The sequence below is a fragment of the Chamaea fasciata genome, unplaced genomic scaffold (genome assembly GCF_029207755.1).
Source record: "Chamaea fasciata isolate MVZ Bird 193981 ecotype frontalis unplaced genomic scaffold, bChaFas1.0.hap1 SCAF_4, whole genome shotgun sequence".
Lineage (NCBI taxonomy): Eukaryota > Metazoa > Chordata > Aves > Passeriformes > Sylviidae > Chamaea > Chamaea fasciata.
In genome coordinates this window covers 40,815,169-40,959,347 of record NW_027094089.1, presented here as the reverse complement: position 1 = coordinate 40,959,347, position 144,179 = coordinate 40,815,169, and the positions used below count along the sequence as shown (strand labels likewise).

The window sequence follows — 144,179 nt, the reverse complement described above, 5'->3', positions numbered from 1 at the left end:
GTCTGTGCATCACATGATATATATACACTGCAGCTGATCTAGAAATTTTAAAAAGCCTCCTAAAAGCCATTTTCCCCAAAAACCTCTGCATGTATTTTAATAAAAGTGTAGCTTTAAATAGCAGAAAAAAGATCAGATTAACTTCTGAAGACTGCTCTCAGAATATTTCAGAATATGCTGGATATTAAACTGAGAAAATGACAGTCACACAGAGCAGTGTCATGAACTTAATTTGGTATTTCAGTCCTCTGCCACCATTTGTTATCCTTGTTGGAATGTAACAACTGGTGCAGTACTGTTAAATAAGCAGCCTGTGTTTTTCAGCTGTTGGCCTTTTCAGGGCTGTATCAGGTTCCTCTGTATCTACCAGGTGTCCATGCACAGTGAACAGTAATACTGACAAACCTTTCATAGGAAATAAAGTGTATCTTATGTCATTTCTTCAAGTGAATCAAATGCAATGCAGGTACTCTAAGATTTTGTTTCTAGCCTAAGAAACACCAAACTGCAGCAAGGCAACAGTGCCAAACTCCCTAAGCCAAGTGGCACCCCTAATTTGAAATTTAAAAAAGTCACACCTAATTGCTCTTACAACCATCCTGCCAGAAAGAATGTTTTCCCACAAAAAATAAGCCCCGAAACACTTAGCTGTAGGCACAGGAACTACACACATATAAAAAAAGATTTCCTGGCCTAAACGCAGAAGAAAAACTCAGAGGCCAGGAGCCCAGGAGAACCTGGAATCCATTGGAGAAAATTAAATTTGACATGAGGGCATGGGTAGAATTTAAGATTAAGATATAAGATGCAAAAATAGGATGAACTGGAAGGTCCAGACAAGATGCCAATCTGGCATGAGAGGGAAAGGGAACTCAATCACAAGGCAAATGTCTCAACCTGACCGTGAAAATGCAAAGGGCATGTACTTGAATCACATGTAAAGAACGTTGAAGCAGAGGCTTCAGACAGTTCAAACGACACAGAAGTTTGTGAGGGATCTTACAATGTCTTTGAAACTAGCTAATAATGTTTTTCCTGTATTTCTAGTCCTGGTTCTCTGTTCTTCTCCCTGTCAATATGTAGCTACAATGTCTGTTTCTTACAGGGAGGATGGGAGTCCCTTGGTATCTGTATTTCATTTTAATGTTTAAAGTAGGCTGGATTGCTACCATTCACTTATGTGTGTGTGTGTGTGTGTGTGTGTGTGTGTGTGTGTGTAAATACACAGATATATAAATATATATATATATGTGGATATATATATAAAATAACTTCCGAGGCACTGAAGACTGCCACAGCGACAGACCAGCTACATACAATCTAGTAGTGATTCACAGGGCTTTCAGTTCTCAGGTGTCTGGTTGGTATATTAATTTCCAATATCAACACTGAAATGTAGATATAAAACACAAGAAAATGTCCCATTTAAGAATTTTACTTATCAGATATTGGCTGTTCTTTAGGCCTAATACACTAATGGCATCCTTCATCTCTTTTTCAGTTTTTAATTATTTTAATTACCATTTTTCCCATTTTGTAGCACAAAGAATAAATTTTATGGCATTCAATGCATGGCTGTACAGAAAACATGTGCTTTGTCTATCTCCCATACCAGTCACCCATGGTAGCTTCCTTGGTTATGGAAGACTGCACTTGGTCTCTGAAATGGTCATTTTCCCTGCATACCTAACATGCTTACTTTCCTCTTCCACAAGGAGCAAAATAAACCAATCCGAGTTTTAAGTTCTCTTCCCATTATTTAGTAGCTACAGCTCTGTATTCATACTACAACTACCACAACCTTTATCCAAATATCCAGAATGAAGAGGTCGAGTCTTTTCTCTCTCGCTGTCAGAAGAGGCTCTTTAAGACTCAAGCACAAAGCTTATCTTTCATAGGCTTTGCTTTGACTCTTCTTTGTTTCCTCTAGTGCCACCCAAAACTACCTTTAAAATACTTGCCTTAACAACACCAAAACTCTCAAGCATAAATTAAGACTGTCAAAACACCAGTCCACCTCCCCATTTATCTTAAAAGTTTGGTTTTGCTTTCACTAATGTCATTAAGTACTAGTGGAATATAAAACATAAGAGAAAATTAGGTCTTCAATATTGTAAGCAACTTAATCTTCAGTAAAATAGAATCTTTGGTTAAACATTATGTCTGACACTGTCATTCTCTTTTACATCAGGAAGCAGTATGACTTGGATAAAGAACTTTGTTATCTAGCAGAGCAGTAGTAATTCTACTTATTTTTAAAGGTCGCAAGTATACTTACTGACTAAAATCTGGACAGTCTCCAGAGGTTCCTTTTTAGCCTCAACTCTTCTGTGATTTGTAAAACCTGCATCTATTTTGTAATAGATGCTCTTCTTGGGGCAAAGCATATGAGACTTGACTGCACTGTTTTTTATACCTGTTGACTGCTGCAGAACTTGACCATTTTGCTTCTTTACTTTACACTGGCATCAAATGACATTTTCAACTAAGCAACAGACAGCACTGATCAGCTATGAAAAGACACACAATAGCAAGAAAGCTTGTTGTAGCTTGAGATTTTCAAGATTATTACCCATAGTAAGAACGAGGGAATACAAATTTAAACGTGGAGAAGGAAAGCCCTCAAGTGGTGAATAGAAACACCATCAATCTAAATTTCAAGTATTTGCACAGAAATAAAAATATCAATACTTTCTCTTTTCCTCACCATACTGCTGTCCTCTCCTCCCCAGCTGCATGGCATCAGGTAGTAAGCTACAACAAAGGGATCAACATTTAACTGCAAGTCACTGATTTTGATACCAACTGCTTGTTGCAAAGAAAGGTGAGTTTAAACATACATCTAGGATGCAATGTCTTGCATCACAGAATTTAAATCTCTAATTTCCAGCATTGAGGACAAGGCTGTGAGCTTGATGAGGACTTCTCACCACAAGACACCAGAGTCAAACTTGATTGTTACCCACTCCTGAAGTATCCACCATTTGTGTTCACAGATGCTCAAATTTATGATTGATGGTTTAAAGTTCCTAAAGTCAAGTCTACATCATGATTTCTCAGGGAATGTTTGTAAATCGAATGTTTTTAGGTGTAGAGAAACATACATTCATTTTCTTATTTGCACGTAGTAAAAGCAGCCCTTGGAATGAGTAGCTGAAGTATTCATGGTGTCATCTGCCCACTTCTGTTAATACTAAACCAAAATTTTATTCTTTCTGGAAACAAAATTATCTTTGCAGAATAGCTTTGCAAAGTGGACATGGCAAAAGCAAAACCATTCCTCATGAAAGCCTCAGGTTTTAAAACAATGGAGTTTCTGCATTTTTCAAAGTCTTCTCCACACCTCTTTGAAGTTAATTAAGTGGATGCTTGTCTGTGCATGCACTAAGTCAGTTCTTTATTAATTCCTGTATGAATGTAAATATTTTGAGATAGATACTTGAGGGTATCACAGTCTTAGAGATTCAGTGAAAACACAGGGCAGCTAGCAATGCCTTAGGGAAACTTGCAATTACTAGCCTTTATAGATACATAAAATCATGTCAGAATACATTCCTGGAATTTCAGGTTTCAAACATTTCAAAGATAAATGCTTCAAATAAATGAGGTGCTTATTCCCACTTTACTCATATTTATTCTCACTACTGAAAACTGCCAGCAGGAACAGGACTGTCTGCAGACACTGACATTTGTATATTATCTGTTAAACTGAAATGTATGTTTTCGCTTTTCTGTGTAAGACAGACTATCTGATCTTTCACTACTAATCAGCATAGTTACAAACACTGATAACTAAATTCTGCAAAAGGTAGGGAAAATTAAATTAGTTTATACAGTGTGTATCCAATCCTCTATATTGCTTCTGCTGAAACAGTTCTGTGGGGAAGATTTTGAATCCCAAATTCCTCAGACTGAATTCTACAGCCACCCAGAGATTGAGCTCTCTACTTCTCACTGCCTGCCAGTCAAGCACTAGAAATGAACCACACACCAGAACTGGGACAAGGAATTAACTGATGAAATTGAGTCAAATCACAACCCACCCCTGGCAGTGAATCTTAGGGATATGAGCAAAATTTGTGAGAAAACATCCCCAAGTTATGAACATAGAATGAATATCTCAAAGAACACGTCACTCAGTTTCTCTCCTCCCTTAAAATAAGACTGTCTCTAAATGATAACACGTTTAAGGCTTCTGCTTTTTTTGACACAATGGTTAAAACACCCAAGTTTTGGCAGTTGCATTTTATTGTTAATCCCACTGTGTATCCCGTTCTGTAGTCATGACAGAGGTGCGTCCACAAAACAGGAAGTGTACACCTACCATTAAAAACCAAAAGCAACTCATCAAATACAATTATGCAAACCAAGAAAACATGAACATCTGTAACTTTCAGATTTCCCACCATAAAAAAACACCTTAGTGTCAATATGTATAAGGCTTTTGTTCAGATTAGTGCTACTCATTAGTTTAAGCACTCAAATTTCTTACAAACTCATAAACAGCAATTGCTACTAATAACAGTACTACTGCTGGATACTACTGCAACTATGAAGTATCTAACCAATAGGCAAACATGAAAAAAGAATGTTTAAATTTGAAAAAAAAATAGTAATTTTTGATTTAAAGCCATTATTAAATAGATTGAACTATTTTAGCCTACTTCTATTGAGTATGGAAAAAATGAAAACCAGAAATGGTTTTACGAAATAGCATAAGAATCTTTAGTACCTCTTTATGAAATGCTCGCCTCTTACTACATTTTGTAATCTAATTGTAGAAAGAATCATTCCAGAAGTCTGAAATAACACCTGCAATGCAGCTTTCATTTGTTTTATCTATTATTACAGGGACACTAAATGACTGAGTAGAGAGGGGATGTATTTCACTTCTCAAAAAGCAGCATTTAAGAACCCTTCTGCAGTTGTAATATTTAATGGAATGTTTTGACCAAATGATATATTGATACTGATAAAAGAAATTATCTGTCTTTTGGGATAAAAACTGCAAATTACAATTAGTGTTTCAGCATTACATTTTCCTTATCCTACTCCCGGCTAATGTATAACAAAACCCTCTATTCTTAGAAGCAACTCATTTAGCCTGTTACTACACTTGGAAGGAGTACTGGTAAAGAATACAGCTTTATTAAATATATGCGCAAGTCCTTCCCTCACCCAGATACTTCTTTTGATTCTGCACAGATTTGCTGACTTTTGCTCCTGATCTCTACACTCTGTCTCTTTTGTGGCAGTTCATTGTTTGCAAAGTCCCCGAGGAAAACAACCCAAAGGTGTAAGTACTATACTACAGCAAATGCCATCATCAACAGATAAATGAAAGGAAGACTGGAAAACTAAGTCTCCAGTACAGCAAACAATTTCAGAAGATGAAGAAGTACTCACAGAACTTGAACCAAAGTACTTTTTTCCCTTATGTGGAATACTGTGAACATTACTGGGTTCCCTAATATCTCCCCAACAAAGGAGATGACAAGGAGGAGCTGACCTGAAGCAGATCCTACAGGCTGACACCAGCATGGTTAGGAGCACCTGGTACCAAAGATGTGTTGAGAGTGTTAGGTTTGATGAAAATAACAGTGGTCCTTACCAACATGTGTAATTTGTTATTGAATAGTTACAGAGTAGACAGAGCCAGGCTGTTTTTGAGGATGCACAACAAAAGAGAAGAGGGCAAAAGACACAAGCAGCATCAAGGGGAAGTCTCACTTCCTGGCAAGTGTGGCCAAATACTGAAGTACTAGTGAAGTGGTTGCTAAAGAAGTAGTGGTACCACCACTCTCAAAGACACTATCAATGCAACCGGAAAAAGCCTGAGCAACCTCATTTAACTTTGAATTTGGATCTGACTTTAAAACTGGCTCTGCCTCCAGTGGAATGTTTTGCCCAGTGACCTCTAGAAACTCCCTAGAACCTCAGTTCTATGGTTCTATCAACCAGATAGCCCAAGGGACTGTATCTTATTTGAAACTAAGCATGTGAACCTTGCAATTCATTTTGGATTAACAGATTTGATTGCATAAGTATAATTATATTAATGGAATTTTCTCAAAGCAATCTAGCATTCAACCCTACAATCACAGCTAAATGATTAACCTGTTAAGTTTCAGTGATTCTCTGAAGTAATCTATCAGCCACAGCCCATGTTTATCCCATGGCCTGTGCTCAAATTACCACCTAGCTTCTTCATTTTATCCAGCTGCACAGATTAACAAATACATGAGGTACAAAATGTCCTGTAGAAAACAACTACTACATATGGACTCCCAAATGTGTTAGACAACAAAAAGTTGAGTTCAACTAATTAAATTCTGAGCCTGTAGGAAAAGCAATCAGAGTGGCCATCTGATCCACTCACAAACAGGTTATCTCAAAGATGACCCTATGTGGCCAGGAAAATAAAAAAACCCATTCTTTCAGTTTTGAAGGGGAAAAGTGCAGAGCTCCTTACAGATTCTTATGGCTTTACAGCCTGAAGTCAGCGCTCTTCATCTCAATGAAGCCACAGCAGCTGTGCTACAAACCATGGCAGCTTTTGTTCTCACAGCCCTTTATTTCCTGCATCATGCTTCATTAAAAGTACTATTGCCCAACCTACATTAAAAAAAAACCCAAAAACTTGCAGTTCCAACACACCTGTGTACTGTACTCTTACTCCCCCAAAATTTCCCATTGCTTCTTCTTCATTAAGGTTTTAGCTTCTTGGTTTTCCTTTTGCCCTGCTATTTGTACCTCTGGCAATGCTTTCTTCATGCATATGTGATATGGTTTTATTACACCTGGTTAGTAATAATTCTTCCTCAAACTCTCACAAGCTTATTTTATTTTTCTTTACTGTACTAGAGGGATACTTTCTTCCTATCACCCTGTCCTATTAACAATTCTAATTAACTATAAGAAGAGATTGCACAAAATGCCAAATTGTCAACCATTGCTATGATTTACAAAACTGTGTACATGATATAGCCAGCAATCTTTTCATTCTCTTCATCAGCAGTAAGAAAGTTAGCTGTGAGATAAAAAAAAAAGTTCTCAAATTGAGTAATCAAGCACTCTAACACACCCACTGGGGCCAGATGATTACTCCTGCTTCTGAACTGAACTGTCCAGACTCCGTACTGTACACCAAAAGGCCCCTGTTTCACTGATTTTATGAAGATTATTGTTTTGACAAGGGATAAGCAAAGAGCAAGTGAAACAAAGAAAGCCTACAATTTTTAGTCTTTGGGGTGAGAGCAGAAGGTGAGTCAAATCTGTGGGGTTAGGTACTAATTCTGTGCTCTACTTCTACAGTTTGGATTTCCCCATTTACTGTCATAAAATAAAAACTGTTGTAAGAAATGCTGGTTTTGGAGGTAGTGGGATGGAGAATGACACATTACACAGTCCTATAGGTGTTGTAGATTGAGTAAGTGGACTGTAGGAGCACAAGAGCAGTTGATGTGTTGTCTAACTGAACACAATTCTAGCTTCGAAAACACTCACATGTGACAGGTGACTGCAAAATGTCAAAGCAAATCCAGGACTACTTACAGGAGGGAGTACTAACTTCTTGAAACAGTGATTTTATAACCCCTGTGTTGTTCTGAGCTCTAAAAGGAACAAAACAGGTGACCTCATCCTTCAGTAATCTCATTTGGATTAAAAAAAAATGCTAATCATGTCTAAAAAGGTCTCCAAGCACTTGTAGGAATGCCGTGATCTCTCTCTCTCTTGAAATGTGGTATTCAAAACTAAGTATAAAAAAGGTGCAATGCAAGCTCTCACTTGTGTCCAAGCTTGTAACACAATATCCACTGTTTTACAGGCTATGTATTACATTCACTGTGACAGCTGTTATTATATTACTTTTCTTTTGAGATATTAGACTTCTCCCGTTATTTTTTAAATACACTGCATAAAACCTATAAAATTATGTTCTCCAGAGCTTTATATAAATTACTGCAAAAGAAATGCATTCACATCACAGTAATTCTGATTCGTATTGCCAGGTATTTTAAAAGGTACACTCATGATACACAGTTTTAACACAACAGCACTAATAACATTCCCTTCAGACCTCGAAAAGGAATTCAGTCAAATCAAAGCCTCAAATCATTTGGTACCTTCCATGGTGGTGACATGCCACCAACTCAACAACAGAATGAAATTATGCCATGCAGTTAAATGCTATAGTCTTCTTATGGACTTTAACACACAATTTGTTTTATCTGGGGCAAAAGCAATGAAAATAAGAAAACATGACCAGGTTATTTATATAATGACAGTTGCTGGAATCTGTAAATGCACTACAGATTGATGCCATACAGACATATGCACATATTTACCACAGCATTGTGGGATACAGATGAATACAAAGGTTATTCTGAAGTTACTGAGCAGCGTGGCAGGAGGAAAAAAACCCTGTTTCACATTAGCCTTCTAATATGGACCACGAAGACATCAAAGGCAGAAGCTGAAAACCCCATATTCACTGCTGTGTATCCTATATCCAGCAATTAGTATAATATATAGTGGGGTAATGCCTGTGTTCCCGCAATGTCTTTTTATTCTCTGTTCCTGCCAAAAAATTAAATTTTACTTGATGTCAAATGCTCTACCTTTATTTGATTAACTACAAAAAGAAAATCTTTAGGAGTTTGTCATTTAAAATTCACCGTGATTTTGGGTGTCATTGTAACAGTGGGTATAGTTCCTTTTTACAAGAGTAAAGCCTACAATCTTGTTATGTAGATTTTTTAAAATAATCCACAATAAATCTACTTTTTATAGACATCCCAATGGTCTCCAATTACTGCAACCCCTTTGTACAAAGTAGCTGAAAGTGAAGTATTGCTCACTTCAGCATCAGATCATTGGCAGAGCATACACAATGTTTAATGTTATTACTGTACCCTCAACTACCCTTCTCACTGAGGCTGATCTTCTCACGCATGGTCTGGGAGTCATGCCTGGAAGCTGCAACTGAACTTCAGAGCTCCTCACAGAACCCATTACTAGCTCCTGGCCATTTGAGCATCTCTGCATTAAGGAAAACAGAAAAATCTGCCTATGCTTACAAACATCATTAAACCAACATTTTTCATTTAGCCTTGTCCTCCTTTCACTTTTTAGCTTGTAGCAGATTAGCCACTATACCCTTCACCACTAGCTTTGGCCTTGAAATGTACAGAATCTGGTCAAATTCTATAACTATCCAAGCGTACCCTCTACACCTCCCACACTCAGTCATAGGCCTTTATCTCCTAATTCCCTGGGCAGACCATATAGTTTGTGGGTAAATCAGAATTTTGCTTTTAGAGTGACATTTAGCCTTGTACCTAAAGGAAAAATCAACAACTTCCCGTTTGGTAAGCCACTTTAAATATTATATATTCTCGGGGTAAAAAGACTGAGCCACACATTCAGCTTCAATTTGTGAAGCATCCATTTTCTTTGCAAAACAAAAATAGTTTCTTCATGAAACAGAAAGTTGAAATTTGTTAGTTAAAGTCTCTGACTATTTTATGCTATTTAGACTTGATCACTACAAATACAGGTATTTGACTGGATTTTTCAGTATTTTGTGCTTCCATAAATGTCCAGTCAGGCTAGGCAAAGTAGTGTGAAAGTTGCAATTCTACATTTTCACCTGTTAATCCCAGTTTTCACTCACACACACACTTTCCTCATGCATTTTCTATACTGTTCTTTTAAAGATGTGAATACATTACCAGGGATACCTTTACATACTGACTGAAAAACCTTCTCAGCAACATCTGTACCTCATCTTGCCAAAATGGTTACTGGTTCATTTTCCATTCCAACACATTAAGAACAAAGAACAGCAAAACCCAAATATTCCTCAAGTTAAAAATAACTAATCAAAAAGCTACCCTTTTGTCTCAGACACCTTCTTCAAATGCTTTTTTATTTTGGCATGAAAATCCTGGCACCTCAAATTGTTTATGAAGAAATGCACAGAAAGGCAAACCTATTTGATTTTAACAATCAGAGTCTTTTATGAAGGTAAGACATTTCTTCAAACAATAAAATCTACATTTCAAATATAGCTGGCTTAGTAAAATTGTCTGGAGCTTCCTGTATGAAACCTGAGGATCTTTCCTGCTATAGCATGCAAGCAAATGTCTCCTGTTGTAAAACTGAGGGAGAATATCCACATATTCTCTTTTCCAAACTTTCTATAGAGAAATTATTTTTACAGTTCTTCTTTTCAATAAATCTGTTCTACATAATCTTCGTGGGCAGAAGAAAAAAAAAAGGCAAGCTGCCTTTTGGTTTAGCTGTTCATTTGATAAGAAGAAAAATATAAGGATTATTCTTATCAAAACAGAAGCTATCAGGCTCCATTACTTACCAGGTTCTACCAGCATTATTAGCATTGATTTTGATCCAGTGCAAGCAGACTTTTTTGCAAATCAACAAAATCCTCTTTTAAGCAAGGAAACAGACAGATGGTCCCTTGTAATGTATATTCAAGTGAAGGAAGTTGTACAGACCGAGGGGAAAACCACCTGGAACATCCCAAAAATTTCTCATTTTCGCCAAAACGCTTAAGTCGCCTGACTGCTTGCTTTTCTGTTGGGGTTTTTTACGTTGTTTTTCTCAGCCATACTGGATTTCTGTATGCTTGAGTCTCCCTAAGGACTATGTGTAACCATGAAACATGAATTCTATTCTAAGAAATCCAGCATACAATCCCACTACTGCCCTGCTCCCTCATCTATATAAATGCTCTTTTGTATATAGGCACTTTCAGGAAATTGCCCTCCTCCTCCCCCGCTTGCTCCCCACTGTCCGAATCCCTCTCACAACCCCCTCCCGAACAACACTAGGGAATAACTGCATTTTTGTTGGAGCAGTTCCAGCCCCTCCACACATTCCACTCCAGAAGCACGCTGTAGCTTTGGCACACTCCTCTGTTTTAACACACACACGTGCACACGCACACATATGAACACTCATCTGCAGGGAAGTAAGTGGCATTAACCTTATTCCCAAAATAATGATCTTTCACTTCTTCCTCATGCAACTTCCTCTTCTGCTGAAAAATACAGTGCTTCCAAATGAAAGAAATCTTCCTCTTTCGACATTTGACTACCAGTGTTTTGAAACACCGTTTCTTCCACTTATCTGTACTCCACATATATTACACGTGAGTAAATTACCATCGCCAAGACAGACAGACAGATATCCCTGGGTGTCAACACTTCGGTCACTTTATATCCTACAAAATCGGCAGGATTTCCAACAGTTTCGCAAAGGCCTTTTCCCCTCCCCTTTGAATACCAGAAAGCCAAAGAGAGCTGAAACTCTCCTCCATGCTCAAGAGAAGCAGCGTGCTATTTCCTCTCCTGCGAAAATAAGTAGTTACAAACACCGTACCTTCCCTGGGCTCATCGGCTTCCAAGTTCATGGTGTCAGAAAAGGCTCTGGGGACCAGATTAACGCTGACGTGCGCGCTGAGATGCAACCGCAAGTCAACTTCCTTCCCTCTCCCTTCCTTCCTTCCTTGCTTGCTTGCTTGCTCGCTCGCGCTCTCTCTCTCTCAAAAAAAAAAAAAAAAAAAAAAAAAAAAAAAAAAAAAAAAAAAAAAGAGAGAGAGAGAGAGAGAGAAGGTTGGGGGTTTGAGGGGAAAAGTCTACGAATTCAGCAAATCACAACTAACCTACTTGAAAAGGATCCCGCCCCTTTCTCAGCCGCACACAGCGACTGTGAAAAAACCAGCACCTTCGGAGGAACTCAGATTTTACTCTCCAGCTGTTGCCGTTTATAAATCTTACTCTCCCCAATCTGTAGGAAGGGTGGAGTTTTCACTTGTTGCAGCTTGCCAACGTGGTATGAGAAAGCAAGCAGGAGAGGCCAAAAAAGCCCTGAGTGCAGAGCAGTCTGATTGCGGTGACCGTCAAACACACTGGGGCTCCCTTAACTTGCAGGAAAATCTATTTTAAATAGTTTTATTTTTACACCTAAATTGTACATTTCAATACTGTTTGCTATCTGGAATTACTTCGGTAGCCTCCGTAATTACACTAATACTGGATGACTTAATACGTGCTTAAAGATGACAAGTAGCAGCATTCTTTCAGGTAGTTTAAGCTAAATAATTTTCTTTCACTCAAGCTAAGTGCATGGTGCCATCTACCCCGAGACTAGCAATTCACCTCACATCCTAGGAAAAACTATCTGGTTTATTTGTGCCATAGTTGCCCCACACACATCCCACAAAAGACTGATATTTTTAACTACTGCACGATACAGTTTTACAGTAAGAGAACGGGGGTCTTTTGCAACCACCTCACAGTTTGCAGTGCGTCACACATGCCTACAGTGCAAAATCAGGGGGAATTACTTGGAAGCCTATTCTCAATTAGCACAGCCTCCAGCAAAAACATTGTCCTAGGGAACCATCTTCCCCTACTTACACATTTAATGGATTTTTAGCACAGTGAACAGGACAAAAACTCGCTGGAAACATGACTGCTCTGACAAAAGGAGAGGTGTGGTGTCTCAACCGAAGGCCTGATGGCACTGCCAGCTCCAACATGCCATCAAATTCCCACCTACCTCCCTGTCTCACAGGATTAAATGTGTGGACCTGAAGGGCTGTCAGGGTCTCCCGGAGGTGACATCATTAACACCTATTAACAGTTAGCAAACGTCTTACTGGAGTCAAGTAGAAGTAAGTGTATTTCATGGTGAAGTCAGAAAGAGCCAAAGCTGTCAGCTGCTCTGCTTTGGGGCACAGAGGAAAAAAAAATAAACTGTTCAGATTTTAACATTCCCTTGTACTTGTTAACGCTTAAACACTCACAAAGCTGGGAAGACCAGATGTAGGTAGGATGGTATTGTAAATAACACATACAGTATGAATTATTTACCTACAGCAAAGCTGCTCTGCAGACTGGGGTAAATAATACTTCAGAATGTACAAAACTACTTTTATCCTATTTGCCGTTATTTTATGATAAGGACTGTCCTTTGCCATGTACTCCTCCCACACCTAGGAAAGTCAGATTTCATTTTACTTAAAGGCTTTTGGTGACACTGCCAATTTCTTGTTCTGCAATACACATAATTCCATGCATTCCTTAAAGATATTCCTTAAGAAGCTAGCTGTCTTCTACAGGCCTTATCATCTCCTGTGGTGTACAGCCCTGCATGCTTGAAAGCACAGAGAATGAAAATTATTATTACCCTAATTACAACACTAGAGTAGCTAAAGAAGCCACATTTTCAAGGTTTTAAAAAAAAATAAAGTACTAGTTTAGGGTAATTATGAGATTAAAACCACTCAAAAAACCTTCACACAGAATAGACAAGGAACAGGAAGAAACAAGGTTAGTCCAGAAGAACTGCAATAGCCTCTGGGGTCCTTTAATCAAAGGAAGTGTTGTACAGAGAGAGGAACATAAGTGAGCATCAAGATCCCTGCATGATTAGATTTACATATTAGATGGATGCTTTTTGTTATTTTAGATGACAGACACAGAGAAATAATAAGACTTGTGATTAAATGTCAGCAAGTTCTGCAAATTAGGATTTCTCAAATCTCTCAGAAACTTTATACCTCACTGGACAGATAACGAAAACACAATGATTTTATTTTCTCTTCCCTACTGAATGAAAATCACATCTCCTCATGCAGTCCTGTTACTCCTGCATCCAGGGTCTCAATTCAGACTCGAGAAATTGTTTTTTCTTTTGTTTTGGTTGTTAGGCTTCTTAAAAATACATGCACCGGCTGAAAAGACCCCAGCCTGGCTAGACTGGTTAGGTATGTAATTTTCTGCCCTCAGGTTAAGCAGGGACTTGTACTGGCATTCAATAATGGGATATTATCACCTTTTTCAGAGTCTGCACCAAATCAATTTTAATTACTATACTTAGAAAGACAGCAAAAGTAATGGAATGAGGGAGGTTAAAATAAGGCAGAGTCTCTGAAAAACACTGGAGCCAAGGTAACAGGTAACACTACATCTACAGGGAAGTGACATTTATCAAAGCATACAGATGGATCTGGATCCCATGGTGAGTAAAAAACCTGGAACCCCCCAAAAAAACCCTCTTTAATTGGAAACTGTGCATGTGATTTGGAATAGGAAAGACCAAAAAAACAAAAAGACAAAACCACAAAAACAAACAAACAAACAAACAAAACTCAACAAATCCACCCAAAAAACATAATTAGTAGGTGCAGCTAAATTTCATGGGACAGATTCTCTTACAGAAAAGTACCTTCCTACAATGAACACCTAAAACTCATCACACATTTGGACAGACAGACACTGTTGTGGAGGCAAAGCCAGAATTACCAGAGGAGAATGAAATCGTCTGTGTGCAACACAAAATAAATAAATGGGCTGACATACTTCAGTGGCTAAAAGCCTAAAAGCTTCAAAGCTGGGTAAGACAAAGAGAGTATGGTGCTTTCCACCCTTCTCTACTGAAACAAACAAACAAACAAAAAAAACCTTCTGGTTTTACTTTGCAAAAAAATTTAGCTACTTTTGGTTTGGCTTGGCTTTTAACTCATCATCTGTAAATTGTCCTGACTTCTACTAAACCCTAAAGGAGGCAAGAGCAGACTAGAGCCAGGTCCTGGCTTACTACAGTGGTGCTTGAGGAGCTGTGAAGGGATGGGTCAGTACATCCCCTGTCCAGCTCAAAACCCTGGTTATGTTTTGTGTCACAATCCATGCTGAGACAGCTGTCTTTACACAAGGATTTGTTCATTAGATACAGAAGTTGCAAATCCTATTATGTATTTTGTAAGCATATAACAGAAATAATAAGCATCTTAGTAGCAAAAAAAAGGTGCTAAAATTGCTGCCAAGAAGACTCTGAAATATCAAAAAAGGCTATAATGTTTTGTTTCATAAAAAAAGAGGAAACAACACCACTGCCAGAAAAGTATCAGCAAGAAGCTTTCAAAAGGACTCAGCTGCTATGGAAGCAAGACTAAATCTTCTACTGCAAGAAAAGCCCTGTACAGCCCAAGAACAGTTCTAGAGAAGGACGTGGTGATGTCACACTTCAGACATTACACATTCATAGGATTTACAAAAAAACTGCCAAATTTCCCCATGTTTTGTTAACATAATTAAAAGTTGTCTGGTAAATGGCTTCTGCTCTTCCAGAATGTCACATTCAATGGATTGCAAACCTTTAAACAATTAAAAAACAAGATCTATGCCTAACTACAATTCCTTGACACAAATGATAGTCACTAGTTCTTTTCCCTCCGTCAGTTGTGTGTCTTTTGCTGACTGTAACTTATTGAATTATTTGAAGCCACATGACAGACCCCGATAGCAACTGAGGAGATGTGGATTTCCCACCACACTCCCAACTACATGGGACAGGAAAAGGTGTACATGTAGACTCTGCATGTGATGTGGAATAGGAAGGGCAAAACAAAGAATTACAAAAATCAGAATCAGTATACACAACAAAATTTTGTAAGGCAGATTCTCTTACCGAAAACAAAAGTAACTTCCTACAGTGACAGGCTTAAAACCCACCACACATTGGGACAGATAATGCCACAGAGAGCAGGCCAGAATTTCTAGAGGAAAAATACAAGGACACCTTTTGCCATTTCTCCTTTTAACTGCAATGAGCTGTTGTACATATTTCTGATACTAGATGTTTGGGTTAACAGATTTTCAGCTTCTGAGGCTCTTCAATGCATGTGGATTATAGATAACACGATGCAAGTGTTCACACAGAATACGGAGAACATCAGATACCATACTGAATTACTCACTTTTTTTTTTTTTGATGTATACAATTTTCAGAATGCACTGGGAAACTAAGTGCCACACTATAATGCATTTCACCAATTTTCAAGACTTTTGACTTTTTCTCAAACTAATGTTCTGAGAGGGAACAAGATGTAAGATTGTTATATTTAAGTCTAGGATCTTCCAAGCAGAAAAAAGGGTATCAGGTCTGGTTGGCATACATGTATGGAATCTCCAAGCATGCTGCCCTCTCATAAGGGCAACAAGACGCTTACACAGTATCTCAGGAAAAAAAAAACCATACGAAAAAAAAAAAGATTTTTTCCTCATAGAAGTAAGAGAAAAAACGTTAAATTCAAGTTTGGAAGGCACGCTGAAGTATCATTAGATAACTATAGATATTAGATAACTAGATAACTATTAGATAACTATAGCTACTGCTTCTGCAAGTCATGCTTTAATAGCTTGTAGATTTTACCTGAAAGACTGAAAGACCTTTCTGTAGAAGTTACTGATTAAGTAAGCAGGCAAAGACAACACTGAGGTGTGCCCCTGACTTGCTCCTTTGCTCCTTTCCTGCATTCCTTCCAGCATCACTGCAACCCTTCCCTCAGGCAGGCAGATCATATTGCACTGAGTTTCAAAGATGCACAGATCTGTAAATAGGAAATATTTTTGTTTTCTAGTGTGTCTCTGTTAGTTCAGACTGGTGAGCTCTCAGAGCACTGAGATCTTGCAGCACAAAAGCAGGATCTGCTGCCTCTTCCAGCACTGTCCATCTCCTGGGATGCACAAATCCACCTGCCACGCTCTCAGGTGCCCAGGGGTGCAGCTCTGACCTGCAGTGTGTGCCTTCTGCTGCCGCCCCACATGGGCACGAGGTTGCATGCAGGCATGGCGTGAGCAGGATGGGGCATGGGGAAAGCATGGAGAGAGTGGTACAGTCACAGAAAAAAAAAAAAAAAGTGAAGTTTCAGCTTTTTCGCTGAAACAAAGAATTGTATTATGCCCACTTTATCTAAGTTGTTCTGCTTTCAGTTATGCACTTAAAAATTGCAAGCAGACCAAGCAAACTGGGCAAACCAAGAAGCTATTTTAAAGTTATTTCCTAACACAGAGGTAAAGCAACACCATCTGTAGCTGTATTACTTCTACTATTGCAAAAGAAAGTGCAATATGCACTCTCTGTGAGGTGTGAGCACAACAAAACCAAATTTCAACTCTTACGCAATTCAATTATTTTGGAGTTGGGTTAAAAGAAAGATCTTGATTAGCTGTGTGATTTTAACAGCACTATTTATACAGTTCTCTTAGTAAGATATTAGGTACAATACCCTATCTGTTGCTGTAGCCAAACTTTACTACGGTTTTATCTTCTACCATAAACAAGACAAATATCAAGATAACACAAGACAGTGCTCAGTGATTTTGATCAATGTCAAAAATACTGTTTTCAGCAGTATTCAGTGTTTCCATGGAACAGCACAACTCTAATATCTCAGCTATATATGGCACAGAATTTTAAACTAAATTTTCTACATGCACATAAACTATCAGGTAGTTTTTTATCTTAGGAAAATTCAGCCCACAAAAGACAGATAAACAAAATAAATAAAAGATTAGCAGGTTGAGCTATAATCCAGATCTGAAAAATATGTGTACTCCTGGGTTTGGTCTTATCGTTGCTGCTTGTTATTTCTTAACTCCTTTATTTCTCCTTTGCCCAACAGACTTCAGGCCAATGCAGACGACTACACTACGGCACTTGCTGAAACACTCACAATACCCCCACCTGTTGGGCAAACCCATGAATGATACTCCAGCGTGTTTCTACCATGTGGTTACTAAATTATAGAAGTTAACAATTATAAGTTAACAAATTATAAAAACATGTCATTGTCACCTGATAATTTTACTAGAGGATCACTCAACAGCATTTGCATCATGCTTGGCATCCAGCACTTCATTCTTTTCTTCTCCCCTCCCCATGCTGCTCTCCTTTCCTTTTTCTAGACCTTCCTGTTAAAACATCTGTTCTCCACCTGCTACTGGTGTACTGAAGTCAGTCCATACTTTCATTTCCAAATAGTAAAAGCAAAATATGGCTAATCTAGTGCTGAATGAACCCACACTGCACTGCTGGTGTGGCCCTTCACAGTGAGCAAACTCTAGGGCTTCACCACAGAGTAAGCTGTACGAGAGTGTGTCTGAAGACCTCCTTTTGACAACTGGCCGAATAAGTAGCAGTATGGGATGGATGACAAAGGAATTCACATTAAGCCTACCAAGTGAGGGATAGGAAAAAGCAGCATGTGGGGGACTGATCCTGGATTCCATATGGATGCAGTTAAAACTTCCCTAAGAGACAGTCCTCGCCCCAGCTCTTCTCCCTGACAGAAAATGGATGGAGAGGGCAGAAAAATACATGCATAAAAGACTCCATAAAGCTGAACCTGCTTTATATTGAACATGACTTTGCTACAACATTTGAAAGTCCCATCTCTGCAATACCCATGACCACATTTATAAATTTTCAGAGCTGCCAGCATAAGAAGACAATGTGATAGCAACCAGCTTGCAAAATGTCAAGACAGCATGCAGCGTGCACCTTCCAAAGCGCTGTCCTTGTCACAAACACGTTGATATTTCAAGTTTCCAAATAGTGACAACTGTTGTTTTTAAGCTATTGTGGACTCTACTCAAAAGCTCCTGTGTTTAAGAGGTGAGGAAACTCCTTTACTTAGCCTCAAAATGAAGTTTTCTTCATAAATTTTAGCTGCATCTCCCATTAATTGTTGGATTATCAGTCACAGCACAGTCTCAGCACAGGCCTGGGATGGTGGCTCAGACTGATCCCCACCTTTTAGCCTCACAATGATCATTATTTGTTACAGCACATTGCCAGGGTACAAGACTGCTCTCAGCTCAGAAGGGGTTTCACTGGCATATCTTTTTTCTTTAAAAATCACTCTGAAAATTCATACACAAAGCAACACCGTGACTTCTGAGATGTGAACTCTGATGTAATTCTGATTTCTTGTCTGTACATATCATGTTGCCAAAACCCACTAATAAGAGGTCTTACTGTAGTCAGATACTGTGCACTGAGATTAGCTAACTTATCCAGAAGTTAGCAGTTACTGAAGACAAGTTTTCAGTGCATAAGCAAACATAAAACCATTTCTCAAGAGCAAACATACCAAATAATATTCAGTGGTTTGGCTGTTATCGTCATGGCTTAATCCCAACTGGCAACAGATCCCCAAGAGCTGCTTGCTCATTCCTACGCAGGGGCAGGGGAGAGGACTGATTGGAAGGCCAAAAGTGAGGAAAATTGTGGGTTGAGATACAGACAGTTTAGTAGGCAAAGCAGAAGCTGCACACACAAGCAAAGCAGAACAAGGGATTCATTCACTGCTTCCCCTGGGCAGGGAGGTGTTCAGCCATCTCCAAGACAACTGGGTTCCATGACAGGTAACAATGACTTGGGAAAACAGATGTTACTGCTCTGAATGTCCCTCTCTTCCTTCTTCTTCCCCCAGCTTTATATGCTGAGTATGACACCATATGGTCTGGCGTATCCCTGTGGTCAGTTTGGGTCAGTTGTCCTGGCTGTGTCCCCCTTTCAACTTCTTATGCTGCCCCAGACCACTTGCTGGTCGGGTGGGGTGAGGAGCTGAAAAGGCCTCGGCTCTGTGCAAGTAACAAGGAAAACACCGGTGTATTAACACTGGTTCCAGCAGAAATCCAAAACACTGCCCCCTGCTAGGTACCCTGAAGAAAATTAACTCCACCACAGCCAATATCAGCACAGCTACCCAGAAAGAGGAGGTAATCAGTGACAGTTGCTGATGGTTTGGGAATTCATGCAGGTTGTGGCCTAAGTTAAAGAGACAGTGTTTTTGAGAGCCTTGCACCTAGTCATGCAACATGTACTGACGCTGGCTTATAGCACTGTTTCTTCAAATAGAAAACATTTCACTCACTATTTTCACTTTTTTTCCTGTAACCATACACAAACCATACACAAATTGCTTCTGCCAACAGGGCTATGCCAAGCAAAGAGTAGCACTGGAGAGAATGAGACTGTGATCTGCATGTCCAGAGGTAGGGAACTGCAAATTCTCTGGTCTGGTGAAGGGTAGAGCAAATCAGAGCTAGTTTTATAGTTTGGTCACACAGGAGAGTAAGCTTCTCAGCAGTATTTTATGGTAAAATTCTGTGTTACTATGTTACTATGTTACTGTGTTACTATAAGTTGCAGCCTTTGCAAAAAATAAAAACAAGGCCTAAGAAATCTGGGAGAGCACCAAAAACATTAATTTGAAAAAAATTCCTGCACCGAAAACAGAAATCACACCATAATGTCACAGTTTCCCCAGGCAAGTAAAGGGAGTCAATGTGCTACACAGAAGCTGACAGCACCACCACAGGCTATGAGAAGAGATACTACACGAGATCTGCTCTCAGCAAGACATAAGAGGTATTGCTGGATGCTTGTGCATCAAAACAGAGTGCTAGAACAATTTTAATTGAAAAGGGATATTTTAATTAAAAACTGAAAATCTAGTATCAGATAGCCAAAACTCAAAAGGAGCTCAAAAACAAGGTGCCTGAACTAGTGTTAAATACTGTACATTTTAAACAGTGCTACCGGAGTGTATGGCAAATAATGGGGTTTTTTGTTTGTTTGTTCGTTTTTTAGGCACGCCAGTGATGCTGACAGAACAGAAAACTGAGTATTACCTTAAAAAAGCCGGAAGTTTTTGTTCATATAAAAGTCGTGGACATGTGGGAAAACATGTCTCAGTTTGTGAGGGCTGTGTTCTAGTCCCAAGCACACAGTCCAAGTGTTTCGCTAATGTGTAACAATCAGACTAAGCCCTTTTTCTCCAAGATGTCAGACATTAATCATGCAAACAGGCAAAAAATGCCTTGCATATCTTACCTAGATAAATTTCAAAAAAAAAAAACTAAAAAATACCTTTGTGAATAATCTCCTTTTAGTACAATTTTAATTAAGAGATTAAAAGAGAGATTGTCCTGGGTTGAAGTATATTCTATCACCATCTTCAAGAACTGTTGAAACCAGGTGAGGCAGTGCTCCCTGCCTCCTCCACTCTGGTTTATCTTCTGTTAATGGGCCCATCAGCACCTTTGCTACACAGCTCACAGATAACCCCCTCCTGGACTACCTCCTGTTAATGGGCCCATCAGGCCTTATCACATGACTCACCATTCCATTGTGAGATGTTCTGCCCAGAGGGAGGAACCAAGCATTCCAGCCTGGATATAAGCTGAGACTCTGAACACCAGAGGGGCGCTTACCCACTGGATTCCCAGAGGACCCGAGCTACCAGACCTTTCTACAGGATCACTGCTTCAGGAAGACCACCTCATCTGGACTGCTTCCATCACTACGCTCAGGTTGTATTCTGACTCTGTCAGTGGTCTTTTGTATTATTGCATCTATTTTATTTTACTTTCTTTCCTTTTTTCCTATTAAATTGTATCTCTGACTTGGAGCCTCTCATTTGTTTTGCCTTCAAACTACTACAGAGATGTAAATGAATATTAGACCAAAGCAGGGTTTGTTCCTTAAAATTGAGTTTAGCTATAATTGTGTTTACATTCACATGCTAGATGTATCTAATTATATAGTATTCCTTCAAATAACCATATTGATTTCTGCTTGCTCCAAATTGACTTTGAATCAGTTTATTATTTGTATAAAGCTTAGACTAAAGCCACAAAGAATCTGGAAGAACACTTGCCTGAGCTGGCTTATTTTCCCACCCACGCCCCCGTCCACCAAAAAAAAAACATTAGCTAAGACTATGTTGAACAAGTGCTGGAAATTCAATACCGAAAGAAACTCAGGAACTCACCATTTATGGAAGTCTTAGAGGGAAGATTTTCAGCACTTGCTTTATGGTAACATTTTCATAACTAAATCACACTTGACAAAAGAGCACTTCAGGCTGGTCCAAGTGAGAGTGTCTATCTACCAGCAGCACCATCTTTCTCTTTTTCCTCTCCATTTACCATGCCAGCATTGGCATGTGGTGTCAATTTACAGGATATATGTACCTAGCCTTTAATTTGTAGGGGTTTTTTTGTTTTGTTTTGTTTGGGTTTTTTTGGGTTTTTTTGTGTTTTTTTTTTTTGTTGTTGTTGGGTTTGTTGGGTTTTTTTTTGGCTGGGAGAATTTAAACAACAACTGGCTCCTTTTTTTTTCTTTTTCTTTTTTTTTAAAAATATATATTACATTAACTGCAGCTAAAAGTAAGTATCTGTCTCAAAAAGAAGGTCTTGGATGATTTCTAATCTAGTTATAACCACTTGTCTTCGTTTGGGAAGACAGGTATCTGCCAGGTAATAAAAAAAAAACAACTGCACTTTCCTTTGGAATGGAGAGTGTAAAACAACCCCCCCCCCCCTTTTCTTTTCTCTTTTTTCAATTATAAATTACAATCAGAGGCTCTTAGGCAAGATTTGGGAAATAGGAATAGCAGTTCTTTACTAGTATGTATTACAAAGCAAACAAACACACACACAAAAAAAAAAACCACACCAAACAACTACAGCTCTAATAACAAACGAAAACAGTACCAAGAACCCTGAGGGCTTTGTTTCACAAAACCCAGGGCAGTTTGGTTTCAGTGTCCCTGCAGGATCCTCAGAGCACCAAGCTGAAACAGTGGAAAAGTCCCGGGCTGGTAGCTGGGATGGCAGGGTGTCCCGGCAGGCAGGGGCAGGATGTCCCGGCAGCGCAGGGGGTGCAGGGTCACACTGTAGCAAGAGGAGCAGCGCTGAAGAAGCCGAAGGCGAGGCAGGGCCAGCCCAGCTCCCGCAGGTGGCAGAGAAAACTTAGGATTCAGGCCGAACCGGTGATAATAGATTTTCCAAGACTGGATCCCTTTGGCCACAGTGAAACTCTTCCAGCCAGCAACAGCCGTTCTCTCTCTTCCCAAACGCCGAAAAAAGAAGAGCCCGCCAGCAGCTGCCTCAAGCTCTTGTCTTTTACCTGCATTATCTCCCCCTTCCAACTTTGTCCACCTCTTTGTTTTGGTTAAGTACTCTCAAGTATCCAACACTTGGTCTCCTTGGTAACTTATGGGGAAAAAAATTCTTTAGAGAAAGAAGGAACAAACCTAACTCCCAAGACCACTGAAAATCCATACCATGCTCATTTTTCCCTCTATTAAGCAAGCTTACACTAGTGAAAAATGTTCACGCAAATTTCACATGTAAACTCTGGTTAGCAGTTCCACATTGCATTAAAAATTCAGTATTTGACTTCTGTTGATTACCCTCAGTTCCAATTAAAAAAAAACAAACAAAACATATCAGAATTTTTCTGGACTCTGAATGAGCTTATTTCATAGATGCATGTCTAACTTCTCAACGATTTTATCCACTTTACAGGAAACTCATACCTCAGCCCTTAGAATTCTTCAGCAACAATAGCAACACAATTTGCACTCTGGGCCTCAGCCAAACTGAATACCACTTCACAGGGTTATTGCAAGACTTTAAGAAACTATTTCAAGTATTCAGTTAAAAAAAAAAAAGAGGTGGATAACAAGATCTGAACAAAACTTCTTAGTCTTGTTGCTCAATATCTTGTTTAGAGAAAGTTGAATTATGGCACATAATTTACTTGTTCAGGCGGATGGTCTGTCAGGACTGTGCTTCTGTGATTTTTCCTAAAAGCTCAGGACTTAAAAGTGTGTTTCCAAAATCTGAGACTCAGTATGGACAATAGCTACTATCTTTGTCCACTAGAAAATAAATGGGACAAGACAAAGAATAAGGACTGCCACTGACTCTGCACACAAGGAATGCGGCACTTGGATCAGAAATCCCACATTATAAACTTCTGAGAGTTGCTCTGAGGTCAAGTCTCTCAGAAGAGATCCACCTGCTCCCCTCTGTGCATCCCACATCCAACTCACTCGACCATGTCGGAGACTGATACAGGTCATGGAGCATTGCTAGTGGTTTTGGCTAGTGCCACGAGATGGCAACAGCACCCTGATTAAAGAAGAGCAGGCCTTCTCGAATGAGGTTTGCCCATCTAGGGAACAGAGCAGGAAAGCACTGGTTAAAATGTCAAGCAAGAGGCTTCCCATACAGCCCTGCAATAGCATTTTATACCCAGAAAGGCTGCAATTGTGTTTCATACATGCTGGTATGGCAAATCTGGAGAACTAAATGCTTCCGAAGCAGTGGACATCACCTGAAATCAGTTGGCAAAACACCAGGTAGCAGTGCAAAATACCTATCATTTTTTCCTAGCCCAAATCCCAGATAGGGTGAAAAAAACTTAGGTACCTCCTGATGACAGCTACATTAGGATGGCAGTATAGCAGATGGTGTAGTGGTAACAGCTTGGTTCCATGAATTTGAAACCATACTGAAATTTCAAAGGATGGATACAATTGTGCTACTCAAGAAGCTCACCCACTGCTCCCAGCTTTTGCCTGCAATGACATAGTTCAGACCTGCTCTGCCCTCTGTTTTTCCCTTTCTGCCATTTTCTTTCCAGAAATGGAATAATGTAAGAATTTTTTTTTTCCCTTGGAGGGGATGTGTTGAGTTACCTGTAACTCAACTTCCCAGCTGCAAAGTCAGTGCCAGTATTTCCTCTTTTAGGACATGCAGGATTGTTTTGCATGCAGAGGTGGTGGATTATTGAGGGGGACAGTGTTGAATTAAAATGCCCATTATAATCCAGCAATGCCATGTATAAAGATTGCACATGCAATCTCAGCTAGGTCTGAAAAACATCCCCAAGTATTAAGCTTTTCTTCATGTTACCTCCACAAAAAGACAGTGTCTCATTAATTTCATGAGAATTCAAATATTCAAAACATGTTTTTCTTTTAAAAATGAAGAGCAACTGAAATGGTGGCAAAAGGATGATATACCTAAAATTAGGTAATAGTTAATTACTAGTGCCTACCATGCTTTTAGATGTATTTGAAACTAAAAATTACAAAATCTATGTTTTCTACTTCCTGGCTGGCTTGGAGCATTTAATCCTAAATGTATGACAAATGCATTTACATTCCCTATGGAAAAAGATGAAGCAGGAACTGCCACCACTTAAAACATCCCCTTTACTCAAAACAATGCTATCTTAAGCAAGTAAATTTTTCCCCAAAATCTTGATCTGTATTTTAAGCCAATGTAGAGTTATCAAGTTCTTCATCTCTGTAAGTGAAACTGAAAAAGCAAATCTCCATTAACAAATCTCCATTACCAAATACCAGACATGATACGCTTGTCTTAACTGAAACTAAGAGAACAGCACTAAGGAACACATTAACTGAAAGCACTAAAATAGCATCTATTTAGCACCAAGCTCATATGTTCACTTGGCTACACAGCTGTTTCATTCAAACTGGATTTTTATAACCACTCTTACCTGATCTCAATGCAGTTGGCTCTGTGTAGAAAACAGTAGGAAGTCCAGTTGATGAATTGAAAAGCAGAGCTGAAATGTGGCATTATGAGGCCAGGCTACAAACATATTTGACTTAAAGCTAATGCCTTCCCAAAACAGATAATTTCAATATGTACATAACATAGTTTATTTTTAACATCAGGAAAAAGCCAGCAGGAGCTTACCTGATAGTAAACAGTGAGCATGTTTGGGCAACATAATACTAAGGCCATCATGTTTCCCCATTTCCTAAGAGTTTGCTTTCATAATCCTCTGTGGTTTTTACTCCAGAGTTTATACTGTAAATGCAGACTGACCTTCAAGCTTGTGACCAATTCTTGACAGCTCTTCAATAATCGCTGCACAAATAATCTAATTTCTTGTCAAAATTTCTATGGAACTTAAACACAGCAGACTCCATATGTAGATACTGGAAATCTAGAAGTAAGTACATCAGTCTATCAAACAACATGGATGAGGGGTTAAGAAGTGAAAACTTCTCTGCAAAAATCACAGGTGTGACAAAAACAAGAGCAGTTTTGATCCTAATGACTGCAAGGAAGAAACAAAAATTCCAATTTGTCCTAGTGGGGTTTTGATCTTTATTCCAATATTTATCAGAAATAGGTGAAATACAAACATTTAATAGTGAATGAATGGGCAAATACTGGAAAAAATTAACTACTACACAAAAATATGCAAGTACTTAAGACAAATAAAGAAAACTGTCTAAATATAAAAAGTCAAGAGAAAAAATGTGATTTTTTAAAAAAATTACCTCTCAAAACTGGTATTTTGTGATGACTGATGACAAACACCATTGCTTTGTCTTAGATTTGTGAACTTAATAATTTTTTTTATTTCTCTGGTTTTTAAGAAGCATGCAAGCACACTCATCATGAAATGCTGCATTTTAAAGTCATAAGGTGTAACAAATGTCAGCGTCCCCTGCATGATCTGGGCAACACATATTTTGCAGAGCCTTCAATGACCATGCACATATGGAGCACCTTGGGGTATCTACTGCCTATGTATTTCTTCCAGATCTTTTGAAATGTGGCATCTATGAACATTTATCCTTTGAAGAGTGTTGCATATGAATGCCAACTCTTTCTCTTAAATACAGCCGTAAAGTTCTTTGCAGAACTAGATGTACACAGGGCCAACGTGCACAACAACAACCAGAAATCACTCAGTTAATCATGTTCGTGCAACAAAGATCTGAAAGAAAGTAATGTATTTGATGACCACAGAGATTTATGGTCATCTGATCTCCAACTCAAATCTACTTATGTCTTCTTACCAATTGGTTTGTAAATTAAATCAAAACTGAACAAGATTAGAAATGCTTGACGCTGGCTGAGACTTGAAATACGAAATTTCTTTATCACCTTGAACTATTTCTAACGTCATTATATAAAGAAATAAACAAATCTCACAGATTATATTTACTCCAAATTCATGTATTAACAATCTCCATTCACAGAAAGGTCTTGTTATAGGGGTCCAGGATACGAATTTTCTGGGGGACACAAGTACTACCTCTCCATGTGAAGGACATTCCTCTTCACACAGGAACTAAGACTTCATGCATGTCAACTTCTACTGATGACCACGAAGTCCTTACCCAGCCTATTGGTGGTTGTGAATCCCATGTAAACTGGTCAGCTCTTTTTGAGGCTGCTGACATCTGATCCAGGGCTGCATCCTGAAATCCCCTGGTGAATAAGACAGCAAAACTTGTCTCCCCAAATTTTTTATGGCAAAACCCTCAAGTATAAAGCTACAGATTTTTCATTTGACCTACTACTGATTTCATAGAGTAAAAACACTGCAACTACAAATACCTGCTCTAAAATTGGCTGCATAGGTAAGTTAATTATTCACAGGTGGTTTATACTAAAACTCAAATTAGAGTTTTATTTGACTTATTTTGACTAAAAAAGACAAATGAAACTGTCTCTTCTGCAACTCAGCAGAGCTACCAACCCCAACAAATAAATAGTATCTGTTTCTGCACTGAATGGGAGAGAAGCTGTTGATCAAAGTGTCCGATAGACCTCCAGGAAAGGAAGAAGGGTTAGCAACACAATGAAAGAAAAAGTCCAGGTAGTGACAAAAAACATCAACAGTTAATATCTACAAAGGTACCCATAAGACTCTTGTTTACCTGTGATACCTGATGCTCTCTTAAAATGAACTATGTATTTCTATTTTTATTTACATTTTAGTGATTACAGAGTTTTCGGGGACCAGTTTCACAACCAAAATTAGGTAATTTGGTTTTAGCCCAAAAGCTTGAATATATTCGGCACCCCATCACAAGCCTGTGCTACCATTCTGGTCTGCATAAACCTTAATTTACTATAAAATAAGACAGCAGTATTAAACAACTGCCTACCTGGTTGGCTGTTCAGAAATAGTCCTAAGGCATGCACACTTAATCCACAAAACCAAGTGCTTTCAAATGCCACTCTGCTGTATTCCTAAATGTTTATGTTTTCAATAACTAGTATCTTTAAGAGATACTGTCTACTCATATTATGACTAAGCATGACTGGAGCTGCTGGGGCAGACGTGCTCACATCTCCCTCTAGGCAGACACAAGTAGCTGGATCAAGCTGCTGTACTCTTGGTTTCTTTACAATCTTTAAATATCAAAATCAGTTGACAGCACTTGAGGCAGAAAGACAGAGGACAGTGAATACAGAAATGGAGTGCATCTGGAATTATCTGTAGTTATCAATAAAGAGCCCTCACATCTCCTTCAGGCGGGTACTCATTCATGCTCACACCAATCTTCTGCTCCAGAGGGCTGCAGCCTTGAAAGACTCCTCTCCCAAAGACATCAAAGCCTATCTAAGATGCCCCATGAAACACTATCCCTGAACACAGGAAAACATTAAGGAACTCAGCTGAGGCCTGACAGGAAGACGTCTGGTGGGCATGCATTGGCTACCCATGTTTAAAAGTGACAAGCACATCTCATGGGGCTGAGAAACTTCCACGTAAATGGAGTTGAAACCATCTAATTGACATGGGGAAGCACTGGGGAAGGGAAGCTGTCCCAGCATTCCCAGGACTTCTGAGTATTTTGAAGATGAGGAAGAAATGCTCAGCAGGAACTCGTACCTCTGACTTGAGAAGGGGGGAAGGCACCCAGCTGTGGTACTAGGAATCGATATGCTCAGAAACTGAAAAGCCATTACTTTTTATAGCCGAAAAGAAAGGTAAGGCTTAGGAATACTTATTTGAAGTTCTGTTTTTTCAACTTTTGTGCTGGGTGTCTCAGTAGCAGCCCAGGTGTTTAACCAAACTGAGTTATTTTGTGAGACAACCTCCCAAAAGTCATTGACTCCTATGAAAGATAAAGACCTCACAGTTCTGTTTATGTGATACATTATGATTGCTAACTGTGAACACTAAAGCATGACAGTTGTCCTTTCAGTGAGAAAATGCTAGACATCCCTCCACACTGCATGGAGCTCCTGAAAACAGAAATGCTGTGCCTTAACCATCCAAGTGTGCTGAGGAGAGTAGCTTCCATGTAATCCAAATCTGGATGGGTCAATCCTCTACAAAACCTTGTCTTACTCTGCAGCACCCAGAAGGACTTTAGAATTCTCAGAACAGCAATCCCAGCTTTTGTCAGGAACTGCTGATGCCTTGCACCATTTTATGTAGAATATGGCATGAGACAGTATGTCAGCTGATGACATCACACTCCACTATATCAAAAACATGAGAAGGGATGTTCATCACGATACAGCTGCAATAAAATGGAAATTGTATAATCTGTGTCCAAATGCAGTACAGAAGAAGAAAGAAACCCCACATCCTTTCTGGCAGGTGTCCAAAGATGTGGTGGTGAGATGCAGTTGGAGGCAAAGACAGGAAGACAGTCTCTATAAGCAACAGCACTGCTTTGTTTCCTGAATATATGGACGAGTACAACTGGTCATAACATTGAATAGGAGACACAGTGTTTGCTAAATTCTGGCTTAGCTTCTTTCAGAGCCATACAGAACATGAAGGGGGACTCCTCAATGGCACAGCTCTTTCCTTGCTGTTGTGACTCCAGCACCTCTTGTAGGGAAAATTCAAAGCAAGGTGATCTTCTGGAAGAATATTAGAGTCAGCTTAAATGTTGTAATACTAGATGAAAGTAATTTGAAATACTTAAGGCCTAGCACTTAATAATTTGTTTTAATTTAAGGGACATAAAAATAAGAGTTATCTGTTTATATTGTAAAAGTAAACCCAAAATTAGAAAAAAAAAGTTATATTAATTTGCCAGGCAATCAAAATATCTATTTTTGTTCATTTATGTCAATGGAAAAAATAAATCCCTAAACAATCTACTCTTCAAGCATCTCTTGATGAAGCTGTGAAAAAATCTGAACAGTAAAATCATACATCTATGCCTTCAGCACTCTGGTTCAGCAGAAAATGAAATACAACTGTAATAGGGACAAAAAATCACAGCATCTTGGCTTCTGTGGGTTGTCCTGTTTTGTCAAAGTATCTCTGTAACAACTAATGCCATTTTAAATCACCTTCTGTAGTGCAGATTTTAGAGAAGCAAACTACAGCAAGAATTCAGTATTCAGTCTAACCAGCCTAAGAAATAATACCACTTTAGCTTTCCCATGTATTTTGAAAAAGAAACTGAAGATTAGGATTTAAGACTACCAGGTTTCCTCCCTTAGTTAATATTTCAGGTATGCTGAACAATCCTAGTCCTTCCTACACATGCACTGACTTTCCACTTGCATTGAAAACCTATACAAAACAATTAACTGCTAAGAAAGAATATTTTTTAAAACTCTGTATGTTTGCTAGTAGAAACACAAAAACCCTTTGATGTGCACGTGTATGTCAGTTACACACGTACTTAGGGAGATGTTTATGGAGCAAAGGGTTTTTGTAATACACAACAGCCAATGCAAACACATCTGGCTTGCAGATGCTACGTTGGCCCTTCTCACATACATCCTGCAATGCAAACCTGCCACTGCTGACCCTGAGAGACAGATATTCATAAGAGCTAATTAAAAAATTAATCATTAGACATAGCTAGATAGACGGCTAAGATTAATGGAAAAAACCCTCAGCGTCTTTTGTTTTCCATAGATCCATTGTACTCTGGCGTTGCTGGGTCAAATTCCCCTGCACTACAGGGTAAATCTCTCACTTCACTGTGATAAGTGGCACAATAAATGCCACACACTACCATGGCCCAACATACACGTTACGGATCATAAGCCTTAGTGAAAGGCATTTGATTCAGGTATACAAGTTAATGACTGAGAAACAAAGCTAAGCTGTATCAAGTACTGAATGGTCCAAAAAACCCCATACTTCAAAAACTGATTTAGAGAGGATCAAACACCCTTCCTAAAAATATCTCAGAATCTAAACCCACTACAAAATTTCCTTTAAAATTCTCATACACAGATGATGATTATATTGATTTAAGCCTGAATAATTTACATCTGTAATTTAGGAAAACTTCAAAATAGCAAACAATAAAGGGGAGTGGGAGAAGTGAAAAAGTGATCTGACCAACTACTACTGTCTCTTGGTCTACAGCAGCACTACAAGTTACGGAATGCCTTTGAAAGAGAGGTTAAAGAAACCAAAACATTACTCAGAAATTACTATCTCAAGAGGAGGTGACATGAAAATAACCCATTATCTTTTCCAATTCAGACATTACTTTAAAAAAAATAAAACAAATCAATCAATAAATAAATGTATCGTGAACAACAGGTGACTATTGATGCCTAATTGAATAACAGAGTTGCTAAAAGAAAAATTATACCATGGAGTACTGGAAGGGGAAATATCAGACTGAAAGAAGCCTTCTTCTACAATTTGGGTAGGCCTGAATATTTCAACATATCTAACCAAAACTTAAGAAATCAAACTTGGCTTAAAAGAATGTGAACATTTGTGAGATGTCTCCCACAAAGGTGAGAGGTGTCCTGAACAGAGAAAGACAAAACACACAGGAAAAAAGGAACAAATCAGGGCAGGGTTTCAGTGAAATGGGATACAGACCAGGGTACCTAAACGCACAGTCAGACTGAGAGACTTTTACCAACACCAACTTTTAAACACTGCCTCCAAATGAAGTGGCTGCACAATTCCCAGCCCTCCGACATGTTATACCTACTCTGTCCCCTCCTTTCACCCAGCGTGACAGCTCCCTGTTGGTTGGTAGCAAAAGCATCTGTTTAGCTCCCAACACATCAGACTGAAGAATTAATTCACAAAAAAGGGCTGCTGGGGGAGAAATAAAAAGGCTAACTGATCTCACGATTGAGTTCCTCATTCTGATGAACGTTTCTGCTGACACAAGGAAGGAAACAATACAAGCATGGGAACAGGACAGCATGACATTTTTAGCAGCAGAAGGGGTGTGAAATCAGTGCCAAGTGACTTGAATCCTTCAGCAGAAAGGATACCATCCACTGCAAACAAAAGGAAGAGGTCCTGTGCCACAATATCATGACAAATCAACCAATCTGTCACTGCTCCAAAAAAGATAAAACAATGGTGAGACACACAAGACACTCATCTGCATACAAAAGATGATACAGACACTTGGTATGTGGTTAAACAATAAAGCACAGTTTCAGCTCTTCTGCAGAAACTCACTAAAGTCATAAAAGCAAGGCTTAAGGACGCCTTGCTTTTTATCCTGTAGCCAAAGTCATGTATCATAATCCTTTAAGCATTTAGAGACCACATAGGTCAAAAAATTGTTCTGGTCATCTCTTTCCTTTTCTGAGAATGAAAATTTATTAGCTCAATATATTTCCTTCAGTTATGCAGCCCTTTACTGCAGCTACCTTTTTACTGGTTTATCTGTCATGCGTAATCCTGTGCTGCTTGATTACACAGAGGTTTTTGCATTTGAAACAATCCTCACAAGACACACTTTTAAAAAAATACTTCTGTTGTGTGCCCTATTTCTTATTTCTCAGCTCAAATTCCCATTACCTTCAGTCAAGCATTAAGCACACTTCGTAACAGGGGACATTACCAGCCCTCAACCCCTTTTCCTAGGTGCGCCACATTTGTTTCTGTCTTTTACCTACCCTTCACCCAACCTGACTGATTTTGACTACCTCAAGACCCAAATTCAGGCCTACCATGATAATGTCCCCAACACTGATGTCATTGCATCAGACTTGCCTGTCCCTATTGGTGGCTGATCCCATTTATTTCACCAACAACCTATTTCATTGCATGGCACACAATTCTCATGGTGATGATAACTCCAAAACCACTCCCAAAATGCTCCTAGAACAATATTCACCCCACAGCTTCCTTTGTGGCTCACATATCCACAATCTCAACACCTACTAGTGCTTGTAATGCTGCATGTCTAATACAAACATCCATCCCTGAGCTTCTCTCCTTCTGGGTATTTATTAAACTGGGCCTTCTTCATCCTCAGGCCAACTCTAGATGAGCAGCTACCTCAGCAGTGTGTGCTTTGAACAGTGTTTAACCTTCACCTGAAACAAGGATAACTTCAAGCAACCAGAGATTTTCCACCATGGCTCTTAAAAGCTCAAATGTCTGAATCCTGACAATGTTTGCTAAGGAACTGAACACTTTCTCAGACGCAGAAAGTGAAGGAACCAAACATGCTGCATCTCTTTCTGCTTCAGTGACTACTTCACAACTTTAATTGTGTACCAGGACCTTAGAGCCCCATATGTCCTTGGGCTCCAAAAGGATCTGCATCACCATCACAAATGCTGCTCAGAGAGGCTGTCACAGCTAAGCATGAAGAAAAACATGTCCTGCCACATGTTTGCTAATAATGTGCATAAGAATCTGTTAGTAATGCAGCCACACGAGCCTGCACGTTGATAACTGGTCTTAGAATCATTCAGGTTTTAAAAGATCCATGAGTCCAACCTTCTTCCAAGCTGTACCAGAAATGCTGCCACAATACAACAGTTAATGACAAAGTGTATCTATGCCTGTGGCAGCATGAAAATGCTTAGCAGAGGAGTCCACCTGTCTCTCTCTAGTCAAAACAGAAGAGAAATATCACGAGCAGTGATTCCAGCAGAGACAGAACTCCACTTAGAGATGTTATTTATGACAGATGTGTATGCATGTATGCAAAGAAAAGCATGTACTTGCCTACACTGTTCAGGAGAGCAGGATTCAAACCAGGGGAATTGCAAAGGAAGAGTGAAGGGAAATAGCAGTGAGGGGAAGGGAGTGCACAGCAGGCAAATGGATGTATTTACTCTTTCAACTAGCATGATCATCAGAGAAGACCTCAGCCTATGAAAATATCTAAGGTCTGAACAGCAGGTAACTGAAAGAATTATTTTAGCTCACAAGATGTTATGAAAACACGTGAGAACAGACAAGCCACAAGACAAGTAAAACTACTGGAAGACTCCAACACTGGAGCAAATCCCCCAGCTACCTCTGAGAAGAGTGAAAGTGCCCGTGCAGAGTTAAAATTAGGTTTGACCACAACATGAGATGCAAATCCTTGCTAGAGGGGCACTTGTGATTCAGAATGCAGGCTTCTTCCAGCTGTTCTTCCTAAAACACAGCCACCACCATTGGCCTAATGAAATTAGTATGAGTGCACACAGGACCAGGACAAAAGCTATAGTGCTGCTTCTTATAAACCTTATCTTATAAAAAAGAATTAGGGGACGTCTTAGCTATTAAAGGTAAAAATTCCATCAAGTGATTCCAAACTAGCAGCATAAACATTAGCAAAAAATATTTACTGATTGTCCCAAGGTTATAAGTGATAAAACACCAGATACTGTTTTCTATGAGTCAAAGTGAATAGCATCCAATATTAATTGAAGAATAGCAGTGAAATTTAGGTCCAGAAACATTAAAATTGTACAGTCAGCAAAACCAGGAAAATTACCCATAATGTGTTTGATTCTGAATAATTTGATATTATGAATATCAATATTTAAAGTTAAATTTATTTAAATTTATCTTCCTACTCAAAATAAAGAATCATTTAGTAAAGTCAGACACTTCTCAACTTCTGCCATGTTAAAAATTATCTTAACAGGCTTAAAATATATTTAGTTTCTTTCAGGAAAGAAGCTTGAGAAGTGAGGGGGTTTTTTACAGTACTGTTGGGGGTTAGGTTTGTTCCTTCTTTCTCTAAAGAATTTTTTCCCCACAAGTTACCAAGGAGACCAAGTGTTGGATACTTCAGAGTACTTAACCGAAACAAAGAGGTGGACAAAGGTGGAAGGGGGAGATAACGCAGGTGAAAGACAAAGCTTGAGGCAGCTGCTGGCGGGCTTCTTCTTTTTCCGGTGTTCGGGGAGACGCGTGTCTGCCGCTCCTCGAGGAGCTCAGCCGCCACAAAGCACGCCGAGCAGAGAACGGCTGTTGCTGGCTGGAGGAGTTTCACTGTGGCCAAAGGGATCCAGTCCTGGGAAATCTACTATCACCGGTTCGGCCTGAATCCTGAGTTTTCTCTGCCACCTGCGGGAGCTGGTCCAGGCCCTGCCTCGCCTTCGGCTTCTTCGGTGCTGCTCCTCTTGCTACAGTGTGACCCTGCACCCCCTGCGCTGCCGGGACATCCTGCCCCTGCCATCCCAGCTACCAGCCCGGGACTTTTCCACTGTTTCAGCTTGGTGCTCTGAGGATCCTGCAGGGACACTGAAACCAAACTGCCCTGGGTTTTGTGAAACAAAGCCCTCAAGGTTCTTGGTACTGTTGTCGTTTGTCATTAATGCTGTAGTTGTTTGGTGGGGTTTTTTTTGTGTGTGTGTTTGTTTGCTTTGTATTACATACTAGTAAAGAACTGCTATTCCTATTTCCCAAATCTTTCCCAAAGAGCCTCTGATTGTAATTTTACCTGGCAGATACCTGTCTTCCCAAACCAAGACAAGTACCCATTAAAAAAACAATATAAGAAAAAAATCTGAATGAAAGCAGCTCATGACTGCAGCATGAGAGTTGGTTTCAGCCTGTGATTGCTGGTTTTAACATGCACCATCTGAAGCAATCTCTCAACAGCTCCAAATTTCTGGCTTCAAGCTCTCCAATAAAAAAAGAAGTATCAGTCACCGAGAGACTGGTGTCCTTGCACAGTCTCTACAACAAATATATTTATTATTTTGCAAGTGGGCTAACACAGCTGCACATCCGGGAATGTGGTGTAATTTGTCATCTTTACTGGCAAGTAATGTTAGCAAAGTTCAGTGCTTTTGAAACAAACAAACAAAAAGATGTTATCCAAAAGACACTCTGTAAAATTTCCTTATTATATGATTATTGACAAGGTACACTTCCTTACAGCTATCTGGTACTAGATGTTGTAGTTAACACAAAGGAGGTGCTTTAATGCTATTCTGAGTTAGTGTTAGAATTTCCTTCTAAGGCTACACAAATAACTTGTCAGCAGAGTAACAAATTTCCATACTTTTACCCCTGAAAAACAGGTTCCAAATCTACATATGCTACCCAAGCAAGCATGTAAGAGCTGAAAGTGCTCGCTTCTCATGGCTGACAAACAAAGCAGGGGTTCTCACAGGACAGAGGAGCTGCATTCTCTTTACAGATAAACAGAAATTTTAAGGGGAAAAAACCCCACAAAACACCAAAGTAAGTAATATTTATAAAAATACAGAAACAATAAAAAAATACATTTTCTGAATGTAAGAAGAAAAAAAGCCCAATTCCTCTAAAGATGCAGTACCCCACATTAAACTTTTTTTCTTTTAATGATCTCAATAGATAACTCATTTCTATGTAAATCATCTAGAAATCTGATGTATATTTCATTTTTCCCCAGAAATTCCTAAACAGTTTCATAGGATCAGAATTATCCGTAAGTTTCATAAGTAAATGTTAAGTGAATTAAGCCTCATGCAAACACTGTCTTCTGTTGCATTAGCTAAGAACATCTCTTTTTGGAGACTCTTTCAGTTCATGTCATTCTAAACAGGGAAAGATCACAAATACAATAAAATATTCCTTAAAACTTCTTACTGGGATGCACTGAGATGTAGTCAAAGCCATTGAGGCTGCATTCACTGTTCTCACCCTACTAGTCATGAATCACAGAGGGTTAAGGCCATGCTTTTTTTTTTTTTTTTTCATAACATTAGACACAACATAACACCTTCCTGCAAAGAATACAGACTGAAAGAACTTAAAAGTGGAATAACTTGTGACTTTCATTATAGGGCCTTTCCTTCTTTCTTTCTGGAACTTCTGAAGCTATTGCCTATCTGTAATATTTTAGCTGCACAGATTATTGGCAGAGTTCTGAGCTGTAAAAAGGGGAAAATTTGATATAAACTGGGAGTGTGCCCTTGCAGCCCAGAGAGGCATCAAAAAGCATCAAAAGAAGTGTGGCTAGAAGGTCCAGGGAGGTGACCCTGCCCTTCTACTCCCACCTGGAGTGCTGCATCCACCTCTGGGTCCCCCACCATAGAAAGATGTGAACCTGCTGGAGAGAGAACAAAGGAAGCCACAAAGATAATCCAAGTACTGGGGCACCTCTCCTATGAAGGCAGGCTGAGAGGTGGGGACGTTCTGCTCAGAGAAGAAAAGGCTCTGGGCCAAACTTTTCAGAGTTTTTAATACTTAAAGGGGGGTTAAAACAAAGAGGATGAAAGACATTTTACTAGAGGCCACAGTGACAACACAAGGGGTTTTCAACTGAAAGTGGGTAGTTTTATACTAGGCATAAGGAAGAAATATTTTACCATAAGGGTGAGTGTGGTGGTACTGCTACAGGTGAGGCTCTGGAACACACTGCCCTGAGAAGTTGTAGATGCCTCATTCCTGTAGGTGTTTAAAGCTGGAGGGGCTTTGAGCAACACCGTCTAGTGAAACATGTCCTTGGTGACTATGGGGGCCAGGGTTAGGCCTAATCTGTCTTTGAAGGTCCCTTCTAATCCAGGCCATTCTATGATTCTGAAAAAATGGGAGCACATAGTCAAGGAAATAAGGAGAATACCAGCATGCTGAAATTACATCAGGCATCTTTCAAGTAAATTCAGGCACAAAGTTTGCTTTAAAAAAATCTTTAAAGATCCGTGAATGAAAATGTAAGTCTGAATATTTTGAGCTACTTTCTTCAGTCCAAGAGAAATACTTTCAAAGAACAAGGGGAAAATTAGGTTTAGAGAAGAAATTTAGCTTGTGGTTCCAAGCTCAAAAAAGCTTTAATCATAGTAGTTTCTGTATGTTATTCATCCAGAATAGAACACTGCTCAGACCTACTATGCTTACTTGATGTACATGTAACTACCTGTGGCTGTTACAGAGAAAGTTAGAGAAACCTGTCTGGATTTGTCACTCTGGAAAAAAAAAAAAAAAAGAGAGGGAGAGAAGAGATATTAATCATAGGCAGAAAAACAACTTTTAAAGCACATGACATTTAATGAATCAAATCAATAAATAAGCATTACAAGTGGATGTCTGAGAAACATTCCTGTGTATAACAAGGTTTAGCTTCGTATGAATTACCCCATAAACTGTGTAAAAACCCTGATGTTATGTAAGAAAACTATCTCATGTAATACTAATACTACCAGTTACTGAAAGTTCCTCACCTGAGTTATAGCAAAACACGAAAGAAATTACATTCCTCTCCTTGACAATTTGGAAGGAATTTTTATCCCAATAAAGTGTGAACTCTTCCAATCATGTAAGGCAAAAAGATTTAAAATGTCATAGAGAAACGCTTCCTCCAACAGATCTTTTTCAGCTTGGTTTTGACTTGTTCAAAACAGACAACAATATCTGGAGCATATTTACCCTGGATCACATAACCACCTTTATAGTCACCAGTGACTAATTCACTTACACACTTCCACTGTCAGTAAGAGATCTTGTGTACTCAAAGAGGAACCCATTTTCCTTTAGTGATGATTATTTTTTACTGGGACATCTTGGACTGCCTTTACCTGACACTACTCAAATATCTCCAAGGGGTTTTCAGGAGGAGAAGAGCATGGGAAAGAAGAATTAAGTACAAGCTCTGCATAGACGGAGTGCATAAAAAAGAGGAACTGTGGAATTTGCTAGTCAGATTAAACATTCATATGGATCTATGTACATGTATAATGCCAGAGGTACTACAAGAAGAATGGGTGTAAAACTAATCAGTTTACTTCCTTTAGAGCACTCAAAAGAAGAGGGTACTAAGGGAGCAGCCAAGTTATTGCCTGAAGTCTTTTCAAAGTTTTTGAATTTCATCACCTTATTTCACTAGCTTATGTTAGAGTAACTTAATTAGTTTATCTTCCCACCTTCTATCAGCAGTTAGACCAGACTGTAAAAATATCGTTCCTCTAACATTTTTTCTAAACTACATGGATTTGAGAATCTCCTCAAGATTCCCATTTGAAGTAAGAGAACCACTCTGTCAATGTCTGTTTATAGATAAAAAACTAAATTATGCATAAATAATACATCTTGAAATAATTTTAAGGGAGGGGAAAAAAGATGTTATGGTTTTGAAGCCCTTCTATTCCCTTGATCAATCTTGCATTGAAAGTTTCAAGATTCAGATCCAAAATAGGAGTTAGTTTTGCTGTAAGTTGTCACACACTAGGTATTACAGAACAACTGCTGCACAATAACTGGATTTGTACAGACAGCTATTTCTCATTTCAAACCTTACTGTATTCAGCCAAAATTTTCAGACACGGGAGCACAACCTTTGGGATAGAGTCACCAAGTCCTGCGCTCTGCTGCAGGCTTCCGGAGTTCCACAACTTGCTCTGAGGCCACTGATAAAGAATAGAGCAGATAATGCTACAATGTGGTTTTTAACTGAGAAGTCTAGCAGGAGGTAACAGGTTTTTTGCATGTTTTATTTTGGAGAAAATTACTGTTTCTATAGTACTTTCTTTCAGTAAAGGGGTTTGAGAGTGGGACGGGGGCTGTCCAGAGAACAGGATTTCCCAGTTCTGACTGTTAAAGGACTTCTGCTAGTAGGCTGCACAGCTTTCCACAAGCAGCACCCACTCCAGAGCCTGAACATCATAATTACAATATGGTCTTGTTTAAGGTATAAACAAGCTTAAGGCATGTTATTTTCAGGGTTACACTGCAGCAACACTAAGCACCTGAACAAATTACCTCCAAATCAGTCAGGCCCAGTAGCACTGCCCTTGAGGAAACTTCAGTTGAATTTACCTGAGCAGAAGAAATTAGGCGATGGTCACAACTCTTCACGCTGCCAGTGTGACATCAGCTGACAAACTGTTTATTTGCCTCTGTGGCCAGCACAGACCTTGAGATCTGAACCTGGTCACCCACCTATCACAGGGGACACAAACACTCCTGTCTGCGTCCATACCACTGCTGAAGACAGATGGTTTCTCAGGGCAGGGAGCCCCACTCTGGGCACACGCTGAGGGCTTTGCAAGGCACCCCTTGTGATGTGCCTGCCCCCTGCAGGCCGCCCCAAACCAGGTGGGATGCCCATGGCAGGCATGGATGGTGCTTCAGGCACTTTTGCTCCTTGTGCCCCTGTACCCTGCAATCGACCCTCTCAGAGAGATGTGCCCCAGCTGTGAGCTTCTTATAATGGTATAGATTGGTCTGACAGCTTTTCTCGAGGCAAGTGCATGCTCCAAAGTGCCCTAGAGCCAGCAAAGCCTTCAGTGCATTTTTACTGTGGTGTTTTCAGCTCATACTCATAAAAAAAAAAAAAAAAAATTGACCAAGCACAGGAAAAAAAGCTGCATGATCATGTAGTTTCAGACTGTCATGCTGAGTATCTAAACAACTACTCTTCTGTGAACAGCCTTTGATGAAGACCTCTCTTCTGCCTGGCACTGTTAAATGTTTTATTAGCTTTAGCCTCTTTTATTATGATGTTATTCAGTTGTTCATATTAAGAACAAATAAAGCTTTAAACATGTTTTTTTTTTCTCTTCAGTCCTTTGTTTTTCATCTCAAGAAGTTCATTTAAGCTTCTCAAGGTTCTCCTAATCCTTATTCAAGTATTTGATTTGATCAAGTTCTGAATTTAATCCTCCTAGCTAGTAATTTATTCTTTTGCCTATCTGTTCTTTATCATTCTTCTCCATCAATGTATTTATTGCCATCAAGACTCAGAACACCAACTTCCAGATTTGTGCTGTAGCTATTCACTTTTTAAACTATATTGCTTTAAGACAAAGTTGAAATAGGTCACAATTGTATTTTTAGCTGTGGAGTTCTGTACTCCTTTTATCATATACAGCTGTGAAACTTGGAGATTATTAAATGTTGCATGCTGCATTTAAGCCTGGCTAGCAGAGAGGTCTGCTTTCCTATAGTTTTAAACCTAAATTTTAAAGTCCACTGTAAACCCACACTCTCCTTCCCCAACCTCAGTCACATACATATAACTTCTTGTGCTTGAGCAGAAAACAGTTTATTTTGTGACATGGTTTCCTGTGTACAGAACAGCAGCACATGCTCTACTTTTAGGCACTTAGAGGTTGTATAGGTCTCAAATGCTAAATGCTCCATCAGGTGGACCCAAACACTCAGGATTTTTTTTCAATACACCCTGCTCTGTGATCATTGAAATTAAATACCTGGCTTGATACATAGAACTGGGAACTCCTTGTAAAGCAGGATCTTTACACAAATATAGTTTGGGTTTGTTTTTTTAAAGGCCTTAAATTTGAAATCAAGTAATCAGAAAAATGAGTCTGATCAAATGCTAAGAAACTTCTAAAGAACTACAGGTAACAATAAACAACCTGGACAAAGCCTGTCAGAAAACACCAGTAAGCAATTAATGTTTAGGGATCCTGGATGAGGTGGACAGCCCCATATGAGCTGAGGCCAACAGCAAGGACCATGACCTGTGCTTTAAACTTTTGATGTTGCCTAGAACATGCTTTCAGCAGATGGATCTTTTTGTAGTAATTCAGGCTCTCTAAACTATCCAATGTAATATCTGAATCAGAAGAAATGTATAAACTGTTAATCACCTGCGATTACATTTGAACACCTCACAGGAATAAACAAAAATGCATACAGTATTTTATTGCCTACCACTGACCTCACATTCACTATTCCCTCTTATCTAATCCCCAGTTATCCTCCTGGTATTAACAACAAAATCGACATTTCAAGTGACTTGAAACCCTCCACCTGCATATTCAAAAACATTTGTACAGCAAATACCGCTGGTAAACCTGCACAAAAGCATTTGGGTGTAATCAGCGTATTTTCTGCATCACTGACCAGTGTGGTGTTTTGCAGACCAATACAACACAAACTCATTGCTTGGATTACACAGATTTTTCTACAATTCAAATGTTCATTGCTTTTCTACTATTATTCAGCTCTACCTGTAAGTTCTAATAAATTTTTCAAAGTCAAGATTTGAATCTTTCTCTTTCCTTAACATGAGAGTGATCTAATACACTGAAGGACTACAACTTAATGGAGAACAAATTAAGTAAATATGCCTGGAAATAATCAATTGAATTCACAAAAGTAGCAGATAAGACCTTGATATGAAATGCATTGCAATATAAGGGTATCATACAAACCATTTCTAGAATGAGATCTTCAAACAAGAAAAAATTCCACCTCTCAATACGTCATCATGTACAGGAGCAAAAAAAAAAAAAAAAAGTCTGGCAGCAACACAAAAATATCAAAATTCCTACTGCACTGCTTATAATAACAGATCTGTATTGTTTCATTATTTCATTAGAGAGGAGGTTAAAACATCCTGTAATTTATGCACAGTAACTTCAAATACTACTCAGTATACACGAAAATAAAACTGTAGTCAAATGATCAAGACCATTCGCTTCCCCTCAGTGTGTTTAAATGATTCTGAAACCACTGGAAATCACAGAAGATAGAATCATAGAATGTAAAGAGTGTAATGGGTCTTAAAGATCAGCGAGTCCCAGCCCCCACTGTCATAGGCAGGGACACCTCCCATTAGCCCAAGGCCTTTATCCAAACTGGCCTTGAATGCTTCCAGGGATGAGACAACACACAGGTGCCCTGGGCAACCTGTTCCAGTGTCCCACCACCCTTATAGTAAAGAATTTCTTCCCAGTTATCTAACCTGAATTTCCCCTCTTTCAGTTTGTACCCATTACTCCTTGTCCTGTCCCTGCAGTTCCTGATGAAGAGTCCCTCTCCAGCCTCCCTGCAGGCCCCTTTAGATCCTGCAAGGTTGCCATGAGGTCTCCACACAACCTTCCCTTCTCCAGGCTGAACAGCCCCAACTCCCTCAGCCTGGCTTTGTAGGGGACGTGCTCCAGTCCTTTTATCGACTTCATGTTCCTCCTCTGGACTTGCTCCAAGGGTTCCACGTCCTTCTCATGTTGGGGACACCGGAGCTGGACACAGCCCTGCAGGGGGATCTCACCAGAGCAGAGCAGAGGGGCAGAATCCCCTCCCTCACCCTGCTGCCCACGCTGCTTTCGGTGCAGCCCAGGACACGTTTGGCTTTGTGGCCTGTAAGCACACACTGCTGGCTCATGTGGAGTTTTCCATCAACCATCCCCCCCAAGTCTCGCCCCTCAGGGCTGTACTCAATGAAACGGTTCAGAAAAACTTTGCTACACTCATTCTGAACCCACCTGAGACTTCAGAAGATATCTGTACAAATGAACTTAGAACACAGAAGTTATCAACTACCTTCTTCTAACTTGAGCTGCAAAGCTGTGGACAACTAAGGAAACGTCAACATGCTCAGATTTGTCTCTCTTGCTCCATCTTCTTGTCCTCCTTCCCGTATCTTTTGCAAAAAACTTCTACTTTTTAATCTCATAAGAACCATAATTAATTTTCACATGCTACTAATCCCACTTAGCTGCCTACAAAATCATTCCAGTCAAGCCAAAAAAGATAACACAGCTGAAAATTCTAGCTATACTATAAATAGGATCAACTCTAGACTACTTGAGACACAGAATTTATGTCTGGAATCCAAAACACTACAAGCTGGAAGTCTAACAGCAGCAAAATGTTTTTCTCCATATCAAAGACATAAAGGTAAACAATCCTCAGAAGACGATTTTTTTTTAAATAAAACAGTTCTGCAGTTAGTCATAAAGGCAGTACTATATACATCAGGATTAAACAAAATCTTAATATCAACAGTTTGACAATAGAACATCAAGATGAGCCAGAATTTTAAAAAAAGTTGCTAAACAGTTGTTCATTTTTGTTTCACCTTATAAAGCATAAAGTAAAAGTTTATTCAAAGTGCAGCTGATAAAATGCAGATTTTGTGTTCTGAATGGAGGAAGAAGGATGTGGAATGAGCTAAAGGTCAGCAAAGGTTCTTCCTCAGAACACGAAAATTAATACACTAAAGAAAATGGGCTAAGCATATATACAAAACAAATAACCTTCTGCTGAGAAGTGGAAGGATATCATAAATAAACACGTATCTAATTATGAATACTCCAAACTGACTCCATAATCAGAGCTTAATTACAGGCCATTTAACTAGGCTGACCTTATCTAGCTTTTTTATGCGTGCACATACTTATCACTCAAAGAGAACCATCTGCAGCAGATGAGTCAGAAAGGCACAGGTACCTTCTAATACCAAGCTAGTATTTCTCTGCATTCTGAAACCACAGCACGTGAACACTCAAAAAAACCCATCTACCAAACGTTTTGCACAAGATGCATGGTATGGTTTTGGTGCTGATTTCATTTTAGTTAACCATGATATACAAGAGAGAGCTCTAAAACGCATTTCATATAAAATAGTGATGCTTTAATAATAGCAATTAACATAGCAGCAACTTCCTCTCTGTTCCCCAAGGCAAAGTAGCACCAAAATACCCTTCATAACTATTAAAATAGCACTACATGTTGGTTTTGCATGGCCAGGTTTTGGTATTGGGTGCTACAGCTTCTGTGAGAAGCTGCCAGAAGCTTCCCCCATGTCTGGCAGAGCCAATGCCCACGGGCTCCAGGATGGACATGCCGCTGGCCAAGGCCGGGCAAATCAGGAATGATGTTAATGCCTATGTGATAACATATTTAAGAAGGAGAAAAAATGGGCTGATTAATATGAGAGGAGTGAGAACATGTGAAAGAAACAACTGCAGACACCAAGGTCAGCGAAGGAGGGGCAGGAGATGATCCAGGCACTGGAGCTGAGATTCCCCTGCAGCTCGTGGTGCAGCCCATGGAGAGGCACCTGTGCCCCTGCAGTCATGGAGGTAACAGGGATGCAGAGGTGCACCCACAGCCCATGGAGAACCCTTACTGAGCAGATGGGTGTGTGCAAAAAGGCTCTGAACCCCTGGGAGGCCTGTGCTGGAACAGGCTCCTGGCAGGGACCTACAGACCCAAGACAAGAGGAGCCCATGCTGGAGCGGGTTTGCTGGTAGGACTTGCGAGCCTTTGGGGGACCCACGCTGCAACGACCACACTACAGCATTTTATGTAGAACTGTTGCCTGTGAAATGGACTCAAGCTGCAGAACTGTCTCCTGTGGGAGGGACCCCACGCTGGAGCAGGACTCCTCTCCCCAAGCAGCAGCAGAAACGCAGAAACTGGCCATAAACTCCATCCCTCATCTCCCTGCACCGCTGGGGGGAGAACGTAGAGCTGGGAAGGAAGAATGGGTGGGGGGAAGGTGTTTTTAACATTTATTTTACTTCTCAGTATCCTGTGATACTATTTGGTGGATGATCTCTCCTGGTCCTCATCTCAACTCTTGAATGTTTTGTTCTATTTCTCTCTCCTGATAGGGTGAGTGATGGAGCAACTTTGATGGGTACCTGGCATCCAGCCAGGTCAACCCACTCCACACTGGAATGCTTTCAGTAAGTCAAGAGGCAGTTATTTACTCTGGACATTGAAACAAAAAAGCTGAATCATGTTTTAGAGCATTTCACTATTTATAGCTGCTGGGGATAAGCCTTCTGCTATACAGCGTACTATTTATGGATAAAAAGGATTTGTTGCAAACATCACTTTTTGAAACCGGAACACAGCAGAAGATGCATGGCTCCAGACATATCCTTTACTTTTACACTTTCTGATATAAAGCTTAACATTTTCAGCACCCATACCCATAAGAAACCAGTAGAGATTATTTTATCCCCATCCCATCAACAATACACCAGTGATAGCAATGACCTGGTTATGTCTCAGATTTCTGGAGAACTGGCAGAAGGAGGAAATTACACTTTTATTTCTTTCAGAACTGAGTGAGAGCAGCAATATATTCAGGCTGGAAGTGCAAGTTAGCACATACACCCAAGAGACTTCTGACAGAGAATGCTCCTCATCACCTGAAGCCAAATTTTTAATACCTTTTTTTTCAGGATTTCACAATTGACTTCCAGAACTTCAGCTGTACTTACAGGTAAACTAAGTTCTTCAGGTAAGTATGATATTTTGCAGTAGTGTCACCATACTTTAGATAGTCCAGTGCTATGCATCAAATTGGAAGTGGGCAACACTGGAGTATGGAAATTGGGTCCAAACCAACTTACTTCAGCTAGCAGCTAAACAGAAATTCCTCTTCATGGAATCAGAGTGGCAACACACCTCATAGGGCACAATCAATAATTTAAATGTGGTAACATTTTGTTTGATAAATTTCAATTTAGCATGTATTTGGATAAAATCATCATCCCCTTCCTAAACACTGTTTTACTTAACCGGCACTTTTTTTTTTTTTTTTTGTCGCCTTGCTGGATCACTTATTATTACTTAAAATGCCTTTCAAGACAACAAAATTACAACAGTATCTGTGTGCCATTATATATGCTGGGGAGGACAATCAGTCACAGGTAACTAGTGGACTTTACTTCCATCACAAGAGAGGTGTTCAACTCCAAAGCTCAAGAGACAAATACCTTAGCAGATAATGACATGCAGGTATATGCTTTCTCTGTTAGCAGCTTATTTTTCTGCCTCTCATTACCTTAAAGTTTAATAAATTCTTTCCTTTTACAAGTATTTTTTTTAGTTTATAGAGGAATAACAAGGACTACAGTTACAGGTTTTTCTTCAGTTCAGGTATTTACAGTTCACCCTGAACATAACTGAGCCCCGGTAACTTCTGCAGACAAAACACCAAACAAGAAAAAAAAAATATTGCCTGTAAAAACACTTGGCTAGCTGGAAATTTAGTTTACAAGTACCAGACAAAGACACTAAAAGAAGCAAGCATGTAAAATCTTCAACTATAAAAGCCAGTTCTGTATGAAACAGTCTGCTTTGCTCTGCCATTCCTGAATTCCTCTCAAGACCTCCTTAATATGGGCACACCATTCAGACATGCACCAGTAAGGCCCCAGTACTACAGGAAAAAATGAATCCATTAACAGAGAACAGCTTAAACACACCACACAATAAAAATTTTGCAGTTGATGAGGCAATAAATATCAAATTGCTATGGTAAATGGAAGTTCCACCAGTTCATCCTAGGGTCTCCAGACACAGGTACAGAACAAACCAAATACTCAACTGAGAACACAGAGAGCCCAGTCCACTGCCCATGCACACACACCTCCTTTAGATGATTTAACAACCATCACTAAGGGTCAGACATGTATCCAAATAACTTCCATTAGCCACAGCTGCACCCAGCCTGATTACCACAGGCCAACACTACTGTATTATTCCATAAACCAGGAGAAAATGTTGGATTTTAATGTGTCCAGTTTTGTTGATTCCACTATATATACTGAGCTTCAAAAACAGTTATTTAAAAATACACAACCCTATTTCCAGAAGAAAAAATAAGATTTTGGATTAAGTTAGGCATATTTAAACTAAAACCTGTTAGAAGACACAATTTTATTCAATGGGAAAAGATTAAAAGAAATGCAGATTTTGGTACTAATGTCTTCTGGACTTAATCCTCAGCATATTAACTCATCAACTGCCAGCTAAGAGTATTATCATCAAAAACTCATGTAAACACCTTTTAAGTCCCTGTATGGTTTGCTCAAAGGCTGACACATTTACTGCTCATTATCTGTATTTCCAAACAAAATTGCATTGAAATTAAGGAACAGCTTTAACTCCTGTGATTTAAAAGCTATGCATTTTGTTTAACACCTCATCTCACACACCTGCCTTACTACAGAGATTCCAGGAACCAACACACTGAAATGAAGACAGAAGTGGTGTTTTGGCTTGAAGCGACAGTGTCAACGATCCGTTCAGACAACAGCACTTGCAACACAGGATTAATAGCTTCTAACACAAATCCTGGATTCCACACTCTCCCCCTTCTTTGAGCCTTGTTAGAGATGCTTAGGAAACACCCAAGTGCTACCACTGCTCTGCAAATTACACACCTCAGAGCACAGAGCTCTCTTCTCAGGGAGGATGAGGTCAATCTCTAGGTTAAAAAGGAAATTCTGGTTTGAGCAAAACATTACTTGAGAAAGAGAATGTAAAAGTCCTGTGTGAAACCTCTTGTTTACATGCCTAACTGAAAAATGCCATCTTAACTTTCATTTGAACACATGTAACATTCACTCTGAGTCTTATGATCTGACATTGGAGGCAGAAGAGGAAGAACCCACCTCATTTCAACCCATACTCACTTTCAGTGATTGCAAAGCCAGTATAAAATAAAGAGAATTTGCACTACATTACAGCTGAAGAATGTTGTAAACGTTTTTATCACAAATAGAATTGACAACACGGCTTCTCATGGCTGTGAGTAGATGGACACAAAAAATCTCCGAGACAAGCCGAAAAAGGTCCCAAGTTACTCTGACAATAAATCATAAACCCTGGAGCACCACAGTTTGTGTATTGATACTCCAAACAAAAAAAATGGGAACACTAGAATCTGTCAGGGTAGACATTACCGAAATTTGTCTTGACACTTTTTCAAGGTATATTGTGTACAAAGAATACTTTCCCTGTAAGAAAATATATACTTTACTAGAAAATTATTTACTTAATTCTCAGTAAAATTTTGTTTTGTTCATCAGATAATCTGATTCACAAAATGTGACTAACACATGGTAACAAATTTGTCAGTGGGAGAAGATGAAAGTAGTTTAAATGATCTAGCTAATATAGGGAAAATATGAAAAATGACAAGACATTTCTTGTCTTTCTTTTCCCACTGCCTTTGTAGGCAGTGGGAAAAGAAAGACAAAAGGAAAAGAAGCAAAGTACTGTCAATTTGCCTTATGATTTATCTTAGGGATGTAAGAAGCTGTAACCAAATTTACCTAGAAAGTGGTAAAAGCTGCTAGAATGCAATAAATACAGAAAAAAAAAACCCCTGTGAGAAGGTGCTCCAACCTTTTAGATCAAGTAGGTAATTTTAAAGGATTTATACAATGGTAAGATCATATACCATATGTTGACTTTTCTTCCTTTTCATCTTTGTACTGGTCATTGTACAAGGATTGACAAAAAACATAAAGCTGAATTCTAGCCCAAAACCTCTATTTATGAGGTAAACTCAAGAACAAACATCTGCAACTTGGAAGAAAATTCATCCTAAGATGTAACTTATCTCAAACAAGCCACTGTTTACATACCTTAAATTGCTATTTCAGTATTAGCTTTGTATAAAAGTAATCTGTAAGGATGCATCATCTGCTTTAATGCTAATTAGGCATCTTACTGTCCATCATCTGGAGGACTTGGCTTGTTGTACCAAAATATTAAGTTGACCAAAGTTGAGATTTGATTATTCGCTCAGCCTTTTCAAGCAGCAAGTATTATTCTTTACCTAGCAGCAACTATTTAAAGAAAACTCAAAACAGATAAATTAAGCCATGGAGCACACCAAAATCAAGGTTTAGTCAGATCAGGCTAGTTACTGTTTAATGGAAATGAGCAGCTTCCTGCTGTCAGGGCAAACAGCGAGCAACTTCCATTTCAAGCTGCAGTATTTTGTGCTCCTGCAAAGATCTGCACCATAACTTCTATTTCAACAGCGTCCCTGGTGAAATTTGCTCTCAGGTGAAGTAGAGACACTAAATGTACTAGAACGTTTTACTTCCAGTACTAAATGTAAACATACTAGAACATTTCAGTTCCTTCTTCCTGCTTCTACATATGTTCCAAGTTCACGAAGTTCTGTCTTCCAAATACAGGTCACGGACCTCTTCCAACCACAACACTCCTCCCCTCCAGTTTTAGTGGTTTTTGCTTTTGTTTGTTTTTTTTTTTGTTGTTGTTGTTTGTTTGGGTTTTTTTGCTTGGCTCCACTGCTGACGCTCTTGCAAAGCAAATTTCCTATTTAGAGCTTACAAAAGATAAACAGCGTTGGCAGCAATCAACCCAGCCAATGAGTGTGAAAACAACTGCCGGGAGTTTTGACCAGGCAGGCTGTAACATGAGTGGTTTCACTGACCAGTCACACAAACAATTTGCAAAGGAGCGTAAGTGAAACAAGACTTGTGCAGAGAGGGGGAAGCATGCACCACTTGGGGCCGTGTTTTGCTTCACCCATGGTCAGGTAAGAACGCGAACATGTTCCTTTAGAGACAAACAGAGGTGTGGAAGGTCTGACCATTCAGGTTTCTAAAAGGAAAAGCCCACACTGAACTGTGATCTCTCTTATTTAATTAGCAGTATGTAAATAAGATACAACTAATTCTACTGGTGGAACTTCAGGATATTTGCTAGTAGTATTTCAAAGCCAAAGTGGAAAAGTTTGTTTTACCACCACCGTGCAGACTTCAGCAGCACCACCTCGCTTGCCTCTGCCTCAAGAGCTACAGGTCAGTGCTGCACACTTCCCAGCACAGCGGGACGCGGGGGACGCCTCACTGGGGCTGAAAGCAGAAACATTTCTGGAAAAAACAGCGAAGAGCTAGCCCAGGAGGAGCTGAGGAGGTCCGGCGACCCCGAGCAGAGCAGCCTTCACCCAGACACATCGGCGGTGAGAAAACCCTCCCCGCGTGGTTCCGCGCAGTTCCCACCTGGAGCGCGGCGCCGGGAGTCCCCGGGGCAGGGGGCGGCAGGGACCCGGCCCCAGACCCGGCGCCGCGTTTCGTCCCCCGGGCTAAGCCCGGTGTTGCTGCCGGGGGCACGGCCGGGCCCCAGCCCGCCCCGCCGCCGCTCCCGGCCGCGGCTGCTGCGGGGCGCAGGGCAGGAGCCGGGGCCGCCTGGCGCGGCGGGACGGGATGGGGATGGGGATGGGGATGGGGATGGGGATGGGGACGGGGCGCCGCGGAGCGCGGCGGAGGCACTCACTGTGTGTACGCGGAGCGGCACGGCCGAGGAGAGCGAGAGCGGGAGCGGCGACGGCGGCAACTCGCGGCTCCCGCCGGGACGAGGGCGGGGCGCGCACCCGGCCCTGCCCTGCGCTCGCCCCGGGCCGGGGCGGGGCGCGCTCGACCCCCGCGCCGCCTCCCGGAGGCCGCCCCTACCAAACCCTAAACGCTATGGTCGGTGTCTCGTGAGCCGTGCGCGGGGGTCGTTTAAATTTCGGCAGCAGCTTGCTGCGAGCCTGAGGAGATGCATGCTCTACTCATGCCCACTCTGTGACTCGCGTAGGGGCTGCTAGAAGTTAAGGAGTGTGATAGATGTAGTGTATAAATTCGTGTATAAAATATTGTACGTAATAAATTTATAAATTGTCACTAAAATTTGGACTCTCAAAAGTGACTCGAGGGCGTCTCCAAAAGTCTAAGGTCCATTGCGCAGCTGTGAAAACCACAAAATTTGCAACAAAAACGATAAGGCTGAACTGGAGATGGCCCATTCATCAAGGGTGGACCCCACTTCACGGCTACTAAAAATCTGATATCAATCTTGGTGGAGGATCCCGAGAAGATGATTCAATCAGCGCCCCAAAGGGAGGATCTGGAAGGATTCTTGGGACATCTTTTCATACCATCAAGAAACCCTTTCAAACCTCACTTGGAAATAAATAAATACATGCATATTCAGACTTTCAATGGACATAGCCTCCAGGCAGAAAAACTGTATAAAAACTGCACACGAGACCCAGCATTTGTGGGCAAGGTTGGATGGCACCCTTGTTGCTGTTTCTCTGTCCACCCAACATTCGATCGATGTTGTGCAATTTTATTGTGGCATTTTAAAATTGATCTTGGAAATTGCTAAATAAATTCTTTGCTTTTGGATTGGCTCTTAATCATTTATAACAGATTGGTGCCATGACTCGGATATAATATTGGTGCTGCAGAGCCCCTTTGTACGGGAGGTGCCCCCACCAATTTTTCATTAGCCCAGGAAAGTGGGAACCTATTGTATCATGAACAAATCTAGGTCAAACGCCACAATAAAAGAGGGATTCTGGATCCAAGAAACATCAGGGAACTCAGGAAAGGTCAAGGAGGGTCTTTCAGAGCCGCTGCTAAAACTTTCACTCGTAAAATTTCTCCGTGCACGAAGATGTCATGCAAGAAAAAGAGCTGTAAGTATTGCTGGTTAAGTGAATGTGATTGGGTGAGTGGATGACACATGACCTGGTCACGACCCGAGTGTGGACCTGAATGCTGCAGTTCCAGTCTCCCGCGAGGGACTTGGTCGGCTGACGGGGAAGCGAGTTGGAGAAAACTCATTTCGCTCATAAAACCTGGACTCGGGGGAGTTTTGGGAACTGATCACGGGAAAAAGCTAAAAGGGAAGGATACATTCCTTTGAGTTCAGGAAATTGGTAAACCTTTTAGCTATGGGCTTGGTGAAAGCCCAGGACGCAAAACGGAGATCCATCACTGGCTGAAGATCCGCAGCTCAGCTCACTAAAGGGATGAGTAATCCAGGAAAAGTGAAACCCGGTTTGTGACAGAACATTTTAGGAAAGAATCCTGGTTCTTAGTGGAAAGCTAAGAAGGGACTCAGCACAAGATCAGCAAAATGTAAGCAAGTTTTTTTTTAAATAAGGAATGGGACAGGGAAAGAGCAAGCTCCAAAAAGATCCCAGAGAAAAGCATGCCATGGAAAAAGAGAGCAGTGCTCTTGAGATCCCATGGGAGAGCCCACTGTGATGGATGCTGGAACATTGGCAGGAATGCTCCAGGAGAAAAGGTAAATCCAAGGAAAAAATTATTTACTACTGTATAGAGGTTTGGGGAGGCAAAGAAATAAGGAATCATGTAATTTGGCCCACGTCTGGCACATTTGAAAAATAGACCTGCAAGGCATTATGCAGTTATGTGAATAATAAAGAATCGCAGGACCATGAGTGTAATATTCCCCCGCAGCCACCCCGGGACTAGCTCTTGAGAGGCTTTGGAGGGATATCTCAGAGGGACAGGGCAAAAGATTTCAAAAGAGGCTCTTACCCCAGGATTATTCCAAGGCGTTTATTCTCAAAGGGTTCCAGGGGCCAAGAGAGAGAACAAGGAAATGCAAGGCATTATATAGCCCCCCGCTCAGGGAAAAGATAGTTGGACCATAGCCAATAGGGTCAGAGGAGGTAGGAAGGGTTATTCTATGTGGTAAGGAAGCTCCAGGGGGTCAGAAGGAAGAAACCATTCCCCTAGAGAATTACAACACATGACGAGAAAGATTACGCTAAATTATGGATTGTATTGTTTACCATGAAAACTAAAAAGGGAATCAGAGTGATGCATGGGACCTTCTTGATTATCTCCACCCCCCCATATCTCGTACCTGTGCTGCCGCCTGTACAGGCTCAGGCACCTCCATCTGCACCCCCGGGACCCTTGATTCAGCCCGTATCGGCACAAGGTCCTTCGCCAGCGGTCCCGATCACGGCATCGGACCAAACCTCTGTGCCTCTCCCTCCCCAGGATTCCCAGGTGACACCTCAACTGCCTCCCCCACTTCTACCCCTACCCCCGGATGGGTCCTCTGACCAGACACCTCTCCTCACGCCCCTTGTAGTCCTGTCAAAACCCCCGGTGCTGCCTCCTCAAATTCCAGAGGCACCGCACTCGGAAGCTTTGAGACGACAAATCCCACAAGCCTCCTTGCAGAGCCCATCTTCGTTCTCCTCGCAACCATTGGAGGTATCACCTCCCTTGGCACAAACCCCAGTTACCCCTCAGCTGCTTTTCCCTCCACCCCCACCAGTTCCACAACCCACAGGAGCCAGAAAACCAGTTCCAGTGAGTTCTTCCCCAGCAAGCAGAACCTGGCAAAGGGCAAAGCAAGTGAATGAGGAGGGGAGTGAGAATAAAGATAAACACAATCTCTTCCCTTTATGGGAAGTGCCCACAGCACCCAGAGTTATTGGATTTGTAAATGTTCCAATTAACACCGGACATGTTAGGGCTTTCAAGAAAGAAATGGGTAGACTGCTGGATGATCCATTCGGGGTGGCAGAAAGGCTGGACGATTTTCTGGGAAGTAGCATCTACACTTTTGAGGACCTTATGTCCATCTTAAAGTCACTGTTCAACACTAAAGAAAGGGACATGATCTGACAGGCAGGAATCCAAAATTGGGAGCACCGCAATCCCCAGGGTACACCCAGAGACCAGAAATGGCCCAGCCAAAGTCCGGGATGGAATTCCCAGACTGAGGAAGGTAGGCGAAATATGATAGATCTCAGGAATATCATGATTCAAGGCATACGAGAGGTGGTACCAAGGGGGCAGAACATCAGCTGAGTGTTTGGGAAATGTCAGAGGAAAAAAGAATCTCCTTCAGAATAGTTAGACTGGCTCCGGAAAAGTTTACAGGTCTATTCCAGAATGGATCCTAACTCCCCCATCAGGGAAGTGTTGTTAAAAACACAATTTGTTGCAAAATCTTGGGAGGATATAAAGAGAAAACTGGAGAAAATGGAGAATTGGCAAGAGAAAACTTTGCAAGAACTACTGAGGGAGGCAAAAGGTATACATGAGGAGGAATGAGGAAAATCAGAAAATACAGACCAAGGTATTGGTTGCAGCTGTAAAAGAGGTGCAAAAGCAGGAACGCTACAGGGACAAGGTAAAAACAACACAGAGAAAACAAACAGATCCTTCAAATAAGAACTCAGGATCTAAAAAGGAACCCCTGGAGTGCTTTTACTGCAAAAACAAAGGGCACATGAAAAAGGATTGTAGAAAAAGAATAAAGGATGAAAAGATTTTTCAGGAGGATTAGGGGTGTCAAGGGCTTTTCATTTTGGAGACCAGAACTTCAAATGAGCCCTTGGTAAAGCTAAAGGTAGGTCCCCAAAGAAAAACAGTAACATTTTTGGTGGATATGGGGGCAGAACAAAGCACTGTGCAAAAACTACCCCCAAGCTGTTTAAAGGCCAGGAAAAGATGTTTGTCATAGGTGCAAAGGGGGACCCATTCAAAGTACCTCTGATTAAAAATGTGAAAATAGAATCTGATAATAAAATTTGTTTGGGGGATTTGTTTCTGGTGGAAGAAGTGGATTACAATTTGTTGGGAAGAGACATGATTATAGCCCTAGGAATAAATCTGACTATAAAAGACTCACAGTTGGTGGTAAGCTTATACAAGCTAACTACAAAGGATGAGGACAAAATTGATCCAAAGGTTTGGTATTCTCAAGGGGAGGTGGGGAGGTTGGAAATTGAACCGATTTCAATTGAAATAGAGAAACCTGAAGAACCTATTAGAATTAAACAATACCCTATATCCATAGAAGGGAGGAGGGGGCTGAAACAAGTTATAGATGATTTAATCAAAAAGAGAACCTTGGAGCCTTGTGTTTCAAGGCACAATACACCCATCCTGGCAGTCAGGAAAACGGATGGGAGCTACCGGTTGGTGCAGGACCTCCAAGCAGTAAATGAAAAAACAAAAACAAGGTTTCCTGTGGTGGCCAATCCCTATACCCTTCTGAATAGGGTCTCCCCGGAGGATGTGTGGTACAGTGTAATAGATCTAAAGGATGCTTTTTGGACTTGTCCTCTGGCTGAGGAAAGTTGGGATTATTTTGCCTTTCAATACGAAGATCCTGAAACAAATACAAAGCAGCAACTTAGATTGACATCTTTACCTCAGGGATTTTGTGGACTCTCCTAATCTCTTTGGCCAGGCTCTTGAACAGTTAAGTCAGTTTGTGCCTATAAAAGGAACTAAGTTGTTACAATATGTTGATGATTTGCTGGTGGCTGGCCCAAGAGAAGAAGAGGTAAGAGAATGTACCATCTCATTGCTGAACTTTCTGAGAGAGAAGGGATCGAAAGTTTCTAAGTCAAAATTACAACTTGCTGAATCAGAGGTAAAGTATCTAGGACACTGGATATCAAAAGGTAATAAGAAATTAGATCCCGAGAGGGTGGCAGGAATCATAACTCTGCTCCCTCCACGAACAAAAAGGGAAATCAGACAACTGTTGGGACTGTTGGGATACTGCAAACAGTGGATTGAAGGATATAGTGAAAAAGTGAAGTTTCTTTATGAGAGACTGAATACAGACAGGGTGAAATAGACTGAACAAGATGAATTAGAATTTAAGAGATTAAAGGAGGCATTGATAACTGCCCCTGTGTTCAGTTTGTCAGATGTGAAAAGGCAGTTTCAATTGTTTGTGGATGTTAGTAATCACACTGTTCATGGTGTTTTAACCCAAGACTGGGCAGAGGTCAAGAAGCCTGTAGGATATGTTTCTAAGCTTCTGGATCCAGTGAGCAAGGGATGGCCCACTTGTTTGCAGGCTATTGTAGCAGCGGCTCTGCTGGTGGAAAAGGCTAAAAAAGTGACATTTGGGGCTCCCTGGTGGTTTACTCACCACACAATGTGAGCAGCATTCTGCAACAGAAGGCAGATAAATGGCTCACAGATGCCAGGCTCCTGAAATATGAGGCTATCCTGGTACACTCACGTGGTTTGGAACTGAAGACAACAGCTGCTCAGAATCCAGCCCAGTTTTTGTTTGGAGAGGTACTGGGGGGAGCCTCCCACATCTGCACAGAAATGGTGGAACTGCAAATGAAGGTAAGACCAGATCTGGGAGAAGAAGAGTTAGAAAAATGAGAAAATTAGTTTGTGGATGGGTCAGCAAAGGTAATTGAGGGAAAAAGGAAATCAGGATATGCCATAGTAGATGGCAAATCCAGAGAACTGGTGAAGTCAAGGCCTCTGAATGCAAATTGGTCTGCCCAAGCCTGTGAATTATATGCAGTGCTGAGGGCACTCAAAAAATTAAAAAGAAGAAAAAGCACGGTTTTTACCGATTCAAAATATGCTTATGAGATTGCACACACTTTTGGTAAAATATGGGAAGAGAGAGGTTTAATTAACACTCAAAGATGAGGGTTAATTCATGGAGAAATAATAAAGCAAATCCTGGAGGCAATCAGGGAACCCAAGGCAATCTCCATTGTCCATGTCAAAGGACATCAAGTTGGTATGCAATTTCAGACCAGAAGGAATAATTTGGCAAACAAGGAGGCAAAAAGAGCAGTATTGCTCATAGTAAGTATACCTGAGGTTAGGGAAGAGTGGACTCTGGAATATCCCCCATACCCTTCTCAGAAGGAAATTGAAGAGTTTGAGAAAATAGGAGGGAAGTTAGAGGAAGGAAAATGGAAATTACCTTATAGAAAAGAATTTGTATCAAAAGATTATACCAGAAAAATTCTGAAAAGGTTGCATCAGCAAACACATTGGAGAGCACGAGCTCTAGCAGAACATTTTAAAATTTTTTTTTGTATGTAAAGGATTATATGAATTAGCCAAACAAGAAGTGCATGGGTGTATGATCTGCCAGAGGGTCAGTTGAGCTAGATCCAGAGAAACAGCTTTAGGGGGACGGCCAGTCGCCTGTCGCCTGTTTGAAAGGATCCAGGTGGATTCCACCAATTTACCTAAGGTGGGCAGATACAAATTTTTATTGGTAATACTGGACAAATTACCCACTGGGTGGAAGCCTTCCCCAGGGCAAGAGCTACGGCTCAAACAGTGTCAAAAGTGCTACTGAAAGAAATTCTCTCTCGCTATGAGATAGTGGATCACATTGATTCTTATCAGGAAACACATTTCACTTCCAAAATTGTCAAAAAAATGGCAGAAGCCTTAGGGATCCGATGGCAGTATCACATCCCATGGCACCCTCAAAGTTTGGGGCAGGTGGAAAGAATGAATCAGATGCTAAAAGCACAACTATCAAAATTAATGATAGAGACAAAAATGTCTTAAGTAAAATGCCTTCCTCTAGCTCTCCTGAACATAAGAACTATGCCTCATTCAGAAACAGGATTGTCGCCATTTGAAATGCTTTATGAAATGCCTTACAAGCATGGAATGCCTGTTGGGTATCCTCAAATAGAGGATGCTCAGATTCAACCATATTTAATTACCATAAACAAGAATTTACAAGACCTCTGAAGAAAGGGGGTGATTCCTCAAAGTGTCCCTTTGGGGTTTTCAATCCACAAGATAAATCCCGGAGATAGTCTTGGTGAAAACCTGGAGGGAAGTCCCTCTGGTACCTCATTGAGAAGGTCCTTTCACTGTCCTTCTTACCACAGATACAGCAATCAAGACTGCAGAAAAAGGTTGGATGCATGCTTCAAGAATAAAGAAGGTTGAGCCTCAAGGCACTGCCCCGGAGTGGAGAGTGTCCTCGTCTCCCGGAGACTTGAAGATCAGATTACAGCGTGAGCATAAATAAACGGAGGAGATCATATAAGTTATATAAAGCCAGATTGTGAATGTTTTCCCTTTGTTCACTTTAAGCATGTATACTGTAAACAGATCTCTGTGACTCATTGTAAAGGGGGGCATTGACCAAGAGGGTTGTGTACCAATTTTTTGGAGGCAGAACAAGAAGAGACTAGCTGTTTCTGAATAATTGCCACTAACGTGGGCCTGCTGGAGTTAGATTCTCCAGGGTGGTGCTCAATATATAAAAAGAGGGTTAAAGGACAATTGGAGGGAGAAGTGCTCGCTATTGAGTGACGAAGGGCAATCAAAGTACCTTGCCGCACAGATACTATCAGTTTGTCCCAGTAGGGTGTCTTTAAAAGGAGATCTGCAGCTCGGACCCACAGGATCCCAGAATCATACACCTGCTGCCAAGAAGATGGGCTACCCTGCCGCAGACTGCTACCCTGTGGGTGAAGGGAAAGGCAGAGGAGTATTCTGGTGGAAAGTCCTAGTAGTCCTGAGCCTAGTCCTGAGCCAAGCGGGGAGATTCCATCCCGAGAACCTGCAGAGGCTGACCCCCATGAGAGTGTAAATAGTGCCTGGAGATTACACAAAAGAAACAAGCAACCACAAAAATCCTGAAGTATCAAGCACATTATGATTGCCAAAGGGGTAAAAAAAAGAGATATTGTTTCTTTAATAGCACTCAATACCAAATTTGTGAATTGAAAAAGGGAGTGGTGTGCCATGGCCCAAAGGCAATTACTAAAGACAGGCAGTCCAAGGTACATGAAATCTACAAATGGGAAACAGAAAAGATGCCAACTATCCCTGTTTGTGACCGATGTAATCGAACTGTGTAGATAGGTGAAAGAAAGAAATCTACCTTCTAGGATACTACCAAACCAACAGACTGTGTTATGACAAAAAAAAAATTAGAAATGTGTACTAGGGGTAGAAAAATGTATTGAGTAGGAAAGAACCTAAAACATGAGAGTAAAACACTTTCAGGAAATGAACCCATAGTATTGGAGCTCCTCAGAAATGATGATGATAGAACATGTTTGCAATTTGATGAGACCTTTTGTTTTTCAAGGAATGAGGAAAGGCTAGACCCTGAAAGTAAAATGCAAATGCTAACACAAGAATTGAGGAAACAGGAATCAAAAGCAAAAAGAAAAAGAAATGAACAAGAAAAATTAAAAACATTAAGTAAGCATTATGAGCAGTTAGAAAAAAAATACAAAGATTGGGGATTGCCTGCTCCAAATCAGAATCTGTTTATAGATCTGATGCAGGAAATTGCCACAGAACTAGGTCTGTCTAATTGCTGGATTTGTGGAGGATTAAAATCAACAGAGAAATAGCCATAGAAAAGTGAGAGCTTAACTCCGGAACAACTTTTAATAATGGGACAATACACAGGTCTCAAAAACTATTCAGAGACCCAAAGGGTGAATTCTGGACAAAAGGATCATTGGAACCATTTGTATAAGCAGGAAAAGTAAGGAATACACTGAGTTAGTAGGCTACACTCCCTGCATATCCATCCTAGCAACAAATTCAAACAATAACTCAAAAGTCTAGCAACCTGAACCCCCAGCTGGGTTTTGGAGCCAAGAGAAAAAAGATAATTGTAAGTGGTTTGTGTAGGAGTTTTCGCGGATGGCAGGGAGAAGGAATTCTGCTGACCTGAGATATTCTAGAATACGTGGTTTTACTGCATGGGTCATGGGTAAAAAGGGCCTTGCCTTCAGCCACCAGCCTCAGCTGAAGGGAAGTCCCAGAGAGAGCAAGAGGATGAACAAGGGGGTATGAGTTAAGAGAGAAGGGAGCCAGGTGGCAGGGGTCAGAGAGCAGGGGGAAGAGGTAAGAGTTAAGAGAGGTAGAAGTAAGAGCTAAAAGACGTAGAAGTTAAGAGCTAGCAATAGAGAGGTTGAAGTGAGAGAGCAGGGAATAGAGCGGTAGAAGTAAGAGCCAGGAATAAAGAGCGAGGTCCTTCTTACAATGCATTATATCTCCTTTTGTGATGAATATTCTAATTTTAAGTGACCAACCAATACAAGACACAAAATCCTATAGAATCTACATATAGCCTATAAGAACTACTACATTACCATACTATGTTATATTTTAAACTCTAAAAACTACTCTTTAGACTTTTCTGGTTTGCTGCATTGACCTTTGGATCCCTTAGCCAGCAGAAAGGTATTGTTCAATCAAAAGGGATTCTTCTTCAGCTGGCTAGGCTATTGTTTTCAGATTATATAGTAACTAAGACTCGGTATCCTACAACTCGAAGTAAGCTTCCATTTCTATTATAGGTTTCATATTTTCAGAATCTTTTGCTAAACAATCATAATTATAAGGTTTCCCCAATTCATCTTCCCCAACAGTTTGAATCAATTGGGTTGTGTTAGTATAAAAGTCCCGGAGCTAACTCCTACCAGTCCCTTGAAGGTTTGCAAGATTACTGGAAAGAGCCTGAAAAGGTGAACATGAAGTGGAAAACCCCTGATAGTATTTACTGGGTATGTGAAAAGAAAGCTTACAGTGAGCTACCTTGTAAGTGGAAGGGGTCTTGCACTTTGAGAATGATTAGGCCTTTCTTTTTCACTCTGCCCAAGACAGAAAGTAACTTGTTGCAAGCCCCGTTGTATGAAACATTGGACAGACAGAAAAGGGATTTGAAGAAGGAACTGCCTCTGGCAGGGGGAAGTCAGAAATGGAGAGACTAAGAATGGCCTGCCGAAAGAATAATAGAATATTATGATCCTGCAACCTGAGCCAATGATGGGACCTGGGGGTATCGAACCCCCGTCTACCATTTAGACAGATTGATAAGGCTGCAGGCAGTGGTAGAAATAGTCTCCAACCACACCTCAGATGCTTTGGAATTACTGGCCAAACAGCACTCCCAGATGAGGGCATTTGTTTACCAAAATTGATTGACCCTCGATTACTTATTGGCAGAGGAAGGGGAAGTCTGTGGAAAATTCAATGAATCAGAATGTTGTATCAAAATTAATGATTATGGGGAAACAGTAAGAGGATTAGCAGCCAAGATTAAAAAAGTAGCCCATGTGCCTGTCCAGAAATGGAATTCTATACTTCAGGCCTCTTGGTGGGACCAGCTGTTTGGGCAAGGTGCCTGGTGAAAAACGGTAATATTTTTTATCTTATGTTCTATAGCTAGAATCATATTTCTACCTTGTCTAATCCCCTGTCTCATTCAGCTGATTCACTCGGTGGTACAAGGCATGTAAATTGCAGCTTTGCCCACTGTTGGGGGTTAGGTTTGTTCCTTCTTTCTCTAAAGAATTTTTTTCCCCCGTAAGTTACCAAGGAGACCAAGTGTTGGATACTTGAGAGTACTTAAGAGGTGGACAAAGTTGGAAGGGGGAGATAATGCAGGTAAAAGACAAGAGCTTGAGGCAGCTGCAGGCGGGCTCTTCTTTTTTCGGCGTTTGGAGAGAGAGAGAACGGCTGTTGCTGGCTGGAAGAGTTTCACTGTGGCCAAAGGGATCCAGTCCTGGGAAATCTACTAATCACCGGTTCGGCCTGAATCCTGAGTTTTCTCTGCCACCCGTGGTAGCTGGGCCGGTTCTGCCTCGCCTTCGGCTTCTTCGGCGCTGCTCCTCTTGCTACAGTCTGACCCTGCACCCCCTGCCTGCCGGGACATCCTGCCCCTGCCTGCCGGGACACCCTGCCATCCCAGCTACCAGCCCGGGACTTTTCCACTGTTTCAGCTTGGTGCTCTGAGGATCCTGCAGGGACACTGAAACCAAACTGCCCTGGGTTTTGTGAAACAAAGCCCTCAAGGTTCTTGGTACTGTTTTCGTTTGTTATTAATGCTGTAGTTGTTTGGTGGGGTGGTTTTTTTTTTTTTTGGTTTGTTTTTTTTTTTTTTTTTTTTGGTGTGTGTGTTTGTTTGCTTTGTAATACATACTAGTAAAGAACTGCCATTCCTATTTCCCAAATCTTTGCCTAAGAGCCTCTGATTGTAAATTTATAATTGAAAAAGAAAAAAAAGGGGTGGGGGTAGGGGGGTTACCCTCTCCATTCCAAAGGAAACTCCAGTTGTTTTTTTTTTATTACCTGGCAGATTCCTGTCTTCCCAAACCAAGACACCCACTGATCCTGAATTAGCCGGAGGAAAGACAGAACAGTTTTCCAAAGTATCTAAGTTGATGAAGTTGGAAGAAAGGAGCAGAGCAGCTGAAGCCTTGAAAAAATTTGAAGACAAAGTCAAAAAAGAAAATATATCTTACCAAAAATACTGTGAGGTAACACAAGAAAAATAAGATGAATATAACAAATCCAGAGATGAATGGTAAATAGAAAAATAAGACTCGTAAGGTACCATTGAAAAAAGAGGAAATTCTAGTGGATGGTATTCCTAATGTGATTTTTTGAAAGAGTGTAACAAATAAAACACGAATTTAATAAGTAAATAAAAAGGTGAGGGACTGTGATAGATGTAGTGTATAAATTCGTGTATAAAATATTGTACATGGTAAAGTTATAAATTGTCACTAAAAATTTGGACTCTCAAAAGCGACTCGAAGGCGTCTCCAAAAGTCTAAGGTCCATTGCGCAGCTGTGAAAACCACAAAATTTGCAACAAAAACGATAAGGCTGAACTGGAGATGGCCCATTCATCAAGAGTCGACCCCCACTTCACAGCTACTAAAAATCTGATATCAATCTTGGTGGAGGATCCTGAGAAGATGATTCAATCAGCGCCCCAAAGGGAGGATCTGGAAGGATTCTTGGGACATCTTTTCATACCATCAGGAAACCCTTTCAAACCTCACTTGGAAATAAAGAAATACATGCATATTCAGACTTTCAATGGACATAGCCTCCAGGCAGAAAAACTGTATAAAAACTGCACACGAGACCCAGCATTTGTGGGCAAGGTTGGACGGCACTGTTGTTGTTCCGCTGTCCACCCAGCATTCGATCAGTGTTGTCCAGTTTTATTGTGGCATTTTAAAATCGATCTTGGAAATTGCTAAATAAATTCTTTGCTTTTGGATTGGCTCTTACTCATTTATAACAGGAACAAGTCTTAAACACTATCTGGGCCAGAGGGGAGAGGTATTTGTGCCAGGAAGCTGCCAATTCCAAGGCAGGCAGGGGCAAGATCTGGCTAGCAGAACCTGGTCCGTAGACCCCCAGTGGGACAGACTGTGTGAAAAGCAGCAGCTTTTGTCACCATCCCTGCATGTGTTTACAAGGAAACTGGATGTGGCACTCGATACCATGACTTGGCTGAGGTGTTAGGACTGGGTTGGACTCGATGATCTTGAAGGTCTCTTCCAAGCTACACATTCTGTGGTTCTGTGATTCTGATTCTTATCACCGAAGAAGGAACATCCCCAGTTATGGGTCAGACGGCCTTTGCAACCACCAGTAGTCTCCAAAGTTCTCCCTGTGGATACCAGTAACCTGGGCTGTATAAAAGCAATATTGCCCAATGACCTAGGAGGAGGTTAACAAAGCTTGGAAAGAAGGATTTACCACTGATAGTGGATACAAAAAATGCCAGATTTACAGCTGTTGGGGGTTAGGTTTGTTCCTTCTTTCTCTAAAGAATTTTTTCCCCACAAGTTACCAAGGAGACCAAGTGTTGGATACTTGAGAGTACTTAACTGAAACAAAGAGGTGGACAAAAGGTGGAAGGGGGAGATAACGCAGGTAAAAGACAAAGCTTGAGGCAGCTGCATGCTTTTCTGCTTCCGGCGTTCGGGGAGACGCGTGTCTGCCGCTCCTCGAGGAGCTCAGCTGCCGCAAAGCACGCGGAGCGGAGAACGGCTGTTGCTGGCTGGAGGAGTTTTCACTGTGGCCAAAGGGATCCAGTCCTGGGAAATCTACTATCACCGGTTCGACCTGAATCCTGAGTTTTCTCTGCCACTCGCGGAAACTGAGCCGCTTTCTGCCTCGCCTTTGGCTTCTTCGGCGCTGCTCCTCTTGCTGCAGCGTGACCCTGCACCCCCTGCCTGCCGGGACATCCTGCCCCTGCCTGCCGGGACACCCTGCCATCCCAGCTACCAGCCCGGGACTTTTCCACTGTTTCAGCTTGGTGCTCCGAGGATCCTGCAGGGACACTGAAACCAAACTGCCCTGGGTTTTGTGAAACAAAGCCCTCAAGGTTCTTGGTGCTGTTGTCGTTTGTCATTAATGCTGTAGTTGTTTGGTGGGGGGGGAGGTTTTTTTGTGTTTGTTTGCTTTGTATTAAATACTAGTAAAGAACTGCTATTCCTATTTCCCAAATCTTTGCCAAAGAGTCTCTGATTGTAATTTTACCTAGCAGATACCTGTCTTCCTAAACCAAGACAACAGCCTACAACGACATCAGGCAGATCTCCCAAGATAAGGAAGACGGCAATAAATCCAGTTAAGCAACTGTGCCACAATCATGTCTGGATAAAAGGTTAACTCGGGTGGGGGAGACTGCAACCACCAAGCATATAGCCCTCTGAGCCAAGAAACTCACTGACTCAAAAGAAGAGAAAGAACTGACTAATTAGCATAGGAAGCAATGGAATCATTAACCAATGGAAGACAGAATGCTAACTGGAAAACTATGCAACTTGTAGCCAATAAGCATGGATTCCTTTGTTTGCTAAAACGCACCAAGAAAAACTTGCAGTCAGTGGCTGATTTTGTGTACCCAGCACCCCTTTTCTGCACAGAACTTACCAATAGAAGAATGAACCAGGTCCCCCCACCCCACCACTGAGAAGCCCAGGGTGAAAAAGGACCAGCAGGACACCACTGGATCCACGGGAGGTGACTGTCTTATCTTGGTACTCTCTTCTCTTTCTCTTACACACTAAAAGCAACAAAATAAAGTCAGTATTGTTGAACTGGCATTTTGTCTCGTTTGCTCCTTAATGTGGGCATCTCTCACTAATCAGATCATAACAGGTGCATTCATACTTGTACCTCTGCTAGAGGTGGCAACATAGAGGTGGATGAATCTCCCCAAGACCTTCACTGGTTTTCAAGCTTAAATTAAATAGAAAAGGGGCTTCAAAAGTTAAGTTGTGGCATATAACAGAAAGTGCCATTACTGCATCAGCCTCATTACACTACAAAATCATTGAGTTTTACTCAGTGGTTACTTAGGCATAAAAAAACTAAGCCAAACAACAACAAAAAAAACCCCAACAAACAAACAAACAAAAAAACCCCCCAAAACCAAACAAACAAAAAACCCAACGAACCAAAAAAACCCACCCCAAACACCCCAACCAACCAACCCCCTACCAAAAAAAAAAAAAAAAATAAAAAATCCCCCACAACCAAACAAAATAACCCAGCACCCAATACCCCTCCCAAACACCAAAAAGTTAGAACAAGGAAAGATAAAATGTAAGATAATTAGGCATTAAAAAAAGAATAACTATCAAAATCATGCATCTTTTAGAGCTAGTTATGGGAGAAATAAGAAATACTAAGGAACTTGGTAAATCAATATCTTTATTTTATAGAAAGTAGTTTGATCAGTGTGCTGAACCTGCCATTTGCAATGGTTTTGCTATTTTTAGTAAAAATAAATATTTGAAAATAATTACCTTGGAGAATATGTAATCTCCAAGCTTATTTCCCCTTAATCACTGTAGCTTTTTTCATAACTATTGCATCTAATCTAACACTGGGTGCTCTAAATAGGAAGGGAGTACCTAGTGTAGGATATATCTCCATAGTTTATTTCTTGAAACTGGTTCTGAGGTTCCTAAAATGCCAGTAAAACATGTATGACCTCACCCTGCATCACCTTGGCACGGTACAAAATCTGCATCTATTCCACCTTTCTCCATTAGCATCGTGCAATGTCAGCTGTCAGCTGAGAATTTTCTGGTGTAAAGTCACACAGCAAGCCAGTTTAAGTACCCAGATGGCCAGAGTTTTAACTTTCACAGGTTGCTGAAGCAATCACGAAGAACTTTGATCATGTATCTGAGGTAATTGAATCAGTTAGCAACACAAGAATGACACACTCTGACAGCATTATGTACTGCTACACAGACAAACACAAGTCACAACTCCCAGTCTATAATATTTAAAAGGGACATTATCAACTACAAGATAATTATTTCATCTGGACAATAAAGTATTATTGATTAAGCACTGGCAAAAGCAAATTTAACATTCAGTTTGTGCACATGGCTACTTTAAGCATGGAGACCTCTGTAGGCACCAGTATCCTTAAGTTTGAGTAACTTGCATAGCAACAGGGAAAAAGCATTAGTTGCTGGAGGACAAAAGTCAGTGGAAGTTAAGGGCAACAGCCAGAGGCTTCTGAGCTCAGTTCTTCTCCAATGACTAAATTCAAAGTTGAGAGTGTCCCTCTGAAAGTTTTGCATACAACAGAATTTAACTCATTTTCACTCCATCATTACAAGAAAGCTACTGATAACTTGTCTTACAGTAGTTAAACATCAATGAACAATATGCAAGTGAACAACTGATTTGTAAATGAAATAGCAGCCACATGGAACTCTAGAAGGTTGAGTTTCTGCAGGATTTATTGGAAAGATTATAAAGGTGTGGCAAATACATTGTGATTTTACATTATTTAGTTTTGAGAATAGCTTATGGTAACTATAAACATTATTGAAAATGCCTGGTCAAGGTCAGTACTTTTCTGGTATAAGCATAAGTTTGCCAGGATTTCTCAAAGTGCAGCTTTACTCAGAAAAATGACAACATTGTATGTCTTGGCAAATTGCATTTAAAATCTGCTCAGTTTGCAGATGGTAAGACAGCTTTTTGTGATTGCCATTACAACAGAGTTGGCCTGAAGTATTAAAGCTAATGAGATATAAATATTTAAGGACAAAACATCAAGGACATAATTATATAATACTGCCATGATTTTTGCACATGTAACTTTGTTAGCTCAGCGGGTGTATAAAACTGATGCATGTATATAAAGCAGCTACAAAGTCACAGTTTCAGCTGATTCTAAAGGAGTGTGCTACTGTTTACTCCACTGTTTTCCTTCTTCCATAAGAATAAAGAATATTAGTAACTCAGCCACTGAACAGATAACTCATACTCATTGGGCAAGTCTGTTTTGTAAGGTGGTGTCACTTTTAGTCACTTTTCTGGTCCATCACTGTACTTAAACTGTTTTGAAATCACATTCAATTTCAATCTCCCAGTGCTAAGGAAGAACAATTACAATTGAATCACTGAACAGCTGTACCAGTTCAAAATGCTGTCACATGTTTCTTCATGGCAAAACATTCACATTCTTTTTATTGCACAATTTGAAAATTCAGGTTATGTGCATAAAAACCTTCATAGTGTTTGCACTGCAACTTGCGAAACATACATTTAAAATGACCTTAATACATTTTACAAAATCTTTTTAAACAACTTTATATTCTTAAGATAAAAGCATCCTGAGAATGTTACATATTTCATTATACAAGCCCTTCATTTCTGCTATGCTTTATTTATCCCCATAGTTCCTAATTTGACAAGTTTATTTTACAGTTAATATCTTGGTGCTATTTTTCACAAAATATCTTTTAGCAAAAAAGTACACCATTGGCATTCAAGTAATCCAGCCTCACATCTAATTTAAAAATTAAACCTTTGTCAAGCGCTCAAGTAAGGAAAAGTAAACCAAAATACATACAGAAACAGTTTAGCTGACTTAAAAAAAAAAAAGTAAAGGCCTTGTGCATTAATAATTTGGTCAAACATTAAAGTTAAGCAGTTTAATATTTTGGCAAAAGAAACCCTCTATATCTATCCTTTTCAGTTTCTTTTCTTTCATCTGACATCAGATGTAAACATAAACATCAAGAAAGAAAGACTGACAGTGTAGAAGTACTTTGCTGTTGAACTACTTTTTCCTTTTTAAAAGTACTTAAGAAAAACAGACAAATGAGAATGTAAGTGCTAAGAATGGACTATCTTTGGGCTAAATAAAAGTCTTACTGGAAAAAAGATGTAAAAATAAATTAGGTTGGGTTTTTCTTTTATTTCCTCTACAGATTTCTAAATAAATAGTCTTTGAGGAAATTCTAGTGCCATATCCTAAAGCAGTATCTTCCTGTATCTTTTTGATCAAGTCTAAGGCTTCACACATAATCTCGACTATTTTACTAGGAAGATATCCATTCATATTTACATTTTCTTTTTGTAAAGGGAGCATTCAGGGTTAAAAATATATTTATTTTTTAAAGGTCAGCCTGCCATCCTGATGGCAGTGATTCAAGCTATAAAACAGAAGACAAGTTACACAACATCCTTCAGAGGAAGGAGATCAGGCAAGTTAGAAAGGTAAACAGCCTGGATTTCAGGAATGGAGAGAGAAAGTGGCTCATTATATGAATGCCTGAATGACCAAGGGTATTTTACTCCTGGATACTTTGTTTCTCTTCAGCACATAGGTATAAATTTGTATTGTCGGCTGACTAAACAAATTGAGAAGAGAGACAGTTATGGTTGCCACAGTGAAAAAAACATTACCTGAGGTTTCCATCTGGACAGACATGCTTTTACAAGGTGGCAAGGTATAACAATATAAGCAAAGGTCATGCCCAGATGTTACACTCCAGGTGAGAGTGTAACTACCTCAAAAGAAGAGTAAACCACTTCAACAACACCTTTATAAATTATAACTATGTAATTTGGAGTCATATTTAGCTTTTATTTTAGGCAATGATCAAAATCTGAAGGACCTTTTAATCTTTAAGGCATTAGTGCTTCAGGGACTAAAAGCTCCAGGTGATTAATAAATAGGGGGTTGGGGGGCAGAAGGGGAGAAAGAAAAAAAATCCCAAAACATCTTTGTGTCACAAGCTATTATTGTGCATCTGCTTTGTTGGTTAGTTCCAGGAAGAATGGAAGAATATTTTCAAGGATGGCAGAAGGGGAATGTTATTCACTATTCTAAGAAAAAACGTTAGATCATAAATTTCACATCATTTTTTAACACATCCTTTAAAGGGCTGAATCTATCAGGCAAGATTCTCATCTTTACTGTTCCATCAGCACCACAGGAGAATATGTGATTTGCTGGTCCTGTTTCAATTTGCATGACTCCTGTCCCAATGTTTCTGAAGAGAGACTGTCGAGCATGCTCATTGATGAAAGTGTGAAGAAGATTAAATGTAGACAGACTCCATACCTGGAAAAGATAAAAACACCAATCTCTTATAAGGATAATTACCATGATCTTAAAAATCATCACCAGTGAATTGTGGAGGAATTGCACTACATTTTGCATTTACTTTCCTGACACCAACTGTGAAAGAATAATATGTAGCAATCTGTAATGACACCTTTATAGAATACTAGCACTCATTTTCTACAATAGGCAATATAGAGAGACGCTAAGGTATCACTAATTAAAAGGAGGACTGTATTGAAAAGAGGTTAAGACTGACATTTCATAATTAAATTAGTAAATGTGAAAGCCAGAGCTGAGAACAAATGCAGTACATATGACATCTGATTGTGGCACACCTGTACGTTCATTCTTTCTGAATACACACATCTCTGCTCCCTCCCCTTCATTGCTACCTTTATGTTGCCTTCAGCAGATCCTGTGACAAAATACTCTTCTGTAGGATCAACAGCAATTGCTTTGACTGGAGAATCATGACTCTGGAGTAACTGTTGCTGCTGCTTTAGGCGAAGATCAATTACACAGGTAAAGCCTTTTCTGCCTCCAGATATCAACAGCTGGTGTTTTGGAGCATACGCTAGCACAGTTGCTCCACTATCATGACAGATAAAAGCTGAAAGCCAAAGCAAAGTAATTTAAATAAAACACTGTACTAACTTGCATTTTCCATCAACCTCTAGTACTTAAAGATAAGTAGCAAAAGTGACTCTGATGCTGTAACCCAATTGACCACAACCAGCCCACTTATTGCAGTACCAATACATATATATAAACCCAGGTTCCCATCAGACATTCTGAAGCTGCAGTATTCTCAAATTAAGCAATTAAAGTCTGTATTACCAAAAAATTATATCCTTCTTTCTATCCCTGCCTTATCACAATCTATTAATCCTTGACCAGAAAGAGATTATTTATTTTAATTAATATAATTTGTTATTTTAAGTCATATAATGCCTAGCAGAAATTCCTCCTAAGATACTTGCACAAATATCTTGCAAGTTTTCACTGGTCATTTTACTGCTAATTTGCTTTTTCTCACATTTATTTGGATATGTCTACTCCCCTAAATGAGTGGAAAAAGTGAATGAAAATTACAATTACCAGAACACCACTTGGTATACTGTACTTGCAGTTCAAAAGGCCTATGAATTTACATTTAGAAATTCCATAAGCATTCACCATACTTTAAGTATAAGGAGTTCACAACTCTCTGATCTCAATTCCGTATTTCACATATTGAAATGAATTTGTTGTATTATAAGAAAGTATTAGTAATAAAGCTAATGAAACCCAGATGAACACTTGATGTATCCCAAAAATCCTACTTAAGGGAGTAACTGTTCTAAAGCAGGAGCTGCCCAGAACCTTTTAGGAAAGAACAGAAATATCTAGGTTGCACTTGTGGTGCAAGGACAAACGGCATGCAAAGGAAGGTGCTCATGTCCATGAAACCAATCATGTATATAGAACACCGAGTGATTTCTTAAGAATTTGCTTTTATATTCCCACTGGTGCACTCATACAGAACAGTGAAAGATGTTTACTGCTAATGTTAAAATTACTTCCCACAATAACTCTTTCGTAAAGATAGAGACACAAATACCTTTTTTTACACTGTGGTCAAACATTCTGTTTCTTGTATTTTACTTACCATGCACCAAGCTATTTGTAGGAGAAACCAGAGTATCCCAAAGACAAATATTTCTGTAGAAATAAATATGGCTTAATTCAGCAACAGATCTTCTAAGGTATTTTGAACACTTGAAAAGTCATCTGTATCTTAAAAAGGTTGTTTCAGATATAAAGCACTATAAACAGATTTTCAACTGACTAATTACTTCCAAGCAGCCCCCAAATTACTTCCATAGTTTACCATACACTGCAAGAACATGCCTTCCACACAATCATTCTACAACTGGCTATATTTCCATAGAGCATTTATGTTAACAATCTTTTGTAGCTTAATTCACAGGAATTAGCAGGTTTTGATATTTTTTGATCAATACTTACTTAGGGAAACAAATGAGAAATTAAGAACTATGTAAATGCTCTACAGGTATTAAATTACGACAGGTTCATGTGCATAGAACAGAACAGAATAGTTCAGCTGGAAAGGGCCTAGAAGGATCATGTAATCCACCCACCTGACACCTTCAGGGCTGACCAGAAGTTAAAGCACGCCATTAAGGGCATCATCCAAATGCCTAAAACTCTGACAGGCTTTGGGGACTGACCTCTAGGAAGCCTGTTCCAGTGTCTGAACTCCTTGGTAACAAAACATTTCCTGATGTCCAGTCTCATGCCAGACCTCCCCTGGCACAGCTTTAAACCATTCCCCCACATCTCTCACTGGATTCCTGACAGAAGCACTCAGGACCTCCCTTTCTACTGCTCCTCCTCATATGGAACATGTGCAGGACATAAGCAGGATATTTGTGCTTCCCTATGAAACCTCCCTTAATAGGCGTATGAATTTAGCTGCAAACATTGCTTCTCTCCCCCTCCCGCAAAGAAAGAAATGAAGCAGAAGTACTCTTAAACTCCTTAAGAAGAATCATAAAAAAAACAAAGTGGGGGAAAGGAGAGAAAATATGGCACCACTTCACTTCTATGCACTATCACAACAGATCTTACCTGTTGTCGGAAGAAAATCCTGCTGTAGCTATCAAAGATGATGAACTGATGAAAACAAAGTCATTGGCTGTTTTGTTATGACACTGCCACATCTGAAAAATTGCAGTTAAAAATTATTAATTAAATCTATTTTGTGCAAGCAGGCAATAATAAACTTCCTTGAGAAGGAAAGGTGTTTCATAAGAAATTTAAAGAACATAGGATACAAAGGTATTGCTATGCCTTGTAAGACTCTTAATTTGTCATGGAAATATACTCTGCAGCCCTGTGTGACCGTCCATTAACTGACAAGTGACATGTCTCAATGAACATTAAAGTTATTTCAGATCTCATGTTATATTTTCCACTTTCCACTCAGTAAGTATGATTATAATGTAAGAATCTGTCACACAGACCACAGGATGGCAAGCAATACAGAACTTCATCTTGATTCATACTGGTTATCAGCACAATCCTTGCCCTCTCCTAGGTATTGTGAAGGGAGAAAAAAGTAAGAGAACACAACACAAATTTATGGAAATTAATTTAGTTTTCAGCTTACCAAATATGGCTTAGGTGAAGTTCCAGTAAGTGGACAACATTTCCAATTTGTCTGATATAAACTTATATATCCATCTGCATCAACAATTCCAAACTGAAAGAAAATATATAGTAATAGTAAATACATATGTATGCATTGTAGAGAAAATATCCACAATTTGGAGGAAATACTTCTAATTAGAAGCATGTGATGCTTCTGCTAATTTACAAGTATATTGGGTCCCTATATTGGGGGAGGGGAGAAGAGAAGAAAAAGCGTACAGAAGCATTTTGTCAGTTACCTTATTTCCTTGGTAATTGAATCGCATTCGAGTCACCCTTGAGTTGCCACCAGATCGAAAACATGTGATTTGCTGCGTGTGACCCCATTCAAACATTCTTACACTTCCATCTTGAGCACCTGTCAGGTCTGCAACAGAAAATATTTACATGACCTTTCACAAGAGTTGTGGCTTTTATGGTTTCAAGAAAACTCACACTATCTCAAAATACCTAATGCCAAAATTATGCCATAGTATCTGCCTTGGTGTAGGAGCAGGATGTACCACTGCAACTCAAAGTTGTGCTACTTGTTATTTGATTAAGAATTTTATTTAGATGCTCATGAAATATTTACTTGGAAATAATAACACATTTTTTCCTGCTATCTTTCACCCTAGTCTCAAATAAGAGAGAAATACAGTACTTTTTGCTGTTTCTAAAGGCTATTCTACTTCCCCCAGTATTGTTTTTTAAAATGAAAAATAGTTTAAGTAAGTATGGCTTATAAAGAACTTTAAAAACATGTAATAAGAGATTGTTGTGCTAGTATAAAACAGTAACATGCTAAGAAACAGGTGAGTAAGAAATATATAATCTTTAGATAACTTCTCTCTTTTTTAAAAGAGCCTTAACTTACAATATGGCAGTGTTGGATGAGAAGCCATTCTTCTGACGTTATTAATAGCTTTCTTGAGCATCTGTTCAACATACAAAAAAATAGAAAAAAATTAAACAATATTACTGAACAAAAAGTTAGCAAACTAGAGAACAATTAGTGATTGCAGAGAGTTGTTTCCTATCAAAGTTCCTAAGAAAACAAGTACTGTGTTTAGGGATTCAGATAGAAGTCAGTGTCTTCCAAGACTAGTGTAGATGTTAACACTTTTGCAGCTTTATACATCTAGATAAATATTAAACTTTTGCTTCAGAAACGTATGGATCCAAATATAAACACTCCTTAGACTGCAGTCTTACCTCTTTTCTTGCCAATTCCTTTCTGATTCCATTAAATTTATTGGAATATTCCTGAATATTGTAAGATAAGCAAGAGAAAGGCAGAAGCATGTAAAGAAAGAGGTAAACAAACTTTAACAGAAGTAAAAAAATAGGAAGGAATATATCTATTTTCAACTCTACTTAACTTATTGCCATTGACTGAAAAGTGGGTATTCGTGACCATCCAAAATAAGCAATATACCATATAACTGGTATTACATAAATAAGTTAAAATTTTAAAAAAATTCTTCAAATGTATTTATAATTTTGCAAAATATATATCCAAAGAATTTTCAGTCGCACATCTGTTCCTAAATTCCAAAATTGGATTTGAGCTAGGCATATCACCCAGATTTTTGTGGTTTTTTCTTATTTTATTAATTCCTACTGGGAAGAATTCAATGTGCAAAGAAAACTGGAGACATTAGACAATTATATTAAAACCCCATCTATTTAAGTGATGTTCAACACACAAAAGGAAAAGAAGAGTAAAGATTTCTTAATCAAGGAAATACATCTGTGCCTGTGCTGTCCCTTCCCTTCTTTCTATTAACATATGTTAAAGTTAAGCTTTCATTCTTTTATCCTGCAATAGCTTTCAAAAGTATCTGACTTCTTTGAGGACTGACCTTCCTCAGAGAATTGCTGGATTTCATTTGCTCATGCATGTATTATTTACCTCAACATTTGAGAAGGGCAAAATATATATTTGTGGCAGGTGCTAACTTGAAATGAGAACACATGCAAAATTTTGTTGCCAGGGCACTCATCTACAACACAGGAGTTTATCACTTAGCACACACCAACAGCAAGCCGGCACTGAACTACTTCCAGAGAAACATCTAAGTCAGAAAAGACCTTTAAGATCCTTGAATCCAACTGCGACTTTCAACTGCTGTAATTCTCTACAATATTTTAATGCTGCTTTGTCATGAGGCAGTAGATAGTGATGAGGTATTTCAAGTATGCTATTCTCCCCTGGCCTCCAGTTATATCAGGGTGTCAACTGGAAGTAGGCAGAAATTGCAAATCTACAAGTGCTTCATATTCCTTAATATGATCAATAGAGTTTTAAAGAAATAACCTCTAAATTATCAGTTAACAAACAAAAATGAAGAAAAGTACTCAGAAGGGAAATAATGTACTTTCTTGTGAAAATTTCCCTAGGTTTGGATTCATGCAGTAACTGTAATCCTCTTAATTACATTTTGGAAGCAGATTTCGATCTTTCAATTCTCGAAGTTTTAACACTGTTGAAGAGAAAGACTTATGCCCTCAGTTACTCAAGTTCATTCCAAAACACTTTCTGAAGATAAAAAATATGACCTTGAAATATGTATTTCCCTTTCTTTTTCTCTAAGTACTTTAAATGTCAAGGAAAAAGCCAAATGGTTTGGTAAAACTATATATACATTTTAAAATCCAGGACAACAGAGAATGATAATCGTCAAACATTTACAGACTGGTATGTGTGCTTATAATTGCAATACTTTGGGGTCTAAACTCACAACTTATCTTCTATATGTAAATGGAAGAACAATAATTCATGTTCACTCTATTTCTTCACTAAAATAAAGGGCTGTATTGAGTTTTACAGCTACTAAGTTTTACCCAGAAGTTAATGGAAGTCATCTTCTTCCATTCAACAGATAAGCACACATCATGATCTCCTAACCCCTGCTGGATTATGCTTTGGAAAAATGCACATTTAAAGAAATGTGCCTTTGAAGGGCTACACTAACAGAACTCTCTGCTTCAGTTTCTATAATTTAGAACACAAGTACAATTACAAAATGCAAATACTTCCATTATTAATGTAACTTACATTTAACACTGCTAGCCCTCAGCTTGCCCTCAGAACAGCTGATGGCTAGAACACTGGTTGCTTTGCTGGACAGTTGGGTGCTTTTGGCCTAATGTACATTAAGACTGAAAAATGAAAATGCACCTTAACCATTGTTAAACTGTTTAAATATTGGTGTCAGTCACACTGACTTGTAGAGAAGCTGCTGGTAACATCGCCTGAGTTTCAGAGCTGTGGGTACATACTATTTCCTTCAGTACTCTCTCATGAACACCTCCTGTAAGAACTGTGTAAACAAACTGCACTGATGTGTCTGGTGGTGACCCTCCTTACTTACCTTGTATGAGCTGTGTAACAGGAAATAGTGAAGAGTGACAGAAAAACCTTACAGTTAATAAAACATTAACTGCCTGACCGTCCCTTGCTGATGAAAGTGAAGCAAAGACAATGAGATTGAAAAGCCAGTAATGGTACAGAACAGTGGGCTACAACTACTAAACGGGCTGCACATTATGGAAAAGCAAAGATGACATCAAGAAGCAGCAGCATCTGAGGGAACAAAGTAGCAAATAGTAGCAAAAGAAAGGTCTTAGTGAAGCTGCTTTTCTTCCAGGTTCCAGTTCTTCCACAGCAACTCTGTTTCCTCCCAAGAATCCCTATTTTTTCCATCATTTACTCTGTCCTTCACAAGGTACCTCTGTCTTCCCTCCCTGCAGGGCAGGTGTTTCTCTATGCTGTGGTTGGTTGTCTGCCACAGTCAAACAGTATGCCAGACAAAATTTAGGTCCAAAGTTTAAAGCAAATGCATTCAACACAAAGCCAAATATGTTTAGGAAGGAAGTTTTACTGCATGCAAAATAGAAGGCCATGTAAGTACCATTTACATTAACAGATTACATAATTACTTAATGTTGAGACACACACAAAAATTCTATATGTACATATATAGATATATACATATATATATATATTTTTTTTTTAATGGAAGTGAGAAGAGAAAGCAGCAAAGGCATTCAAAGAATACTTGCAGAAGAGACCTGATTGTAATAGCAGAGTTGCAACACTGGCACTTGGATCAGCAGTTCCTGAAGTGAAGGCAGAGGTGTAGGTACTGGCACAATACCCACTTTCGCACATGGAAAACATTATCAGTCTTATAATGTTATTCCTTATTTACTCCTCCTATTCATCAGCTATTTTCAAAAGTCAATGACAGTATTAATTAACACATAGTTACTTCATTCTGCCGCCACTTACACACTTGCTTTGAATTGTTAAATGATAACGAGTACAGCCAAGTCCCAAGACTTAATGCATTTCGTTATTTAGGAAAAATCCACTTTCTACATTCCATGTGCAGAAGGACTGAGATACTGGTGTCTTGTATGACCACTTCAGCTCACTTAAGTGTCTCTGAATAAGCATCTCCCAGCCAGCTGATCAACAGATCTGCATCTATGCTCCACAGGAACTAAGACAGGAATGTCAATGGCCAGGCTACAATTATTATTTGATCAGAATTAAATCCAACCTAACAGCCTTTTGCTCTGGGCCAAGCTTCATCTCACTCACATGATCTCTTCCTGAAGCTCAGAATGAAGCTGAAGATTATGCTTAAAATAAAAGTTACCACAACATTTCACATAAATATTTCGACCCATGAATTTATATTCTGAAACCTGCTGAATATATATGCTTTTTAAATAGACCATTTGGCTTCAAGTCATTAAAGAAGAATTTATAGTCTAACTTCTCACCCAAATCCTGATTCTTTGCTTTTATTTGATGCTTTTAAAGCAAGCATTTATGACTTGACTGGAAGCTTTGCTTGTTTAGTTGATGTCCCTTAAATTCTGCGCAGTATTTTAACCTATTAAGTGAATTGTTACAAAAAAATCCAGCTTGCCTTAGTTACACAGAAAGGTTGTATTTGGTTATATGTTAATTGTGAAATATAACAAGCAAAACTGAACAGACAAAAGGAGAGAAGTAGACAGAATACTTAAATCTGATCTTTGACAAGCGACTTACCACAGATGCCCCCCTGCCAGTTTGTGTACTACCAAGCCAAGGCATATTGATAGGTGTGCCAGGATTACTATGAGTATAAGGAGTGCCTCCCTGAACATTTATCAGATCATCATGAGCATGTATAACTAGGAAATCATCAGCCCTAGAAATGAAAAAACATTTTAAAATAAGATTCTGAACAGCAACATTAAATACCATGTTATATTACTCTGATTTAAACACAGTCAAGTGTGCTACTGAAAACAAAGAACACATACCCTTTATTTTCTATTTCCATGTCATCATCAACCCAGGTATAGATTTGCGTAGCTAAAATTGCAGAAACATCCAATTCCTGAATATCATGACTTGATGCTATTGCAATGCAGTTCCGATTTGCCTGAAAAAAATAACATACAGAACGACAGATGCAAAAGGAAACCTCAAAAATGGACTTTTTTTTTTTTTTTTCTGATTATGGTACTCTTGCTCACAAAAATATACACTTAATTTACAACCCCCAAACATTTACATCTACAAATCTATTTATAGGTACATTTATACTTGACATTTCCCTTTTAAAACTTATTTGCATCTGAGATAGCATCACACACTATTTGTATCTTGTACCTCTCAAGCAGCTCAAGTATCTCCTTGCTTTTCTCAGAGGATAAGCAACAGGTAACTATACTACAAGGTTTGCAACCAGACTCCCCATCTCCAGTTCTGAAGGGTTACACGGCTGAACAAAGAACGAAAGATTACTTCCTGTTTGACAGAAAAGGACAAATACTCCTATACACAAGCCTAAAAAAAAGTAGAAGACACCTCTCCCTTCAGTCAATCCACTGCACAATAGAAAAAAGAAGACAATTTGTAGTAGAATTGTTTATAAAAAGGTAATTTTGAAGTGCTTTAGAGAAGGGACTACTAAAAGCTGTAGCTGCTAAAAACAGCAGGATGGCTGGCAAAGCCTATCTCACCCAGTCACAATGTGCCTGTGTATCAGGTGGAAAACACATCAATTAGATTATTCTACCTCCTTTATACTCACCTTATTGACTGCAAAAGCAGTAATGATGTCTGACTCTTTATGGATTATTCTTGCCTTGCCACCAAGGTATCCCAAATCTGTTTCTATCTGTATTTTAAAAAAGCACAGTTAAATGCAAACTTCTGTGAAATACAACTTTTTACTGAAAATACAGAGACCAAACAATGTTACCTGTGAACTTTTTTTCTTTACTTTTAATCCAAAGAAAACTCAACAAACATAGCCTGTAACAATTATGCTAAACCTGTTTTGTGTAATAATATAGCTTCCCATTGCCATGTTAAGATTACCACAGCAACAGAGAAAGTGTAATTTGTCACACAAGCCACAGTAGTGTGTGTTCATTCTCAAGTTTTTCAGGGGGGCTGAAAACCACCAAGGCTACACGCAACACACTGCTGATTGAAATGTTGAATCTTGATGTTTTGCTCCCAAAAGTTTGCTAAGCCCATGATTGCACTTAGCAAACATGTTTTCCCACTGAAACTGATGAAATAGTCCAAAAGAAGGTGCAGGCAACAGGAAAAAATAATTTGAACTTTGTCAGTGCATCTAATCGCAATTATTACAATTAAATAAATTCTGTACATGCCAGAACCAAAAACCTTTTGCTATCAGTATTCTTTTTTTTTCCCCCCCAATGTGATCTAATGCTGAATTTGAACACTATCTATAATTTTGTATTTTAGAAATGCATTTAGGTACATACCAACACACAACAAAACTCTAAACTTTACCAGCACTGTAGCAGTCCTTTTCAAAATTAAAGAACTCAGCACTGAAAGAATTAAATTGATAAGTTACAGAACCAGACTGTTGCAGTTACAAAATTATTTTACAGTAAAAACAACAGCACTGCCAAACTAATGGTGACCTAAGAATTCAAACCTGAATTACGGATGTAATACTTAAATTAAAAAACCAACCAAACAAAAAAATAAATAAACAAACCCAAAGAATTTTTTCAGAACTATTTCACGATCTCATCTTCAAGTTTTTAATTTTCCATGCTTTAGAAGATTTAAAGAATAATATTTTATGTGAAAAACAGTATGATTTTTCTGACAAAGAACTGCAAATGGTCTTTCACAAAGTCTAAAAAACCAGCTGTTACAGACCAAGAAGTAGAATATCTTTTTTAAACACAAAACAACATCGATACTTCATTGATTTTATCTATATAACACTGGACAAAACTGAAGTGGCAAACAGATACAAAACCAAGATTTGTGTCTTGCGATGAACAAACCTGCAGGAAATTAAAATTAATCTTTCTTCAGCCAGTTCCAATTACCTACTTGCTAATACTGCATTATCACATAATTAATACTAACAAGGTATCCCAAGCCACAGTGTGTTCACATTTCTGTCTTCATACTAGTTTTGTAAAAGAAAAAAAATATGGTATTCATTTGAGTTTCCAGGCATAGTACTCTACCTTTTTAGTCACACCAATCTTTCAAGACAGTTGCTAAAATACTGTTATATGGGCAGATTTGTCATCATCTTTAAAAGAAAGCTCAGTGAAAGCTTTCAGCAGCAAACTCGTATATGCTAACAAACTGCTCCAAGTGCAGGTCCTAGCCTTCACTTATAAGCAACTATTGTAGCCAGCTCATACTGATCAAAGGCTCTGTGTGTACTGTGTATCACACTACCACTGAACTCTTGTCACTAGGGCAAATCTCAACTTCAGCTCTTCACTTGGCCAAGCTACAGAATTTGAAAATAGATATTGTTTGTACCTGGTTGCTTAATGCAGCTAAGATAATTAGGTTTTAGACAAACTCTGTAACAAGTTTAACTCAATCCCTTGCATTTTTTTAACTTTTAAATTTGTCTGCTACGCGAGCAAAGATTTTTTTTTTTAAGTGAGATCAGCACCATTTAGAAAAAAATCATTATGATGTTAGGTCTAATAAATTTGAGGATTATTACTGTGTACCTTGTTGATGACAGGCTCCTCCACCACAGAATCTTTCATGATTTCATTGTGCTCCTCTAATGACTTCACCCAGGAAAGAAACACCACAGAACAAAGCATAAACATAAGACATAACATGCATGGTATCAAGGAAATCCTCAATTCCTTGTTGTTTACTCCAACACAGGACAACTGAAACACAACAGCATGTTTGCACACACACGCACATATTTTGTATAATAACAATAATTAACAAACTCTAAACTCTACTTTCACTTTACTGATTTACTTTGTACTGTAACAGTACCTTGTCCATCACAAAGGTCAAATTTCTTGAAATATAAGCGATCTACACTGACTTTTTATCAGGAACAAGATAGAAAATAAAGCCAACTATGCTGTGTAAGGCTGTGAGACTACCTTGAAACATATAAAGCACATTTAAAAAGCTTTCAAAATACCTGTCTATACAGCATAATGGCATGGCTGTATTAATGTAAGATATGATCAGAACTGCCACACTTTTAATGGCAAAAAGAAACAATTTTCCTTTTAATTGCACTCTGTAGTGAACACAGTCAACATTACCTAGACAAGCTAATACTCTAGTTGTGACAGGATGAAGGTTAGGTCATGCAGAACTCTCCGCTGCCACGGCTTTACTAGTCGTGAATATGTTTTCTCCTGCATATTCAGTTTGTTCACATCTGCTTCTATCTCCTCCATCTCTGCTATGCTACAGTTTCTCTGTAATACCATCAATTTATTCAAAATTAGGAGCAGGCGTGAGTAAGAAAAAAAGTGAGAGAAAAAATCCAAAAGCGCATTACAGAGTAAAAATTCAAACACATTTAGCTGCATCTGGAACTGGAATCCAAATACACACTGGAACAAATAATCAGGGACAGAAACAGTAATTGCTATATGAGAATTTTTCTCATTAAAATTGATTCATAACATGACTGTTATGGAAGCAGTGGGTAAAATCCAGGATGACTATGGTAGGGACAAACTGAAACTTCCAACACTTTGACTTATTAGATTACTGGCTCTAATCTTTGAAATGGTTCATTTTGTCGTTCTTTTGAGGCAGCTTTTATACTGATCTTAAAGACACTGACTGTAGCAACATTGTGCTAGTTGTCATTTTACAGTCAAAGTCTGATTATCTTTGTATTCCATGAAAAAATGGACAAGTATTTTTGTATGAAATACCATTGATTTCAAGTCACTGAAAAATACATTAACCCTTCATACACCAGAATTAACCAAGCCAGCCAAACTTACTTAAAAGTTGACAGATTGACCTGCAATATTTTCTCCATTTTATATACCATACCAACCTCATTTAGGCATCGCTTCTTTGTAAAAATATTTCTAATAAAAGTTTCCTGGACTTCTTCCTGTTTGACCAAGTATTGCCAGAGCCTCTTCACAGACAGTGCAACATGACTGCTAGATCTACAGAACAAAGTCAAATAAATATTTACATCATGTTCATCCTTATACAAGAGTGCAGTATTTTATATTCTAATCAAAATATAGTCAAAAGAAAAATGCTGAAGCAAAACTCCAGAGCTACAGACAACATACGAGACCTATGTGGAAGCACTTTAATACCCTCTTCCTGAAAAGACTACATATGAGAGGAGGCACAAAAGGAAGAAGAAAAGAATATGTAGTAACTTCTCCTTCTATCTTGGGACAAGCCAGAAAATCTCTTTAAGATTCTACACAATGGTAAGAGCAGCATATAGATTACTTATTAGTCCAGCTCATTCTTTACAATATGAATAATTTCTATTTAGTCCTAAAGAGTGATCCTTTCACATGGACAATGAATGACTAACACTTCCTGCTAGGAATGCATCATCAGCTGTGTAACTTCACTGAAAAACCCATGATTTCTCAGCAACAAAATTGGAAGGATTGCAGAATCAGATCAGAATTCAAATGTTTGTGCATATCCCTAGAAATGGCACTCTCAAGCAAAATTTATAAGTACTAATATAGCTGCTATATATAACTGCTTATGACGAGCCAAAATCCATCAAACTCTGAATTGCTTTAGATCATAATTTAAAAATAATGTTAGCAGATACACATTAAACTGGTCCCTTTTAATCAACTCATGTTACTGAAAGTGTGACTATGATGAAATATTTTACAATAAAAAGCAAGACTTTCTGTGTTCTGAAATCCACAAGTGACAGTAAGATTAAAAAGGCAGAAATCTATTATAAAAATGACATTCTAAGAGACTGAGCACACTTTTCTGGCTGAACACGCAATTATGGTAAGTCATAACCATGCAAATATTATAAATAATAAGTATTTCTTCTCTGATTTTAGGTAACAATACTGATAAATCTGTGAGGGAATTTTATTACCTGTAAAAGTGAGGCAATTATTTAATTCACTGTCACTGATCCATTATTATCTCTCAAGGCAAATGTTTTATTCTTTATTTTATTGTCAAGCATACTTTTTCCAGAGACACTCAAAATCCACGTTAAGCTTAAGTAAAATAATTTTAAAAAATTAGAAACTGTGGTACATTTTCCTGCCCTTGCTTTGGATCAGAGATGCATGAAATCTGACGTGTACCCTTTATTTCACATATTATTATTTAAGTTGCAATCAATCACATGCACTAACAACTTAGATTTATATCTAAGATATTACAGTCAGTGTTTACAGAAATTAGACTCACCTGAAAGGAGTGTTTGTAGGCTCGAGTAAAGTTTTGTGGCGAAGCAATGCAGGACCTGCAGCAAGGGCATCTTCAGAAGCATGAACTGAAATATAATGTTGAGGTGGACCCCCATACAGTTCAAGACGTTGGAGAAGAACTTGTTCCCAGCGCTGCAAAGTTTTCAAAACTGCATGGCATATCGGGGAGCTAACTGGAAGCTCTAGAAAGACAAGTAAATAATAATAAAACCCCTCCCCTTTCCATTGTAACCTTGACAAAGATAATTCCAGCAGATGAAAGCTGAAGTTTATTTCGAATATCTCCACGTGTAAGCTTTGTTCAAACCTCAAGCTGGTATTTGCAAGTATAAAAAGATGAACTGCTTGGGCTATAATTGCTAAAAAAAGGAACAGATTTCTCCAGTATTGGAGAAACTGTATCATGGAGCAGATCATTATGAAACAGATCTTCCTGGAAGCTGCCAAGGTATATGGATGACAGGCAGGAGATAAGAGAAAGCTGCCCTTCATAAAGGGCAAATTGTGCCCAGCTGATCTATTAGTGGCATTCTATTGTGAACTGACTGCACTGGAAGGCAAGGAAAGAGCAACTGATGTCCTCTGCTTTTAACTTCTGTTATGCCTCTGACAGTAACCCACACAGCATCTTTGCCTCTCAACCGGAGCAAGAAGGATGGACTATTTAACGGCTAAGGAACTGATTAAATGACATCACTCAAAGAGTTACATTCAATGGTTCAATGTCCAAATGGAGATCAGTAACAAGTGTCACCCCTCAGGGATGTATGCTGGGATTGGTACTGCTCCTTCTCTCCCATAATGACACAGGCAGGGGTAGTGAGCTCACCTACAGGCAGCTGGCAGAAAACACCAGGGTGAGAGGTGCAGCTGCTTTCCCTGAGGAAAACCCAGGGGACTCCATAAGAACCTTGACAGGCCTAACGAGTGGGCCCATGTGACCCTCACAAGCTTCAGCAAGGACAAGTGCACCTGTGTCAGGGTAATCACCAATACCAAAACCGAGCGATGAACAGACTGAGAGCAGCCCTCTGGAGACGGACTTAGGGATACCAGTGGATGAAAAGTTGGGCTGGCTCATAGCCCAGAAAGCCCACTGCACATCGGGCTGCATCAAAAAAGAGCAGCCAGAAGGGTGAGGGAGGGAAATTGGCCCTTTAATTTTTTCTTGTGACACCATATCCATGTATGGGGCCCCAACAACAGGAATGACAGGGACCTGTGGAGGGGATCCAAAGAAGGGCCACAAAAATGGGTCAGAGGGCTGAAATACCTCTCCTGTGAAAACAGGCTAAGAGTGTTGGGGTTGTTAAGCCTAGACTGGAGAAGGCTCAAGAGACATAATTTAGCAGCCTTTCAATATTTAAAGTAGACATACAGGAAAGAAACAAAGAGACTTTTTACCAAGGCTTGTAGCAATACGGCAAGGAGCAATGGTTTCACACCAAGTGAATAGATTTCAATCAGATAAAAGGAGGACATTTTTATGATGAGGGCAGTGAGACACTGGAACTGGTTTGCTAGAGAGGTTGTGGATGCCCCAGACATGGGAGGTCATGTTAGGTGAGGCTTTGAGCAACACCATCTAGTAAAAGATGTCCCTGTCCACAATGTGATGGGCAGGGTTGGACCTAGCTGACCTCTGAAGATCCCTTCCAAAACCAAACCATTCTATGATTCTATCAAACAAGAAGTAGGAATGATGTTACTTAAATTACAAAAAAATTATAGTGTTTCCACCAGGAAATTAATATTGCAAACACTCTTATGTGACTAAGAGGCAAAGAAAATGTAAGTATGTAGAGACCTGAGCATTCTTTCTCACCCATTCATCTTAGCCACCCACCATGTCATTTCATAAATATACCTGTATGATAAACAGTGTCAGAACATTTATTCCCGTATCACTGAAAAACTAAGAACTTTTGAACTAAAAGCTACAACATATGTATATTATTCAACATTATTGATTTTAAATGAGCTAATTAGGTATGAAGAGACAACTCTGCTGCTTATTACCTGAAAGATCATGTCCAGCCAAAGGGTAGAAAATCTTCAAATTGTGAAGTACCAGCTGAACCATTGCCAATCTCATCAGTGACCAACTAACAAGAAAGCACTAGTAAGTCATTTACTAATCGGAAAATTATTTTCTCAGTTATTCAGTATTAGGTTTTAAATTTAGAGCTTCAAATCCTCATTATAAACTACTGAAAACTATAAACCATACTTTAGAATATTATAGGTACTTTGAATTCACAAATCACTATACCAGATACTAATAAAATGATAAAATAATTATTGTGAAAAATTAACTATTAAGTCTAGATAATACACTGAAATATCAAATAACTGGTATATTATCTCAAAAATAAAGAAAGAGAAACACAACTCTAGATATGGCAAAATATCTTGCATTCTAAAGAGTTATTTACCTGTAAGAATTTGAATCAGAATGCTCTTGGTTATGTGAATTTGATGCAAACATATCTCCGTCATTGTCTTCATCATTTTCATCACTCTCCTTACTCTCTTCTGAATCATATTCCACTCTGCTTTGTGATGGAAGAAATGGCTAAAAATTTCAACAAAATTCTGTAAATATCTTCTAGCCAGCACCTCATTCTAAATTACCTTTTAAAAACAAAATCCTTATAATACTTGCTGCTTTTTATAAAAAGCAGTCATATCTTACTGACTTTAGCAACATTTGGAGTTTGTACCTCATAAAAAGGGTAATTGTCCATAAGCACTACATACATTAACACCTTAACTATTTTTTACATTACTGACAATTCGAATGCTGAAAATTAAAACACTAACTATTTTCCAATTCTTATTTTGTTTTCATGCCAGATATACCAAACCAGATGTGGGACACATGAGCTTGTCGAGAGAAGCCAAAACCACCAGGGTGTATTCTTTTCAGTTCTTCCAAGAGCTCAGAGAAATCCTATTCTCTCCCTACAGTGTTGAATATTTATGATCAGCCCATTATCATTGCCTCGCTGTGCTATTCAGTATTTGCATTTTCTTTTTTGTCCTTGCTCCTAAGATACGCTTACTTAATTTTCTTGATTATGTAGATAACACTTGATACAGAAATGTGCATACAACTCCACAGAAGTATGTAACTTTCTACAAAGAAAGATCTGCCATAATGGACTTAACAAGGCAACGTAATTTTATTTCCAGTGGGTATGCACATGCATTTCACCCAGTTGAAATAGCTGATGAATACATCTCACATTTCCTTGTTCCCCTAACTAGCTGATCAGTAATTATCTACACATTTGTACTCTGTAATTATAAAAATCAACACAATTTGTTCATACCATTATCTGAAAATAAGTTAATTGAATAACAACAGTTTTCAAGAAAGCTGTTTCAAATATATGTATAGGCTGCATTTTAGAAAAAGCTAAACTTGAGCAATAAAAACAAGCAGATTCTATCACACCAGTACCTAGAATAATGACTAAGAAGAGAATAACTACCAATCGAGAAGTGATAGAAGACACTTAATTGTCAAAACAGCAAAAAATTACCTTTGCAATGAAATAATCCCAGATGCTAAGCTCAGGAGGAATAAATCTTTCTTTGTAAGATGATGATTGTTGGTCTACCAATGGCAATTCAGGCAACTGAGAATTCTCTTTCAGAGAGGTTTTTGATGAAAGTCTGTAGTGGTTTTGCTGTTTCTCTCCACCTATGAGAGAAGAAAATAGAGCATTTTGCTTTAAATCTTCTGCTCTACCTCCCTATTGCTTTTAATAAAGGAATTCATAATGAAAAGTAAAAACTTTCATCATTACAAGTTTTCAGAATCTTATTGTAGCATTTCTGTAACAACTAAACACAGAGAATGTCAATCATCAAATATGTAAAACTAATATATAACTAGAACTCCAGAACGCAAAAACTCCCTGCACAAATAATACACCCATAATTGCATGAGATCTCTTCTTACAAAGGTGACAAATTTTATTACCCAAGCAAAAATCTTACAAAACTAAATTACTTCAATAAGAACTCCTGAATACTGACTATTCTTGCTTTTAAGACAAGCCAGAAGACTTGTTTTTCAGAATATATATTGCAAATAAACTAGGTTGCCACAGGTACTCCAACTTTTAACTCCATGTCTCCCTCTAGTGGAGATCTGTATTTTGTCTAAATAGTACAGTTCTGCTAAATCCCTATGCCCTGACAATACATTTCTCCAGCAAATACAAAAGATCACATTTTAACTAACACAATCTAATATACAGCTTATTAAACAGGGACAGATTAATTATTTGCAATAACACCCTAAATCCTAGGAGTAGAGAGGTCCCCTTGCTTGCCCCAACATTGACTTTTTTCAAGCTAAGAAGTGTCAATGGTTTACTTCCATTCTTGATAATTACAGTACTGAAGGAAATAGCTCACTCCAGCTTTCAGCAGTATCTTAACACATTTATATCCCCTGATACCCTGAAATAATTCTGGATCTTGTTAGGAATCACATTCCAATATATACTTTCTATTAGTAGAGGAGGAATGATACCAATCGTCACTTGTCATCGACACCAACTGTTAGTGTTCTGACTCTCCAGAACACATCAGAAGTGAAAGCAGTAAGAGAGAAAATAAATTACATTTGGAGATTTGTTAGTCATCTGTCATAACAGAGAAAATGGACTTGAATTAATTTCCTACTTGATTGTAAAAGGTAGAGGCTGTGTTTGGGTATTTTGTTGTTGTGGTTTGGTTGGGGTTTTTTTTAGATTTCTTTATTCTGTCTTCAAATAGATACGTATAATGTACAGAGATCAGTTTCTACATGAAACACAGGAGTGAGTTCATGACTTAGGTAAAACAGAAGAGCAAAAGGAAGTTGATTTCTTGAACTTCGTTTTGGAGTCCAGAAAACTTCAAACACCAATTTAATTGTGTCAGTTTTCTTAAGCAGAGGGGAGCATGGGTTACCTTATGATCTAAAAGCAGTAATAAGTAGGAGACAAGAAAGCAATCCCATAGGCTTAAAGAGCTCACCTGAGGGACAGGTATCCTTATCATTGAGTTCAGGCATCAACATGTTGGGCCAGACCGGATGCAAGCATGAACTAACACTAACAATCACAAATGCAAATGGGTTCTTCATCGTTTTAACTTTTCTATTCCCTTCTGCTACCAAGGGCCCACAAAACTAACAACCACTGAAGCTTCTAAAATTACTTTCTCCTGTTAATAATGCTGGGGATGGCAAAAGAAGAGCCAGCACACCTATCTGTTCCTGGAGTAAACTACCATAAAGTATTTCTTGTACCCTTATTTTTTTAATGTTCTATCCACAGGAGACTTTCTGAGTCTTGACAGGTGCCTGAATATGTCCTTCAAAACTCTTATGGGTATTCCAATCACTTGAAAGCAGAAGGTCTAACACTCTGAACAAAAGAAAAACAGTGGTAATTTACAAATACTTATTTCCATATATGAGACTTACTTGCTCATAACACAAACTGAGGCAACTGTACAATTTGTAACTCTGAGCGATGTAAGATTTTAATACATGGTTTTCAAAAAAACTTCCAGGTTTTTTATACCTCACCATTTTTTCTTTGTTTTCTTCTAATGGACAAATTCTCTGCGGCCACACTAGTCAGTGGAATTTATTCATTGTTTCTGGTCATTTCTTGACCAAGAATAAACATATTATTCCAGGATTCAGAAAGATTTTTGACAACATATGAAGACAAACACTATCATCACAAGCAGCTGAACTACTGTGCTGGTTGAGGCTGGGGTAGAATTAGTTTTTGTCGAAAGTGGCTATTGTGAGGCTGTGTTTTAGATTTGTGCTGACCACAGTGTTTGCAACACAAGAGATGTTTTTGTTATTGCTGAGCTGGACTTATACAGAGCCAAGGCTTTTTCTGCTTTCGTATTTCCACCCTGGTGAGGCAGCTGAGGGTGTCTGGGAGGTTGAGAGGAGACACAGCCAGGATAGGTGACCCCAAGTGACCAAAGGGATATTCCAGACCATCTGACATCATGGTCAGTGCTTAAAGTGAGACAAGGAAGGAGGAAGGTGCAGGATTTGGAGGGACAGTGTTTGTCTTCCCAAGTCACCAGTGCACAACCTTGCTCTCCTGGAGATGGCTGAACACCTTCCTGCCCGTGGGAAGCAGTGAATTCATACCTTGTTTATCTCTGGTTGTGTGCACAGCTTTTGCTATTAAATTGTCTTGATCTGAACACACAAGTTTTCTCTATCTTTTACCCTTACCGTTTCCTACCCAGCCAGTAGGGGAATGAGCGAGTGACTGCCTGGGGCTTGGCTGATGGCTGGAGTTAAACCACAACAGCCACAAAACAACTTGTATACAGAATCTAATAAAAGATTAACACATCCCATCTTTCATTTTGAAACTGGAATACCATAGCACGCTTCTATACTATACCATTTTTTTTTCCTGTTATGGGTAGTATTTGAAATCCACTTACCTGTACTAAAAGTCAAAACCACAATAAACTGCAGTACAATGCATTTTCATTTCGTTATTTAAAGCTTATCAGCTAAGGAGCATGCACATGCATCACTTTGAATTTTTAGCTAATTTTTAGCAACTACTTAAAAAAATAAAAATTCAGTAGGCATGAAATAAAGAGTAAGTGTTGCATGATACAGAAATAAGAAGTATAGGTCAGCAGGTTGTTTTTCTAAGCAGAATTCAAAAAGCAAGTGTTTTACTTTAAAAAAGTACTTTATTCCTTTCTGTTGGATCACTTTATTTTAAGAATACTGCAGGCCAGCCATTGGGAAAAAATTCAGTATGTAAGGCAAATGAAAGAACAATCACCTAAGTGGTTTGAAAAACTCTACTAATGCAGATTTCTTTCTATACTTTCCAACAGAAATTAACTACATTAAAAATGTCATTAAAATTCTGACTGTCATTTGGGATTTCAAATAACTGATTTTTCACTTTTTCAAATTTCTTATCTATTTTAATTTTTTTTTTTTTTTTTTTTTTTTTTTTTTTTGGAGCATTTATCTTTGCTCCTGTTTTTCTTACAAGACAAAAGTAGAATTTATGTTGTTTCCTAAGAATATTGGACTATTTTCAGACAAGGAAAATCCTTTAATTTCTGCAGGGTTCTAAGACATGCAATGAAGATTAGAAGATCTGTTACCGCTCTTCCACCTTCCCAGGAAGAGCTAAAAGACAGATTGCTTTCAACTTTCCTTCATTTGCTCTTGCAGATGGAATAACTGAATACATGAAATGAAACTGTGGATTTCTAACTGTTAAAGCAAAGGTCAAATTCTTTCTTAAGAAACTTCCAGATGATAGAGAACTTACCATCTCTGTATGTACCTAAATTATAAAACAGTTTTCTAAGGTAGTTTTCAAGAGAAATATGGTAATGTGATTCTGAAAAAAATCTACTATTATCAACAATAAGGGTTTTTTTCAGATGATAACTGCCTCTTGGAAAACAAAACATCATGTCCTAGTTCTGTTTGCCAAAATCATTTGCTGCAACTGCAAAAACAAGAAACATGGCTGAAAAGTACAGCGATTTGAAAAGCATTCAAACTGCTTTGTTCTGTCTGATCTTTGTGACAGAGACACTAAAACAAATTTTTCGTTAAAAACTAATTCCTAATAGGGGTTAGGAATTTATAAGACTATCCCAGGTACTGGTTTTTGGTTCCTGTTTTTACCATTAAGTAAATCATATTTACTTACATGAAATTTTATATTCAAAGCTACTACAAGCTCAAGTCAACAAAAGCAAAGAGCAGAAAGGGAAAGAACTTTATTGACCAATGCTGTACATAGAGATCTTTTAAATAAGTTTCAGACTTGGAGATCAACACCCACATTCAGATATGTACTAAAGGGCTGGAGGAGAGGCAAGAAGATATGCATAGTCTTATTCTATTAGAATTATCAGTATTCCGAATTTTTAGCTTTTGATCTCCTTTTGAGAGTGGAAGCATTTCACAAAAATCTAAAAGTAAACATAAGGGAAAAGAGTCTAGTTATGCATAACAAAATTGTAAGATACAGAAAAAATCTAAATAATGTTACAGAAGAATATGGCATAGTTGACTGGAACAAGCATTCCAGTCACTTCTCAGTATTTGTTTCTGGGTGTCAGAAACAATAAAGGCACAAAAATATAGCTGATTTTAATCCCTCTGCGTCATTGAAGGTCATTTTTTTTTCCTTTTTCCACCCATCATTTTTTTCAATGTGACAATGAAAGAACTTTGGAGAAAAAAGCTTTCTCCAGCATTTGCTTTACATAAACACACATTAAAAACAAGTAATAACCCACTGAATCCTAGAATCACATAGGTTGAAAGACACCCAGTCCAATCCCTTGCTCAAAACAAGGCTGACTTAATTGATGGCGTAGTTTGTTCACGTTCAACACCTCTAGGCCCCTTTCTCAGACATTATCCCTAAAAACTAGTATTAAAAAATGTTCTTTCTTCCCTCAATTTTTTAGTTTGAGCTTCTGGACTCTTCCAGCAATGTTTTTATTGAACCTGCAATCAGTCAGCCAGCATTCCTTCTTCAAAAAAACATGCAGCAGATAGGCTATATTTAGTATGCATTTCAGAGTACACTTCTTTGTAAAGATACTTAGTATTTTAAACCAGTGATAGCAGTAGTATTAACACAGCTTAGTATACAGTTACCTTGTTAGCAGAATTGCCAACAAAAGCCAGTTATGACAATTCTGTAACAGCAAACATATTTATCTTACTAAAGTGATAGACAGAAATGTTTACTCAGTACCACAGAGCAAGCTGATGATATCTAGAATAAGAGCTCACTCTTGGTTAAATATCTCTACTCTGAAAACATTTTTCTAAAAGTCTGGTTTAAACAGACCACATTTACAGTTTTGCATAAATATAAGGTAAGACATTTTGATATGTAACATAAATCTAAATACCAATAATATTTTTTTAAATACAAAAGTGATATTTTATCTCTTTATATATATATTCAGATGTGATTTAGAAAGTCATCAGTTTAAGTAAGTTTGTCTTTAAACAATCTTCCTTTAAAAACTTAGTTAATTGTAGCATTTTTGCTGATGTTTTTATAGAAGTCAAACTAAATTAAAAGGCATATAAGTATATGGAAAACAAAAACATTACAGGAATTTGTTCTGGACCTGACAATAATTTATCATTACCTGAATTTAAAACTTGAAGTTTTTTTGCTTTTCTAAAGAGCTCTTAGAATATCAACCAAACATCTTCCACTTGTAATGTCTGAAATGAACACTTACAAATCCACGTGCACAATAATGCTTATATTAAAAAAAAAAACCAAAACAAGCAGCACTCCAAAAAAGATATGAAACACTTTTGATCTTTTCAAACCATGGTCAAAGTATTTTTATATTTAATATTTATTTCTAATGAAGAGCCATAAGAATACTACAGTGTTGACAATATTCTTTTCAAAAAAGACCAAATTTATGGGCTCCTTTTATTACAAAATTTTACTTTAAACTTTGATATCATGGCTTGCAAACAGAAGTTTTTCTGTCTTTCTGCATACGCAAAAAAAACCAAACCAAAACAACCCCCCCCTCCAAAAAAAACCCAACAAAAAAAAACACCCAAAAAAAGCACCACCAAAAAAATCCACACATAGCAAACTGCATGTAGAGGCCTAGAACTAAATCTAGTATCTTGCCTGAAGGTTTGGTAGGACTATGAGTACTGAACGAGGTAAGTGATTTGGAAAACCTCACGCATTCCATGGAGAACACTACTACCTGATGTGGGCTAGGCATTGGGAAGTGCCTACCTGTCAAAGAGAGAAAACATACTGTATTTGTAAAATGGGAATATATTCCAGGTAGGTGAGAACTGGAAAGCTTTAAAATAAACACAAAAAACTAGGTTGTAATAGTATTAGCAACTCTCTTAGAACAACTTAACTCCCTTGTTTGAGAGCAGCTGTGCTACTTGGAAAACTTATTTCCATAGCATTCACTTCTGCTTCACTATTCTCTTCTACACAGTATGTACACCAATAATTTCAGATCCCTGTTTCTCTATGCAAATCCAAAACCATACTGAATTATTACTGAACACAAACTACTTAAAGTAATTAAGCTTTCAGCAGTCACATAATTTTCTAAAAAATCCCAGGAGACAACTATACACAAAACAAGAGAACTGACCAGTTTTTGTCTTTAATTGCTGCTGTCCTCTGCTGGGCATATGAGATCCTCCTCCAAAGATAGCAGACCACATTTTATTGTTAAGTGGTTGAGCCATAATTCTATACAACTCATTGCTAGAATGTGTTGCAAGGCCATGGATGAACAGGCTGAGATAAACCGCAGTTAGAATTTCACAAAGTAGAACTGTGAGGCCCGGCTGGGCTTCCTCACCAGCAGAATTCAAGAGACGTATGAGAGCCGTCATTCCTGTTTATATAAAATAAAGATATTCTTTAAGAAAGCACATATGTGTGTGTGATCATACCATAGATTATCATGGCTATTTTGTCTGGCAACCTATGCTACTTAGTAATTTTTAGTATAGAAAAATTCCAAGCTCTACACATTGAAACCTAAGTAGAAAACTTGAGGAGAAAGAGGCAAGCTCTTAATTTTTAACATTTTGTTAGTTTTTTAGCTTCCTGTTTTGGACTAATAGTTAAAGAAACGTATAACACATTTCGATTATTATAGCTACAATATAATCCTGTAAGTTGAAATTCTATCTTCCTCCTTCACAGTGGTAAAACCAATCAAAAATCGTGGGCATCAACTTGCATTATACATTGTCTGGCAAGTGTTCTTTCACTCAAGTACTAAATATCTTGAACTGTTTTTATGCTCCCACAAAAGGGTGTAGTTTCAGATGTGGCTTCAACTGTGACACTTTGTGCACACAAGTGAAAATGCACACAGTCATGGCCAAAGAATTCTGCTTTTTGTCATGCTCTCCAATTTGCACATATAGCATGTGAATCTACTAAAACATAAAAAAGTCAGTTCGAGGTGATGTTATTCATAAGAACAACTGTCGAAAATTTCTTACCCCAGTCATCACAGATTTAACCCCGTGATTAATTAAATAACAAAAAAACAGACAACAAGCTAGCTTCTCTATAAAATCTCTAGATACAGTGATAATGTTTGGCAGAAAAAACAGCATTGCATCAAATATAAAGACCGCCTCACGCTCTCCTCGAAAGTTTTTAAAGCGAGATTTTCTGATTTAAGAAACAATTCTCATAATTAGTAGATGCATTTCCTGACTTTGCTTACATTATGTTAGTGCTGTAAACTGAAGCTCATATCTAGATGTATTACATTGATAACACTTCCTCTAATGCAGCTCCCTAGTGTATCACCAGCATAGATCTCAGCACACTCTAAGTATTACCTGAAATCTGACATTAATTTATAAGCTACAGAAAACCATGATTTATTATAAATGTCTCATTTTTAATAGTTTCAAGTTAGTTCAAAAGTTGTCCATGTTTACCCTTCCCAATCCTTCTCAGGAGTCAAGAAGTAGAATGCTGGTGCTCCAGGGGGAGCAAGTAGAGCACAGGACATGTCTTTACCTCCTGTTTAGTTGCTCTCTCTTTTCTAGATCCAGCACTAACATTTTTAGTTAAAGGGAGCAATATAAACCAACTTGACTTAGTGAATAATCACAAGCACTAACTTCGAACTTCTAAAAAAAATTACATTTTAATCAAAGAACTCAACAAAACTGTCACAAATACTACCACAAAGTCATACCCACATGCTCTTACAGTGGATCCAGATAACTCAGTTTTCCGTAAGAGGACAAATCAAGTCTAGATACCTGGCCACTGAGCAGGTGATGTGCTGGGAGTCGCTGTTTCTTCTAAGCTTGCTGTTTGTAAAGAATGATGCTGAGTTAACAGGACTGTCTGGTACACTGTCCCAGTGAACTGATTTGCCTGAAATGAGCTGTGAAACAGAGATGTGGGAAATTACATTTATTTTTAGAAGTTACATTTACAACTATTCAAGTGATAGCATTTTCTAGATGTAGGCAAGTGTGGTCCCTGTCTTCTGGTGCCCTATCCATTATCATGATTGCAATGAGACAGTTGTCTAAAAATCACTTTTCACAGACTTTACCTGTATCTGTGGCCATCACAGAGACATTGGTAGATGCAAGCAGAGAGCGACGCTGCTAAGGTATGCATTACATATATCTGTAAGACAAAGTTTTACAGAACTTATTATACCCAAAGTGACCTGTGGTTAGTATCACAGCTTTTCACTCTGCATACATATGTGTAACAAGCACTGGACATGAAAGGTGAAAGTACTTATGCACTTACAAAGCCACCTTTTGCTTCAGAATTTGTATCAGACAAATCAATTCACTTTGCTATGAAAAGGTTGGGGGAAAACTCACTTGCCCCACCAACACATAATCACAGATTAGTTCTATCTGTAATGTTTTCAATTATTTAACAGCAACATATTAAGCCTGTATACAACAGTCCTAGGTAAGTACACCCCAAAACAGTTGGCAGCTTGTTGGCTCAGAACACAAAGACTATTTCAGAATGAAAACTATAATGCAGCTTAGTTTTCGACCAATTCTTGTGCAGCTCTTGGACACAAAATTTTCTCAGTATCATAGTGATCAGTACTTTTAGCACCACTGATACTTTTCTTAATGTATCACAAAACACGCTAAGGTAAAAAGCTAGAGAATCTGTTGATCAAAAAGGTTCCATTCAAATAAAACCAGTTTATTGTATTTATTTGTTTGTTCTCTCTAAAACAAAGCTAACTAGGAACTAACCCATCTTTTTAGCGTTCTCTAGAAATCCTTAGTAAAAGCAGACACAATTTGGGACTTAACACATACAAAACTTCAGGAAAGACTAAGTTTAATTTCCAGTCAAAGGTTAAATATGGGAGAAATCTTACAGAAACAATTTTTAAGAACTACTATTAAAACACATAGTTTCACAAAAAAAGTCTAGGTTTACCGAACTTTGCCAACAATTAGTTTTTATACTTCAACATTTAATTTTACTTAGGTCTAAGAATAGAATGCAGAATCTGTCATTAACATAACAGACATAATGAACACACTGGCATAAAAACAAATATGCTGATGATGTAGTATAACATGTTTTTCATGTAATAAAGTCCTCTTGGACAAATATCCAGTTTTGAGAGGCCAATCTACAACAGCTTGTTGAACCAGATGCTCAACACCTTAACGATGAGTGGACATTTCTTATAGCACAAAATAAGTACTACAGAAAATGTTTATGTTTCATGGTTTTACTATTTGTCACAGATAGGCACAGCATGAAGTTTTCATGCTGTCCGAAAAAAAAAAAATTGTGACTTCAGCAAACTAGATGATAACAACAACAAAACAACTGTTAAAAAATACATACCTTGCTGTTCTGAGTATCTGGATGAGGCGGCGAATCAAGGTTTATTATAGCATGTAATATATCATGAGTTAAATTGCCAAGATGTAGCAATGGATTAGCCACCACTGTTTTAGCACTAGCTGTGCAAGCAAATAGGAGAGGTATGGAGCTTTGCTCTGGTGAAGGGCTGGAAGGCATCTGTACTGACTGCTCCTAAAAACAAGCAAGAAACACAGAAAAAACAATAGTACATACTTTTTAAGGGAACACAAGAACTTTTGAAAGGGGGAAAAGGATTCTAAAAAACAAAAATAAAGTGTAAAAAAAAAAATCCTGTTCAATACATATTTAGATTTAATAAAAATCAGGTGTATGCTTCAGTAGGAAAACTTCAAAAATATTACAAAACATTTTCAAATAAATCTACAAACCTGAAACAGAGAAAACACATTCTAAGCTCCCCCACATACCTGCTGAGATTCCTGCAACAGCAGAATTAATTCCATTCTGACAGATGCCAAGCCTCCACCATGTGAACCATGAAGTACACAGTAACTAAGGAACATTCTGAGGAGAGACTGGTATTTCAGAAGCCATTGATGTCTTTTCTGAAAGTCTTCTTTCTGTAGCATGGTTTTTTCCTGGTCAGCTAAGTCTTCCATGTTTTCATGTAATGTAATTTCATCTGGCATCCCTCTAACTCCTGACTGTTCCTCTTCTACTTCAACACCATAATCACAGGTCTTCTGAAGAGCTACCACTTCTCTCTCAAGCCACTGGTAAAGCTGATACCGCAACTTTCCACCATCTACTTCATAGCCAGTGGACAGTGTACGAAGTTCCACAGTAAGTATTTTCAGGCATGCTCTAAACTTCAACTGTGCTGAAATGATATCTTCTGATGGACTTAGAATATCTTGGTCAATAACTACACTAGAAGATTCTGTGTAGCTGGAACTTGTTTCATGCATTTTTTCAGTTTTCTTCAAAGGTTTTAGCTCTTTCATTACCAGGGAAGAATCTTCACTCTCATCATTTTCATCACTGACTGACTGTAGTTGCAATTGTTCATCTTGGAATAGAGCACTTGGCTGGCTCCAATCAAAGGATAGAGTGGAACTTGAATGTTTTCCTGATGAACAATCTGAAGATGAACTTAGACCATTAAATACAGGCTGTGACCAATCAATACTAGAAGCTTGATCTTTTGTTTCAAACTCTTTAGCTGGAGAATGTGGAGAGAAATCTTTACCAGTATCCACTAAACTAGGAGATTTACAGAATGACTTTGACCTCTTGACAACTTTGGGCATCTTTGATAACACTTCTAAGGCCAACATAGGACAACCAGCTTTCAGATGAGCATATGCAGTGGTGAAAAATAGCCGTCTTTCACCTAGGTTGATTTTGTCAGCTAATCCGTTTTCTACTGTTAGGCAAATATGTGTGGAAGATGTATCAGAAGAGCCAAAATGCCGTCTCAGCAAGAGAGGATGTGTTCTTAGGTAGTTATAGAAGTTAAACACCACAGGGTTGCAACCTGATGAGCCATCTCCCTCATCTGAAAAGATATGGCAGCATGAGGAAAATGTACCCTCTGTATGAAATAACCTATCTGCAAAGTCCCAAGTTCATCAGAAGGCTTTTAAGTCTTAGAATTAATCCTGTTGTCTACTTCACGCATTCATTCTACTGTTTATTTCACTGCACCTTCCTTTGCACCCTCCATGGCACCTTTATCACTTGAGTATCTCAGTGGGAAGGACATTGCCAAACATACTAAAAACAAGCAGAGCGGGGCAGCAAGCATGACTTTTTAAATTTAAATGGCTACCATTTATTTTCCTTGCAGTTAGGCCAGTTTTACTGAAGTTAAACAAGACCACTTTTCTGTTAATTTTAGATTTCTTAAGTCCCCATCTTCCATCTCTAAATGACAATAGGATGCTATATCTTACAGATTTTTACTTCAAGTCTCTTCTAAAAAAATGCATTAGTACTTTTTGCCTACATCTTAAAAAGAAATGCAACTTACAGTAAAACTAGAAAGTCTCCAACATTTTTACATAATGGCAGCAGTATTACATACAAATAAATGGATTACACAGCAGTGCAACACCTATTTATTTCATTTTCATGTCCACAAGAAAAACCCTGAAGAGATAAGAGCATCAGCAGCGGATGATTCACACAGCTTTCAAAGGGCTCAGGATAGCTGAAATAAACCCTTACTCTCTCTACTATCAGGAGTTATAGCACAGTTAACAGAGAGAGCTACAAGAAAAAGCACATTCTAGGTAAGAAAATAAGGCAAGACACCACTTTATTCCTTTCCAATTTCTCCCAGCAGCCAGGACTGAGATAACCAGCTAACTACCATGGACCTGAAGTATTTAACATCAATGAAAACACCACCTTTAGGAAAAATACAACTAATTCTTAGAAGGCCTATAAAGCCAGCAAGTGAACATAGAAATGAACTGCTCTAGGAGACTTACGTGCTTTTTCAGGCAGCACATGGGCCTCCTTGTACTATTTTAAGTATCAAAATCTTTCTGTTGGTAGTCTATTATTGTAGTCAGCTGTTACCAAGGACCAAAAGCTACAGAACACCATGTCCTCCAGACCATCATACGTATTTGAAATTTTGACTTAGGCCGCTAAAAAGTAGAATTAATTTAAGAAGTTAATTTGTCTCTTCATCTTTAGACTGCTTCTGAAAAACAGCTGCATTACTGCAGGGTCATCCCATTATCCTGATATTCACATGCTTAAAGGACAAAGTATGCATTCATGGGATACAGGATAATAACAATACAGTCACCATGTTTGCTATTAAGGTCCACAAACCTTGCTACAGCAAACTATTTACTAACAATGGTGAGCAACTGTGTGGTACCTGGTTTTGCTCAGATGACGCTTTAAGAAACTGTGGTTTAAATGAACAAATAAAACCAACTCAACAGGTCAAATACTAATATTCTTACCTCCTTCATCTTCAACACAATGTTTAATCAAAGTGTCAAGAGCCTTGCTATAATCTTCCAAAATCCAATATGCCATACTTCTCAGGAAAGGGTCACAGTGTATGTATCCTGAGCTCTCTTTTCCAGTAGACACACTTCCCAAAACTCTCTTCTGTAGTACAGATTTGTAAGTACTAGACACTTCAAATTCCGATTCATAAAGTCTTGATATTACAAGAGCCAACTGAATGTCATGCAGTTTTTCAAGGCAGACCTAATTAAAAATAAATATATTAAAAAGATCAAACTTTGTCATTTCTCGTCAGTTTAAAATTATTACAGGGCAGGAAGTGACATAAATCTGCTCAGACTAAAATAAGTAGGTCTATCAACTCCATAAAAAGTGAGCAGGAACTAAGCAGAACCGGTGTAGCTAAGTATTACAAGACGTAAGATTGGATCTGCATTTCTTCAGCTCAAGTATGGCATGACAATAGATAATTGCAATCAACCAGCTTCAACAGATCGTTGCCAATGTGCACATGCCACACCTTACCTCTGGATTCTGGTTGTTCTAGCTAGAAAGCTTTACAAAACAAATCCTTCGTTATCACAGAGAATAATTTCATCACAATTTTGCAATTCAAACAGACCATGAAATAATTTTTGTTTGCTTTGTTTTTTGTAAAGGGATTCTAGCAGCTAATCCACATCGCTGTCAAAACACCAGCTCTGGAACTTCCTAATGAAAAACCATGCTGTCTTCCTATAGGACTGGGTAGACAATCTGAAAGGAAGTTAATCACAGGTGGGCCCCTTAGTATTAGAACAGAAAAATTACCCATGTCATTTTTCAGTATCAGTAATATGACAGCTAAAAAGAAATCAGAATGTAAAGATGAAGGGTTTGTATTTGTCATTCATTTGGGATGGGAAAGAAGAGCACAAATTGAAGGCATAGGAAGCTTCAGGGGTCATACTAATGCAAAATGCATTCAATATATTTGTACATTTAGAACAATGTAACAGTCTTAAACATTAAAAATTTTATTACCTCCACTGCATCTTTTAAGTGTCCTGCCAACAGGAAAAATGCTGCAGAATGTTCAAAACGCTGTTTGCCAAGCAAAGAAAAAGCATTCTTTAATGCTGCTTTTCGCCATCTGTCCTCAGTAAAGTTGTTTCCAAAAAACTGTGTCATTTTAGCATCTTTTTGAGACCTGCATATTGAACATAATTGATAAAAACATTTTACTTTATATTAGTTCACTACAGTTCTTCATTTTTGCAGATGTCAGTATAATTTTACATAGATCTTTACATTAGGAAGTGAGGAGTTTTTCACCACACTAGGAGGTGAGAAGGCTACATACTTAAAAATAGTAGAAACTTCAGTAAATAAGAAACATAACAGTATTTTCAATAACCTAATACAAATACAGAAAATCTCATTTTTCTTAAGGTGAGCTCTTAAGTGACAACACAAATTAGTTTTCAGAAGGTTTGCAACACTGAATGCTGTATTATAAAACATCAGTTAGAAAGACACAAGTCAGTCCCCTGATCTAAAGGTAAAATTTTTAACAACACACACTTATGTAAAAGATAGGCATGACATTTCATACATTACAGTGCCATCCTCAAAAGTAAATCAGAATTAAGCAGTAATTGAAATTACAGAAGATTTGAGAATAAAACTTGCAGCATCTACCTTCAGAAATAGCAACTAAATTCCTTTAGTAAATGTAAGAAGGTTAGAAATTACTCATTCAACGTAATGATTAGTTTAGAAATCAAATCCTCAGCTTTCAATGGTAGTATTTCTGCTTCCTTTGGATTACCACCACATTGAACTTTTTTCCCCAAAATTATACTAGACAGTGTGAAATTCCATGTAAGAGCTTGAATACCTGTATAATCCCCAGATAACAGCCTTCTTCTTCATCGCAAGGTAAAAAATGGCAGCATCAAGTGGATCGTTGTTTCGTTGGAAAGCCGCTTTAGCCACCTGAGAAGACAGTTTGAAAGCAAGAAAACAACCACAATTTAAATTAATTTAAAATAAACTTCTGTTGCTTCTGGCATCCCATACGCCACAGTGCTTGGAAGTTCTCTTTAATTCTGTCCTGTCATTATGAGTCTGATGTAAGAACATGTCAAGATACAACAGCCCATTTGATATCACTTAACTCATGCTCTTCCAGTTCTAGAAGCTTTTTTGCAGATCAAATGGGAATCCCTATATCTGAAAACAGTTTCTAAAATAATAGCAAAATTATTTTACTGGTTACTCTGGTAATCAAAGGACAGATGGAGTCTTGAGGAACAGGCTGCGACCAGTGACAACAGGAGAAAAATTGTTTATAGATTACTTTGGGAGGTTGGAAAGGAAGAAGGGTAAGTGGCAGCAAGAATAGTTCAAGTCCCATGTAGGATAATCTTAAACTCAGGCCCACAATACCTGGAATTTTTTTAATGCAAGGCAGTTAAGTTTCACAAAGTGATAATTACTGAAGATTTAAAAGAAAAAGTAGAGACATGCATTTTACCACTTTGTGCTTTGTAGTCAAAGTATCTTGTGCATGTCATTTTCTAGCTCAACACACTTGGCTTTTCCAAGAGCTTAAAACAAGTGATAATGAGGTTAGGCTTATTGCCACATCTCTAATGATTAAAATATTTAATATAAAAAACCCAACAAAACCCTCAAACAAAAAACCCAGCAAGCCAAAACAAAACAAAACAAAACAAAACAAATAGGTTTGTTTATCATGGAAAATAATCAATTTGCCAGACAGATACTATATTTAAGTTATTCCCACATCTGAAAGGTTTCTAAGAACAACCTTTTCCCAGAACTTGTTTCTCAATTTTGCTATAAAAAACAACTACATGCTCCACCTGTATCTTAAGCATCCACAATAAGCCTTGTACAATATTACCTTTAAGATGGAGTATCTAAGAGCAAAAAATGTACACTGGAATTTGAAGTCTAAAGTACTAAAAAAATTTCGCTAAATACGGAAGTTCGGACTCATACAGAAAAGTATAGATACAAAAAAATACAGCATGAAACATTCAGAAAAACTTCATTATCTAAAAACTTAAAACTACATAAATAGAAGGTAAACATTGAAGAACAGCTGTTTGGAAAGATTTTGCTGGTTTATTTTTTAGAATGCTATGTTTCTACCTTTTCCATGCATTTCCGCAGGCTGTGGATGTTTCGAACCCACCATCCTATACCCATAGCTCTGAGCTCTGACCATGATGGATCTCCCTTCTGCACTGCAGGGAGCATACTCAGGAGTTCTTCCTCTGCTACAGAATGGAATGCCCAGGCAAAGTGACTAGTAGATAAGCCTATATAATAAACATTTAAAAAAGAAAAGAAAATTCACAAGATATTTATTAATAAAATAATCCAGAATCTGAAGACAAGAGGGTAGGAAAGGGAGAAGGGAAGAAGGTCAAACAGCTTGTTTTGGATTTTTAAGTGCATTGCTGATGAGGCAACAGAAATTTAAGAGTATTTGTCAGGACACCATATCAAATATTACAGAAAAATCACACAACTGGAAACAATTTTTCATCTGCAAACTCTTTAAGCTTGCAAAGAACAGAATTTCTCTATGAAGCTCCAATATACAGATAGTAAGTGACACTACGATTAGCCATGACACAAAGTGCACAGATTAAATTTTTCAAAATTTTGAAAGATCAGTTCACTACTTTGACTTGGATTAGAAAATGCACAAGTTTCAGATAATCAGAGCAAAAACACCTTTGGGGATAGAGATACAAAAGAAAACTTGAAATTAAAAAATCTCACAAGGAATATGGCAATTAGTAAGCAACACATAGCTGGCTATAGATAACTGCAACTCTAGTGAGGGGGCCAGATGCTTCTTTGTGAAAAAACACTTCCGTATGTGCCCTGGGGGCACTTCTCATTCTCACCAATTTCTGAGCTCACCAGAAGCAGAAGTATCTCAACTAAAATTACTCCATCAGAAAGCTAATTCTGCAATAATCTGCTGTGGCAGTCCTGGCAAATTCAAACTGTGATTCAGCTGAGGGGTCAGCTGACAACTCCTGCGATTGCAAATGCTATAAACTGTCATGACGGCTAAAGGAGTAATCATAGCCAGTCATTTAGATCTGATTATGACTAATCAAATTCACCTTGTTCTGTCATCTGCAATATCAGGATGGAACTAGTTAAATTACACAAAAAACCCTCCCTACATGAAATAGTTGATTGTATAATTACAGTAAGTATTTAGAAATATTTAAAGTCCGAGCAGTAATTTTGTTTTCCAAATATGTACCAAACCCCTACATAAATTGGTACAGTTTTCTATTACATTATTCCTGCAGAAGGTTATTGGAACAACATGGTACTAGAAAGCCATTTAACTTGGGGAAACAAAAACACACCCCCACCAACTAAAAATTTGATAGAAAAAATCAGTTCCAAGACCTTTATCAAGAACGAAACAAGATATTTTCTGTTCTAGTATTCGTTCATATTGGACAATATTTTCTTAAAAACCCCAATGAATAAATCACTGATTCTGTAGAGGCACATAAACAGCACACCATTCATAGGTGCAGCTACATCACTAAAACTCATCTAATAAAACACATCAGCTACCTTGGTGAAGCAGCTGGGCTCGATGCACAGGAGGAAGTGCAGTTATCAGAAAGGTGTGAAGCCGGACAGCCAGTAAAAATTTTAAACCACACTCATCAAGAGTTTCTCCACCTGGAAATTAATATTTTGACACACATTTTACAGCAATTACTTCAAGTAAGTATCATAGGTCTTAATAGAAGAAATTTAATTTTGTCACTACTAACACTTTAAATTTGTAAATGATAGCTTAGTTCATAATTCTCCCCTTCAAGAAAAGAGAAAGAAGAAAATTTCAAATATAAAGACTTTGAAGTTATTTCTTCTGTTTAAAACAAGAAACAGAAAAAATCTTATATATTAAAAAAACCAAATTATTTCTAATTTCTCTACACAGTATAACAAGTATTTGTCATTACTGTCTGTTCAAAAGTGAATTAAAAATAATTACAGTATGTGGACTACATGGATGGGCTCACAGTGGCATAATTGGGCAGTAAAGGAAAATTTTATTTTTATCAAAGCATTTGGTCTTGAAACTATTATACTATAAAATGAAGGCGCATCATCATCATCTTACAAGCCACAAAAATATTCTAATATAGGAAGAAATCCCAGCAAAGAAATCCCAGAAATCCTGTGAAGCACAGTAGTACATTTAACTTGGAAGAGACAACTTACCTTGACCTCTGTCTCTGCTTTCTCCAATGTCAGTACTGGTAGTAGCAATTGTATCTGCCAAGGCCATCAATGACATTTGCTCCATCCTAGTCAGACCTGGCAAGCTTGAATGAAGCAAGTGACGAGACAGAACTTGAGCATGTTCTGGTCCAAAATAAGTTGGGCTGTATTGAGAAAGATCAATGACTTTTGGTTTTGAACTGTCTTCATCTGCCTCAAATGTGACAAGGTCATCTGTACTTACAACACTATTTTGGAAGAGATTTTCGTAACTGTCATTGGGCACACCCTTTTTATTTTGACTATTCTGATTATTGGACTTTTCTGAACAGGAATAAGATGAATCATCATCCGCAGCAAGCAGAGCATACAGAGGCAATGGTGGAACAGAGTCTATTTCAATATAGTCTGTAGTCTTTGTTTTGCTGAACATTTTGGGATCTCTTGCAGTACTTCCACTAGCACTGATCATCAGAGATCTGTGCCTCCTGTCATGATTAGACTCAGACTCATTTATAAGAACAACTTCTCCAGCAATGCACTTCACCAAATGGGACAGAATGGCCTTTGCTCTCCGTACTTTACCAAGATCCATGAGTTCCAACAGTTGATACGGATGATACTGAGGTAAAGTTGGAGATAAGGTATGAGCTGCTTCAAAAAGACCAGAATCTTCCATTTCCACAGACAGATCAGAGGCAGACCTTTTCCCACTAAGTTTCTGTGCAAGGCTGGTTATAGATCTTGTCAAGGTTCTCTTTGGTGGATGCAGACTTGAGGCAGCTGACTGGCTTTGTTTCATGAAGCTAGTTACACATGGCATACTTCCAGTGTAGGAATCTGTACTAACTAGTTCCTGCTTAGAAGGAGATTGCCACTGGGAATAAACATGCATTTCACAATCCATTCCAACTACCAGAATGCCATCACGCACCCAAGACAAGGATACAGGAAAAGGAGGTGACCCCTCCACAGATGAAACTAAGTCAACACAACGCAGCAAAACAAACCCAGAAAGGGTTGCAGCCTTAGGACTGCCACTGTGTGAGATTGCTACAATCTCATTACCATTTTGTTCTTGTATCTTCCCGGACACCTGACCAAACATATAAAGTTTTGATCCAATTCCCACTGTCAGAATATGTGAACCATCTTCCCTAGACATCCAATCTAAGTGTACCAAGTGCTTAGTGTTGGATATAATATTCCCGCCATGAGACAAAGAAGTATCTTGTTGGTTATCTGCCACTAAATCACTATCCACAGTAACACTAGAGTCCAACATGTTGCCTATCTCATCTAAATTAAGTGTCTGTTCTAAAGTCCAAGAAGAACCTCCTGTAGACTCACATTCAAAAATACTAACATGCATCACAAAATCTTGAGAAAGATGGCTATTTCCAGATGCTGCCTGCTTGTATGCTACTGCTAATCTGTTTGTGTGTGCACAGCTGACATCAGTTGGCCTCCCTGGAACATTAATAGCACTACTACTAGGAAGTCCATCCTCGATCAGTAATGGCCATTCTTCCCATACATATTTAACATCACTGTCTGTGCCATACTGTGGCATGGAATACATTGATGATTCAACCCTGCATCTCCAGAATCGAACTTTTCCATCAGAGCAGGAAGTAGCCAGCAGATAAGGTGCACGACAAACAGGATATACGGAAGAAGAACTGAGATGTCCTAAAATGAAGGAAAATACATTTTTACTGGAGGAAATACTAAAAAGCAAAATTTTTATTCAGCCACCATTCTATTACTACAAATTAAAAAAAATATTACTACTTCCTCACAAAGAGGTAATTTACAAGGCCTCGCAAAGGAGGCAATATGTCAAAAATACCATGAAACCATTTTACCCTTTGATTGCGTTTTGTGCTCTAGAGAGGAGTCAAATTATATTATTTAAACATGAATATTAATACATATTCTCCTCTATCAAACAAGGATTTCTCCACTGAATAATCTAAACCTGTGTTTTAGAAAGACTACTGACGAAAATCTTAACATTTAAGTACAGATCCTACAATAAATTTCATGAATGACTGCAAAACAAAATTTATGTTTCCACTATTCTATTTTTTGCAAGAACGTGGAATGCGGTAAATATACGTTAAGTAAGAGCTTAAATTTAGTGTTAGTTCCAGGACTGAGATATCAAGTCAGGGGAAGTACATTTTTGCAAACCTTTATTGGATTCACTGACACATACCCAAACCTAACAACAAATCCAAAACTTACTACTACTTTGTTTCTATTTTAAGACCAAAGTCAGAAAGCCAGAGATGCCCTATTTCACTCTTTTAAAAGAGATGGCAAACCTGCTGATGGCTTTACGCTTATTATTTCTACTCCTTCTGGCATAGTCAACTCTTGACTATACACCATTTTGGAAGACAGAGTAAGCCAGCTGGTGCTCTGAAGGTTTGCTCTACAGGCCTGATACTTTTGAGTGAAAGGTGATTGGATCTTCTCTGGATCTGATGAAGAATATGATTCTTCTGTTTCTGTTGCTTCTTCAGGTGGATTTGAACCTATCTTTTCATCTAAAAAAAAAAAAAAGTTTCAATTGTTAATTTTAAAAGATCAATGACTTCTTTTAATGTAACTAGTTATTTTACTTACATTAATAGTACCAGAAGAGACATACAAAACCTGACTTAAAATTTTACATTCATTTTAATGAAATGCATTTTTGTATTCAGGTTTAAAGAGAAATGCTACAACATCTCACATTAAATACTTCTGTGATTCTAGAACTGTTGAGAGATTATAAAACAATCAAAGCATGACCAAAAAGACCAAAACTCCAGTCAAAGAGAAATATATGTGGTTATCCACTGAAAATAAGGTTTCAGTAAGCGCAGAATACCTGCAGCTAGGGAAAATTAAATTAAGACCTTCATGTCTTACAGCTTACAAATCGGTGAAAGTTATTTCACAGAAAAGTTTTAATAACAGCTTTTTTCATTCATTAAAAAATAGGCTCTCAGAGAATGTGAAATGAATGCTTCCCTTTTTAAATAAAACATAATAGCTGAAGTATGAAATTAATGGAAATGGAACGCGAAAATTTCCAACAGATTCGCTGAAAAGCCTTGTCAGTAATCTCCTCATGACATAAGGACATCAGAAAATTTAGATCCGTATTATTCTCACTACCTTATAAACTAATTGCAGTAACGTTTTTTCTCTCATTTGACAGCACCACAAAGAAATGCTAATTTAGTTTAATTGACAGAAACATGCATTATAACAGATTCCTCTGGTAAGTGGTATCAGATTTGTGTTTCTTAAAATCTTTAAATGTTAACAGTAAACTACCAAAGTGTATCTTATCTTTCCTTAAAACTTTATCGTTTTAGAGGTAGTTTGGTAGTTTGAAAGAGAACCATCAGATTTCAGAACATCAAAATTGTTTAGAATTGTAATGCCATCACTGATGCTTAAGTGCTTCAGACTACAGTTCTATTTAAAACGTATGCATAAACTCAAAAATTGCAGAACAAAAACTTTCAAAAAGCAAAACATCTTAACCATTAAATTGTATTAAAGCCAGTTAAGCATATCTGGCCTCAAAATGCACAAAAAATACCAAACTCCAGCCTCAGACTCAACTGAACAGTTTCAGCAATCAGAAGATTAGGTAATCAATAAAGAATGTCTGTGGTAAAATCCTGTAATCAAACACATAATTTTTTCAAAAAGATGAAACATTTTAGATTACACTGAACAGCAGATACTCACTAGACAGCAGCTTTTTAAAAAGAAAACAACAAGAAAGAGGGCTTACCTACTGAGACAGGAATTGCCTTCAAATGTAAATGCCACATATGTAGTAATGAATGGTTTTGTGTATACTCTATCACTATTAAGTAGAATTTTTCAGAGAATCCTTTCTGCTGGTTTCCTGGTAAAATTGAGAACAGGAAGACCTTAGGGGTTATTCACCTGAACGCAAAACTAAATTTTGCTGGCTAGCAAATTATTACATTAAGCTAACATGAACAAATACTGAAATGCAATGGTCTGACTATATCCAACTGTTACAGTAGCTTTCTCAGTTTTTTTACCACAAACAATAAACACTACAATTAGAGATACACTCATGCAAGAACTGACAATACTTTCTTTGAGAGATGACAACATATTTACCTGACTTTGCTATGTGTAAAGTTAAATCCCAGAATGTACTAGCAGTACAGTATAGTCTAGAACACAAGAGATACAATGGTTCTTCCTAAGAATTTATTTGCTCTAGTTTTACACAAAAAAAAGACAATGTGAGTTGTACTATCAATAGGTGCCCATTTCTGGAGAGATCACCCAGGTATTCTCTTCCCTTCACATCAAAGTCAACCAATTTGGACCAAGAAGGAATAGTTGATTTAGGGACTCCTTTTCCTCCATGATTCCTCTGACCCTTTAGGTGTATGAATACATAAAAACATTATCAAGAATAAGCTGGATTTGCCCTGTGCTTTTCACATTGCAGTGCTTATGGTACCATAGGAAAATGTAAGTGAATTTGTTCTTTTTAAAAACAACATGAGATAACTACCTTCGTGCATTATTAAAGAGGAAAGAAGAAAGTACTAGAAAACAATTTCAAATTAGAATGCATGCAAAGGATACAGCTCTTATTTAATAGTTTTTCAAAGGCTTCATTTAGCCCAATTCCTTACATAGATGGCATGCAGCACTTTATTACAGACTTACAGAACACATACAGATGCATATGGTTGTCTAAGATCAAATATTCCCATATTTCTTCTAAAATTATATCTGTGTATCATACACAAGATGTAAATATACAATTATGCTGTAGAGTAACACTTTTTATGTTCTCTATTTTGTTTCTTATTTTCAACATCTCAACTGTATTTTTGAACTCCACTGAGGGTTGGGATTATCTCCACTACTCCAAATCTCTTCCTCAGGTAGAAACAGCCAGTTCCCAAATAATCACTATGTATATCCAGTTAATTTAATGTTTCCCTTGATTCCTTTGACACTTTTCCACAACTCTGCGCCTGTCCATTCAGGACTCCATCTAGTATTGCAGAAAACCTGGTTTCACAAACTTTACTCTGCCCCCTTTTCCCCCCATACATTGTTTCATTGGAACAGAACAATGTGATGCCTATATAACAAAATAACTGAGGCACTTCATCAAGGAAAACTAATCATTTTTTTCCAGAGCAATTCAGATCTGTCCAAGGACTTACAAACGCACATACTACTCAGAATATTATAGTGAGGAGGAATTGTTTGGCTTGCCATTTGTTGTACCAGTCAAGGCCTGAGGAGCAATATTTAGCTGATGTAAAAGAAGAGCATCCACCATGAAAGGATACAGTAAGTTTTGTCTATGTCATACCCTGCAAGTACAGGCTACACATTTAAAACTCTTTCCCTCTTCATTTAAGGGACTGCTTAACACAGGACACAATGGGTATCTTGTGATTTAAAACAGTTGATCTAAAATTTGGTGGCACACAGCTCAAAGGAAATGAAACACTCATGAGTTTCATTAGACTAAATGTTCTTCTGAAGATCTCAAATTAAGGTATTTGACACTAAAATGATAAAAGACATTTAACAAGTTCTTTTTCGTTGGTGGAATGAAAAATAAAACACTGCCTTCAATGTTCTGTGAAAAAAATTTTTTACCAGAGTCTGATAAACTGTTCTTCTTTGAAGGCATTTCCTTCTCCTGGTTATTTAAAATAAAGTCTTCTTGAAAAACATGGAATAACTGTGTTTTCCGGCCATGCTAAGGAAGTAAAAATACACAAGAAGTGAACATCCTGGCGTATACTTTTCAAGATTGCTCTCTAGCACGGGAGCTTTTAACTTGCAAAGTTAAACACATCAACACAGAAGACTCTTTATGAAAATGCACCTTCATTACTCACATTCTTTTTATTAACAGGTACTGTTAAAAACATGTACAAGAGTATGTCAAAAACAATCTAAGTACTCCAAATTTACCAAATGGACAGCTACAGGTATTGCCTTTATTATTAACGCTTTTTAAAAAGTTATTTGTAAAATGAATATAGCGAAAGATCTTACAAGCTCTGTGATGGCATCCAGTTCAATGATACATCCCGGGCGAGCAGTAGATTGCTGACTTATGATGTTAAAAACTTCACCAACATATTTCTGTTTGAAAAGAATTAGGGGGTGGTCTCATTAACTCTTACGCATTTCTGTGGCACAACCTTCTAGAAAGGTGCAACATCACTATGCAAATGTTAACTAAAACATTAAATATACACTAGTTGTGATTCAGTAAGAACACAGGTAATATTCCCTGTTTTAAGAAGAGCACATTTGGTTTTGATGGCAAAAGTATCTGGAAAGCCCCACATCAGCAATTTATTGTCCTTTCCCCAAAAGCTACATTGTCATCTCAACTTTTCCCACAGTTATTATTCCTTGTGGTGCATGCATTTCACAGATATTTCCCAATCAAACCTTGGCCTGCCTCAGTATGCAGAGTTTGAGATTAAATGAAATACAGTATAGCTAAAAAAAGCTTTATGTAATCTGTTTTTACAAGAAGAATAACCTGTGAAATCCTCAGCATCCAGCTTAGTCAGTCACCAAATCAGAGCCTAGTGCAACTGAATGAAGTCGTAACATGCAAAAATTTGAGATGGCTTTTCACTTACAGAAATTTCTGGATTGGAGAGCTCACACAGAAGTTTCTTAGCATCTATTACAGCTTGATATAATCTTAAATGCTGTCCATCACTAGCCACAAAGCAGGCACTTGGAGAATTACAGTATGCACCTAAAAAGCAGGAAGGTAGAAAGTGCTCAAATATTCAAACACCATGTGGCTTCCTTTTTTGTTTTTTGACAACAGGCATTTTCAAAGTTACGATGAAAATCAACACAGCATAAAGAAAATCTCCTCACAAGCAAGAACTGCAAAGTTTAAAGCTGTGCTTAACAACCAAATCAAAGTATATGAAAGGAAATAAGAATTCCACTTGCAAAGTAGAGCTAAATCTCCGTCAGCTTTTAAATCTTCAACATGCTATGATGTATGCACTAGTATCTAAGAACTTTACTGCATAACCTCCTAAAATATCAAATACATAAAATAAAACAGAACAATAGAGAAACTTTATACATAGGAATAAAGAATTCCCAAGTATCAGCAGCTTGAAAATTTGTGAAATAAAGGACCGATGCTCAACATTTTTTCCAGTACATTCAAGTATATCTGTATTATTTATTTAAGAGCATTATTAGGTTATATTAATTTTATTCTAGAACACATCAATAATCAGAAAATGAAACTCACCAAGGCAATAGCTGGGTATAAGTGTGGGCAGCCATGCAACATTAGAAAAAGCTGAAACATGAAGAGAATTGATCCGAGCAAGTTCAGAAACTCCACCAGAGAAGGACAAAGGCCCAACAGGATCGACTCTCCAAAGGATAAGTTCACTGTAAACTGCGTTGGGATCCTGGGATGTCACATTTGCATTGCCTCTACTCTGAGATCTTACTGGTGACTCCTGAGACTTAAAATAATCATTTGCCTGTAGTGCTTTCTCAACATCTGGTGAAATTAGAGCATTGTGATGTGAGGTTGTAAGCAGGAGTGGTAACACTGAATGGCAAGCCAAGTCATTAAGATGAAAACGGTGACCACAATACCGGTATTTGTGTGAAATACTGAGTACAGTTGAAAAAGCAGATTCTTCAGCAAAACTCACTAGCCACTGGTTCAGTGATCCATCTGCATGTTTGGAAATCATCATAACGTTAGGTGTGAAGATACTAAGTTTTAAGCTGTTGGTTGATTTACTGTGTCCAGAAGAGATAAGCATAGATGAAGATCGTGTAAGGCCAGGAGGCTTTTGTTTGCCTTGTTGAATAGCTAAGTCAACATTTTTGGTACAAGCATACATCACTATACTTCTGCAGAGAGAGTTTGCATCACCTGTTGGAAATGCAACAGGAATTCTTGAGACAAATGACACCTGCAATTTTAAGAAAAAAGAATAAGTATTAGAGTTCCCATCATACTTCTCACTGAACATCAATGTAAAATGCAGAAGAAATAAAGTACCTGCACCTGGCGAAACATGCCAGGCTGGTATTCATCTAGCCAGTCCACATGCCACACCAGCAGGGAGCCATCAACAGGATGTATACTGAAGAGCATGTCAGCATTTTTACTCCATTCAGAAAGCAGAACTTCAATTTCATGATCAACAATAGCAGAGGATAAAGGAACAAGGCTTGAATACGGAGCAGCTTTCTCATCACCCAGTTCCTTCTTGTCTTGGTTTCCTTTTTGTTGATGTCCACTTACATCAGCTTCGACAATACAGAGATAGATATAGAAATATAGATAGATAGATAGATAGATAGATAGATAGATAGATAGATAGATAGATTCAAAACCAGAAGTAAAACAAGCAGTGTCATTCAGGCATTGGAGCTAATTTCAGGCCTTTTATAAGCTATTCATGTGAGAACTAATTTAAAAGGATGAAGATTATAACCATAAATCCTCTAATGGAGCTCAGGGTCTAACAAACCAAAATAGTTTATGTTGCAGCTTTATTTGAAATATTTTTCTTTTCCCCTATTTTATACAAATTTTTGCATACATAGACAGAACAAAGGCAATAATCTCCAGGATGTATATATTCAAATTAATTGACTGTACTATGTTACAGAATAAAGCTATTTAAATTAACTATACATTAATATCTGAAAAAAAGGAAGTTAATTCTAAAGTTGCTCCTGCTTCTTTAATATTAAAGTAACATTTTCAGGCAAAGGCCTCCAGTCAAGCCCAATTAAATAATAGCGTTTTCAGCACGTATAATTCAAAATTCTGGAGCAACTATAAAAAGAGAAATCAGAACTTCTAGATACATTTTTTGAAGTCACTTAGATACTTTCAGTGTAAGGGAAGAAAATGCATTGAAATGCCACTGCATCCTTACATGTCAAGTTGCCAATCTCTTACTTCCCACCCTGGGGGTACATTACAAATTACTTTATAAACTGAAAGCCATTTCTCTATATGACGTAATGTTTATATGACTTTTACCTTCTTCTGATCTGCCATCCACTTGATTAGAATCATCAGTATTAGTCTCAGGAGAATGATGCTCAAAACTCCTTTTAAGTTGTTGCAAAAACACTTCCATAGATAAAGTAAAATGAAGTTCTTTGTTGTTTAGCCAGTGTACAACAAAAGGTCCACTTTTTTCTTCATTTTCACCAAGACTTAGAGATGTGATAGAAGGCAGTAGAGGAATATCTACCAGAAAAAGATACTGATTGACATTTTTGAGAACTAAATAAGTTAGGTCAAAAAATAATTCTAGAAAAATAATTTTTAAGCAGAAATGCCACAATGAAAAAAATAAGTAAGTGTATCGCCACCTGTCTTTCCTAGCACCAACATAATCTGCTTTGTTGTTCCACACAGAGGTCTTTGGTATGCTTACATTAGGATAACAGTAGGGTCCTGTGATATCCTGTATCCCTTTGATGCAACACTGCGCATACAGGTTAATTTACCCTTTTTTTTTTTTGCTACTACAGCTCAGTATGAACCAAATCATTTACCCATAATTTCCCAACATTTAGTCCACAATGGATGTGCAGTAGATATAGACCGTAACCAAAGATCATGGGCCTACACTAGCAAAAATTAGTACAGATCAGACAATGCCCTCTGTAACACCATCACAAAACTCCAGAAGATCTGATTCTGATACATTCTGTTAATTCACATTGCTATTTGATGGTATTTGGTGTCCCATATTGCTGTGAAAAATAAAGCAATAATCACAGAGTGTATGACAGAAGCAAGGATCAGACTGCTGCAGAGTAACATAATCTAAATCAATAAGGGCTAAAAAGCAGGTAGGTTAACTGCAATTTCCTCAAATGCATGATACATCAATAAGTTAAAATTTCAAACTGCATGTAATTCCCACCTAGAAGTCACCACATATAATCTCATTTCCTTCTGCTCCCTCTTTATGCAGTATTACTTAAATTCCACATCCTGGGGGACAAAATACTTTTCACTCAAAATCTATTGTTTTTATCAAAATCAATAATAGGTTTGCATTACTAATCATCCAATCTAACCAAAGAAAACTGTAACTGAGAGCACACATAAAATATGAAAGAAAAGAAAGGAGCACCATGACAACTAGAAATTTTGGTGTGGGGAGGGAATACAGCAGGGAAAGGGGGCAAAAGTAGCACAGCTTATTTAAGAAATACAGTCTATCTACCTACACAGGCCAGTGCCAGTCTCAAAAGTATCATTATACATTTGGAAAGTAACAGAACCTGAAGGGAAAAATTCTGTTACCCTCTGAAAGATGAAGCTACAGTAACCGTGAATAATGTGAACTAGAAAGATTATTTTTCTGATTAGATTTTAAATCTACTCTTTGAGTATTTATCAAAGTCACTAAAGAAATCACTTCTTTTCCAATTTCCATCCAAAACTACCAGCTTCTAAATTACGTTCAGCTCTGGACATTATTCTTAGTGAATTTCTATTTGCTTCATAAATCACAATCACTCTTCCCAGAAAACTTCTGAAGTCTTTGAATTCAGTAACTTCTTCTGAAATTGCCTAGAGACAATTTTGTCCTAGCAACCACTGCTTATTCCTTTCACTGAATTCCACCCAGGTTGAACACCAGAAAATTAAAATTAAAATTATAGCATAAAAGTAGGTCTCAAGGATTTCTGTTTCATACTGCATTTATTCTTACATAAATATATATGACAGCATTATTCTTCAAAATTTGAAGTGAATGAGAGATAAAACTGTTTTGGCTTTAGTTTTTATCAAATACTTTAAAATGCTATAGTAATGGCAAATTTTTAAGAAAGATCACAAATCAATTTGCTTAAAACCAAATGAAAGGAAATACAATTAGGTTTTCCGATTATATTTAATTTCAAAAGGGGAAACAAAATGGCCTACTTAAGGAATTTGGTTAGACTGAGATACTTGAAGACTTGACTGTGAAGGAGAACATATATTTCTTCGAATTAAGATTTAAAATGTGAAAGTCACTTCAGAGGTTCTACAATAAAGAACAATCTGTTATCCTCCAGTCTACTTAGTTAAAAGCAATTAAAAGACATTATTAAAACAGATACAGATTAATATAGGTAACATAAAAAGAATAGAAGATTAGAAAAGCCAAAGACAAGTTTTAAGTACATAATCTTTCTAATATTATTCAAAATTATTTTTATCCTTATTCTGTGAGTTTGCTGCATGGCATATTTATACTGCAAAGTCTAACAAAAGCAAAATTAAAGTTTGCATAGTTATGCTGGTTCTGGCTAGGGTAGAGTTAACTTTCTTCACAGGGTCTGGTACTGGGCTGTGTTTTGGATTTGTGCTGAACACAGGTTTCACAATACAGAGATGCTTTTGTTGTTGCTGGGGAGGACTTACACAGAGCCAAGGCCTTTTCTGGTTTTTCTACTGCTCACTGGTGGGGCTGCATTGGATGTCAGGAGAAGACACATGGTAAAAATAATGGTAAAAATAGCCAGGACAGGTGACTGAAACTGACCTAAGGGATACTCCAGACCATATGATATCACGGTCAGTGCTTGAAGTGAGAGGAGGAAGAAAGATGGGGGAAAGTTTGAAATGATGGTGTTTGTTATCACAAATGACTGTTGGGTGTGATGGGGCCCTGCTCTCCTGGAGATGGCTGAAGATCTCCCCTGCCCATATGAGGCCCTGAAGTATTCCTTGTGTCATTTTGGTCATGTGCACAGCTTTTGTTTTCTCTATTAAATTGGTTTTATCTCAACCCAGAAGTTTTCTAGCCTTTTACCCTTCTGATTCTCTTCCCAGTCCTACATGGAGTCAGCAAGCAACTGCCTGGGGCTTGGTTGATGGCTGGGTTAAACCATGACGTTAGCTATTCTGTATAAAAAATAAAAGATGTTTTAAAGGTAGATTTTAAAAAATGGTCAAATATCAGATTATCCCTTTTTCTGACCCAGAGATGGGGCTCCTGAGAGGCATTTTAAAAACTTGATTATTCCATTTTCAGTCTTATGTGAAGGATGAGACAACACAGATGTTATAATTCATGCCATCATAATCAGAAGCTATTTCCCAATTACAATACATTATAAGCATTTCTTGGTCTATCAGCTTTTGCCACACAATGCAGCTAATGCCTTAAGGCAAATCATCTAAAATTACCCCTTGTGGGTCCTACTACAATGCATCTTTCATAGTTCTACTTCTCCAAAGAATCTAGTCTATTTGCAAGGCCATCATTTGAAACTTGTTTCTAGTTCCATTTCTCTCTCAACAATGGCTGTCCTATTCTATGGCATTTCTAAGTCAGCATAACTTATCTCACAGTTTGCATACAGATGCATACTATGTGAGCCTTTTGTTAGGCTTTGAAAATTCTCTACAAATCCATTTCCCACAGTCAAAGATTATGTGCTACCTACATGAAAAGATAAGTTAGCTTGCTGTGCAATATGAAGAGGAAAAAAATACAGAAAAGAAATATAAATCTCCAAGAAGCTTTCAAGAAACTTTCCCATGTGACACCGGGTAGTAACAAGCAACAACTGGAAACTTTTCCCAGAGAAATATGATAGCATTGATGGTACAGCACAAAACTGCAAGAGGTTTCCTTCTGGTAGGCTGGATGTGATTCTAGTCCTGGCTGTTAAAATACGGACCAATGAACCACTACTCAAAATGCTGAAGAACAATCATAGAGAAAGTGTTTAGAGCTTTTCTTAGCACAGCAGTGTTAATGAAAACCACTTCTTACCAATCATACCAAACTGTACAGCCAGAAACATTAACTAATAATAAATGCCCTTAGCTGAAAATTGGCCTTTCAAACAAGGTTCAGCAGGAACATAAAAACAACACTATAAAATGGAGGTAAACTAGTTTAAGAAAAGAATTACACAGTATGTTTGCTCTTTTAGTCTAGACACAGGAAACTACATCAGAACCTTTATGAAAGGACATCTATATTGCATCTCTATTCAGTTTTTCAATGAGCAGACACACGCTTCACTTTCAGCATACACTAAGATGATAAAGACAGAAGTATCACCAGCTATAGGGGAATTTCCTCAAGCCCTATCAACGTGTTGTTCCAGTGAAAGGCAATATCAAAGTTTATGGAATGCAGGGTGAAGGCATGTTTTGTTTGGGTCAGAGACAGAAGTAAAGGAATGTTTGGTTATTTCAACATTTAAGTGTCAGGTGCTCACTTTAAGAAGCTTAGACTTTTATTATTTTGTCAGTGTGTCAGTATCATAAACAATTCACTGTAAATTTTAACTCCAGTTACAAATACTTACCTTCCTCCATTTTACAGACTAACAATCTCACTTAAAGATGAACAAAATAAAAGACAAGATTACTGCAGTGTAAATTTATTCAAATAATTTCATTACTGTAGAATGTCCTTTCATGCAAAAATGAAACCAACATACTAGCAATTTTGTATGACCATATAAATACTGTGCAAATACATCTGCTAAGTTTCCAGAGAGAACACATAACTAACAGCAGCTGGATTTTACTTCGCGGCAAGGTTTACATTTCTTACCTGTAGCTGGATTGATACTGGCAGCAATATGGAAGTGGCAAAGGGCATTTGCATGAGGAGGAATGTTCCTGTGAGCTTCATGAGGATCTTGCTGATGCAGAGCATAGCCAGTATGTGCTACAACAGCACCTGACCTCCTCCTTCCTCGTCGGAAGTGCCTCAGGTTTAACTGCATGAAGAATAAGGTATCATTTAAAATCCTTTCAAAAAGAAAAAGCAGATTTAATCTATAAGTGGTTTTCTAGGCATGAATTAATGATATTTTTCAACTTAAAAGCTAATGTAAAGAATCAGTGGAGTTTCTTGCAAAATTGTTTGTGTTGAGTCTGCAGTGGAGAGAAACCAGTGCCTTTGGACTTATTTATGAAGGCCCAGAATATACCTCCATGTAGTAACTACTTCATACTTCAGCACCCAGACAACGTTCATACAGTTTTTATACTTACACAGAAAATACTCATGTGTTTCATAAACACACACCATGCTTATTCAGGATTCTGAACAAAGTAGCAATACTGAGTAATCTCGTTTCAGACTAAAAAACTGGATCCATACTTTGGATGGATCAAAGCCCTTCAAAAGGCCCCTGTAAGTTTCAAGATCTTCCTCTTTAATACAAACATTTCTTTCCAAGGGAAAGGAAAATATTCAGTTTTTTAAGACTGACTTACACAGTTCAAGCCTTTTGTACTGTAGACATCTATGTAAGCACCCAAAGGTACACAGAGGTACACAATTTGTGTTAGGGTGGTGTTACACTCTTGGCATTCCTTTTCATCTTTACACAGCATGCTCATGTCAAACAGTTTTCTCTTAATTCTCACATAATTGCTGTTTCTGATTTCTAATGTTGCCTCTTATTTCCCACAGGAACACAGAAATTTTTTCAGCTTCCTTTTTTTCTCTCTTCCCTTTGATTATTTTCTTTGCTCTGCTGTGCCTTTCAGCCAGTCATATTTTTCAGGCATGCTGCACTATTTTTCAGGTATAGCATGCACTGTGAGCATGCTAAATACATCACTCCATTAAAATAAAAGCACAGTGCCCACATCCCTTTGACGCAGACCACTAATGCTACATTTTCTCCCTGACTCCCACTAGTTAGAACACACTACCTGGTAAGAATCACTTGCCTTAATGCTTACGAACAGTCTGCTCTGAGGACTATAGCAGAAAGGTTATCCTTCTACTCTCCACATTACTCTTTTTCCAGTTGCAGAAGTCAGAGAGAACATCCCACAACTTCAGAGGTAACAACTGAGCCCCTACTGTATGTTTTAAGGCAGCATCACCCCTGGGTTTCACATAACCTATATATATTGTGTGCTACATACTGTTCCTAGCCCTTCAAACTAAATACTGCAAAGCATTCTTCTTCAGTCACCAGATAAAAATAGGCAGCTGTGACTTTAGAACAGTGTGTCTTCAACATGAGAAGCTCAGCAGAAGAGCCATCAGCTTAGTCTGCCCAAGGAAGATTTCAAGGAAATTCACCCTTTCATAACACTTAATGTACACCTCTGGTATAAAGGATTTCAGCTTGTGATACACGTCTGAGTTACAAATTACAAACTTGTCTAAAATGTACAAGTCTAAACACGTACAAGTTTGTACATGTGTTTGTTCTCACTGTTCAATTTCAATTCTTACCTCTGATGCACTCTGCACTTTTTCTTTACTTGAAATATTTCTCTTGAAGTTATTTGTGAAGTTTGCTGCTTCACTCCAATTGCTGTATCCTCCCCCATACAACAGACTGTCATTGGGTAACAAAGTCTCTGCCCAGAGACGACAAACATTATCCTTACAGCAAGTCAGGAGTACATTGCAGACAGCACCACTAATGAAAGAAAATTTAAGGAGTGAAAAAGCTGCTAACTATTACACAATATCAAAATAAACCAACATTTCCAAACATTTTTCCACTACCAGTTTGTGGAATTGCACCAACTTACAGATACCGGCACAAGAAAAGCTCATCAAAACGTTGTTAGGAAAATAAATGATGTAGAAATGGACTTCCCCTCTGTTCAAGTATCTGACTATAAATTATTTCAAATGTCAACACAAAACAGTGCAACAGCAAAATGTGGATTTCAATGTAAAGAAAAATTCATACCTAGAATACCAAAACATATATTTTTATCTTTTAAAGTAATTCATATAAAAGGCTAATAATATTCTGGATACCTGATCTTAATTCCAGATCTTACTGGTAACTACCGCTTATGCAATCATATATCCAAAGGATAGAAGTCAGGTAATACCAGGGATACAACAGACAATTTAAATCTACAAGTTTTTCTTAATTACTGTTTTTTCAAGTGTAACTTGTGTTAAATATACAATCCAAAAGATCCAATTTCCCTAGATACTGGAAAAAACTACACAGATCATCAGGTTTCCACGTCATGCATAAGTTCACAATTTAGCTCTAACTAAGGCTTGAAAGCTATGATCAGACTGTCCAGCAGCAAACTCCCTTTGGAATCAGAGAGCAGATAGATTTTCAAAAGCGACCTACATAGTAAGAACTATAGCAATGGATTTATGGAGTCTTAAAGACTTTATACTCCATGTATAAAGAACAACATAAACTTGCTCAATACAAAGGTATGCAAATTTGTTTACTATTTGGAATAACATGGCAAAAAGATGGTTGCAGGCCACAAAACTGCTAAAGCTACCTCATTTTAAGATTGAAAGTGCTGGTGAAAACTACGGACAGGTCATTTTGGAATCATATGAACACAACCCTAAACCTCAAAATCAAGATATCAGTTCCAAATGATTATTTGAATTCAATTTCCAGATACTATTTCTGATAGAGGTCTAGCTTTATACTAGGTAGAAAAACAAATAAAAAGAATTAAAATATTTCAATGTATGTGAACAAGGATTAAAGTCACAGGACTTTCGCTCTGATTCCATCAGGACAGGACAAGTCAGGATTAAATGCATGGATGGTCACTTGGTGCAATCAAAAAAAATCCAAAAAGACATGACTTTTCAAGACTGATTCAGCATTTAGTTCAATGCCTAAGTCAGTCTGTGAAACTTCTGTCTTTTTAGTTCTTACCCAGGTAAGAGGATACATACTATCCTCCCAAGAGCAGAAACAGTATAAAAGGTATGCACAACTCAGTAACTGAAGGAAACCACACAACTGTGTTGACTGTAGAGAGAGGAAGATCCTCTGTAGTTTGAGGGGGTTTTTGGGCAATTTATGAACAATTTATTAGAACTACTGACCGTGGCATGAATTTACTGGTCTTTCTCCACGAAAATGCATTTACTGATCGAGGATGAGCCAAATAAACAAATGAAAAATCAAGTTCTTTTGCTTGGTTTTCTGGACTGGCAGCTGGTGGTGTTATGGCTGACCGCCAGTTCTCTGCATTGTACCACACTTTCACAAGACAGTCATCCTGTGAAAAGACGAAAAGGACAGTAAATAGGACTATCTTGCATTGGAATATAATGCACCTCAAGTACTTTTGAGTAGATCTATCGTGGTTTCACTTTTCTTTAAAGTAAAATGTTTTTCTGATCAGAGGCAGACAGTTCCTTAAACACAACTTCAAAACCTGATCTTAAAGAAAACAAAGCAGCAGAATTTCCATTTAACTCTTGCTATTACTAACTTGGATTTCATGTTGGTCCTTCTGATCAGCTGCCAATTTTTAATTGGAAAAACACAACTTGCACTAACCTGAGATGGTAACCAAATGTTAATACTGCTAATTCTGCCTTGTCAGAAAACCACCCAACCCCACTCCACAAATTTAACTGTTAGGAAAACAAAAAAAGTCATAGATGACATCTCAAAAACCAAGCTCAGTACTGCCCAGCCTGCTTTTTTCAGGTACACACAGAAATTAATTTTATCTAGTCCTTGAAGGCATAATCAATCTGGACCTAGATTCACAAATTGTTGATCAACTATTAAATGGGAATGGCACTAAAATACTGAAATAACCTAGGTATGCATAACATGACCCTACTGAGGGGAGGATGGGCTGGTTTTGCTGAACGGCACTGTCCCTCACAAAAAGTTAAGTAAAGGACTTAGACATAGAAACAAAGATATCCTTTAAAGATTCTCCGGGCAGGTATGATAAAAAACTCAGGCATTTATGGTAAAACCCATGTTACTAATTTTCCTACTAACTAATTTTATTACTTATTCAGTAATTGCTTTGAAGGAATTTATAATGTAAGATAACAGCACATAAGACATTAAAGAGTTAAAAATTCAGCAATAATATTAACCTTATATAAGCTATTTGCAGATTACTTCATTTTTCCACTATTCCATCAAATTATAATATTAGCAACCATTAAACCATTCACATTTGACTTGTAAAATAAACATTAACTCCTAGCCATCAAAAGAAAGTGGAATACATATATATTGCCAACAATAACAAAACACCTGCTTTTACATAAAACATATACTCAAAGAATTTTTTTTATCTGAAACATGGCTGGAATGGCTCTTCTTCCTGTGATGGTTAAAGGTGCCACAGAACATACAGCAAGCAATACATTCAAATAAGCACAGAAAGTATGGAGCATGAGAACTTATTGCTTTGGGTTTATCATGATAGATAATAATCTATCATGGAGAAAGCCTACTATTTCACTTTATATGTTGAAAGCTTGTTAATTGGAGTAGTTTCCTTAGAAAAAGAAATCTAGGCAATTTTACATATTTATTACGTCTTTATTTCTTCTTTAAAGATAGCAAATGTCCTAAAAGTTAGTCTTCCAATCAAGCATGATGACCTTAAATGGCAAGTTTTAAAGGAAAAAAGAAACACTTACAGCTAATAAAGATGTACATTACTCAACACATGCATTTCTGATGCACATTACTGAGTCACAAAAATATGCATGACAACTACCTTTCAAAAGCAAGATTTATTTGCAGACTGAATCACCTTCAACTCTGTTTTTCAAGCATGTGTTAAGGGAGATTATGACTCAAATGGCCAAGTTCCACATTATTACTAAATCAAACACTGTTCTAACCTCTTCTTTAATTTTTCATTCATGCTTCAAGACAGACTAGAGCAAATTGCAAAACTGTCTTTTATTCTTCAGCCTGAAACACATTCTGCTCAGTCACCACTGCTCAGGATTCTGTGACACTTGTATCAGGTTTTCACTAGTATCAGCAACTGATATTAACCTTACATACTTGCATTTTGCTTTGTATCTAACAATTCTGCAGCCTCTCCTAGGCTCTTTAGCTAGAAATGCTAGCAGAATGATGCAGAAAACAACTGCTTTTCTCACCCATACTCCTTAACAAGTAATACAAATTCTTGCCTGGGTTTGTCACATTTGCTCACTGAATCCTCTATATGATCTTGATTTTTTTTTCCTGCTTTGACTTTTAAGGACATTATTCTCTTAAAACCTGAACAACAAGTTTTGGAGTATAAATAGAAGATTACTTTGTTTCAGGAAAACAAAAGACTGACATTTTGCTTTAATTTTTTTGCTCATCTTGCCAAGGGGTTCTGCTTTAGCTGACAAACTGCTCAGTGTTGAGCAGATGGAACTAATTATTGAAACTGGCCACAAACACTGTCATGAACCATGTGCCAGCACACCTATGGAGGGGAATGTGAATTCTCTTCTACAGACAGAAAAAGGCATACAGATATACTTACATAAAAACATATGAAAGAGCTATTTTTGAATTTTTTTATATTTTCTGGTATTTTGATTATATTTCCTCACTAGTAGGATATTTAGCAGTGATCTCATCCACAGATTTCCCCCATTCCCCAAAACCCTTCTTTTTCTGATGTCTTATAAAATTATTATTTTAGAATAGTAAGCAGTGAATATTTGGTGTTCCCTCCCTGCCTCGGGCTACTTTTCTAGCAAATTTATGTTTACCAAAATGAAAGGACACATAAACAGACTACACAAAATGATGAAAAAACTATGAAAAAAAAAATTAAATAATCTCTTTTTTTTTAATGTGTTTTTGTTGGTTTGCTTTAATACCTTATCTGAATTAGTACAAAGCTATAAGGAAAAAAAATGCTTACCTTTCCAGCAGTAGCAAAAAACTCCCCATCTGGTGAGAATTTCATTAAACAAACTTGAGAAGCAGTTCTATGGAATAAAAATAATTTAAAAGAGAAAGCAAATTTTACCAGCTTTTACAGAGTTCTAAACATTTTTTCCCTTGAATGCATAAAAGTTTTTTAATTCTTAAATAAAAGTGTGTATTGTGTTGTCTGAAACAGTTAAGTCTCAACAAAGTCCAAAAGACGAAGATGTAAACCCGTGTACAACACATGGCTGTATCCAGAAAACCAAAATCTTGTAGCTGAATATCCAATATTCAAAAATATTACAGCAGAAAAGCAGTTGCTAACAGATTAAACTGATCTACTTCCATTTCATAATTATATGGATCTCAAACTGGTTTCTGTTGTACCATATTATCTTCCAATTTCTCTGAAAGATAGCCCCACTTTTCATACTTCCTACACTTAAAACTCAAGAAAACAGAACAGTGTAAATGGAATAATGTAGTTAAAAAGTATCTGAAAGTAGCTTTTCCATGAATGGTCACACTGCTATAAGATGCTACACAAAAATATTTTAAACCTAATTATGTGGTTAACTTTTGGAGCATTTACTTTAATTCGATGTACTAATAAATAAGCTTCTTTTACAGGGTTTGAAGCACTCAGTCATTGACTAAGTAACAAAGCTTATTAATAGCAAGAAGGACATACAAAAATTTAATTGCACAGCACAGTGCAAGATACAGTGTACATTTTCATACTGCATTTAATACACCTGTAACAAGTTGTTGAGGCCTAACTTAATCCCTAAAAGGGATCAAGTTAAGGTCAACAAAAGCTGGATGCATCTATTATGTGCAGGAACAAGAGCAAGGTGATTACAAGAGTCCTGTATGAAAGAAGTCCAACCAGGTTTAAGCAAAATTCTCCTGCTGAGGCAAATATGAAAGCATTTGAGAATGTTTCCTTCAGGCATTAAAAAAGGGTATTGGCAGGGGCAAAATCAATTTCTGGCAGACTTCTCTACAAGAAAAACCAATTCTAAATCTAATTGCAGTACAAATGCCAGAAGATATACAGGCATAAAAGGCATACAAAAGAAACAAGTCCTGTTGACCCTTTCCAGGACCTACTCATTTAAAGAAGGCAACACTCAGCTTTATCTCTGACAAAGAAAGTTTAAAAGTGGAAAACAGGTGGACAGCTGAGAAGACTTTGATAATTCTTTATACGTGATACAAACGCAAAACCTGTTTTAGAAGAGACAGAAGAAAAGCACTCTCCATATGATCTTGACTACTGTTACCAGACTTCCAGATTCTAGAGTCACACTCAATGGCATTAGTTATTAGGCTGAGAGATGAGCACCTAAAGATGTCTAAAAAAACAGACTTCGACTTCCTGTATTTAGAAAGTTTACCACATACGAAGGAAAGTTTTTCACTCATCATTTGGATGGTCTTGGGTTTTTAAACATACCCTTGATAAAGTTCAAGTGCAGAGAAAAAGGAACAACTGAATGATAATAAAATGGATGTTTTCCTGGTACATCCAGAAAACTACTTATAGAACTATCTACTAGAATTCTAAATGCTTCACAAAGAGTAACTGGGTCTGCCCAGTCAGCCACTTCGTGAGACTTCCTCAGGAGATGGCATATGGTACATTGCTCCCACATGAACAGTGCACCCCACTGTACCAGAAAAGTCTGCCCAGGCAGAAAGATTCAAATTGTCTTATAAACTTAAGTACTAAACTAAAACTCTTCTGAATGTACAATATACAAACGCAGATACAAAATCAACATGAATACAAGAAGAGAATTCAGAGACATGGAAATGAGAATGTATCAACCTTGACTGTTCCAAACACTCAGAATTAACCCAGGAAAAGTAAAAATTAAAGTGGTGGAGAGGGATATGTGAGAACAAAACAATAATGGAGTACACTGAACAAAGAAGGAAGCTTATTTTAATCAGTCCTGCCAGCACAATAATTTTCAGTTACACAGCTTTCACCTCATTTCTTCTACAAGGAAGAGTGCCTATTAGGGACCTTCAATATTTGCCTTCCCTCAGTATTTGCTAGTGTTCTCTCTAACTGAAGAACTGCCCCAAAACCAACTGCAACTGATCTTGTAAGAGGAGAGTGTCACACAGTCAAGGGAGATATGATTAAAGTTTATCTCACATGGATAATATCTATCAAGTACCAGTATGCAATAGCATTTCACTCAACTACACTAAGTATTTAATCTCAAAGGTACGAATCAGTAAAGAAAAGGGAATTACATGTCTTCAAATGGGTTTCTTACTTGCATTGCCAGATACACCTCCACTCTCCAAGTTCAACACCTGTTCTTTCAGTACTGTGATGGTCAGCGGGGTTTTCCAAAGAAACATTGGACCAAAGTTGAAGATAATTGGAACCAGTCAGAAGGCGAGTACCTGGAACAAATATTTATGAAAAATCTAACTAGAAGCAAGTAGCTTGAAATCTAACTACAAGCAACTATAGACTTTGGTGAAGAGAGAGAAAAAAAGTTCTGCAATGCTGAAACTTCAGAAAAAATTCTGACAGATACACCTTTTCTAGATTTTTTTGTAGATTTGAGTATCTACAGTTCAAACCATGAAAAGTAATCAAATTTTAGTTATACTCTAAAAGAAATGTTTAGGTCTACTGCAGACATTCCTCTTTCTCAACAAATATTCACCATTTAAGCCATGCTTTCTTATCTGCTCAGATGAAGATAATCAAGACAAACTGTACACAAGCACTTAGTACATTAGTTCTCCTGTAATAAGTGACAAAAGGTATATTTCATTCCACTTTGGTGTTCTCTATCATGATAGAACAGAAGAAAAACCTTTTCCTTGTCCACAAGGAATGACAAAATTTAAATTAAAAAATTAGGTGCAGTATCAAACAGAAAAGTGTTTCTTTTAAACTGTTCATACCTGTGGGATCCCATGTTAGATTATGTCCTACGGCTTCCAGTGAGATTTGAGCATTCTTCTCCCACTGGTAATGTAACACCTGAAATTTTAAGTATTTACAAACATTAGCATGAAAATCCTTCATTCTCCTCCATCCTCTTTTTATAATATAAATAGTACATCTTAATTCTCCAGGTGTTATGAAGATGCTTAACATAAGTTACTGCTTATCTAATAAAAATTGATTCATTTTAATGTTATAACTAAATAGATTTTCACTAATATGACCATACTTATAGAGGTCTTTAACTTCTTAATTTAAAAGTTTAGATTGAAAAACAAGTGGTATATAAACTCTCTACTGGAATTTGGCAATTTTTTTAGGAGGAAGAAAGGTTTTATTTTTGGAACAAAGAAAATATATCAAAAATTACAAAAGTTAAATGTGCCTGGTGTTTGATATCTGCACCACTGCTGAATTAGGAGTTCAGAAAGGCCAAAAAACCATGTGATACTTCCCCTCTGCTCTTTCTTTTATAATATACAACAGGACAGTCAAATATCTTTAGCTTTTGCATCACTACTTCACTCTCTAGAACAAGTTGAAGATTAAGTTCACAAAGTATTTAGGTTGCCTGTTTCTGCAATAGACCACAAAGGCTTGATGTTTTCATTTACAGAAGAAACTGAAAACATTTCTGGAAATAATATTAGGAGTCAAGAGTTTTCTTTCTTAATTCACAGACTTTTTTAAAAGTAGTCATCCTTCACCCCAAAAACATCAAACAAAATAGATGTGAAGTTAAAATATGACAACTCAGTCTTTCAGAAGTTTGGCAAAAGACAGTAAGAAGCAGCTGCAGATAAGGACCCAAACAGAGTATTTGCAAAGCTGGTTTTGGGGGTTTTTTTAGACCCTGAGCATCCGAGTAAATGGAAGACAGTGACAATATGCTGTAAACCATTGCATAAAAGTCAACTGAAAGAACGAAGTAACAGAATATTTCTTCAAATATAAACATTTGAAAGTAAATTGTGGGTGGTGAGTGCTTCCTCTACTGCTTACAGTTACTACTCCAACTCTGAAGTTTGAAACTAAGTGTACTATTTACCAGTATAGAAAAACATTCAGGATGGATTGAAAAAATGAGGTGGATGGACCAAAAACAAGAGCAGTATATCTGAAGTGTTCACAAGAGCATGAGAACTCACATCTTACTGTAATTTTATTCCACTGTTTTACAGTGATGTAAATTATTACAAAGGTGTTAATTTCCAGCTATTTAATTCATACATAATATACCACAAGTTTACATGTACACCAAGAATCTTATGACTGAGTTGGTTAGTATGAAGAGGAGAATCCACTAGATGGTCATATAAAAAATTTGTTAATACAAATGGAGACCAAACCCCTGAAGAGGGAGACAGAAGCTCCTTGAGCAATTGCTGCCAAAGTTATCATATCAACCAACTGACTTCAATTAGAATCTAATGCTCCTAATTATAGCCATATGCCTCTTCATGTAAGAAGCATGGTTAAGTAACATGCCCTAAATCATATTATTATTCAGAAATTAAAATTCTTGATGTTAATCACTAAACCACTGTCACCAAAAGTAAGTCCCAAGAGAATAAATATTGTTCTTGTTCACCATTATAACACTGAAGTATAATCATTCAGTCAGATATTCGAAAAAAGTCACAGGTTTCTGGAACCATTACAGTTTGGCCTAGGGCGTGCAATTTCGTAGAGAAAAGTTAAAGTAAGAACTGTAAAACACCTCAAAACATAAAGGCTACACAGGATGGTTCAAAAAAGAATTCCTATTTTAATGGCTACACTCATGGCAGAATGGCACTGTGTACATCTTCTTGGGTTCTGGAATACTTTGGTTATGAACTGCAGGGTTACATAAACAAGTAATACGAAGCAATATAGTAAAGCCTATCTTACTTAAAACTATTTCAAATTACAGGCCTCTGTCCTTATCCCACATTTTCAGTTCCCAAGGACCAGCTTTATGTCTCAATTTCATTCTAGCATTAAAAGAAGACATCAGAAAAACTCCAGCTTTAAAGCAAACCAGTAAAATCAGTCAGGCTTTGTAACTGCTGAAATAAATTAAGGACTGATGAAATACTCACATTATGATGACTGCTGTTCTGCTTCAAGATGCTAACTGGCTCAAAGATATAAATCACTTTTCCGTAAGAAGCTGCAATCTAAAGTAATATATATTTATATGTATATAAACACACATAAAAGAAACAAGCTGAACAAAAAAGAACAAGATGCAAATGGTTGATTTTACATTTAACCCTGCTTGTAGAAAAATTTAAAGCTCACATCCATATTTCCTTTTGAAAACAGAAAATCATATTTACCAAAAATCACTAATCCAGTGCTGTCAATAAAAATACAATCCTCCATTTAGTCATTAACCACAATGAACTACTGAGAGTATAGCTGGACAAGTACTTTTTTTTTTTTTTTGAATCAGATTATTAGCAATATTCTTTCCATATTAAATTATGTAAACACTCAAAACAGAGTTCACATTCTCAGACACAGAACCAGTACACAATCAGGGTACTTACATGTACTTCCCTAGCGTTAGAACAGGCTATCTTTTAAAAAGTTATTTCAAAAGATTCAAACTATGCAAGGAAAACACATAGTGCAGAAAACTGCAAATAAAACTACTACTAAAGGCGAACATAAAACAGTTGAAAAAGAGTTGCAGTATGGTCAGTTTTAAGTCAGTGTTTGAAAGTCTTATTTCATCACAGATTATCACCCACATCAAACTTGCTTTAAGACAAAATTAATAGTATTTGATCTCAAGGTATCTATATGAAAGCAAGTCTAGAAGACTTGCTAGGAAGAGTCAAAACAAGCCAAATATATGTTAAAGACCTTAGGCAGAGAGCCTGAGAGAACTGTCATATGGCAATGTTGCCAAAAAGTATTCTGAATTACAGATTTACAAAAATTAAGGAGCCCACATAGGTCATAAACAATGGACATCCTGCATTCTGCAGTGGTGGTTGTTAAAAGGAGAACATCTACAGTCATGATACGCTGTAATAATCAATTTTCTATTTCTCTAAAATTCTGAAAGTATTCACAGTTTTCCTTTAACAATAATAAAGTTAGATTCACTTTACAAAATATATTTTAATTCCAGTATCAACCACAAAATCTTGAAAGGAAACCGAACTAAAATCATACCTAAGATCTATACAAGCACAGAGATTCATATAGACCCTAAAATCCTCAGATCCACAGCTTTAAGAGAAATCCTTTACCTTAGAAGAATAGATAGTTAAATAAATTTCTATCCTACTAACATCAGCCTGACCCAAAAATGCCAAGAATAATTTTGTCACATTTGCAAGGAAAGTTTCTTCAGGCATTTTGCTTCTCAGACTAATATATCTGCCCTCTCTAATTCTCTTTAACTACCTCACTTACTGTTGTGTTCCCTAATAATTCCATTCCACACCCAACAGCAAAAAATTTTTATTAACTCACATTGATTAGATTTTTGTCCTTTTTTCCTTTTCTCCAAATGTGGACATTTTTTCCCTATTTTATTGTTTAGTGGGTTTTAAAGATAAACTAATATTAGCATTCCAAAATGCTCAACTTGTAGTGTCCAGAGCAGCTGCTGCCCTCAGCCTGCATCTTCACTGAGCTGCGCTTCACCAAAAAGAACAATGGTGGGATAGAGAGCACCTTCAGCAAGCTCTCTGACAGCACCAGGCTGTGTGGGGCAGGCCACAGGCTGGAGGGAAGGGATGCCATCCAGAGGGACCTTGGCAGCTGTGACTGTGTGAACATCATCTACTTGAGTAAGTCCAAGGGCAAGGCCCTGCACCTGGGTCAGCCAGAATCAATATTATTAATGCAGACTAGGGAAATTAACAGACTGAGAGCAAACCTGTGGACATGGATTTGGAGGTACTGGTGGTCAAAAAAACTGTATCTGAGCTGGCAGCATGTGTCGGTAGCCCAGAAAGCCAACCATGTCCCAGACTGCTCCGAAAGAAGGGTGGCCAGTAGGGTGAGGGCGTGATTTCCCTACCCTAGCGAGACACCATCCGGAGTAGCACACCCAGTGTCCCCAGCACCAGGCAGACATGGACATGTTGGGTCCAAAGAAGGGACACAAAAACGGTCAGAGCTGGAGTACTTCTCCTGTGAAGATACACTGAGAGCGTTGGAATTGCACATTTTGACAAACCAAAGTGGAATCTGTCAGTATTGATGAAGAATGTCTAAAAAGAAATTCCACCCTTTTAAGAATGACCTGAAAATGCATTGGTCAGTCTGGTCGATAAGCAAATTCCTACCCATCCACTGTTTAGCACTTTAGCACTTTAGAAACACATTCAGTTTCCTTACAGCAAACAATGTCAACTTGCAGACTCTAAATGAAAAAAAAAAAAAAAAAAAAAAAAATTCTAGTTAACAACAGCCAGTGGAGAAATCCAGGCAGACTATGGCTATGAGGTACCAGAGGCACAGAGAACATTTCCTCATTTTCATTTGTTTTCCTTTACTACCACTGCAAGAGTTAATCACTCAAATGCTAAAAAGCAGGAATAGGGTGTGTCTGGGGTTTCATCAGCACAGTGTTCACACGTAAACACAGATCGGTTTCCATCAGGGGTCTTGTCTCACTATGGACATCAGAACATAACCAAAGGTCTCATCAGCTCATAAGGCTAATAGTAATGAGCAGAAAGCTGATAAACCCCTCTTATATGAGCAAATAGTTATCCAGAGTTCCTACTGAATTGGACAACAGTTTAATCCCTGTGACATCCCAGTGAGGTGTTACATAATTGAGACATCCCAGTGAACATTTACTTGGTTATTTCTTTTTCAGTCTGACAGGAAAATTTTAAAAAAGCTCTGTTGAAAGGACTTAAAACCCAATGTTGTCTAAAATACAACATTTCTGATGCAGACCTACCTATAAAAAACAAAACCTAAGATTTCAAGAAAGCAAACCTCATCCAAGACAGACTTTATGAACTGCTTGAAACAGATGTCATTCTTCTGGATAATCTGAAAGTGATTTTTGTGGAAGTACCTATCTCGTGCCAGCCACTAACATGTCTATGACACGCTCAGTAGTGCAAAGCCATAGTGAATAAATTACTTTTGCTTTCAATTTAGTCATCTTTTAGTGAAATTCTTGCCCTGAATATAGCCCTGAAACCACAGCCTTCTGTGCAGTCCTGCCTATCTTCTACAACTACCTATTATATCTATGGTTACTATTTCACATTTACTGTGCTGCTTTCAAGTAAAGGCAGAAAGCAAAGTCATTTTACTGTTCCTTGTTATATATTTGCCCTAACTTGCAAGCATCCATATTCTTAAGAAGGTGCTTAATATGACATCACTGGAACATTATTAGAAACACTGCTCTACATACCTTCCCCTGTTGCATTGAACAGTCCACACATCCCACTTGAATGTTTCCATGTTTTGCTCCAGGGATTATCTGTAATCTTTCAAAGTCAGTCCCAAGTATCACAATGTCACATCCTGATGCATATGCCTAAAGAGCATTAAAAAAAGATTAAAAACATCCCAAAGAAAACAAAAACACACTCCAAAATAATGTAAAGCCTTATCTACTTACAGCATATGAGTGAAGTATGACACAGTATAGCCCATGCATCCTATCCATGTAAAATACTACATAGTCAGAAGAGGTATTAGCAGAGAATACAGATGTATGCATTTTAAGACTGAGCAACAGAAGTGGCAAATTGCTCCTGCTCCATGCTTGCAAGTGCATCACAAGACTTGCATAACAAGCAAACAGTGGTTTGTGATCAAAAAACCAAAAAAATATGGAGATACAAAATCATCTAAAAGCATAAAACCCAAAGTTCTTGCACAGTAGGAAAAAGTAATATATTTCTTAGACTGGAGACAGACCTTAAAAGCTTTTCTTTTAATTTTTGAAATTTCTGAAAAGGGGGAATAGAATCGAGGAGATAAAATTTTACTAAAACATTTAGTTAGGATTTTTTACAGGCAAAAATTGAAAGAGAAGCAACATGAAGCTTAGTTTTACAGAACCAAAAGTGACTTGTTGAGTCAAAACCTCTCAGACTTGTTGAGTCTCCTGTTATTTGCATTAATTCTATCCTCTCAAGTTTATATTGTCACTGAGTATGTTGATGTATCTAATATATTTACAGAGTCGGTTCATGGAATCCTGCAATGCTCAAATCAAAATTTAGTCCTATCTTCTTGGAAGTTTTATTAGATACTGAGTATAGATAAAAATAAATTAAAAGATTAAACAGTGGAGAAACTTGTGGAGACAACAGTGGGGAGAATCATCCAATTACCGTAAGAAAGCAGCATTCAAGGATGAAAGTCTTAGAATAAGGAATGCACACTCATTTAAAAGTCAGTCAGAAAGATAGCAACAAGATTAAGAACATAAACAAGTGTTCTCGTAGCAAGAGAATAAAAGGATCAAAAAATACCATTTTAATTGACTAAAAGTTTCAAGAGCATAGTGTCACAGAAACTGAAGATGGAAGAGCTCCATACACTGACAAAAATGGTCATGCCTTACAACCAACTCCTCTACTGATTTCTAATACATTAAATAAAAACTGTGGACTTGAAAACAAAAGCAGAATAATTGAAGGCTAGATAAATAAATTAGAAACCTGATGATCATGTTTTCAGGTGTTTTACATGAAAAAGTATTTTTACCAAGACTGGTCTAGACTATCATACCATTACACATGTTAAAATAAATAAATAAAATGAAAAATAATGATATTTCAGTCCAAAGACATTTTTCCCCACAACAGATTAAGTGATGCTTCATAAAAGTCTTAGCCAAAAGACTGCGTCCACCACTCTCAGCCAATATTCAGTAATCACACTGCAACCAGCAGAACACCAGGCACCATCTCATCATTGAAAATGTTGCTTAAATTCTACAGACTAAATATAACCATATATTTATTTATGATCACTTATTACTAGTAGGTTTCTGAGCCCCTTCCTGTCCAGCTCCCCTTTCAGCTTCAAGACATTCAAGCAGTGTAATTCCTCCCATCAAAAGAGCAGCATTTATTATTATTTGGCATATTGAACTACAGGTTCCAAAGCAATCTAAGTGAAAACTCATTCCAGAAGAGGAAACAGAGTAATAATTTTTGTTTAAATGTTAATTATTTTGATGTTGCGATGGCACGAACTTCAGACCTGTTTGTCACAGAATGTTTTTTTCTTCGGTTAAAAACTATCTCACCTGGTGACTCACTGGTTAAGCCCACAGTTCACCAGAAAAACTTATTCAGAAATATCATATTTACAATTTTTCCCAAAGTCAATTTTTATTATTTAAAATTCTGTATAGAGGAAGTTTTAAGGAAAACAAAAACAAACAAAACAGAAGTGTTTCAATGTAAAAACATAGCATAGAAACCTAGACACAGCTTTTATAAAAATGCTCTTAATATTGAACTGTCAAAAGCTGTATGAAGCCCACCTGCTGCAGGTGTATGCCCCCCTAGGCCTTATCACCATTTCGAAGACTTACTATACTTGTCCCATCTCATTCTCTCCATTTCTAGCTTCACAGACATGCCGGAAATCACCTCATGCCACCATCACAATCATAGGATAGAACACGAAGAATGGCTTGGATTGGAAGGGACCTTAAAGATTGTCTGGTTCCAAATCCTTTGCATGGAGAGGAACATCTTTCGCTAGACCAGGTTGCTCAGAACCCCCCCAGCCTGACCTTGAACACTTCAAGGGATGAAGCACCCACAGCTTCTCTGGACAACTATTCCAGTGCCTCATTAGTAAAGTACAGAATTTCTTTCCAACACCTAATCTAAACCTACTCTCAGTCTGAAGACATTCCCTCTTGTCCTGTCACTATATGTTCTTGTAAAGAGTCTCTCTCAATCTTTCTTTTAGGCTCCCTTCAGGAACAAGACCACGATGATAAGGTAATCATTAAACCCTCTCTTTCCCAGACTGAACTTCTCCCAGTCCTTCCTCATGGAGAGTGCTCCATCCTTCTAATTATACTCATGGCCCTGCTCTGGACTTGCTCCATGCCTTTCCTGTACTGGGGACCCCAGAGCTGGATGCAGGGTTCCAGGTGGGGTCTCAGCAGAGCAGAGCTGAGGGGCAGAATCCCCTCCCTTGCCCTGCTGCCCATGCTACTTTGGGTGCAGCCCAGGACACATTTGGCTTTCTGGGCTGTGAGTGCTCATGGCTGGGTCATGTCCAGCCTCTCATCCACCAGTACACCAAGTCCTTCTGGGCAGGGCTGCTCTCAATGCCTTCATTCCCAGCCTGGATTGATACCAGTTGTCCCAACCCAGGTGCAGCACCCTGCACTTGGCCTTGTTAAACCTCATATAAAGCTCCAACCTTCCATCAGAGTGAGTAGGGATGAGCAAATGCAGTAACATGCACCATAAGTAGAAATCATGCATAAAGTAACTATTTTAATGAGATCAGTAACTTTATCAGCTTTAAGTCCTCAGCACACTTGACATTTTGCACTCAAAAAACTCTGTTAGTAACTATCAAACATTATACATTGGAGACTTGAGGAATCAGCATATTCATCAATGCATCAGGAAAAAATAATTAAAACAGTTACTATAGAATATCCTGAGCTGGAAGGGACCTACAAAGGTCATTGGAGTCCAACTCCTAGCCCTACACAGAAAGTTCCAAGAGTCATACCACATGCCCAAGCACTGTGTCAAAATACTTCTTGAACTCTCTCAGGCTGATGTTGTGAACATCTGATGCTGTGACTGGGGAGCCTGTTCCAGTGCTCAACCACCCTTTGAGAGAGCAACCTTCTCATAATATCCAGCCTGTACTTGCCCTGACACAACTTCAGGCCATTCCCTCAAGTCCTGTTACTGATTACCAGGGTAAAGGGATCAATCCTGCCCCTTCATTTTCCTTCATGAAGAAGCTGTAGGTTGTCATGAGGTCTCCCTTCAGTCTCCTCTTAGCCAGGCTGTCACTGCTGATACAGCTTTCCTTCCAGACTCTGCAGTGTCTCCCTTGGATGCTCTCTCACAGCTTTATACCCTTCTTATATTGCACAGCTCAAAACTCAGAACCCAGGCTAGCTCCTGCAAACCCAGGCTATGAAGGACAAGAGTAGCTTAAAGAAGTACTAAAGTATCCTAGATTTGCTGTTTCCTGAAGGTGTCCCCTTTACAAATATGAACCAAGAACTCTACCTCCTCCTCTCTTCTGCTATGTTTAAACATGGCTATTATTTTATGTTTAATAATAATAATAATAACTTAATATGCCATGTGTTTAAAATCAAAGTTTGTCAAACTGGAGACGAACTTTCTGACAAAAACGTGGGGAGTATCTTCTGATACCGGTAGTTCTTAGTTCTAACAATGGTAAGTGCACTTGTAAGGTAAGGGTAAGATGAATGCCCTTTCAAAATCTTGTTTTTAGACGAAAAATATAATCATTCCACCCTTATGTTGTGGTATTTCTCCACACTACCTGAAAAGACTGACATTTGGGGGAAAAAAAGGAATCACTTCAGACAACAGTCTGTTCAGACAGATTAGATCATACTTGCTCACACCGGCTTCCCAATACCCAATCAGCTGCAGAACCACTGGCTAGTTCCTAAGGTGGTAGAGCTGATCTCTTCCTAAACAGATAGAAAGGGGGGGAAAAAGGCCTTTTAAAAGACTTTCCAAATATAACTACAGCCAAGCAGAAGGATGATGACTTGGAGGTTATTTTTGATGTTTAGTTAATGTTTGCCTGCAGGAGAACCACAATTTCAAAGACAAAAGGCAAAGGATGCAGAGGGTAGGGAAGTTTTATACAGCAATGGAAGAAGTGTCTGAAGAAGAAGGTGACTAAGTTTTCTGGCAAACAAAACTGCAACTAGCTCCCTTTTCTACTGTTGCCTACTGTTCTCATTATTCCTCACACTGACCAGACACCTTAGGAGGGAAGCTTGTGTACTCCCCTCCTCCTAAGGTGTCCTTCCTTTGGTTCTTTGTTGTCCCCACTGCAACTCATCCATTAGACCGTATCTGTGCAGAAATATCAGATCCTCTTACACACTCACTGGAGCCCAGACTCCAGCCATAAAAGAGGTTCCTAAGCAGCAGCATCTTACCAAGATGTTTCTCTAAACAAAATGCATAAAATTAACTGTTGGACTAATTTTACACTTAGTTTTTTTTATTCACTGCAGAGGAATTTTACTGTAGTATAACAAAAGACTGTACTCAGGAGTAAGAAGTATCTTCTATACCCTAAGAGTGTCCCAGGTGAGTGAATCCTGCCTTCCAGTCACTTTATGTACTTTATCTAATTTTTATTGTGAGACTTGTCCATGATAGTTCACATGCCACTCATCCTCATTTTAACAGGAGCTAATAAGAGTGCAATTTTGTAAGCAATGGTAACTAAGAAAAAGGTAATTCCAATCTTCCCTTAAGCAAAGTGCAGCTGATTCCAGTATAAGAATTTCTTGTATGTGTACATATATATACACAGAAATGTTTTCTCATATATATATATATATATATATATATATATATATATATATATATATATATATATATTCACTTACCTATATTACTTGGCCCTTGGTGGGGAGGGGAGGGAAAGGGAGGGAGGGGCATGGCACAAAATCCTGTCATACAGGTGAAGGGTGAAAGAATTCCTAAATATATATTAATTTTTAAAAATAATGATATTAAAAACCCTAGGACAAGTTTTTGAAGCAAGCAGAGCCTCTACATCTGATGTTGGCAGGACAAAAAAGCCTTTCACCTTAAGAATGCCCTAGAACATTTACAAGAAAGTCGTCTTTGCACAATAAGACAAGCGGGTAACAGATAACTCATATTATCATGTACTAGGAATGTTTATTAAACAATGCTTTGTTCTTCTGTTACAGAAATAAACAAGACAGAACTAGTTCAAGCTGCAGGACCATGGATTTCACTTGCTGCTGACATAGCAAACACGCCTGAAATTAGGGAGTGAAAGATGTTCCAGGCCTGTGAAAATAAATGTGACCTTGCATTGCAGAAGTGGGTTTTCACAAAAGTTCTGCCCATTCCTTCAATTCAATTTTGGCTCTTACTTCAAAATTAGTATTTCTTTGAAGACTAACAGACATTTTGACTACAACCGTGCTTTAAGAGCATGGGAAATAGTATAGATGATTATATGAACTATTCTGATTTCTTTCTAAAGTGCAAGTCTGACATACACAACTCACAATCTGAGACTGGTACTGGGAAATTACTCTCAGCAGAAGTAAAGCAAACAACTGGGGGCCTCAACCTCTCATAAACACAGCACCTCTAACACATTATTTTCCCTCACAATCAACCCTCTTGACATATTTCTTCTAGGTACGGAAATACAAAGTTTTTGTTACAGTTTTTGCGACAGCTACCTAAGGGCTGACACATTACCTTGGACAACTTGTACAAACTTTATTTAACCTATGTCTCTTACATGAAGGGCAGCAATTATCCATGGTAAATGCAGCAGAATATGTGTGCACACATGCATATTTATTAAGATACATATATATTAACACATTCAAGCACATATGGGATGAACATACTCTAGAAAGACAATGCAGAACTCAGTAAAAGTCAAGATAAAAACTGAAGACAAATCTATGAAGCAGATGATACTGCAATAATTGCTACAATTTTCTGCCCTGTGAACAGAATGGTTAAAATCAAAGCAGTCACCATGAGCCACATGGTACTTTGCTGAATTATTTTATTCTATTTTCGTATGGTCTCTCTCCATCCCCACTTTCGCATCAGAACTTACACTAGTCTAAGTATTCTGCTCAAATAGCTTATTTAAAATAATTAAATTATTAGGATGCCAAATTAAATTTTAAGCAATATTATATCATCATGTTTGGGAAAAAACCCCCAACATTCTAATTTATCAAAAGTACTTAAGTAATATACTACCACCGTATTATAGTACATATAAGTACCAAATTGATGGTCCATGCACTTCGAATCATGTTTCACTGAAACAGCACTTTTCACTGATGTGCAAAGAAATTTTATCTTTTTTAAAAAATTATTTCAGTTAAGAAACAATTAATTTCTTATGTCCAGGGCAGCCTGAGGTGTGGGGTTTTTTGGGTTTTTTTTCTTTTTTTTCTTTTTTTTTTTTTTAAGAAAAAAGAAAAGGAACTCTTTAAAAGGTTCCCTATTAAATCCCTTAATCCCTTCCCTTTACTAAATATCAACCAAGAAGCAGGTGAGTTGTAAACAGTGTAATTTCTTGACTGACTCATTTGATAACTCAATTTTCTGGACTATAAATATCCAGGGAGTTCTAAGTGCAAATATTAAACATTTTCTAGGCAGATAAGTAACAATATCATCAAGTTATAGAAATTACTTCTATTTATCAAAAACCTTTGCAGAAGGGGAAGCCCTTTTCTAATGCAATCCAATATCTTTAGAAAACTCAGTGTGGTCTTGACACAAACTATGAAACCCCACCCCAGCCCCAATTTTCCGAGTGCCTTTCAACTTCAGATACTTAGTTTCCAGTTCTATCAATTGTACACAGCAAGTCTCAAGTCCAGAATTAGATTAATCACAAACACAGAGGAAATCTGTCAAGGAAATATTTTGGTTCCATTGAAATAATCAATGTCATTAATCTTTCATATATTTTTACCTCTACAAACAATCACTCTTTTGTGACTTTCATTATCAGTCTGGGGACTTGCACTTAGAAAGTTGTTATTGCTCACAAAGATTCCCTCCCCCCACCCTTCACTATCTTCTGGTACTTAGGTGGGAGGAAATAATAATGATTTTTAAAAATTTACAGAATCAGAACTGAATAAGCAAAAACAATTGTATCAGTGCTGGTTACCCACTTAATTACAACTTCAGTAATAACTTCAGAGGAATCCTCTGTGATAAACTCCATGAGCTTTCTAAACTTTTACTCAAATATCTCAGACCCGACATGAACAAAAGAAAGGAAAGGATGTCTTCCACTTTGGAGAAGTACATGGAAAATAAAACAATTCAGTATCAAGAGAAGGACATAAAGAATAAACAAGTAAAATCTGTCATCTGAGGGCCAGGTTCTCATTGATTTAGTGTGCCATATGTTACTATCACCTGCCCTGAGAAGAGAAACAACAAGCATGCTTCTTATGGTATCTTGATGCTTATAAGCCTTTTTTGACTCATAAATAAAAGATGGGTTAAAAACTTTATCACTGTTCTCTTCAAGCAAGCTCATGCTCCACTTTACACTTCACATCCTAAAAAATAAAAAAAGTCAGAAAAACAAACCTGCCTTCCATTGGAACAAATATCTGAAATACCTCCTTAAAACATAATTGCACAAGTTCAAAAAGGTGTATATAATTCAGTGGATATAGAAAGTTTTATACTGCTTTTGCTTCAAAGTTTTCAGCTTTTAAGAGAAGAATCTTGATATTTTTAGCTAAAACTGTAATATTTTGAAATACTTCACTTTAAATATTCAGTGCTGTCTATGAGACAATATCCTGAAGCATACTGTATTTAAAAAAAAAAAAAAAAGAAAAAAGAAAAAAAAAGGTACAGACCAAGTTCTCCTGTTGGACAAGGACAACTTGTCCCTCCTGTACATTCCATAACCCTGAACTAGCAACTGCTAAGTTCTCAGCCACAAAAACTGGAAGCACAGAAGTTTGACATGTTTGGGGTTTTCTTCCATTTCTCAAACACAATTCAATAGTATTTCTACTCATTAATGCTTATATCATAATCTCAGACAGGGAAGAACTATGGACAATTTTTTTTTCTCGTATATTCTAAAGGTTGAGTCTATCATCGTTTCCCAAAAAAAGCAGAAATTAGCTTCAGCACCTTTCACTTCTTAATCCTTCTGAGCAGTCTTGTTAACAGCATTATAGAATCAGTAACAATAACAAAAATAGCCCTGAAACAGTCAAGGATATTTCTGTTAGCCATTTCAAATCTGAGGAAAAGAAATCCACTAATAACTTTCCAGGGAAAAGGATAATGAAAGGAAGATGAACGCAGCTATAGGAAATATTGTTATTACAATATTTCCTATATACAGTTATGCCAAGGAAACATTGTTACACTATACTTACACGAAAATAGCTTCACCAAAAAAGAGACCACAGTAATGAATATCAAAAATTACACTTCCCAATCATTCCATTCTCCTCAAGAAGACATTCCTACTCTTCTTATCCACTGGGGACCTCCAAAACTTTACATAAGTTCAGCTCTAACAGGTTAAAAGTGATTCTAGTGACTTGAATGACTCAAATTATTTCCTTCAAAAAAGAATGTCATCAAAATGGCAAACTTATGACAACCTATTTTGAGAGCTTACTAGCATTTCTACATAAAGCAAACCTCCTTGTCTCTTACTAAAAGGCTTCCCAACACAGATGGGACTTTGATATTTCTGGATATGTGAAATTAGACAGTTTGGCACAATTTGATATCTGAAGTCCCAATCGCTGTAGTTTAAGATATCTTCCAACATAAACTTATTTATACGAAGCAAGGACATGGCTGGACAACGGCGCAGACAGGCTCCGCAGAGCCAGCCTGACCCTGGGGAAGCACCGCAGCTCCACTGCCCCAGAGCGAAGCCGCAAGTAGCCAGACGAATTTAACTGCGTACACCAGATAGGACAGCACACAAGTCTGCATTCCTGCATTTCCATCTATCATTCCCTTATCAAACTGGAGAGCACACCAGGCTGGAGCCGGGGCAGCCATAAAAGTTGAGGCTAAAAATACCCCAGCGTATTTCCTTGCCCTGGGAAACTGCTGCGTCTGATTTCATTTCTCTTCAGCCCCACGGGGAAGGAGGGTGGGAAGAAGAGCACAACAGAAGTCAGTTTACAAAATAAAAGCAAAAGGAAGGAAAACGCACTCCAATAAAGACGATGGCCTTTACAACATACTCAAGTGTTTTCCCTCCACTCTAAGAGCAAACATCCACAAGGAGTTCAAACAGGCTCTGAAAACCTCAACAACGCTAGGGCTGGGTATTCCAAGGTCTTCCTCAGCTATGCCCAGGAGAGGATTTCAGCCACCTTCCTGACTGCAAGGCACCGCTGAAACTCCCTTCCAGCGGGAGCCGCAGGTCCCGGCTGCCGTTTATGTAATCTTCTATCGCCGCCACCACATCCCCGCGCCCCTGGACCGCCGCTGCCCGCACGTGCCCGCCGCCCCGCCGGCTCCGCACCCGCCCGGCCCGCCGCCGGCACTGGGGCCGCCGCTCCGGACAAGTTCTGCGCGTCCCCGCCCCCGCCGGGCCGGGGACCCGCGGGCCCCTGGGGCGGTGCCGCCGCCGCCGCCGGACGGCGCTACCGGGGCGAGCCCCGCGCCCGGGGCTGCCCGGGGCCGCCCGCGGCCGCCGCGCCTGACGCAGCCGCTTTCGGCGCCGGGCCCTGCGGAGGCGCCGCGGCCGCAGCAGGGGCGCTTACCGTGAAGGGCTGGTCATGCAGGCTGCCCACGGAGAAGCAGCTGTCCCCGGGGTTCACGGCGCCCGTCAGCACCTGGTGCAGGTTCATGATGGAGGGCGCGGCCACTCGGCCACCACCGCTCGACCCCCCGCGCCCGGCGGCGGCGGAGGCGGTGCTTCCCCGGGGCGGAGCGGGCGCCGCGCATGTCCGTCCGGGCCACCGTCCCCGGGGCGGGCTGAGGCTTCTGTCCGCGCAGTGGGGAGCTCGACTTTCTTGTTAAAATAACCTGATTTTCCTGTCAAAATAACGCTGGAAAACGCTGCCGTCGCGCCGGAGCCAGGCTATGGTGGCGGAGCGGACTCGAAACCTGCCGAGCCGCTGCGCCTCCCACCTGCCGGGGCCGACAACGGTGACCCCAAGCGCATCCCCTCCCAGCCCCTCTCACAAGGGCAGGGGGTCAGCCGCAGCCCTCCCACCGGGAAATGACAAGAGGAAGTAGGTAGTAACAGAAAACTTGGGTCCCCGTGGCTTAGGAAACAAAACGTTTTTTCTTTGACCTCAGATTGCTTTGTAGGCAGCAGGGCTTTTCACCGTCCTGATAAAACGAGGGGAAATGGAGCCGCCTAGGATAGGCACTGCCGCTCACGAGAGAGGTTAGTGCGGGCCGGTTTGGGCCGACGAGAGCAGCCAAGGTCACGTAAGGCCCGAGCTCAGCAGGCAGTGCCCTCCGGCTCTGCGGACCCGTCCCGCCAGCGGACCTCTCCATTTCAATGCCCCTTCACCACCAAAGATACGGGAAGTTGAGGTGTCTCCCAGCTGTGAGGCAGCGTGGTCATTCTCTCTAGTACACTGAAAGAACTTTATAGTATTTCCATCCACTGTAACTAGTTTTTAGTGTTTCATCAATTTCTCATAATTACTTCAGCATTACAGGTGTTTTCTGTCGTAAATTACAGGTCCCACATTAAAAAAAAAATTCTATTCTTATATTAACCCTGAATCAAATATTAGATTATCTTTCTGCCCACTAACTCTTCCAAGAAATAATGCAAAATGAAAATAATTTGATGGTGTTAAGCATGACTTTGTGTACCACATCCCAGGATACTTACAAGGTGATACTGTGTATCTGCAGATGGCAACGCGTAAGTTTCCAGTCTCTGCACAAGCAAGGTCAATCTCATATACTTCAAGGCATAATGTCTTACACATCATTTTAGTAAATATTAGCCTGAATCCTTTGAAAAGCAGATTGATAACCATGTCACCATAACACAATTTGCTGATGATAATTAATGCATATTAAAGAAATATTTCTTATTTTTATAGTCTCCTGATATAGGAAAAAATCATCAGGTTTGGCACTCTGTGTGCATAGATGTTCCTCCAAATTAGGCTATAAACTCCTATAACCCTAATCGCTTTTGTTTGGCAAAAGATCAAAAAACTTATCAAAGTATCCTGTCAATGA

At 38.3% G+C, this 144,179-nt stretch overlaps 2 protein-coding genes across 8 annotated transcripts in view; both read right to left on the bottom strand.

The window, feature by feature from the left end:
- Nucleotides 1-50,472, bottom strand: part of TNFAIP8 (TNF alpha induced protein 8) — a 59,131-nt gene extending 8,659 nt beyond the window's left edge. Inside the window, exons 1-2 of one of the 6 annotated variants that reach the window (XM_066181362.1) lie at nucleotides 11,690-11,770; nucleotides 11,407-11,568 (exon numbers count right to left, since the gene is read on the bottom strand). In XM_066181362.1, the coding sequence (XP_066037459.1) occupies nucleotides 11,407-11,437 (31 nt within the window). In that variant the 5' untranslated portion in view covers nucleotides 11,438-11,568; nucleotides 11,690-11,770. Of the gene's footprint in view, nucleotides 1-10,378; nucleotides 10,399-11,406; nucleotides 11,569-11,689; nucleotides 11,771-50,397 lie in introns of those variants that run through there. The other 5 variants (XM_066181363.1, XM_066181365.1, XM_066181367.1 and 2 more) reach the window with 5 other exon arrangements.
- Nucleotides 50,473-65,189: 14,717 nt separating this feature from the next.
- Nucleotides 65,190-142,867, bottom strand: DMXL1 (Dmx like 1). 2 transcript variants are annotated; one of them, XM_066181359.1, is made up of 45 exons: nucleotides 142,730-142,867; nucleotides 132,620-132,745; nucleotides 129,315-129,392; nucleotides 127,188-127,266; nucleotides 126,542-126,674; nucleotides 124,240-124,306; nucleotides 121,424-121,599; nucleotides 119,822-120,011; nucleotides 118,172-118,340; nucleotides 113,623-113,835; nucleotides 112,627-112,877; nucleotides 111,853-112,537; nucleotides 111,212-111,333; nucleotides 110,610-110,699; nucleotides 110,205-110,307; nucleotides 108,325-108,441; nucleotides 106,853-107,077; nucleotides 104,523-106,214; nucleotides 103,863-103,973; nucleotides 102,399-102,568; nucleotides 101,116-101,213; nucleotides 100,260-100,425; nucleotides 99,227-99,479; nucleotides 96,710-97,800; nucleotides 96,261-96,452; nucleotides 94,972-95,048; nucleotides 94,670-94,797; nucleotides 93,022-93,270; nucleotides 86,361-86,521; nucleotides 85,248-85,387; nucleotides 84,832-84,917; nucleotides 82,793-82,994; nucleotides 81,423-81,540; nucleotides 80,101-80,163; nucleotides 78,156-78,242; nucleotides 77,380-77,501; nucleotides 77,123-77,264; nucleotides 73,267-73,317; nucleotides 72,929-72,989; nucleotides 72,312-72,439; nucleotides 72,032-72,124; nucleotides 71,491-71,582; nucleotides 70,508-70,560; nucleotides 69,252-69,469; nucleotides 65,190-68,856 (listed from the first exon to the last, which is right to left on the bottom strand). In XM_066181359.1, exons 1-45 carry the CDS (start codon nucleotides 142,814-142,816, stop codon nucleotides 68,632-68,634), a joined length of 9,180 nt encoding a protein of 3,059 aa, XP_066037456.1. In that variant the 5' UTR covers nucleotides 142,817-142,867; the 3' UTR covers nucleotides 65,190-68,631. The 2 variants fall into 2 exon arrangements, with proteins under 2 accessions (XP_066037456.1, XP_066037457.1); XM_066181360.1 differs by lacking the exons at nucleotides 65,190-68,856; nucleotides 69,252-69,469; nucleotides 70,508-70,560; ... (12 more) ...; nucleotides 85,248-85,387; nucleotides 86,361-86,521 and adding an exon at nucleotides 92,184-92,642.
- Nucleotides 142,868-144,179: the final 1,312 nt, after the last annotated feature.

Coding starts and splice junctions, on each gene's coding strand:
- DMXL1 (XM_066181359.1), bottom strand. CDS start 142,816: ATGAACCTGCACCAGGTGCTGACGGGCGCCGTGAACCCCGGGGACAGC. Junction 129,393..132,619: donor GTTCAATGCAACAGGGGAAG/GTATGTAGAGCA, acceptor ATATTACTTTAG/ATTGCAGCTTCTTACGGAAA. Junction 108,442..110,204: donor GAACAGTTTATCAGACTCTG/GTAAAAAATTTT, acceptor CAATTTTACCAG/GAAACCAGCAGAAAGGATTC.